The 144179-nt window shown below is 47.8% G+C and overlaps 2 protein-coding genes and 1 pseudogene across 3 annotated transcripts; 1 reads left to right on the plus strand and 2 right to left on the minus strand.

Annotated features, from left to right (window-relative positions):
* Nucleotides 1–13416: 13416 nt before the first annotated feature.
* hao1 (hydroxyacid oxidase (glycolate oxidase) 1) lies at nucleotides 13417–56409 on the minus strand. Of its 2 annotated transcripts, none has more exons than XM_078230358.1 (8): nucleotides 56265–56409; nucleotides 43716–43867; nucleotides 33687–33942; nucleotides 30011–30183; nucleotides 26911–27002; nucleotides 21976–22134; nucleotides 18349–18418; nucleotides 13417–14570 (listed from the first exon to the last, which is right to left on the minus strand). In XM_078230358.1, the coding sequence occupies exons 1-8, from the start codon at nucleotides 56399–56401 to the stop codon at nucleotides 14500–14502; spliced, it is 1110 nt and encodes a 369-aa protein (XP_078086484.1). In that variant the 5' UTR covers nucleotides 56402–56409; the 3' UTR covers nucleotides 13417–14499. The 2 variants fall into 2 exon arrangements, with proteins under 2 accessions (XP_078086484.1, XP_078086486.1); XM_078230360.1 differs by lacking the exon at nucleotides 56265–56409 and adding an exon at nucleotides 53873–54051.
* A 9053-nt stretch (nucleotides 56410–65462) lies between these two features.
* On the minus strand, nucleotides 65463–121203 carry tmx4 (thioredoxin-related transmembrane protein 4). The gene is made up of 8 exons (XM_078230361.1): nucleotides 120900–121203; nucleotides 96796–96911; nucleotides 86470–86515; nucleotides 83649–83777; nucleotides 79515–79560; nucleotides 74786–74887; nucleotides 72579–72642; nucleotides 65463–68533 (listed from the first exon to the last, which is right to left on the minus strand). Exons 1-8 carry the CDS (start codon nucleotides 121046–121048, stop codon nucleotides 68313–68315), a joined length of 873 nt encoding a protein of 290 aa, XP_078086487.1. The 5' UTR covers nucleotides 121049–121203; the 3' UTR covers nucleotides 65463–68312.
* Nucleotides 104329–104506, plus strand: LOC144504958 (U2 spliceosomal RNA; annotated as a pseudogene).
* Nucleotides 121204–144179: the final 22976 nt, after the last annotated feature.

Raw genomic sequence — 144179 nt, forward strand, 5'->3', positions numbered from 1 at the left:
TTGGCAAGTCATGTTGCAGCTTTATAGAACCTTAGTTAGGCCGCATTTGAAATATAGAGTTCAATTCTGGTCGCCACACTACCAGAAAGATGTGGAGGTTTTGGAGGGGGCACAGAAAAGATTTACCAGGACGTTGCCTGGTATGGAGGGCATTAGCTATGGGGAGAGGTTGGAGAAACTTGGTTTGTTCTCACTGGAACGACGGAGGGGAGACCTGATAGAAGCCTACAAGATTATGAGAGGCATGGACAGAATGGACAGTCAGAAGCTTTTTCCCAGGGTGGAAGAGTCAATTACTGGGGGGCACAGGTTTAAGGTGCGAGGGGCAAGATTTGAAGGAGATGTACGAGGCAGATTTTTTACACAGAGGGTGGTGGGTGCCTGGAACTCGCTGCCGGGGGAGGTAGTGGTAGCAGATACGGTAGTGGCTTTTAAGGGGCGTCTTGACATGAATAGGATGGGAATAGAGGGATATGGTCCCCGGAAGGGTAGGGGGTTTTAATTAAGGCGGGCAGCATAGTCGGTGCAGGCTTGGAGGGCCGAAGGGCCTGTTCCTGTGCTGTAGTTTTCTTTGTTCTTTAAATGTACAGCTTATCCTTATTGAAGCACACAATGAAACCTGTGAAAATTAATGTAAATGTTGCTGAAATTTTTCATCTTGCGTTTTTCAGGACAAATGCAAGAATGCCAAATTTCAAATGATTGCACCAATTTATCCGTGCAGTATAAATCGTTGTGATCGTTTGAAATTTGATCATCTTGCATTTGTCCTGACGAGTGCAAGATGATGAAATTCAGCAACATGTCTCTCTTTTCTGCCCTTTTCGAGTTCTATACTGCCGAGTGAGCAGATGAAAATGTATTCAGTGTAGCACTACACAAGGAGATCGGTAGCTACAGAATTACTGGCAAATTCAATGAACAAGCAAAGAAGTATTGCCCATGCACGAGGCAATTCGCTCTCAGAAGTGGTTGTGTTTTTTTGGTCGGCCATTATCCTATCAGAGTGAAGCACTGGTGGCCATCTCATACAGAGATGGTCGAGAGCTTGAAGTTTCTCGGTGTCCAAATCGCCAACAACCTGTCCTGGTCCCTCCACGACGACGCTATAGTTAAGAAAGCCCCCCAACACCTCTACTTTCTCAGGAGGCGAAGGACATTTGGCACGTCTGCTACAACTCTCACCAACTACTACAGATGCACCATAGGAAGCATTCTTTCTGGTTGTATCACAGCTTGTACCACAGCTCCTGCTCTGCCCAAGGCCGCAAGAAACTAGAAAGAGTCGTGAATCAATCCTGGTCCATCACTCAAACCAGCCTCCCATCCAGTGACTCTGTCTAAACTTCCTGCTGGCTCAGAAAAACAGCCAGCATGATTAAGAACCCCACACACCCTGAACACACTCTCGTCCACCTTCTTCTGTTGGGAAAAAGATACAAAAGTCTGAGGTCGCGTACCAACTGACTCAAGAACAGCTTCTTCCCTGCTGCCGTCAGACTTTTGAATGGACCTACCTCGCATGAAGTTGATCTTTCTCTACACCCTAGCTATGACTGTAACACTGCATTCTGCACCCTCTCCTTTCCTTCTCTATGAGCGGTATGCTTTGTCTGTATAGCGCAAGAAACAATACTTTTCACTGTATGTTAATACATGTGACAATAATAAATCAAATCAAATCAAAAAAGATTTGGATGGGATTTTCCGGCCGCGCTCACCCCAAGACCAGAAAATCCCACCCGAGATCAGCGGACCTTTGCGCGGTCTGTGTCCCGCCCACTAGGATTCCTGTGGCCAGGTGGGGTTGGAAAATCTGCCTGTTTTTTCACTGCTGCTGATCTGTATAGGCCCAGTCCAGCAATTGGCTGAATAGTTACTGTTCTCAACTCCCATGTTTCTTACAACAACAATTGCATCTCAGAACTACTTCCTGGAGTGTAAAGCACTTTGGGACATTATGAACTTGTGAAGAACATTACATGATGACAAATCTTTTTCTCTCACTTTATTTGAAACCCTAGAAACCACTTATCTGTAATGACGCCAGTTCCTCCTTTATCGAATCCATATAATCCCAACAGTGCAGAAGGAGGCCATTCGGTCCACCCACTCACCAATACAACATCTTACCCAGACTCTCCCACCCCCCCACTCATCCTATCCCCATAACCCCACACAGTGGTTAGCACTGCTGCCTCACAGCGCCAGGGATCCCGGGTTCGATTCCCGGCTTTGGATGATTGTCTGTGTGGAGTTTGCACATTCTCCCCGTGTCTGTGTGGGTTTCCTCCATGTGCTCTGGTTTTCTCTCATAGTCCCCAAAAGGTGTGCAGGTTAGATAGATTGGCCATGCTAAATTGTCCCTTAGTGTCAGGGGGATTAGCAGGGTAACCCTACTAATCCCCCTGACACTAAAGGGTTACGGGTCTATGGCCTTGATGGGATTGTTGTTGGCGCAGGCTCGATGGGTCAAATGGCCTTCTCCTGCACTGTAGGGATTCTATGATTCGATGAAAAATATTCTGCAATATCTGGGATTGTGTCAACATTATCAAGTATATGAGATACAGGTGACTGAGCGTAAGTTCAGAAGGATGAGAGGGGATCTGATCAAGGTATATAAAATTTTAAAAGGGATTGATAAAGTAAATGTAGACCAAATGTTTCCCCTTGTGGGACAACCATAGAATTCATAGAATCCCTACAGTGCAGTAGAAGGCTATTCGGCCCATCGAGTCTGCACCGACCACAATCCCGCCCAGGCCCTATCCCCGTAACCCCACATATTTACCCTGCTCATCCCCCTGACACTAAGGGACAATTTAGCATGGCCAATCAACCTAACCCGCACATCTTTGGAGTGTGGGAGGAAACCGGAGCACCCGGAAGAAACCAACGCAGACACGAGGAGAACGTGCAAACTCCACACAGGCAGTGACCCAAGGCTGGAATTGAAACCTGGGTCCCTGGCACTGTGAGGCAACAACGCTAACAACTGTGTCACCGCGCTGCCCAATCTCGAACAAGAGCTCACAGCAATAGGTTGAGAGGCAGTAGATTTAAAACTGAGATGAGGAGGAACTACTTCTCGCAGAGGGTGGTGAATTTGTGGAACTCGCTGCCCCATCGCACGGTGGAGTCTGAATCGTTGAACGGTTTCGAGAAGGAGATAGATATATTTCTAATAAAAAAGGGAAAGAGGGATATGAGGAATAAGTGGGGAGGTGGATTTGAGACCAGGGAGAGATCAGCCATGATCTGATTGATTGATGGAGCAGGCTCGAAGGGCTGAATTGTCTACATCTGCTCCTAATTCCCATGTTCCTAACTGGAGAACCACCAAAAACAGACATCTGCCTCTGTCACCTCCCGCCGTCGGGAACTAACTCTGGAAAGGGGGGTCTTGGGGGAGGGGGCACCAGATCTCTCGGCTCCTGGATGATCCAGCCGAGATGCCGGTTGGCTATTCGGATTGGTGCTCTTGGCATCAAAGTTGAAGCAAAGGACAAGTGGAAAACAAGGTGCGCCGCTTCTTTCAAAGTGAACCCTGCCGCGACAGAAACTGATCGCCATATAAATGGGGGGGGGCGGGGGCTGCTTGCTGGGCAGAGGGATTGCCGGAAGGATCCGTAGAGAGCTGCCCCCACCCCTCTCCTTCCCTCCCCACATTGGCTGCAGCCACCCCCAGTGGTTTGCTCTGCCATTTGATTCATTTATCAGTGTCACAAGTCGGCTTACATTAACACTGCAATGAAGTTAGTGTGAAAATCTCCTAGTCGCCACACTCCGGCGCCTGTTCGGGTACACTGAGGGAGAATTTAGCACGGCCAATGCACCTAACCAGCACGTCTTTCGGACTGTGGGAGGAAACCGGAGCACCCGGAGGAAACCCACGCAGACACGGGGAGAACGTGCAGACTCCACACAGACAGTGACCCAAGTTGGGAATTGAACCCGGGTCCCTGGCGCTGTGGGGCAGCAGTGCTAATCACTGTGCCATCGTGCCGCCCCTTGTGGCTGAAATATCCATCGTTAATGGGAACGAACACGACGGAATTGGAAATCTGGTCATGGCATTGCCCCAGATACCTTACTATCTGTGCAGAGTCAGCACGCTCGCCATGTGTCTGCGTGGGTTTTGTCCGGGTGCTCTGGTTCCCTCCCACAGTCTGAAAGATGTGCAGGGTGGGTGGATTGGCCACGCTAAATTGCCCCTTGGTGTCCCAAGATGTGTAGGTTAAGGGGGGTTAGTGGGGTAAATGTGCAGGGTTTTGGGGATTCGGCGGGGTAGGCCTGGGGTAAAAGTTTTAAAGTTTATTGATTAGTGTCACAAGTAAGGCTTACGTTAACACTGCAATGAAGTTACTGTGAAAATCCCCTAGTTGCCACACTCCGGCGCCTGTTCGGGTACATTGAGGGAGAATCTGTCATGGCCAATGCACCCTAACCAGCACGTCTTTCGACTCGGACTGCAGGGAGTGACTTGCACCACTCTTCCCCCCTTCCCTTCTCCCCCTTCTCCCTTACCTCCCCTTGCCACCCCTTTCCCCCCTCTTCCCCTTCCCCCCATTCCCACCCTCCCCCCTTGCACCCCCCTTGCCCCCCCCCCCCTTTCTTCCCCCCCCCCCCTCCCCCACAGCCCGCTGCACACGCAGGGAATCGAACAGAGCGTGGCAGCACTGACAATCAGCGGCTCACACAGCCCGTCCCCCCCCCTCCGCCCCCCCGTCCCCGCCCCCGTCCCCCCGCCGGCTGCCTCTCCAAACATAATGACTTCATTCAGCAGCCGTTGGAAAGTGTCGGGAAAGAAAATCCCACAGATCTCAGACAAGCTTTCTGCAGTTCCAATCAGCACAGAGCTTCTTTTTCTCTCTCTCTCTCTCTCTCATTTCCACACACACACACCCCCACACACTCCTCCCCGTTCCCCCCACCCCCCCCGCCTCAGCTCCCCCTTCCCCCCCCCCAACAACCCTTTCCCCCAGCTCCTTCTCCCCCCCCCCCCCCACTCCTCCCCTGTTTGCACTGCGGGCTTTGCCAGGGAGAGCCTTAATATTCATAAACTGCTCTGTGCAGTAACTCACTGGGTTATAGACGGGCTAGATTACCTCCGTGTGTTCACCCTTACATCGGCAACATGGAAGCTTCTGGTCTTTGCTTGAAGCCAAATGACGTTTTTCAATCCCCCCCCACCTCCCTCCACACACACACACATGCAAAGTACTCCCTGGGGTTCCTTAAGTTAGCCAAGCTTTAATGTGCTAAGCAGAAATACTGTCTGCCTTTTATTTGTCTTGGGATTACAGGAAAATATATATGACTTCTCAAGCCCTTAAATTTATTCATGGCTTAACATAAGAGGCAAAAGTGTTGGCAGGACTGCTTCCCTGCATCCCAGCTGAGTGTTTTTCGCATGGCTCCTTCTAACTTTTTCTCTTTTTGAATATAAAAGCAAAGGACAGAGGCGTACACTGCTGGAGTAAGAAAAAAAACCACAGCGCAAAAATATTTTGAGCTTGCCTCAATCCACAGAATTGAATGAGAAAAATAAATCACCAACCGAGAGGTTTTTCCTGAGCATCGCTCATTAAGTGTTCACTGTTCTTTGGCCGTGACGCACTCTAGGACATCCTCAGAGTGCCAAAGGCGTCATCTCGGTGGCGCAGTGGTTAGCACTGCTGCCTCACAGTGCCAGAGACCTGGGTTCAATTCCTGGCTTGGGTCACTGTCCGTGCGGAGTCTGCACGTTCTCCCCGTGTCTGCGTGAGTTTCCTCCGGGTGCTCCGGTTTCCTCCCACAGTCCGAAAGATGTGCTGGTTGGATGCTAAACTCTCCCTCAGTGTACCCAGACAGGCGCCGGAGTGTGGCGACTGGGGGATTTTCACAGTAACTTCATTGCAGCGTTAATATAAGCCTGCTTCTGACACTAATAAAACCTTACTTTACTTATGTAAAATGCAAGTCTTTTCTCCCCTCCTCCGACACTTCTTCAGAGCCCCACCAGCAAACCTAAGGGCCGGGATTTTCCAACCTTGCCCCTGGCTGGGGTTGTCCAGTCCCGCCGCTGTGAACGGGAGTTTTGGCTGAGCACCAAGTTCTCCATTCTCGCTGGCAACAGTGGCAGGCATGCGAGATTGGAGAATTCCGGCTGAGGTATTTCTTCCAGAAAGCACACAGCAATGTGGGCTTCTATATAATGATTGGAAGGTGATGGTCTAGTGGTATCAAGACCCATCTCAGGGATACATGCGAGGCTGGTATTCCAGGGTGTGCCGTACAGCACTGAGGGAGCCAGAGGTCTAAATCTGCCAGTCTCCAGGTGGTTGTATCCCGGAGGTGCCCCAGAAGATGCATTGGGGGTCCCTTCGGAAGTCCCAATGCAAGGACCCTGTGGGAACAGCCCAGGAACTTGCAACCTCTGATGCGCAATTACCCTGAGTTAGAGTTGGAGATTTTAGAGGGTTCATAGAATCATGGAATCCCTACAGTACAGAAGGAGGCCATTCGGCCCATCAAATCCATACTGACCACAATCCCACCCAGGCTCTATTTCCTATTCTGACACATTTACCTGGGTAGTTACCTGGGAAATACTGAACTTGAAAAACAAAATCATGCCTCACCTTAAAAGGTTCCTGGATCTGCATCTGAAGTGCTGGAACCTGCAAGGTTATGGACCAGGTGGTGGAAAATGGGATTAAAATGAGCTGTTAGTTTATTTTATTCTCTTTATGGCTGGCATAAACACAATGGGCTGAATGGCCTCTTTCTGCACAGTAACTTTTCTATGGTTCTAACTCCTGGATAACGATACAAATATCCTATCTGAACTCCAGTTTTTCCAGCCTCTCCTTATAACTCATACCCGCTAATCCAGGCAACATCCTGGTGAACCTCTTCTGCACCCTCTCCAAATCCTCCACGTTCCTGTAATGTGGCGACTAGAATTGAGCGCAGTACTCATAAAGTGCGGTCTTTCCAAAGACTCGAAACATTCACTCTGTTTCTCCCTCCACAGATGCTGCCAGGACCTCTGAGTTTTTCCAGCGTTTCATGTTATTATTTTTATCATAAATAAGAGCGATCCGTTTCACTGTAACTTTTAATACTGGCGAACTCAAAGGCAGCAGCATTGTTAATTATTCACAAGTGAAAATTCGATATAATTCAGGAACACGGCATATTCTGATATTTCAAAACCTTTCCGAGTAATACGGTGACTGGCTTTTGCTAATGGATCGAATATATCCAGTGTGATTCATGGCTTTTTAATAACTGAAGGAATTTAGAATAGAAGTTATTGTAACAACCTTTCTGATGCAATACCTTGTAGGAATGAAGCAATAGGAATGATTTTCCCAGTGTTGATTTGCACTCCAATTTGTGAAGCAAATCTTTTTCCATTACACTCTGACTAGACACAGGGAGAAAAGAATTGCAGCTGTGATACACCGTGGAACATGTAAAAAATCAAAAACATTTTAAGAATGGTGTGAACGTAATGAGGCTTTAGTAAGAATCGCTCTGCCCTGATTTTAACCCCACACTTGTGTCCCATTCCCACGAGACACTAAAATCAGGGGCGTCTGCATTGGGGGCGGCATGGTGGCACAGTGGTTAGCACTGCTGCCTCACAGCACCAGGGACACAGGTTCAATTCCAGCCTTGGGTCACTGTCTGTGTGGAGTCTGCACATTCTCCCTGTGTCTGCGTGGGTTTCCACCGGGTGCTCCGGTTTCCCCCCACATTCTGAAAGTCACGCTGGTTAGGGTGCATTGACCCGAACAGGTGCTGGAGTGTGGCGACTCGGGGAATTTCACAGCAACTTCGTTGCAGTGTTAATGTGAGCCCTACTTGTGACTAATAAATAAACTTTATTAGTTGTATTTCTCCAACTGATGTAAACTGCTGTGACTGCGCAATGCATTTAGGGCAGCACGGTGGCACAGCGGTTAGCACTTCTGCTTCACGGCGCCAGGGACCCGGGTTCAATTCCAGCCTCGGGTGACTGTGATGAGTTTGCACTTTCTCCCCGTGTCTGCGCGGGTTTCCTCCAGGTGCTCCAGTTTCATCCCACAGTCTGAAAGACGTGCTGGTTAAGTTGATTGGCCATGCTAAAGTGCCCCTTAGTGTCAGGGAGATTAGTAGGGTAAATACAAGGGATTAGGGTGATAGGGCCGAGGTGGGATTGTGGTCGGTGCAGGCTTGATGGGCCAAATGGCCTCCTTCTGCAATGTAGAGATTCTATGATTCTATGATTCACACCTGGAGTATTGTGCACAGCTTTGGTCCCCCTACTTGAGGGAGGATGTAGTTGCATTGGAGGCGGTTCAGAGGAAGTTCACGAGGCTGTTTCCAGAGATGAAGGTTTGTCTTATGAAAAGAGGTTGAGCAGTTTGGGTCAACACTCTTTGGGGTTTAGAAGGATGGGGCATCCTCGAACGAGAGGTCATAGTTTTAGGATAAGGGGTAGCAGATGTGAAGCAGAGATGAGGAGACACTACGGAGATGACCTTACCAAAAATATTCGAAGTGCCAAAAGAGGGTGTAAATGGGAGAGAATCACACTGTTTTTTGGCGAGTTTCAGTTGAATATACTTCCCAAAACCAAGATGTCAGCATTCCTGAAATGCCTAGAAATGTATTCAGATTGTGATGTAACTCAGTAACTTTTCCTTCTTTTTAACTATACTCTGCTGGTTTCTATATTTAACTCAGTCATCTTTCTTTTTCTGCCGGTTTTTTCTCCATTCTATTTGCTTTTTTGTTACAGATTTGTTTTTACTGCCACTCTCCTTTAGCTTCTGCAGGCTACAGGAGGGGTGGCACGGTGGCACAGTGGTTAGCACTGCTGCCGCACAGCGCCAGGGCTTCGATTCCCGGCCTCGGGTCACTGTGTGTGTGGAGTCTCCCGTGTCTGCGTGGGTTTCCTCCGGGTGCTCCGATTTCCTCCCACAGTCCGAAACACGTGCTGGTTAGGTGCATTGGCCATGCTTTTTTGCCCCTTAGTATCCCAGGATGCGCAGGTTAGAGGGATTAGCGGGGTAAATATGTGGGATTACGGGGATAGAGCCTGGGTGGGATTGTTATTGGTGCAAACTTGATGGGCCGAATGGCCTCCTTCTGCACTGTCGGGTTTCTATAATTCTAGAATCATCAGGGTCCCGGGTTCAATTCCCGGCTTGGGTCACTCTCTGTGTGGAGTCTGCACGTTCTCCCTGTGTCAGCGGGGGTTTCCTCCGGGTGCTCCAGTTTCCTCCCACAGTCCGAAAGATGTGCTGGTTAGGTGCATTGGCCATGCTAAATTCTCCCTCAGTGTACCCGAACAGGTGCCGGACTGTGGCGACTAGGGGATTTTCGCAGTGTTGCAGGGCAATATCAGGGATCATGTTTTTTATATTTTAATTTACGTGTCCATTCATATTTTGTTTGATGTCAGTGTAATACATGCAGGGTTACATAGAGCAAGCCCAGAGAGCCAGGCCTCACCAGAGGGAAGAAAAGGGTTAACGCAGAAAGCTGGAGGCCTGCTCTGCTGACAGATGATGATTAACACATGCTGTCAACATCTAACAATACTAATGCGCAGGAGATCTTTCCAAGTTATCACGACAATGGGAGAAACGGCATTAAGACAGCCAGACTCCGTACAGTCTAGGGAGATCATAATCTCCTGAAAAACATGATCACCTAGCAGAGGGGGGGGGGGGGGAGCAATTACAGAACAAAGAGATCCAGGTTCATAGCTTCTTGAAAGTGGAGTCAGAGATGGACAGAGTGATGAAGAAGGCATTCAGCATGCTTGGTTTCATTGGTCAGAACAGGAGTTGGGACGTCTTGTTGAAGTTGTACAAGACATTGGTAAGGCCACACTTGGAATACTGTGTCCAGTTCTGGTCACCCTATTACAGAAAGGATATTATTAAACTAGAAAGAGTGCAGAAAAGATTTACTAGGATGCTACTGGGACTTGATGGTTTGAGCTATAAGGAAAGGCTGGATAGACTGGGACTTTTTTCTCTGGAGCGTAGGAGGCTGAGGGGTGATCTTACAGAGGTTTATATAATAATGAGGGGCATAGATCAGCTAGATAGTCAATATCTTTTCCCAAAGGTAGGGGAGTCTAAAACTAGAGAGCATAGGTTTAAAGTGAGAGGGGAGAGATACAAAAGGGTCCAGAGGGGTAATGTTTTCACACAGAGGGTGGTGAGTGTCTGGAACAAGCTGCCAGAGGCAGTAGTAGAGGCGGGGACAATTTTGTCGTTTAAAAAGCGTTTAGACAGTTACATTGGTAAGATGGGTATAGAGGGATATGGGCCAAACATGGGCAATTGGGACTAGCTTAGGGGTTAAAAAAAGGGGCGGCATGGACAAGTTGGGCCGAAGGGTCTGTTTCCATGCTGTACACCTCTATGATTCTATGACTCTATGAGTCAGCACCGACAACAATCCCACCCAGGCCCTATCCCCATAATCTACATTTCTCCACTCGCTTCCGGAAGGCTCTCTGTCATCCAGCCAATGAACTGATCAGAAACCACAAATGCATCATTCGATTCAGCCAATCAAATACAGCCAGAGTTGTGGCATTGGTCACTCCAGACCCCATAAAATCAGCCCTTAAGTGCATATTGTTTACATTCCAATGCCCAGATAAGGAACACTGGCCCCAAACATCTGTAAAGAACTCTCCCCTGCCAAGGACAAGCTGTTAAATCTGACACACTTCTGTCCTTTGACAAATTCCAGGCCATTGGACACAAGAAATCCCAGCACAGTGAAAAAAAAACCAGAACCAAGAATCAGGTTTGCTTGATTGAAAGTCTTTCAGCTTATTCAAAGTTAAGACTCTGCAGACCATTTCGCCACACCCTGAAAACTCAAATCCTATTGCATCTTCCATGCCCTTTCGTTCTCACTCTTCACTTTCCTCCTCCCTCCACCTCACCGAGAGTGGAAGGGATTCGAGCTGCCTCACCCTCTCACACTCCAGAACTCCCGCCACAAACTATCCCCCTGCCCTCAATATTCCCTTTGCTTTCAACTTCAGGAGACGGCTGTGACTCAGTCATTAGCATTCTTGTTTCTGAGTCTGAAGGTTGCACGTTCAAGTTCCAATCCAGGGATTGAGCACAGAAATCTCGGCTGAGACTCCAATGCTGTACTGAGAGTGTGCTGCACTGTCAGAGGTGCCCGTCTATTGTGTAAGACATAAAACTGAGGGTACGTCTGCCTCTCAGGTGGATATCATGGCACCATTTCGGAAAGGGACAGATCTACCTCTGACTCTGGCCAATAACACACAAATAATCAAAGAATCATCATAAAACTCCTACAGTGCAGAAGAGGCCATTCAGCCCATCAAGTCTGCACCAACTCTCTGACAGAATATCTTACCCAGGCCTTCTCCCCCACGCTATCCCTGTAAGCCCACACATTTGTGTTGGCTAATCCACTAACCTACACATGTTGGGACACTAAGGGGCAATTTAGCATGGCCAATCCACCTAAACTACACATCTTTGAACACTAAGAGGCAACTTAGCATGGCCAATCCACCTAACCTGCACATCTTTGGACTATCAATTAACAAAAATTCTGCAGTCACTAAACGCTCATTTGGAAGGATGGATTTGTTTGGAACGAAGTTACAAAGATTCAGGATTCCTTTGAAGGTTCAGATTATTGTAAAACCTCACTTTGAATGGAGACCAATTTTTTTAACAGATTAAATAGAATTTCTGTAACTTAGAGAGCACAGCTTTTATTCATTGACCTTTTTTTGCACTTCACAATGTTGCCACAAGTAAGTGTAATAGAACTCACCTACCTCTGTCTCCCTCTTCCCCAGCCCGATGCAACCTGTTACCCTCAGTAGATGGTCTGATGATTAGCCTGTCCCATTTGGATGACAGAAAGTGAATTTATGCAGGTAAGAGAGAGGCCACCTCGAGATAGAACCGGGCATCATGAGGACCACTAACCAGCATACCAAATACAAGATGGCGGTAATCATTGAAACATCACAGGATTCTTTCATGGCATGTGGGCATCTCCGGCAAGGCCCAACATTTGTTGCCTATCCCTACTTGCCCTCGAGTAAGTGGTGGTGAGTGCCTTTTTGAAACACTGTAGTAAATCTGGTGACTTCTCTGTTGCGCATTTGGTACAACTGAGTGGCTTTCTCGACCATTTCAGTGGGCAGTTAAAAGCCAACAACATTGCTGTGGATCTGGAGTCTCAGGTAGGCCAGACTGGATAAGAAATGAAGATGTCCTTCCCCAAAGGGACATTAAAGTTAAAGTTTATTTATTAGTCACACAGTAAGGTTTACATTAACATTGTAATGAAGTTACTGTGAAATTCCCCAAGTCGCCACACTCCTGTCCAGGTCAATGCACCCTAACCAGCATGTCTTTCAGAATGTGGGAGGAAACCGGAGCACCCGGAAGAAACCCACACAGACATGGGAAGAACATGCAAACTCCACACAGAGAGTGACCCAAGCCGGGAATCGAACCTGGGTCCGTGGCGCTGTGAGACAGCAGTGCTAACCACTGTGCCACCGTGCCGCCCTTTGTGAAATGGATGGGTTTTCTTGCAACAGTCAATGAGATTAGCTTTATTTATTTTTTATTCATTCGTGGGACATGGGCATCGCCGGCTGGTCAGCATTTATTGCCCATCCCTAGTTGCCCTTGGAGGGCAGTTGAGAGTCAACCACATTGCGGTGGCTCTGGAATCACATGTAGGCCAGACCAGATGAGAACAGCAGATTTCCTTCCCTAAATGGACATTGGTGAACCAGATGGGTTTTTCTGGCAATCGACAATGGTTTCATGGATCATCAGTAGATTCTTAATTCCAGATTTTTTTTTTGATTGAATTCAAATTCCACCATCAGCTGTGGCAGGATTTGAACCTAGGTCCCCAGAACATTAGCTGAGCTTCTGGACTTATAGCCTAACGATAATACCGCTAGGTCATTGCCTCTCCTCTATTTTCCAGATTTTATTTTAATTTTATTAAATTCCATGAGATACCATGATGGAATCTCCACCCTCTCCAAGAGCATTAGCGTAGGCCCCTGGATTTTGAGTCCAGTGAGGGTACATGATCTCAGAGCAGACACAATGAAGAAATACTCTAACAATCAAATTGCTCACTCCTAGAAGGACAAGAGCATATGCACATGGGAATACCACCACCCCAATCCCCCTCCAAGTCACACGCCGTCCTGCCCTGGAATGAATCAGCAGATCGGCCATTCCTTCACCATCGCTGGGTCAAAGTCCTGGAGCTCCATCCCTAACAGCACTATGGGTATGTACCCACACCACATGGGTTTCTACAGTTCAAGAAGGCGGCTCACCGCCACCTTCTCGGGGCAACTAAGGATGGGCAATTATTGCTGGCCTGGCCAATGATACCCATAACTTGTGAATGAATGAATTTTAAAAACTCATAAAGTTTATTTATTCGTGTCAAAAGTAGGTTCACATAAACACTGCAATGAAATGAAAATCCCCCAGTCACCACACTCCGGAGCCTGATCGGGTACAGTGAGGGAGAATTTATCATGGCCAATGCACCTAACCAGTACGTCTTTTGGACAGTGGGTGAAAACCGGAGCACCCAGGGGAAACTCACGCAGACATGGGAAGAATGTAAACTCCACGCAGACAGTTTTTAAAGTTTATTTCTTCTTGTCACAAGTAGGCTTACATTAACACTGCAATGAAGCTACTGTAAAAATCCCCCAGTCGCCACATTCCAGTGCCTATTCGGGTACACTGAGGGAGAATTTAGCATGGCCAATGCAACCTAACCTGCATGTCTTTCGGACTGTGGCAGGAAACTGGAGCACCCAGAGGAAACCCACGCAGACACGGGGAGAATGGGCAGACTCCGCACAGATAGTTTTTAAAGTTTAACGTTTATTTATTAGTGTCACAAGTAGGCTTACATTAACACTGCAATGAAGTTACTGTGAAAATCCTTGAGTTGCCACACTCCGGAACCTGTTCGGGTACACTGAGGGAGAATTTGGCACCCAACCAGCATGTCTTTCAGACTGTGGGAAGAAACTGGAGCACCTGGAGGAAACCCATGCAGACACGGGAGACTGTGCACAGACAGTGAACATGAATGAATGATAAACATGAATGTTTGCAGTAATTCACAGAATGATCGAGGTGGCTATTTGATGAAGATTAATATCCAGTCTTCCCAATGCCTAAATTTAACTCACATTATGAGCAAGAAGGGAAATCCATCGTAGGGTGGATTTTTTAGCAGAAGGTTATGCGGTAAACCAATATAATAGCACCGGAGGACTAACAAACACTTTAGTGTTTTCGTAATCACAATCGTTTCAGGGGGAGTTAACTGATTGCCCCGAATGCAGCTTTCCCTTGGAGAATTCTCGCACTTGGTTTGAACAGGGCTGCTGCATCCATTGCTGACTCTGTCCCGTCCTTCTCACAACGAAGGTCCTCAGATACGGGATGTCACCCAGGGATTCCTTTTCACCAGAGACTTGTCAACTTCTTTCACACTGCGACACCCTGAAACAATATTTTATATTTAATTCATGGCTGTGTAATGAGGGCAGTGTGACAGCAACTTAACGAGTTGGCCTTCTCAATAATTCACCTGAGCATCAAAAGTGGTCTGTTTTGTGTCTCGGCTGGTCGAGGCCCTTTTGTTGCCAGTTTATGATAGCTTATGGACCTTCTCCTGCTGCCTTTGGCAGTGGAAGGCGCCAGGCCCCCAAGTGGTCTAATTGCTGGGTTGGGGTAGGAGGAGAGAGGGGGTGGGAGTTTGCCTCCTGCCCTACCTCAGTGAACCCAGCCCCTGAACCACCTCACCCAGGCCTAATTTTGAAGCCCATGTCCTTGATATCTCTTCTTCAGGGGACTCCCGGTGGGTGGCCACTGCTCCAGGTGACACAGCTGGGTCTGGAGATCCGCCAGCCGCTTGATTGGCCTACCTGTGACTCCAGACCTACAGCAATGTGCTCGACTCTTAACTGCCCTCTGAAAGGGCCAAGCAAGCCACTTGGTTCAAGGGGCAATTAGGGATGGGCAACCAATGCTGGCCTTGACAGCAAAACCCATGGGCAAAAGAGCTGCATTCAAGAGGGGAAGTGAGAGTGATTGCCCTTGACATCAAGGCAGGATTTGACCAAGTGTCAAGGGACCCCAACAGAGCTGAAGTCAATGGGAATCATGGGAAAACTCTCCAATGGTTGGAGTCAAACCTGGCACAAAAGGAAGATTGTTGTGGTTGTTGGAGGCCAATTATCTCAGCAGGAGTTCCTCAGGGTCGTGTTCCTGGCTGTATCGCTGTGGAGGACACACATCCTAATTGCAAATTACAAGTGAACCTCTCATCATACTGGAATTTTAAAGAGACTTTACACAGCCAATCCTTCCGATGCAACCTCGCTGCATAACTCCTGCTCATTATCAAAGCTGAGATTGATAGATTCTTGTTAAACAACCGCATTAAGAGTTATGATACCAAGGTGGGTACGCGGGGGTTACGATATAGATAAGCCAGGATCTATTTGGGATGGCAGAACCGGTTCAAAGGGCTGAATGGCCTACCCCTGTTCCCCCGTCCCAATGTCAAACATTGTGTTGGCCATATGCATGTTGAAAGAGGTGACAATGCTTTCTCAATGGCAGCCATACACATAACTCTTTGGCACGGTGGCACAGTGGTTAACATTGCTATCTCACAGCGTCAGGAACCCAGGTTCAATTCCAGCCTCAGGTCACTGTCTGTGTGGAGTTTGCACATTCTCTCCGTGTCTGCGTGGGTTTCCTCCGGGTGCTCCGGTTTCCTCCCGCACTCCAAAGTGTGCAAGTTAGGTGGATTGGCCATGCTAAACTGCCCCTTGGTGTCCTAAGATGTGTAGGTTGGGTGGATTAACCACGGTAAATGAGCGGGATTGTAGGACGGAGGGGAAAGCCTAGGTGGAATGCTCTTTTGGAGAGTCAGTGCAGACTTGATGGGACAAATGGCCTCCTTCTGCACTGTAGAATGGTTCTATTTCACCAGGCACATGTGCAGCACTGTGAAGAATGCTGTGTTTTGCCCGTATAACAGGAAGGTAGCTACTAATTAAGAGCACTAACTCAACAATAGGGGAGGCGATGGCCTAGTCGTATTATTGCTCGATCATTAATCCAGAAACTCAGTTAAATGTTCTGGGGACCCGGGTTCAAATCCCGCCATGGCAGATGGTGGAATTTAAATTCAAGAACAAAATATCTGGAATTAAGAATCTACTGATGACCATGAAACCATTGTCGATTGTCGGAAAAACCTATCTAATGTCCCATAGGGAAGGAAATCTGCTGTCCTTACCCGATCTGGCCTACATGTGACTCCAGAGCCACAGCAATGTGGTTGACTCTCAACTGCCCTCCAAGGGCAACTCGGGATGGACAACCTCAGTGGTTGGTAAGTTGATGGAGAAGATCCTGAGGGACAGGATTTATGAACATTTAGAGAAGTTTAGTATGCTCAAAAGTAGTCAGCACGGCTTTGTCAAAGGCAAATCGTGCCTTACGAGCCTGGTGGAGTTCTTTGAAAATGTGACTAAACACATTGACGAAGGAAAAGCGGTAGATGTGGTTTACATGGACTTCAGCAAGGCGTTCGATAAGGTCCCCCATGCAAGACTTCTCGAGAAAGTGAGAGGGCATGGGATCCAAGGGGCTGTTGCGTTGTGGATTCAGAACTGGCTTGCCTGCAGAAGGCAGAGAGTGGTTGTAGATGGGTCTTTTTCTGAATGGAGGTCGGTCACCAGTGGTGTGCCCCAGGGATCTGTTCTGGGACCCTTGCTGTTTGGCATTTTCATAAATGACCTGGATGAGGAAGTGGAGGGATGGGTTGTTAAGTTTGCCGATGACACAAAGGTTGGTTAGGTTGGAGGGATGTCAGAAGCTGCAGCGTGACATAGACAGGATGCAAGACTGGGCCGAGAAGTGGCAGGTGGACTTCAACCCGGATAAATGTGTAGTGGTCCATTTTGGCAGGTCAAATGGGATGAAGGAGTATAATATCAAGGGTAAGACTCTTAGCAGTGTAGAGGATCAGAAGGACCTTGGGGTCCGGGTCCATAGGACTCTTAAATCGGCCTCGCAGGTAGAGGAGGTGGTTAAGAAGGCGTATGGCATGCTGGCCTTCATCAATCGAGGGATTGAGTTTAGGAGTAGGGAGATAATGATGCAGCTTTATAAGACCCTCGTCAGACCCCACTTGGAGTACTGTGCTCAGTTCTGGTCACCTCATTACAGGAGGGATGTGGCAATTATTGAAAGGGTGCAGAGAAGATTTACAAGGATGTTGCCTGGATTGGTTGGCATGCCTTATGAGGATAGGCTGAGGGAGCTTGGTCTTTTCTCCTTGGAGAGACGAAGGATGAGAGGTGACCTGATAGAGGTGTACAAGATGTTGAGAGGTATAGATCGGGTGGATTCTCGGAGGCTTTTTCCCAGGGCTGAAATGGCTGCTACAAGAGGACACAGGTTTAAGGTGCTGGGGGGTAGGTACAGAGGAGATGTCAGGGGTAAGTTTTTCACTCAGAGGGTGGTGGGTGAGTGGAATCGGCTGCCATCAGTAGTGGTGGAGGCAAACTCGATAGGGTCTTTTAAGAGACTTCTGGATGAGTACATGGGACTTAATAGGATTGAAGGTTATAGGTAAGCCTGTATATAAGCCTAGGTAGGTAGGGACATGACCGACGCAACTTGTGGGCCGAAGGGCCTGTTTGTGCTGTATTTTTTTCTATGTTCTGTGTTCTAAATGCTGGCCAGCCGGCGACGCCCATGTCCCATGAACGAATTTTAAAAAAACATGCGCCCATTTCTCACCACAGAATGCCAGAGTCAGCAGGATTAAGTCTCCTGCTAGCAAACACAGAACACTGCGTCACCATGCCGACCTGAAGCCAGCCCAGCCCCCTCAGCTCCACACTAGGGGGGGGGGCATTTCATAATTTCAGAAAGCAATCGAAAGGTGAATCATCTCTGGTGGATTGTGGATGGAGTTTAACTGATCGCTGGAAACTGACGGCAGCCATGAAATAGCCTTGGGCCCAGTTGCTTGATGATTGAACGATGGGGTGAGGGAAAGAATGACCAAAACAGAGAAATGTCAAACATACCCAGATAAAGAATGAGAGGAAGGAAGCTGAAGAACAGACTGAGAACAGATTGACGGATATTTGGACTAATAACATTGTAGATATTTGCACCCTTTAGCAGTAAATGATTCGCAGTGTTAGGTAAATATTCTTGATGCCAAGATAATTATCCACACGCCACTAACCTGTAAGAGCCAATGCTAGCTTGAATTCTTCCTTTAACATCTGGAGAACTTCACAAACTCCTTCTTCCCCCTATTGTCGCAAAAAAAATGTGCAGTTTAATAACATTGGCTTTATTTTACGGTGAGATGTGCAAGTCCCAAAATGTCTCAGTTTTTCTCGAGGGATTCTACTGGACAGAAATTTAGGGTGAGTAGGGGGGGGAGAACTCGGGGTGAAATTCTGACCTACCGCTGCTTTGTGTCGGCCATGTTTCAGTTGGTGGCAGTCTTGTTCATGGATCAGGCAGTTGTGGGTTGAAGTCCCACCTCAGAGAGCTGAGCGCAAAAGTCCAGACTGATATTCCAGTGCAGTACTGAAGGAGTGCTGCATTGCTGGGGGTGACATAGGAAATAGGAATAGGAGTAGGCCATTCAGTCCTTCGAGCCCACTCTGCCATCCAACATGATCGTGGCTGATCCTCCACCTCAACGCCATACTCCATGCTCTCCCATTCTCCTTCTCACCTGTGGCATGGTGACAGAGTGAGTCCTACTGCCTCACAGACCCCAGGGACCGGCGTTCGATTCCTGGCTTGTGTCACTGTGTGGAGTTTGCACGTTCTCCCCGTGTTTGTGGGTTTCTTCCGGGTGCTCCGGTTTCCTCCCACAGTCTGAAAGATATGCTGGTTATGTGCGTTGGCCTTGCTAAATTCTCCCTCAGTGTACCCGAACAGGTGCCAGAGTGCAGCAACTAGGGGATGTTCACAGCAACTTCATTGCAGTGTTAATGTTAGCCTATTTGTGATACTAATTAATTAACTTTAACCTTTAGAATCTAGAAATTATTTATTTCCTTCTTAAATATATTCAATGACTTGGCCTCCACAGCTTTCATTGGTAGAGAATTCCAAAGGTTCACCATCCTCTGAGCGAAGTTGTTTCTCCTCATCTCAGTCTTAAATGGCCTCCCCCATATCCTGAATCTGTCACCCTTTTGTTCTAGAACTTCCAGACAGAGGAAATATCCTCCCTGCTGTCAGAATTTTATACATTGCAATAAGATATCCTCTCATTTTTCTAACTTCCAGAGAATACAGGCCCTGTCGCCCCAATCTCACCTCATAGCTCACCTGCTATCCCACAAATCAGTCTGGTTAACCTTCGCTGCGCTTTCTCAATGGCATAAGAATGATAGAATCCCTACAGTGCAGAAGGAGGCCATTTGGTTCATTGGGCCTGCGCCAACAACAATCCCACCCAGCCTCTATTCCCGCAACCCCATGTATTTATCCTGCTAATCCCCATAACCTACACATCTTGGGACACTAAGGGGCAATCCAGCATGGCCAATCAACCTAACCTGTACATCTTCGGACGCTAAGGGGCAATTTACCCTGGCCAATCCACCTAACCAGCACGTCTTTCGGCCTGTGGGAGGAAACCGGAGCGCCCAGAGGAAACCCACGCAGACAGTGCGTCGTCTGCACATTCCCAAGGCTGGAATTGAACCCAGGTCCCTGGCGCTGTGAAGCAGCAGTGCTAACCACTGTGCCACCATGCCGACCCCAGTTTTCAGATGGGATGTTAAACCCAGCATGCATCTCTCCTCAGGTTCCTTATCTTTCAGTCAACATCACAAAAACTGATCTGGTCATCATTCGTTTTTGGGATCTTGCTGTGCACACTATTGGCAGCTTTTCCTACATTATGACAGTCACTACACTTCAAAAGTACTTAGTTGGCTTTAAGCCAGTGAGGAGGGCATGAACGGTGCTATATAAATGAAGTGATTAAAGATTTCAGCTGGAGCAGACAGAGAAATCTTGTCCCGTGAATCAGTTACCAAATGCAGGCCCAACAAATAGTTAAGGCGGCAAATGACATTTTGGCCTTTATTGCAAAAGGGTTGGAGCTTAAAATTAGGGAGGTTTTGTTGCAATTGCACAGGGTATTGGTGAGGCCTCACCTGCAATACTGTGTACAGTTTTGGTCCCCTTACCTCAAAAAGGATATAGTAATGTTGGAGGCAGTCCAAAGGAGATTCACCAGGCTAATTCCTGAGATGAGAGGGTTGTCCTCTAAAGAGAGACCAGATAGTCTGAGTCTGTATTCCTTGGAGTTTAGAATCATCGAATTTCATAGAATCCCTGCAGTGCAGAAGGAGGCCAGCCGGCCCTTCGAGTCTGCACCGACCACAATCCCTTCCAGGCCCTATACCCACAACCCCACATATTTACCCTGCTACTCCCTCTAACCTAAGCATCCCAGAACACTAAGGATCAATTTAGCATGGCCAATCAACCTAATAGGCACACCTTTGGACTGTGGGAGGAAACCAGAGCAACCGAAGGAAATCCACACAGACACGGGGAGAATGTGCAAACTCCACACAGTCAGTCAACCGAGCTGGGAATCGAACCCGGGTCCTTGGTGCTGTGAGGCAGCAGTGCTAACCACTGTACCACCGTGCCACCTGGTGAAGAGTGAGGGGTAACCTTATTCAAAAATATAAGAACCTGATTATATGGATTGACAGGGTAGATGGTGAGATGTTTTCACCAGAGGGAGAGTCTCGAACAAGGGGACATAGCTACAAGATAAAGGACCGATCACTTAAAACTGAGGTGTGGAGGAATTTCTTCTCGCAGAGTGTGGTGAATCTCTGGAATTCTCTGCCCCAAAGGGTGGTGGAGGGCTGGGTTATTAGAAGTATTCAAAGTGGAGGTGGGTAAATATTTGATAGATCGAGGAATAGAGGGTCATCGGGAAACTGGCACAGAAAAGGAGCTGAGGTCAGAAGTTTAGAAGGATGAAGGGGGGGATCTTATTGAAAATTACAGGATACTGCCAGGCCTGGATAGGGTGGACGTGGAGAGGATGTTTCCAGTAGTAGGAAAAACTAGAACCAGAGGGTACAACCTCAAGTTGAAGGGACTATCCTTTAAAACAGAGATGAGGAGGAATTTCTTTCAGCCAGAGAGTGGTGAATCTGTGGAACTCTTTGCCGCAGAAGGCTGTGGAGGCCAGGTCATTGAGTGTCTTTAAGACAGAGATAGATAGATTCTTGATTAATAAGGGGATCAGGGGTTATGGGTAAAGGCAGGGAAATGGGGATGAGAAAAATATCAGCCATGATTGAACAGTGGAACAGACTCAATGGGCCGAGTGGCCTAATTTTGCTCTTAGCTGTTATGGTCTTATGGTCAGCATAGATCAGCCATGATTGTATTGAATGGTGGGGCAGGCTTGAAGGCCTGGTGGCCTATTCCTGCTTCTATTTCTTGTCTCATTGTGAACTGCTTCTGCAACAGAGTTGCACCCTTTACCCAGTTGGACTAGTTTGACCCTCCCTCTCTCAGCCATCCAGTGCCACTACAGATTTCCAGGATCCCCATTGGACAAGATATCCAGGGAGCACTGAAAATGGCACAGGCTCCTCCCTACCCATGTTAAACAAACAAACCTGACTCCCAGGATTTAGGACAGGGGGTTCAGTGACAATAGTGGTGGTGGGGGATGGGGGGGGGGGGGGGGGGGGGGGGGATGGGAGATGGGAGGGTGCGCAGAGGATGGGGGGGAGTGAAGGCTCTCCAACTATACAGCAGCCCGCCCAGGGTTTGTTCTAGGTTTTAACCACTCTCTCTTTACCTGGTATGCCAACCCCCAGAGAATGGGTCTTCCCAAAAACACAGCCTTGGCGCCCATTGCAAGAGCTTTCAGCACATCCGTACCCTTCCGCACTCCACCATCCAAGAAGACTTCAACCTTCCCTTCTACGGCTTCAGTGATCTCAGCAAGGGCATCTATCTGAGGAAGACCAAAACGAGTATGAGATGGAGTGTCTCTTTAAATTGTTGAGCTGTAAATTCTGAGCTTATGTTAGCAAATTGTGTTAGCTGTGGCACCCGCTGTTGTAATATGCCTTTAAGGGGTATCAGCATGACATCAATAGAAGGGGAAATGTGTCAGTGTTAGTTTCATTTCTACCTTGAGCAGAACACAGGTGCACAGCTCTGATGTCCTCAAACTTTACCTCATCTCAATAAATGAACCCACAATGTGCTTGCCCGATCCCTTATGAATGATTGGTACCTTGTGTCTTGAACAGTAAATAAGCCCAAGATAATATATCATTGCAAAGTTGAGTTTGTGCAGTTGGAATTTGATGTTGATAAAGATATAAAAACATGTAAGAATGCTAGAGGGAAAAAACATTGTGTGGTTCCTTTAACAGCTAGTGCTTGGTTCAGTGCTTGGAGGTTTAAAATGCAAATTACATACTGAATCCAAACTGAAACATTTGTATCAAAGGCCAGGCAACAGGATTGCCTTGGTAACAGGCTTCAGGCATTTGTATGTGTTTGAATTCGGCCTATCGATTTAAAGCAGACACTCAGATACCAAGAACCTATAACATTTGAACTTGATGGTGTTGACAACATCAGACCAATCCTATTGTAGGAAAATTGATAGGTCACCACAGGTATAAAAGAGGGTGCAAAGGGAAAACAAAAAATATATCGCAACTGCCACCTCTCAAGCCTCGAGGAGAGAGCAGCTCCCAACTCTGCCAGCTTCAGATATCTCCTTAGAGAACGCACCTTCTAATGAGCGAAAGGTACCAAATCAGAAAGAACTTACAGACAGAGGAATCAACAGAAAAACTCCAAAAGTTTCCGAAAGCCGGAAAACCTGGTTGTATCTTTTTGAGAGTGACTGAATTTTATTATTATATTTTTGTTAATGAATGGACATTGTATTTATTTGTACAACATACCAGTAGAATCTTATTTTATTCAGTATGTTACTTGTTTGGTTAAAGCTCCCTGTTAGTTAAACAACTATTAAGTGTTCATTTTAAAAGGAGTGTCAGGTATTTCTGTTCGTTAACCACTAAAGGTCACTAAACGGACCTTCCCACACACTTTTAACAGATTACGAGAAGAGGTATTCCTCTTTGGGGGATTCGGCGTTACATCTCAAAAGGGAGACTGCGTCATAAAAATATCAATGTAATAACACAACTTGTCTCTGAGTCTGCAGGTTGTGAATTCAGCTCCCACTCCAGAGATTTGAGCGCAGTCTAGGCAGACACTCCAGTGCGTTACCTAGAGAATGGTGCACTTTCAGAAGTGTGATTTTGATTTGATTTGATTTATTATTGTCACATGTATTAACATACAGTGAAAAGTATTGTTTCTTGCGCGCGATACAGACAAAGCATACCTTTCATAGAGAAGGAAAGGAGAGGGTGCAGAATGTAGTGTTACAGTCACAGCTAGGGTGCAGAGAAAGATCAACTTAGTGCGAGGTAGCTCCATTCAAATGTCTGATGGCAGCAGGGAAGAAGCTGTTCTTGAATCAGTTGGTACGTGTCCTCAGACTTTTGTTACCCACGGAAGAAGGTGGAGGAGAGAATGTCCGGGTGCATGATTACGCTGGCTGCTTTTCCGAGGCAGCGGGAAGTGCAGACACAGTCAAGGCTGGTATGCGTGATGGATTGGGCTACATTCACGATCTTTCAGATGAGATGATAAACCAAAGCCCCAATCTGTCTCTCGGGTGAATATAAAATATAACACAGCATTATTTCAAAGAAGTGTGAGAGAGCTATTCCCAAATTCCGATCCAACATTTATTCTTCAATCAGCGTCACTTAAAAACAGATTGGGCCTGAACTTGGCAACTCGAGTCAGGTTGCTGTTTCGCTCCGACATTTTTACCTTGCAACCTTTCTGATCCTTTCCCCCTGACCTCCTCGCTCAATAAGAAGTCTCACAACACCAGGTTAAAGTCCAACAGGTTTATTTGGTAGCAAATACCATAAGCTTTCGGAGCGCTGCTCCTTCGTCAGATGGACTCCTCGCTCAAACCAGGTGAGAATTGTGCAGGGCAACACGTTTCTGGGGCCTTCTGTCGAGGGCTCCAGAGTCGGGTGCAAGGAGACCATGCACAATGTGTTACACACTGGCTGCCATTAATCAGGAAGCTTTAAAGGTCCAGCCATATTCCAGTCAGGGAGAACATTGGTTTGTCAGGTAAGTGTCAAACACTCAGAGGAAGGGAGGGAGGGAGTGGCAGGCAGTCGGCTTGGAGGAGGTCTGGTTGAGTTCAGGCCTAGGGCAGTAGTCGGGGGTTGTTTATGTTTATTTGTTAGTGTCACAAGTACGGGTGGCACGGTGGCACAGTCGTTAGCAGTGCTGCCTCACAGCGCCAAGGACCCGGGTTCAATTCTGGCCTCGGGTGGCTGTCTGTGTGGAGTCTGCACGTTCTCCCCGTGTCTGCGTGGGTTTCCTCTGGGTGCTCCGGTTTCCTCCCACACTCCAAAGGTGCGCAGGTTAGGCTGATTGGCCTTGATAAATTGCCCTTGAGTGCCAGGAGGATTAGTAGGGCAAATATATGGGGTTATGGGGATAGAGCCTGGGTGGGATTGTGGTCGGTGCAAACTCGATGGGCCGAACAGCCTCATTCTGCAGTGTCGTGTTTCTATGATTTCTAAGAAACCGGAGCACCTGAAGGAAACCCACGCAGACACGGGGAGAACGTGCAGACTCCGCACAGACAGTGACCCAAGCAGGGAATCGAACCCGGCCCCTGATGCTGTCAAGCAGCAGTGCTAACCAGTGTGCCTACACCGATAAATAAACTAAAAACACCCTGATTTGGAACTAAATCACCGTTCCTTCACTGTCGGTGGGTCAAAATGCTGGAACTCTCTTCCCAACAGCACCATGGGTGTACCTACACCATATGGACTGCAGCGATTCAAGAAGTGATGTGGAGATGCCGGCGTTGGACCGGGGTAAACTCAGTCAGGAGTCCAACAACACCAGGTTAAAGTCCAACAGCTTTATTTGGTAGCAAACGCCACGTTTGCTCCCAAATAAACCTGTTGGACTTTAACCTGGTGTTGTAAGACTCCTTACCGCGATTCAAGAAGGCAGCTCACCACCATCTTCTCAAGGGCAACTAGGGATGGGCAACAAATGCTGGCCTTGTCATCGATGTCTACATCGCAAGAATAAATAAAGACAAATGGGCGACTGGAAAATAACGATGTTTCAATTGCGTTATGAAGTAGTTTTCTGATCATCACTGAAGGTGGAGTGTGATTCTTCCATTTATCTTAGGCAGGAAAATGGGGATGAGGAGTGGCACGGTGGCACAGTGGTTAGCACTGCTGCCTCACAACGCCTGGGACCCGGGTTCGATTCCCAGCTTGGGTCACTGTCTGTGTGGAGTTCACGCGTTCTCCCCGTGTCCACCTGGGTTTCCTTCGGGTGCTCAGGTTTCCTCCCACATTCTGAAAGACGTGCTGGTTAGGTGGAGTGACCCGAACAGGCACCGGAGTGTGGCGACTAGGTGAATTTCACAGTAGCTTCATTGCAGTGTTAATGTGTAAGCCTTACTTATGAATAAACTTTAACTTTAAAATTTTTTCATACAGAATCACAGAATGTTAAGGTGCACTCGGAGGCCATTTGGCCCATCAAGCCTGTACCTGCTCTGCCAAATGAGCATTTTGAGTGGGGTTTTACAGCCTTGCTTGTCCCGAAACCATAAAGTCTTGCCCTAGATCAATAGACCTTCCCACGCTCTGTCCCTCGCCCACTCCGACTCCCGTGGCGGGCGAGGCGGGAGAATTATGGACTATGACTTTTTATCATTTCTCTTGCCTTTTCCCCATGCCCCTGCACATTGTTTCCATTCAAGTCATCATCTAATGCCCTCTTGAATGCCTCAATTGAACCTGCCTCCACCACACTTCCAGGCAGCGCATTCCAGACCCCAATCACTCGCCGCGTGACTAACTTTTTTCTCACACCGCACTTGCTTTTTTAGCAAATCACTCTAAATCAATTTAAATCTAAATGTCGTATGAAGAGAGTTTGAACAGGTTAGGTCTATACTCTCTGGAATTTAGAAGAATGAGGGGAGATCAAATTGAGGTATACAAGATGATAAAAGGTGTGGATAAAGTAGACGTGGAGCGGATGCTTCCTCTTGTGGGACATTCTAGGACGAGAGGTCATAGTCTTAGGATAAGGGGCAGCAAATTTAAAACAGAGTTGAGGAGAAACTACTTCTCCCAAAGGGTTGTGAATCTGTGGAATTCACTACCCCAAAGTGCGGTGGATGCTGAGACAGTGAGTAAATTTAAGGAGGAGTTAGACAGATTTTTAATTGGGAATGGGTTGAAGGGTTATGGGGAGAAGGCAGGAAAATGGGGATGAGGAACATATCAGCCATGATCGAATGACGGAGCAGACTCGATGGGCCGAATGGCCTAATTCTGCTCCTATGTCTTACGAACCTGTGAATCTGTGCCCTCTCGTTCTTGATCCTTTTACGAGCAGGAACAGTTTCTCCCTGTTCGGGTATTGTTGTATTGCAAACATCTCCACGCATTCTAGCCCGTAGGTTTGGCACCTGGTAATACATTATGCCCGCGTGGACATAATCGGCCCCATTGTGTTAAAGCCCAGAATCTAAAAGGGCATCAACCGATAGCCACCACAAAATCTTTTTATCACGCGTCTGAACAACTGTGATATATTGGCTGTAGGTCGGGGGTTAACTTACTGTTGCTGGGACACAATCCAACTGCCTCGCTCCATGATTTGATACAAGTATCCCAGCAATTCCGTGCTTAACCGCTTCCCTGGCATCATCAGCTGAAATTACAGAGAGCTGGCGGTTAGTAACGGTGGCTAAAATAGCTTCTAGTGAAAATTAAATAACAGCATCTGTACAAACATTCAGGAGTGACTGAATAAACTGCGAGAGTGTAAGTTTCTCCAGACACGTCAAATCCTGCGGGGAAGACGTACATCTTTACACTTCCATGCTCCCTTGCTTTTATTAGCTTTATGCTCCATGGTCTGAAGGAGGTCCTCTTGACGAGAGGTGGTTCGGTTTCACATCCAGGGTGTCAGTCAGGTTAGTTTGTACTGTGATACCCCCATTCATCTTAATTAAGCAACCCTTCCACTGAAATGTTTTTGTATCGTTTTAAGTTATTAATATGATTACAGTAATAACGTGTATTTTAATTTAATTACTTCACCATGCCAAAGGAACATGATTGATGGCTGGATGTGTTAAAAGAATAATAAAATTCCACGCAAAGATGGATTATAAGACTTTCTCTGCGACACGTGCTTTTGCAATCAATATCTTCCTATCCATTCCAGAATAGTTTATCCCTCAATGTGTAAGCTTTCTAAAACTTTGGTTAGGCCACACTGAGAGAATTGCGTTCAATTCTGGTCGCCACATTCCATTTTTTAAAAATTTGTTATTGTCACAAGTAGGCTTACATTAACACCGCAATGAAGTTACTGTGAAAATCCCCTCGTCGCCACACTCTGGCGCTTGTTCGGGTACACTGAGGGAGAATTTAGCATGGCCAATCCACCTAACCAGCACGTCTTTCAGACTGTGGGAGGAAACCGGAGCACCCGGAGGAAACCCACGCTGACACGGGGAGAACGCACAGACTCCAAACAGACAGTGACCCAAGCCGGGAATCGAACCCAGGTCCCTGGCGCTGTGAGGCAACAGTGCTAACCACTCTGCCGGATGTGGAGGCCTTGGAGAAGGGGTTTACCAGGATGCTGCCTGGATTAGAGGATATGAGCTATAAGGAGGGGCTGGACAAACTAGAGTTGTTTTCTCTGGAGCGGCAGAGGCTGAGGGGAGGCCTGATAGAAGTCTATAAAATTATGAGAGGTATAGATAGGGACAGTCAGAATCTTTTTCCCGGAGTTGGAGGGCGGAATTTTCCAGCCGCGCTCGCCCCGAAACCGGAAAATCCCGCCTGAGGTCAACAGACCTTTGCATGTTCCACTCTTCTCCTGCTACTATTCAAGTGGCGGACAGGAACATTCCCTCCAAAATGTCTAATCAAGGGGGCATGCACTTAAGGTGAGAGGGGGAAAGTCCAAAGGAGATGTGAGATGCAAGTTTTTTTACATAGAGAGTGGTAGGTATCTGGAACATGCTGCCAGGAGTGGTGTTGAAGGCAGATACGATAGGGGCATTTCAGGGGCTTTTAGATAATGAATAGAGGGATATGGGACAAAGCTAATTGGTCTCAAGTGGAACATACTGCACGCTACTCCTTTGGCACAGGGCTATTAAAAATATAGAGAGATATGCTCATTGAAGACCCTAAAATCTTCAAACTAGACAAAGACTTAAAATGGCTGAATCTGTGTCTGTCTGAGACTCCTCCCCCGAATAAAAGGAGTATTGAGTAGTATTGAGGAAACTCATACCTCGTTATCGCTGAAGAGGCACTAATGACCCTGTGTGGGCTGCACAGACCAAATTCAAAGAGTGCGATACACAGGCCTTCTGCACTTCATAACCCAGGCTGAGTTTGCTTGTCTGCTCAAACAAAGGGCCCCGCAACCTTCCTTTCAATCCTTAATTGTTGAATCATTCACCAATCTAGGGGGCCCAGAGATACACATCCTTTGTCAAAGACAGTGTGGAGGGCTGGGCAACATGTGACATGGGTGTCTAGCTTGTGGAACCAGTAATATTGCCTCGCTCAACTTCAAAGTCTCAGTTTGCGTTTTTATCATTGAACCAGCAACTTTGCAGACAAGGAGCTCTGGCCCAGGTTGGACATGTGACCGCATCTATACTGCACCTGCTGAAAATCCTCTACCATCGCCTACAAGATTGATTCATATCTGCATTCCCATCTCATTGTCTGAAGCCAACACAACTGAAAATAATGAATTATCCAGCATCGGTTTTCAACCTACCAACCTATGTGAAGGAATACCTCATTGGATTTTGGTTCTGGCCTCTGGAACCCATGAGAGACACTATTTATTTTCTCTGTGCTCTCTGCACTGTAAATCTCAGGCTGAGTGGGAAGCAGTCCCTTAAGTTTCCCCGGATTAGCCAATTTTTGGCCAGAGGGCGGGCTCACTGTCCAAACTAAGGACAATGGGCAGTCTCACAAGCTAGATGGTCAATAGATTTTAAAGGGATGAAGCCTCCATCTCAGTCCTTTTCTTTACTGTCTGAGTATCATAGAATCCCTACAGTGCAGAAGAGGCCTTTTGGCCCATCAAGTCTGCACTGACTTTCTCTGACAGAGTATCTTACCCAGAAACTCTCACCCTTGCCCTATCCCTGTAACTCCACAGATTTCCCATGGCTAATCCATCCAACCTACACACCTTGGGCCACTAAGGGGCAGTTCAGCATGGCCAATCCACCCAACCTCCACAGCTTTGGCGTGCGGGAGGAAACCGGAGCACCCGGAGGAAACCCACAGAGTCATGGGGAGAACGTGCAAACTCCACACAGACACAGTCACCCAAGGCTGGAATGAAACCCGGGTCCCTGCCGCTGTGAGGCAACAGTGCTAACCACGGTGCCACCGTTCAGCCCAGTGTGGAGGCAAAGTTGGGACCCTCCTCCCGTGTTGTGAGCGTGTGCAAATAAACTAACCCTTTGAGTTTATCCTACCTTGAAGTTTGCTGTGGGGTCATTAGTAGAAAATTGGATTGCACCAAAACTGAGAGGTTGGGAAAATACGCCATCGCATGTGAGGAGGGAAACAGGCCAAAATACCTTTCCGTTTACATTGGATGGTGAGAGGAGAAATTAGTTTGAATTAACCCCTTCCTGTCTGTAACACTTTGGACAAGCGAGTTACCTCGCAGAATGCCTTTGAGGACAATGGGCAGCTTTGTCAGCTGTCTCAGCCAGTCAATGTCCTCCCATTTTATAGAGGAGTCGATGGCATCCGCTGTGTAGACTGCCAATCCACTATCTTCCCCGTAGTCACTTTTGGAAAAGGCCAGATCGAGTGTCTCAAAGTTTGCCATCCTGAAAAACAAACAGTCCACATCAGGTAGCATGGCTTCATCCACTGATAATCATACAAATCGAGAATAGGACATTATAAATGCCAAATGGATCTTTCGGAATTTCTGAATGATTTTTCTTATTTTGTTTCCCTTTGGCACTTCACTTATGAAACCTCACGTCAGTTGGCATCTTTTTTTGTCATTAATAGCGCCCTGGGTTACCCAGTGGGAACTCCCTCTATTGAAATGGCTCTGAAGAAGATATTCCCGATGGTGGGGGAGTCCAGAACCAGGGGTCACAGTCTGAGGATTCGGCGTAGACCATTTAGGACGGAGATGAGGAGACATTTCTTCGTCCAAAGAGTGGTGAGCCTGTGGAATTCATTACCACAGGAAGTAGTTGATGCCAAAACATTGAAATGTATTCAAGAGGTGACTGGATACAGCACTTGGGGCGAATGGGATCGAATGTTATGGGGAGAAAGCAGGATTAGGCTACTGAGTTGGATGATCAGCCATTATCGTAATGAATGGCGGAGCAGGCTCGAAGGGCCAAATGACCTCCTCCTGCTCTTATCTCCTATGTTCCTATGTTTCTAAGATAAAGACCATTGTAGGGAGGCCATGCAGGCTGGGCTGCGTGAACTCCTTGGGAAAGTACCGGTTAGATATTCAACCAGAGGCATTTAGAATTGGAACTGCCCAAGCTGTTAAATGTGGATCCTTCTTTGTTATTTCTCTCTTCCTAGCAGACTCCCTCTGCTGGTACATGTGTATGTTACCCTCAAGTGGATAAAATGCACAATACAATTTTCAATACACTACAAACTGCACACACAATGCTCTGTCCCCACATGCAGCATCCACGGAGAGGCAAGATAACCTTATTGCCAGTGGCTGCTCCACTTCCCGAGCTGAGATGTAAGCACTGACCCCAAAAGCATTAATGCCTTGCCAACAGAAATGTCAAATGCTTCGATGGCAGTAACATATTTGGACACGACGCGAAGGAGGTCATGTCCCAGAATCTCAGAAGGATTCATCATTAGGTTTGTGATTCCAATATTTGTTGAATTCAAATTTTATCACCTGCCGTGGTGGGGTTCGAACACCGGTCGCTTGGGCATTATAAGAACAAAATCAGCAACACAGAATAGCAATCCAAGCAGCTTTGCCTCAATAATTAGTGACCTCAGGATTCCATCTCAAATTACTGGCCTCACCAAGTTTCACAAAAAGCAAGAGAAAGGTTGGCCAACACAGTCATTTATAATTCTCCAGGGATAACCTGAGTTATTTACTCCTGCTGATTCATCGAGGACACTCCTATGCATCAGTTTTCATCTTCAAACACATATTTTTAAATTTTCTTTTACTTATTCATTCATGGGATGTGGGCGGCGCTGGCTGGGCCAGCATTTATTGCCCATGCCTGAGGGCAGTTGAGAGTCAACCACATTGCTGTGGCTCTGGAGTCACATGTAGTTCAGACCAGGTAAGGATGGCAGATTTCCTTCCCGAAAGGACATTAGTGAACCAGATGCTTTTTACGGCAATCAACAATAGGCGGCACGGTGGCACAGTGGTTGGCACTGCTGCCTCACAGCGCCAGGGGCACAGGTTCAATTTCAGCCTCGGGGTGACTGTGTGGAGTTTGCATGGGTTTCCTCCGGGTGCTCCGGTTTCCTCCCACAGTCCAAAGATGTGCGGGTTAGGTGGATTGGCCATGCTAAATTGCCCCTTAGTGTCCAAAGGTAGGCAGGTTAGGTGGACCGGCTATGCTAAATTGCCGCTTAGCGTCAGGAGATTATAAGGGTAAATGCATGGGGTTACGGGGATAGGACCTGGGTGGGATTGTGGTTGATGCAGACAAGATGGGCCGAATGGCCTCCTTCTGCACTATAGGGATTGTATGATTCTATATTGGTTACAGGGTCATCAGCAGATTCTTAATTCCAGATATTTTTTATTGGATTCAAATTTCACCATCTGCCGCGGTGGGATTCATAGAGGTTTACAGCATGGAAACAGGCCCTTCAGCCCAACTTGTCCATGCCGCTTCTTTTTTTTTAAAACCCCTAAATTAATCCCAATTGCCCGCATTTGGCCCATATCCCTCTATACCCATCGTACCCATGTAACTATCTAAATGCTTCTTAAAAGATAAAATTGTACCCGCCTCTACTACTACCTCTGGTAGCTTGTTCCAGACACTCACCACCCTCTGTATGAAATAATTACCCCTCTGGACACTTTAGTATCTCTCCCCTCTCACCTTAAACCTATGCCCTTTAGATTTAGACTCCCCTACCTTTGGGAAAAGATATTGACTATCTACCTTGTCTATGCCCCTCATTATTTTATAGACCTCAATAAGGTCACCCCTCAGCCTCCTACGCTCCAGAGAAAAAAGTCCCAGTCTGTTCAGCCTCTCCTTATAACTCAATCCATCAAGTCCCGGTAGCATCCTAGTAAATTTTTTCTGCACTCTTTCTCGTTTAATAATATCCTTTCTATAATAGGGTGACCAGAATTGCACACAGTATTCCAAGTATGGCCTTACCAATGTCTTGTACAACTTCAACAAGACATCCCAACTCCTGTATTCAATGTTCTGACCGATGAAACCAATGTCTTCTTCGCCACTCTGTCCACCCGTGACTCCACTTTCAAGGAGCTATGAACATGTACCCCTAGATCTCTTTGTTCTGTAACTCTCCCCAATGCCCTACCATTAACTGAGTAAGTCCTGCCCTGGTTCAATCTACCAAAATGCATTACCTCACATTTGTCTAAATTAAACTCCATCTGCCATTCGTCAGCCCACTGGCCCAATTGATCAAGATCCCGCTGCAATTGGAGATAACCTTCCTCACTGTCCACTATGCCACCAATCTTGGTGTCATCTGCAAACTTACTAACCATGCCCCCTATATTCTCATCCAAATCATTAATATAAATGACAAATAACAGTGGGCCCAGCACTGATCCCTGAGGCACACCGCTGGTCACAGGCCTCCAGTTTGAAAAACAACCCTCTGCAACCACCCTCTGGCTTCTGTCAAGAACAACAGGTTTATTTGGTAGCAAATGCCATTTGCTACCAAATAAACCTGTTGGACTTTAACCTGGTGTTGTTAAAACTCTTACTGTGTTTACCCCAGTCCAACGCCGGCATCTCCACATTCTGTCAAGAAGCCAATTTTATATCCATTTAGACACCTCACCCTGGATCCCATGAGATTTAACTTTATGCAACAACCTACCATGCGGTACCTTGTCAAAGGCCTTGCTAAAGTCCATGAAGACAACATCAACTGCACTGCCCTCATCTACCTTCTTGGTTACCCCTTCAAAAAACTCAATCAAATTTGTGAGACATGATTTTCCACTCACGAAGCCATGCTGACTGTCCCTAATCAGTCCTTGCATTCGAACCCGGGTCCCCAGAGCATTAGCCTCTGTCTCTGGGTTACAAGCCCAGCACCCATACCACTACGCCACACTTCCCCATTGTGTTACCTGAGATGAGGGGGAAGCTTGAACTTGTTCCGCACGTCTGCTAGGCGTTTGCCCAGGTATGGAGTGTCCACGGTCAGGAAGATGCCTCGGTAGCCGACCTCCTCCGCTCTCCTGACCAGGGATTTGGTGAGCTCCCGGTCCTTGTAGATGTACAGCTGCAGCCAGCGAAGCGCCCCGGGCGCAGCCTGGGCTACCTGCTCGATGCTGGAGGTAGCCCAGGTACTGAGCATCATTCCTGTGCCTTGAGATCTGCAAGCTGGACAAGCCGGCGTTAGTTACGGATTGGAAAAGTGGAACCGTTGAGTGAATATTTGACGCGCAACAATTCAGATAAGAAACCACACACCCGAAACACATCCACATCGCCACTCTCCGGTGAGGTCTTGCTCGCAAGGTGTGGAGTTTTGGCGTATTCTACTCTCGGAAGAGAGCTCACTCATTTTGGCCGCATATTCCGGTTCTGTCAGAGACGGAAACCATCATGGGCTGGACGGATAATTTGGCGCACAAGCCAAAGAGATTTACCCATCCCACAGCGGGAAGAACTACCAAATCCCAACCAATTTGTAACTATTTGAGCTACAAGTGACTGGGGGAGGGACGGAGGGGGGGTTTGTGGATTAACATGTTGCTAAATAAGTTGAATTTATCCGAAAGACGTGCTGGTTAGGTGCTAAATTCTCCCTCAGTGTGCCCGAACAAGCGCCGGAGTGTGGCGACTAGGGGATTTTCACAGTAACTTCATTGCAGTGTTAATGTAAGCCGACTTGTGACACTAATAAATAAGTAGCCTCTTTCTGTGCTACAAGGTGCGGTGATTGGACAGACATAGTTGTTTGGAGGGTAACAGTGCCACCTCCTGGTTTCACGCAAGCCTCACAGTCAGTACAACTTCTACATTTACAATTCTGAATGCAAACTGCTTGGTCATTAGCAAGGTTGTGATGGGAACCTTTGCTTGGAGGACAGTTTCACAGTGAATTAATTGGAGCTACATTTAATTTCAGTTCTTTGAAGTAAACTTTATTTGCATCTGTGTGAAGTGGGCTGGCAGGGTTAGCCTCACAGTGTTACCACTCGTCTTCAAGCGTGGTAGCTGGGCAATTAGGCAAATTAAATTATGCAAATTAAAACCAGTACCACATGGCAAAGCTCACAACCGTCACTCTTTTAAAAAATAAGCAAACGACAGGTGTACACGGTACAAGTGAGAGATTTTTAATGTGTTGTCTGCTGCATAGAATCCCTACAGAAGAGGCCCTGCGGCCCATCGGATCTGCACCACCTCTCTGACAGTGGGCGGGATTTTCCAGCCACGCTCACCCCAATGCCAGAAAATCCCACCCGAGGTCAACGGGACTTTGCTTGGCCCATTGACCTCGGACGGGAAGCAAAAATTCCACCCAGTAGTATCTTACCACTGGGAGAATAGCGAATGTGGTCCCGTTGTTTAAGAAGGGTAGCAGGGATAACCCGGGTAATTATAGGCCGGTGAGCTTGACGTCCGTGGTAGGGAAGTTGTTGGAGAGGATTCTTAGAGACAGGATGTATGCGCATTTAGAACGGAACAATCTCATTAGTGACAGACAGCATGATTTTGTAAGAGGGAGGTCGTGCCTTACAAATTTGGTGGAGATTTTTGAGGAAGTGACAAAAATGGTTGACGAAGGAAGGGCCGTGGATGTCGTCTATATGGATTTCAGTAAGGCATTTGACAAAGACCTCATGGCAGGTTGGTTAAGAAGGTTAAGGCTCATGGGATACAAGGAGAAGTGGCTAGATGGGTGGAGAACTGGCTTGGACATAGGAGACAGAGGGTAGCGGTCGAAGGGTCTTTTTCCGGCTGGAGGTCTGTGACCAGTGGTGTTCCGCAGGGCTCTGTACTGGGACCTCTGCTATTTGTGATATATATAAATGATTTGGAAGAAGGTGTAACTGGTGTTATCAGCAAGTTTGCGGATGACACGAAGATGGCTGGACTTGCGGATAGCAATGAGCATTGTCGGGCAATACCAGCAGGATATTGATAGGCCGGAAAATTGGGCGGAGAGATGACAGATGGAATTTAATCCAGATAAATGCGAAGTGATGCATTTTGGAAGAAATAATTTAGGGAGGAGTTATACAATAAATGGCAGAGCCATCAAGAGTATAGAAACACAGAGGGACCTAGGTGTGCAAGTCCACAAATCCTTGAAGGTGGCAACACAGGTGGAGAAGGTGGTGAAGAAGGCATATGGTATGCTTGCCTTTATAAGACAGGGTATAGAGTATAAAAGCTGGAGTCTGATGATGCAGCTGTATAGGCCACATTTGGAGTACTGCGTCCAGTTCTGGTCGCCGCACTACCAGAAGGACGTGGAGGCGTTAGAGAGAGTGCAGAGAAGGTTTACCAGGATGTTGCCTGGTATGGAGGGTCTTAGCTATGAGGAGAGATTGGGTAAACTGGGGTTGTTCTCCCTAGAAAGACGGAGAATGAGGGGAGATCTAATAGAGGTGTACAAGATGATGAAGGGGATAGATAGGGTGATCGGTGGGAAGCTTTTTCCCAGATCAGAAGTGACGATCACGAGGGGTCACGGGCTTAAGGTGGGAGGGGCGAAGTATAACTCAGATATTAGAGGGATGTTTTTTAACAGAGGGTGGTGGGGGCCTGGAATGCGCTGCCAAGTAGGGTGGTGGAGGCAGGCACGCTGACATCGTTTAAGACTTACCTGGATAGTCACATGAGCAGCCTGGGAATGGAGGGATACAAACGATTGGTCGAGTTGGACCAAGGAGCGGCACAGGCTTAGAGGGCCGAAGGGCCTGTTTTCCTGTGCTGTACTGTTCTTTGTTCTTTGTTGTTATACCCAGGCCCTCTTCCCCGCCCTATCCCTGTAACCCCCCAAACATTTAGCATAGCCAATCCATCTAACCCATACATCTTTGGACCGTGGGAGGAAACCGGAGCACCTGGAGGAAACCCATGCAGACACGGGGAGAATGTTCAAATTCCACGCAGACAATGATCCGGGGCTGGAATTGAATTCGGCCCATCGTATCCACTCCGTCATTCGATCGTGGTTGATATGCTCCTCATCCCCATTTTCCTGCCTTCTCCCCATAACCCTTCAACCCATTCCCAATTAAAAATCTGTCTAACTCCTCCTTCAACTTACTCACTGTCCCAGCATCCACCGCACTTTGGGGTAGCGAATTCCACAGATTCACAACCCTTTGGGAGAAGTAGTTTCTCCTCAACTCTTTTAAATTTGCTGCCCCTTATCCTAAGACTATGACCTCTCGTCCTAGAATGTCCCGCAAGAGGAAACATCCACTCCACGTCTACTTTATCCATACCTTTTACCATCTTATGATACAAAGCTCGTGAGGCTCGACTATCCCGCTGTAGCTGAAAATCTGACAGCTCAGCGAAAGATCTGTTGTCTTTGGGTGGGAAATTCCCCAGGCCCGGAAAGTTTGTGTTTGTTTATGTTTGGTAAATCATTCTTCTTTCTCCTGCAGGTCTTTCAGGGGCCACTGTTCCTCTTCATTTAACTTTTGAATAGTTTTGAACGGGTTTGGGGGTCAGGGTTGTTTAGTTTATTGATTGTGCTTGTGTATTCATCCTGTGAACTCTTGTTCAAAGAAGTTCCGCTGACCTTTGACTCACATATTGAACATCATCCTGCAGCCTAGGTGCCTTGGATCTTTTCCTTTTGCTCTGAATTTAATAAGAATATAAGAACATAAGAACTAGGAGCAAGAGTAGGCCATCTGGCACCTCGAGCTTGCTCTGCCTTTCAACAAAATCATGGCTGATCTTTTCGTGGACTCGGCTCCACTTACCCGCCTGCTCACCATAACCATTAATTCCTTTACTGTTCAAAAATGTATCTATCCTTGCCTTAAAAACATTCAACAAAATAGCCTCAACTGCTTCACTGGGCAGGGAATTCTACAGATTCACAACCCTTTGGGTGATGAAGTTCCTCCTCAACTCAGTCCGAAATCTGCTCCCCCTTATTTTGAGGCCATGCCCCCTAGTTCTAGTTTCACCCGCCAGTGGAAACAACCTTCCCGGCTTCTATCTTATCTATTCCTTTCATAATCTTATACGTTTCTAGAAGATCTCCCCTCATTCTTCTGAATTCCAATTCGAAGGTGCATTAGAATCATAGAATCCCTACAGTGCAGAAGGAGGCCATTCGAACCATCAAGTCTGCACCGACCGCGATCCCACCCAGGCCCTATTCCCGTCACCCCACATACATGGGGTTGCGGTGATAGGGCTGGGTGGGATTGTGGTCAGTACAGACTTGATGGGCTGAATGGCCTCCTTCTACACTGTAGGGACTCTATGATTCTAATGCACCTCTGTGAAGGATTTATCACAAAATATGTCTGTTTAGTTTGTATGCAAGCTTAACCATTCTAAAGGTTAGACGCTTTACCCTATCAAATGGGGCCATGTGCTGAAGGGTTATGGGGAGAAGGCAGGAAAATGGGGATGAGGAGCATATCAGCCATGATCGAATGGTGGAGCAGACTCGATGGGCCGAATGGCCTAATTCTGCTCCTAAATCTTATGAACGTATGAACTTATGGGAGGGGTGGGTGGTCAGGCCTCCTGGGTGGTGGTGGGTCAGGCCTTGGGTGAGAGCGGTCAGGCCTCAAGGGGGAGGGGATCGGGCCTTGGGGCAGGGTATGGGATGTGAGGCCTCAGAGCCAGGGAGTGATCGGGTGGGGCCTTGCGGTGGGGAGGGGGTGTGGGGTGGGTGATCATGCCTTGGTGGTCGGGCTGGGGAGAAGTGGCAGATAAGTCTGGCTCTGTTTAGGCCTCAAGCCTCACTAGGAGAGGTCAAGTCAGACTCGAGGGGGGCATATCGAGTTGGGTTGGACCTCAGAGGGGTAGTGTAGGAGATAAAGCCTCAGGGGCTGAGATTCAGCCTCTGCTTCGGGGGGGGGCGGACGGACCCAGATCAAGTTAGAGGGAAGAAGGGCAGTTTGGGCATTTGGGGGAGCGCGGGGGTGAGGGGGCGGGTTGGAGGGGGTGTGTGGTGGTTGCTGTGGGGAAGCAGGGGGGGAATGGTTGTTATGGGAGTGAGAGTCAGGCCTGATGGGGAGTGTAGAGTTGCTGTGGGGGTTGGGGTCGTACTGGAGAGGTGTATCATCAGGCCTGGCCTGGAGGGAGACCCCCTGGGATCAGGGAGGGTGGGGGAGCCCCATTGGAGTGATGGTTGGGGGCTGTGTTTAATTATTTATTAGTGTCACGAGTAGGCTTACATTAACACTGCAATGAAGTCAATGGGAAAACCCCCTAGTCGTAGGACTCCGGTGCCAGTTCGGGTACACTGAGGGAGAATTTAGCATGGCCCATCCACCTAACCAGCACGTCTTTCAGACTGTGGGAGAAACCGGAGGAAACCCATGCAGACCCGGGGAGAACGTGCAAACTCCACACAATCAGTGACCCAAGCCGGGAATCGAACCCGGGTCCCTGGCGCTGTGAGGCAGCAGTGCTAACCACTGTGCCGCCCACGCCGTGCCATAGTTACTACGAAGTTAGAAGTGATTTTAATTCTGTGTAACTTTATAAGTTGGCAATTTAAATTGCATTTCCGGAAGGTTCCCAGTGCAGGGCAATTGCCCAGGGGAATATCGCACTTCCGGGTCTTAGCCAAGCAAATCTTACCTGGGAACATCCGAAGGGAATTCCCCAGCGCACCTCAAGGGTAGCCCCCCACAATCTGACGCTTTGGACCTCGGAGGTTACGGCCCATTAAAACATCTGCCATTTATCAGTGCAACATTTTAGAACGTGATCTTTTATATATTTTGTTGCATTATGAATTTTTAAAGAATTCATTCCTTTCTCAGAGTTACAAAAATAATGCGCAGAGTGGACGGTGATTGCCCCCAATCCATCTCTTTGTTTGCTCCAAAAAGCAAATCAAATTGAATCCAGTTCATGATCCCCAGACAAGGAGCACACCAGATACAAGCTGACAAGCAGAGGCATTAGAATCATAGAATCCCTACAGTGCAGACAAGGCCATTCGACCCATCGAGTCTGCACCGACTCACTAACGGAGTATCTTACCCAGACCCCATAACCGTACACGTTTCCCAAGACTAATTCATCTAACCTACTGATCTTGGAACCTCAAGGGGCAATTTAGGATGGCCAACCCACCTAACCTACACATCCTTGGACTGTGGGAGGAAACCGGAGCATCCGGAGGAAACCCACGCAGACAAGGGGAGAACGTGCAAATATCATACAGACAGTCACCCAAAGCTGAAATCGAACCCAGGTCCCGGTGCTGTGAGGCACCAGTGCTAACCACTGTGCCATCATGCCACCGCAGACCTGATCTCACGCTTAATCTTATGTTTGATCTAAGCCACAGAGCCAAAGTGTTCCACGATGTTTTTAGAACATAGAAACATAGAAACATAGAAAAACTACAGCACAAAACAGGCCCTTCGGCCCCACAAGTTGTGCCGAACATATTCCTACCTTCTAGACCTACCTATAACCCTCCATCCTATTAAGTCCCATGTACTCATCCAGGAGTTTCTTAAAAGACCCGATTGAGTTTGCCTCCACCACCACTGATGGCAGCCGATTCCACTCGCCCACCACCCTCTGTGTGAAAAACTTCCCCCTAACATTTCCCCTGTACCTACCCCCCAGCACCTTAAACCTGTGTGCTCTCGTAGCAGCCATTTCCACCCTGGGAAAAAGCCTCTGAGAGTCCACCCGATCTATGCCTCTCAACATCTTATATACCTCTATTAGGTCTCCTCTCATCCTACGTCTCTCCAAGGATTTTTAAACCTGGTGTGGTTTTGAATTCTCTGGTTGCAAATTGGGTTACCCCAAGACATATGCATTCTTAATCGGGACGGCCAGCCCAGTAAGGTAAAGTGGTTTAGCTCGGTTGGCTGGACAGCAAGTTGGGGATGCAGAGATTCCTGTACCTTCTTAACCCCTCCCCTCACTGGAGGTGTCGTGATCCTCAGGTTAAAATCACCACCAGTTAGGTTAAAATTAGCAGTAAGGATAGGCAAAAACACCTCCTCCATGATCATCCTCAACACCGGTGCCCCACAAGGGAAGGGAATTTTTAAAGAATTCATTCCTTTCTCAGAGTTACAAAAATAATGTGCAGAGTGGATAGCGCAAGCACCCAATCCATCTCTTTGCTTGCCCCAGAAAGCAAATCAAATTGAATCCAGTTCATGATCCCCAGACAAGGAACATACCAGATACAAGCTGACAAGCAGAGGCATTAGAATCATAGAATCCCTACAGTGCGGATGAGGCCATTCGGCCCATCGAGTGTTCTCAGCCCTCTGTCCTTATACACCTATGACTGCGCGGCCAAATTCCCCTCCAACTCGATTTTCAAGTTTGCTGATGATGAGACGGAGTACAAGAATGAGATAGAGAATCTGGTGAACTGGTGCGGCAACAATAATCTCTCCCTCAATGTCAACAAAACGAAGGAGATTGTCATCGACTTCAAGAAGCGTAGTGGAGGGCATGCCCCTGTCTACATCAATGGGGACGAAATAGAAATGGTCGAGAGCTTCAAATTATTAGGTGCTGAGATCACCAACAACCTGTCCTGGTCCCCCCATGCCGACACTATAGTTAAGAAAGCCCACCAATGCCTCTACTTTCTCAGAAGACTAAGGAAATTTGGCATGTCAACTACGACTCTCACCAACCTTTACAGATGCACCATAGAAAGCATTCTTTCTGGTTGTATCACAGCTTGGTATGGCTCCTGCTCTGCCCAAGACCGCAAGGAACTGCAAAAGATCGCGAATGTAGCCCAATCCATCACGCAAAACAAGTTCCCATCCATTGACTCTGTCTACACTTCCCGCTGCCTCGGAAAAGCAGCCAGCATAATCAAGGGTCCCTCGCACCGCAGACATTCTCTCTTCCACCTTCTTCCATCGGGAAAAAAATAAAAAAGTCTGAGATACATACCGACTCAGGAACAGCTTCTTCCCTGCTGCTGTCAGACTTTTGAATGGACCTACCTTGTGCTAAGTTGATCTTTCTCTACACCCTAGCTATGACTGTAACACTACATTCTGCACTCCCTCCTTTCCTTCTCTATGAACGGGATGCCTTGTCTGTCTAGCGTGCAAGAAACAATACTTTTCACTGTATGCTAATACATGTGACAATAATAAATCAAATCAAAATCAAATCCTTTGAGAGGGAGATCTGACTATGGCAAATTTCACTTTATCTAGTTCAGCAGCTTTGTTTAATCTTATTTTAAGAAGTGGAAATTACTTTTTTTTAAAAATTAGACAGAAACATTTACCAGTATCATTGGTATGCACTAATCAGTTTCCTCATGAATTAAAATAAAATCTAATGGGCAGCATGGTGGCACAGTGGTTAGCACTGCTGCCTCACAGTGCCAGGGACCTGGGTTTGATTCCCGGCTTGGGTCACAGTCTGTGTGGAGTCTGCACATTCTCCCCATGTCTGCGTGGGTTTCTTCCGGGTGCTCGGGTTTCCTCCCACAGTCTGAAAGACGTGTTGGTTAGGTGCATTGACCCAAACAGGCGCCTGAGTGTGGTGACGAGGGGAATTTCACAGTAACTTCATTGCAGTGTTAATGCAAGCCTTACTTGTGACCAATAAATAAACTTTAACTTTATTTCACTTTTACTATTGTGTGGAAGCAAAAGGTGCCTCATTGTGTTTTTAGCTTAAACCAAACGGCATCCTCCAGGGCCCATGGAGATATAGGGAAGTTTCCTTTTTCAGGAGACACAAACCCTTGGAATTTTCTGCCGAAGAGTGAGCTTGTGGAGACCAAGGCACTCAATATATTCAAGGCTGAGATAGATCTCCAAACCAGAGGAGAGTTGAGGATGAAGAGGCAGGAAAGTGGAGTTGAGGTCAAGGTCAGATCAGCCCATTATTTTACTGAATGGAGGAGGAGGCTCAAGGAACCGTGTGGCTTATTCTTGCTCCTAACTCGTACGCGCTTATCTTATTAACTGAGCGCTGTTGATGGAAGCTCACCTTGTGGTGAACTCCATCTGGAACCCGCAGCCTGTTTTGTGGACAGGACTGGCTTCCAGCATGATGATTTATAAATTGACGCAAAAGTAGGCAGAAACTCTGTGGGCGGCACAGCGGTTAGCACTGCTGCCTCACAGCGCCAGGGACCCGGGTTCGATTCCGGCCTCGGGTCACTGTCTGTGTGGAGTTTGCACATTCTCCCCGTGTCTGCATGGGTTTCCTCCGGGTGCTCCGGTTTCCTCCCAGAGTCCAAAGATTTGTGGATTAGGTGGATTGGCGGTGCTAAATTGCCCCTTAGTGTCCAAAGATGTGCAGGTTAGGTGGATTGGCCATGCTAAATTGCCCCTTAGTGTCCAAAGATGTGCAGGTTAGGTGAATTGGCCATGCTAAATTGCCCCTTAGTGTCCAAAGATGTGTACGTTAGGTGGATTGGCCATGCTAAATTGCCCCTTGGTGTCCAAAGATGTGTAGGTTAGGTGGATTGACCATGATAAATTAACCCCAAGTGTCCAAAGATGTGTAGGTTAGGATGGATTGGCAATGCTGAATTGTCCCTTTGTGTCCAAAGATGTGCGGGTTAGGTGGATCAGCCAGGGTAGATTGCCCCTTAGTGTCAGGGGGACTAGCTGGGTAAATACATGGGGTTACGGGGATAGGGTCTGGTTGGGATTGTTGCCGGTGCAGGCTGGATGGGCCAAGTGGCCTCCTCCTGCACTGTAGGGATTCTACGATTTCTTCTATGAAACTTGATTTGCGACGGACGTATCCCGTGCCAGAAATTTTCCGATCTTTTTGTGCCCTGTTGGTCGGTGCAGATGATCTGGACTGACACACAATCCAGGGCAGCCAGGCCAGGCCCTGACATCCGAGGCATTTCAGTCAGATAGTCAAGAATGCGAGAGGGAAAATGGCGATGCAATTAACGTGAGTCACGGTCTGTGGCTTTGGAGGGAACCGATCCAGCAACAAATATCGATTACCTTTCACTGTTGCCACTTCGCCCTCTGGGTGCGCCATCCTTTGCATGGCAGTGGCAGAAACGCAAATGGGCATGTTAATCCTCTGCCCTAAGACAGTGGTAGACAAGTCCATCCTGGAAACGTCCCTGAGCATCCGTGGGCACAGTGTCCATCTAACAAGACAAACGGGAGAATTAGAGATCAGCTACAGGCCTGCCCTCAGGAAGCACTAACTTGGCATGTCAGAGGATAAGACCATAAGACCATAAGACCATAAGACAGAGGAGCAGAATTAGGCCACTCGGCCCATCGATTCTGCTCCACCATTCAATCATGGCTGATATTTTTCTCATCCCCATTCTCCTGCCTTTTCCCCATAACCCCTGATCCCCTTATTGATCAAGAACCTATCTATCTCTGCCGTAAAGACACTCAATGACCTGGCCTCCACAGCCTTCTGCAGCAAAGAGTTCCATGACTAGAGACAGGCTCAGACTAGTGGTCTCCATCTTTGGCCCATTGCCAATGCATTTCTTTGGAAGGACTGTAATCTGTGGCTCTCCTCGGCAGCAACGAGATAAGTGGATGTGAATTTGAATCTCACCACAGCTACTGAGGAAGAATTAATCAGATAAATCTGCCATAAGAGACTCATATCAGTAAAGATAGCCACATAAATATCAGATTCCTGATCGATGAGTGTTCCATAGGGAAGGAAATCTGCTGGTTTGGCCTACATGTGACTCTAGATCCTCAGCATTATAGAAACACAGAAACTAGAAGCAGAAGTGAGATGCCCTCTCACTTTTCTAAACTCCAGTGAATATAATCCTAACCGACTTAGTGTCTCCTCATATGACAGAGCTGCCATCCCAGGAATCAGACTGGTAAACCTTCGCTGTACTCCCTTTATAGCAAGGACATCCTTCCTCAGATAAGGACACCAAAACTGCACATAATACTCCAGGTGTGGCCTCACCAACACCCTATACAACTGCAGCAAAACATCCCTATCCCTATACTCAAATTCTCTCGCTATGAAGGCCAACATACCATTCGGAGTAGGCCATTCGGCCCTTCGCGCTTGCTCTGCCATTCATTTTGATCATGGCTGATCATCAAATTCAATATCCTGACCCCCCTTTCCCCCCATATCCCTTGATCCCTTTAGCCCCAAGAGCTACATCTAATTTCTTCTTGAAACCACACAACGTTTTGGTCTCAACTACTTTCTGTGGTAGTCAATTCCACACATTCACCACCCTCTGGGTGAAGAAATTTCTCCTCACCTCAGTTCTAAAATGTTTACCCCTTACCCTCAAAATATGACCCCTAGTTCTGGATTCCCCCACCATCAGGAAACATTCTTTCTGAATCCACCCTGTCTAACCCTGTCAGAATTTTATAAGTTTCTATGAGATCCCCTCTCACTCTTCTAAACTCCAGTGAATATAATCCTAACTGACTTAGTCTCTCCTCATATGACAGACCTGCCATCCCAGGAATCAGCCTGGTAAACCTTCGCTGGGCTCCCTCTATAGCAAGAACATCCTTCCTCAGAGAAAGACAGCAAAACTGCACACAATACTCCAGGTGTGGCCTCATCAACGCCCTGTACAATTGCAGCAAAACATCCCTACCCCATATGCAAATCCTCTCGCTATGAAGGCCAACGTACCATTTGCCTTCTTTACCGCCTGCTGAAACTGCGAGCTTACTTTCAGTAACCGAGGCACACCAAGGTCTCGCTGAGTATCCACTTCACTCAACTTACGCCCATTACGGTTGACTCTTACCTGCCCTCTGAAATGGCTGAGCGAGCCATTCGGTTATATTTATAGAGGTGGCTCACCACCACCTAAGGACACATAGGGAAGAGCAATAAATGTTAGTGTGGCCAGTGTAGTCCATGTCACTACAAATATTAATAGAAGCTTGGAGTTTGAGAGGTTGAAAGATAAACTGTTGAAGTTTGGAAGGAGTAATTTGACAGGGAAGTATACTATGAAAGGTCTGACACTGGGAAGTTCCGAAGAACAAAGGGACCTTGGCGTGTTTGTCCATAGTTCCCTGAAGGCGGAAAGGCAGGTTAATAGGGTGGTGAAAAAGGCTTATGGCACACTCGCCTTTAGCAAACGGGGTATAGATTACAAAAGCAGGGAAGTCATGTTGGAGTTGTATAGAACTTTGGTGAGGCCACAGCTGGAGTACTGTGCGCAGTTCTGGTCACCACATTATAGGAAGGATGTGATTGCACTGGAGGGAGTGCAGAGGAGATTCACCAGGATGCTGCCTGGGATGGAACATTTAAGTTATAAAGAGAGGTTGGATAGGCTTGGCTTGTTTTCTCTGTAAGAAGTTTAACAACACCAGGTTAAAGTCCAACAGGTTTATTTGGTAGCAAAAGCCACACAAGCTTTCGGAGCTCTAAGCCCCTTCTTCAGGTGAGTGGGAATTCTGTTCACAAACAGAGCTTATAAAGACACAGACTCAATTTACATGAATAATGGTTGGAATGCGAATACTTATAACTAATCAAGTCTTTAAGAAACAAAATGTGAGTGGAGAGAGCATCAAGACAGGCTAAAAAGATGCGTATTGTCTCGCAGAGAAGACTGAGGAGCGACCTAATTGAGGTGTTCAAGATTATGAGGAGCATGGACAGGGTGGATAGGGAGCAGCTGTTCCCCTGAGCTGAAGGATCAGTTACGAGAGGACACAAGTTCAAAGTGAGGGGTGGGAGGTTTAGGGGGGATTTGAGGAAAAACCTTTCTACCCAGAGGGTGGTGACGGTCTGGAATGCGTTGCTTTGGAGGGTGGTGGAAGCGGGATGCCTCACATCCTTTAAAAAGTACCTGGATGATTTGATTTTGATTTGATTTATTGTTGCATGTATTCGTACACAGTGAAAAGTATTGTTTCTTGCGCGCTATACAGAAAATGCATACCGTACATAGAGAAGGAAAGGAGAGAGTGCAGAATGTGGTATTACAGTCACAGATAAGATGTAGAGAAAGATCAACTTAGTGCGAGGTAGGTCCAGAACTTGGCACGTCATAACATTCAAGGCTATGGGCCAAATGCTGGCAAGTGGGATTAGGTGGGCAGGTCAGGACCTTTCATGCATCAGTGCAGACTCGATGGGCCGAAGGGCCTCTTCTGCACTGTAGTATTCTGTGATTCTGTGAGTTGGGTCCATTGGCTGTGTAAAACTAGGCCTTTGCTGGTTGGAAAAGCAATTGTGAAAACTCAGATAGACTTTGCAAGCCTGTTTACTGACCTGAAGTTTGAAGCATCTCCTCTCAGGCAGGAGGACTTATTTTTAGCCGTGCTTCGATCTTTTTCTTCCATTCCACGGATTAAAGAGGGCACACACTCTGCACTATCAGCAGGTTGGATGGATTGGCCATGGTAAGTGTGCGTGGTTATGGGGATAGGGTGGAGGGAGAGGGCGTGGGAAAGATCCTCGGCGAGATTCTCCGGCCTCGTGATTCCTCACGGCGGGGAGGTGAGGTGTTGTTTGCTAGCGGCGGGATTCTCCGGTCCCGCCGTTCTCAATGGGAATTCCGATTGATGTCACCTCATGCCAGTGGGAAACCCACGGGCTGGGGTGCGCTGCCAGCGGGACCGGAGAATCCTGCCGGCATGAACGGCTGGAGTATTTCGACCAGTCTGTCAGAGAGTCGGTGCGGACTTGAAGGGCTGAATGGCCTCCTCTGCACTATAGGGATTCTGTGAATACCCAGCATCACAGCATTGCTGCCTGATGGATGGATTTTATGGGGAGATGGTGGTGTAGTGGTAATGATACTGGACTAGCAATTCAGAAGCCATGGGTAATGCTCTGGGGACGTAGGTTCAAATCCCATTGAATTTAAATACAATGAATAAATCTAGCTTCGAAACCTGGTCTCAGTAATGGTAATAATAAATCTGTTGTTAGTTCTTAACTTAGAGCCCATCTGATTCACTAATGTCCTTGAGGGAAGGAAATCTGCCATTCTTATCTGGTCTGGCCTACATGTCACTCCAGAGCCACAGCAATATGGTTGACTCTCAACTGCCCTCTGAAGCTACTCAATTCAATGGGGAATTAGGGATGGGCAATAAATGCTGACCTTGACAGTGACGCCCGCAGAGGAAGCAGGAGTAGACCACATGGCCCGCCAAGCTTGCTCTGTCATTCGATTCGATCATAGAACTCCTACAGTGCAGAAGGAGGCCATTCGGACCATCGAGTCGGCACCGACTCTCCGGAAGCACATCCCACCCAGGCATCTCATAGGTACAACAGGAATATTAAAAATTTGGGGTGGCATGGTGGCACAGTGGTTATCCCTGCTGCCTCACAGCACCACGGACCCGGGTTTGATTCCCAATTTGGGTCACTGTGTGGAGTTTGTACCTTCTCCCCGTGTCTGCGTGGGTTTTCTCCGGGTGCTCCGGTTTCCTCCCACAGTTCAAAAGATGTGCTGGTTAGATGGATTGGCCATGCTAAATTACCCCTTTGTGTTATGGGGATAGGGCCTGGGCGGGATTGTTGTTGGTGCAGACTCGATGGGTCGAATGGCCTCCTTCTGCACTGTGGGGATTCTATGATTCTGTGAAAACACCGAGGACTGACCAATGTGCGCTGATTCTTGGGTGAACAATGAGTTCAGGGCAATTATTAATCTTGCCAGTAAGTAATGGCCCTTTCAAATGTAGTAAGAAGTCTCACAACACCAGGTTAAAGTCCAACAGGTTTATTTGGTAGCAAATACCATAAGCTTTCGGAGCGCTGCTCCTTCGAAGGAGCAGCGCTCCAAAAGCTTATGGTATTTGCTACCAAATAAACCTGTTGGATTTTAACCTGGTATTGTGAGACTTCTTACTGTGTTCACCCCAGTCCAACGCCGGCATCTCCACATCATGCCTTTCAAATGTGGCAGGGTCACTGAGGTGGTTTCAGAACAGCCCACAAGCCTACATTGTCAGGCTGTCATGCATAATGAGTTCAACAAATTAATTGTTCTTTAGCAAGGGAATGGTGAAGGAAGTACCGAGGAATATTTCCACAGATGGGGGATTGTGTAACACTTGATGTGCAGGGCAGCCAAGAGGGCCAAGCAATTAAGTCATCTTTGGCTTCTCCACCTGAAACTTGTTTCAGAGGTCCCACTCTGTTCCCTCCTCGCCTGTAAATCCTCCTCATTGAACAGGGCACTTCCTCCTCCTGCTGCCTCTCCTCCTTCTCGATGTGCAAATCATAGAATCCTTACAGTTCAGAAGGAGGCCATTGAGCCCATCGAGTCTGCACTGACAACAATCCTACCCAGGCCCTATCCCCACAACCCCACACATCTACCCTGTTAATCCCTCCAACCTACGCATCCTGGGACACTAAGGGGTAATTTAGCACGGCCAATCAACCTAACCCGCACATCTTTGGACAGTGGGAGGAAACCGGAGCAGAACATGCAACCTCCACACAGACTGTGACCCAAGCCGGGAATCGAACCCCAGTCCCTGGCGCTGTGAGGCCGCAGTGCTAACCACTGTGTCACCGTGGTAGCAAGGTTGCACAAACATACGAATCACAACCACAACAGATGAGGCCTTCAACATGGTCCACTCTCCGCAAACCTACCCAGGCGTCTAAATCATCATTCAAGGAGCAAACCGTGTACCCGATGATTATTCTGGTGCTTGCTGCATGCATAAGAACGGCAGTCTTCTTCATGGTCTCCCCGTGTCTGCATGGGTTTTCTCCGGTATCCTCCCACACTCCAAAGATGTGTGACAAAGTGTAACAAGAGGCCATTCAGCCCATCGAGTCTATGCCAGCCCTCAGCAGAGCAAATCAGTCATATTCCCCCACTCTATCTCTGTAGCCATGCCATGTAGCCCCTCTAATGCCCACTCAATTTCCTTTTGAAATGAAAAGTCTGTGGTTCAACCACCCTCATAAGCAGCAAGCTTCAGGTCATTACGTATGGCGGCGAGAAACATTCTTCCTCACATCTCCCCTGACCTCTGGCAAAACTCTTCATCTGGGTCCTCTAGTCCTTCTACCATTAGCTAATCGGAACAGGTTTTCTTTATCTACTTTATCCAAACCTGTCAGAATCTTCTACACCTCGATCTAATCTTCCCTCATCTTTGCTCCAAGAACAAACTTTGCTTCTCCAACCTAACCTCCCACTCCCCCATCCCTGGTACCACTCGAGTAAATCTCCTCTGTAACTCTTTGATTTAATTTTTGATTTGATTTATTATTGGCATGTATTAACATACAGTGAAAAGTATTGTTTCTTGCGCGCTATACAGACAAAACATACCATTCATAGAGAAGGAAAGGAGAGAGTGCAGGATGTAGTGTTACAGTCATAGCTAGGGTGTAGAGAAAGATCAACTTAATACAAGGTAGGTCCATTCAAAAGTCTGACAGCAGCAGGGAAGAAGCTGTTCTTGAGTCAGTTGGTACGTGACCTCAGACTTTTGTATCTTTTTCCCGACGGAAGAAGGTGGAAGAGAGAATGTCCGGGGTGTGTGGGCTCCTTGATTATGCTGGCTGCTTTTCCAAGCAACGGGAAGTGTAGACAGAGTCAATAGGAGGGAGGTTGGTTTGTGTGATGCACTGGGCATTGTCCATGACCCCCTGCAGTTTCCTGCGGTCTTGGGCAGAACAGGAGCCATACCAACCTGTGATACAACCGGAAAGAATACTTTCTATGGTACATCTGTAAAAGTTGGTGAGAGCCGTAGCGGACATGCCAAATTTCCTTTGTCTTCTGAGAAAGTGGGCGACAAAGTGGGCTTTCTTAACTATAGCGTTGGCTTGGGGGGACCAGGACAGGTTGTTGGTGATGATTCTATTACTGCTGCATACATTTGATTTGATTTGATTTATTATTGTCACATGTATTAGCATACAGTGAAAAGTATTGTTTCTTGCGCACTATACAAAGCATACCGTTCATAGAGAAGGAAAGGAGAGGGTGCAGAATGTAGTGTTACAGTCATAGCTAGGGTGTAGAGAAAGATCAACTTAATGCGAGATAAGTCCATTCAAAAGTCTGATAGCAGCAGGGAAGAAGCTGTTCTTGAGTCGGTTGGTACATGACCTCAGGCTTTTGTATCTTTTTCCCGAAGGAAAAAGGTGGAAGAGAGAATGTCTGGGGTGCGTGGGGTCCTTGATTATGCTGGCTTGCATCCTCTTTATATTGTGGTTATCAGAACTGGTCACTGTATTCCAGTTTTGGTCTCACCATAAGAGCTCTGGGATGTATGGACAGCAACTCATCGCTGAACTAAATGTCTTCACCAATCGTTGAGGAAAGAGAAATGAATCTGCATCATGCCCAGACTTGGTGAAAACCCCGATTTACATCCATTTCAATGCACTTTGAATGTAACGTAAGACCTCCCTCACCAGATCTTCCCCTCACTCAATATAGTGAACCTGTCGTGGAGTTCCTCCCAGGAACAGGAACAAGAGGGTCACTATTGCCCCCGGGGGAGAGGGACATGTCCAGATAGTGCTGGTCTTGATGGGTGGCGAAACAAGAATGTGAATTAGGACCTATAGGAAGACGGCAAGAATTAACATTAAGTCATCAGGAAGCCTTCCAAATGTGAGACTTTGTGAGTGGCGAGACAGTTCCAAGCTAAGATACCCACAGAAGATGTCTCCAGGGCGACAAAGTGGCACAGTGGTTAGCACTGCTGCCTCACAGCGCCAGGGATCCGGGTTCAATTCCTGTCTCAGTTGACTTTCTGTGTGGAGTTTGCACGTTCTCCCCGTGTCTGCGTGGGTTTCCTCCCACACTCCAAAGATGTGCGGGGAATTGGCCATGAGAGATTGCCAGGGGCATTAGGAAGGTAAATACGTGGCGTTATGGGGATAGGGCCTGCATGGGATTGTGGTCGGTGCAGATGTGCAGGTTAGGTGGACTGGCCATCGTAAATTTCCCCTATGAGTCCCAAGATGTGTAGGTTAGGGGAGTAAATACATGGGGTACCAGGAAAGGGCTTGGGTAAGATGCTCTGTTACAGAGTCAGTGCAAACTCAGTGGGCCGAATGGCCTCCTTCCGCACTGCAGGGATTCTATGATCCTTCTCTGAGTCATTTTGAATCTTGCTAGCTGAGTATTGAGCTGGACTGAGTAGAAGAGACTCCTACACATATGGGAGTGGAGGAATTTCCAGATCTATCAGTAAGCTCAGTTAAAGAAAATTATTTTGTGGGAGTAGCATGAACAAAGAAACGCAGAAAAAAACAGGTTTACCAATTTGTTTTTTTAAGATCAGGAACAAAATGGATAATGGGAAGAATTTGAGCTTTTGTTCTTCAGACATTTCAGAACATCTGCCTCACAAAACGTCTTGACCGAATTGAAACATTAATTCATTGTCAGATGCCTCTGGAGAGCAGCATTCATCCACCAAGCTCAGAAAGCCCTTTTAAGAATTTAAGTCAAGTTAAATTGTTGGAATGTTATGATGTGCTGTATACAAGTTGGTGACGGTTGCAACCATACACTTCTTGGAATCATAGAATCCCTACATTGCAGAAGGAAGCCATTCGGCCCATCGAGTCTGCACCAACCACAATCCCACCCAAGTCCAAATCCCCATAACCTCTTGTATTCACCCTTCTAATCCCCCTGACACTAAAGGGCAATTTAGCATGGCCAATCAACCTAACCTACACATCTTTGGACTGTGGGTGGAAACCGGAGCACCCGGAGGAAACCCACGCAGACACGGGGAGCATGTGCAAACTCCACACAGACAGTGACCCAAGCCGGGATTCGAACCTGGGTCCCTGGCACTGTGAGGCAGCGGTGCTAACCACTGTGCCACCGTGCCTTGGTATTTTCATACGGAATTGCTCCAGCCACTATTTCATCAGAGCACTAAGCTATCTGCATTAAACAGGTTGTTTCAAGTTAAATTAGTATGAGAAAAATCATGCATTCACAATATGCATTCATTATTAGGGCAGCACGGTGGCACTGCTGCCTCACAGCGCCAGGGACCTGGGTTCGATTCCTGGCTTCGGTCACTGTGCTGAGTTTGCACGTTCTCCCCGTGTCTGCATGAGTTTCCTCCGGGTGCTCCGGTTTCCTCCCACAGTCCAAAAGATGTGCTGGTTAAGTGCATTGGCCGTGCTAAATTCTCCCTCAGTGTACCTGAACAGGTGCCAGAGTGTGGTGACTAGGGGATTTTCACAGCAACTTCATTGCAGTGTTAATGTAAGCCTACTTGTGACACTAATAATTAATAAAAACAGTAATTTCAGGCCAATTCTTTAAAAAGTCCCCAGAAAACAACATAGACATTTACCAGTTTATTTGGACCATAAGAATCAAAATGCAAGTATTTCCACTGCCTCAAAAAGCAGCCAGCATAATTAAGGACCCCACGCACCCCGCACATTCTCTCTTCCAGCTTCTTCCGTCAGCAAAAAGATACAAAAGTTTGAGGTCACGTACCAACCGACTCAAGAACAGCTTCTTCCCTGCTGCCATCAGACTTTTGAATGGGCCTACCTCGCATTAAGTTGATCTTTCTCTACACCCTAGCTATGACTGTAACACTGCATTCTGCACTCTCTCCTTTTCTTCTCTATGATCGGTATGCCTTGTCTGTATAGTGCGCAAGAAACAATACTTTTTACTGTATACTAATACATGTGACAATAATAAGTCAAATCAAATCAAATCCATAGAGTAGATGAAGGCCATTCGGCCCATCGAGCCCATGACACCAACCCTACCCAGGACCTATCCCCGTCACCCCACATATTTACCCTCCAAATCCCCCTGACACTAAGGGCCAATTTTATTTTAGCATGGCCCTAATCCCCCGAACCCACACATCTTTGGACGGTGGGAGGAAACAACAGCACCCGGAGGAAACCAAGCAGACACGGGGAGAATGTGCAGATTCCACACAGACAGTGACCCGGGGCCGATATTGAACCCGGATCCCTGGCACTGTGAGGAAGCAGTGCTAACCACTGTGCCACCGTGCCATCCAAATCAAATGTTCCTATTCATTCGATATTTCCTGAAGTTTCTCTCTTTAGTCAGTTGTTTCGGGTTTGACAGAGGGATATTTTTTCCAGATACATTGAAATGAGGGCAAAGTGAATCAAGATGCCCTGAGCTAACTTAAAGCTCCAAGAATACCTTGAGAAGGCAGTCACATTGTCCGTCAATGTCTGCTGCTCATCTGCTCCTGATCGGTAATAGTCGTACACCGCTTTGGGAAGAATATCTCTCGCATGTTGTTCAAAGTCGTCAATGCACACCGGCTTGCCAGGCATCCTTTCTGGTTCCACTTGCGGCGGAGGGAAACAGTGTCTGCTGGTAAGCACACCACACTGCACTCTGCCCTCCTACACGGTTAACATTTAACTCTCATTTCGACAGCACTTGGAGATGGACTCCATGCAAATCATCACTCACCCGAGATCTACGCATGCCAACTACCTCCCCCCTCAAAAGAAAAATGAGCATAAGTTCATCATGAGTTTGCAAAAAAAAACCCCGAGAGAGTGGGCACCTCGAGAATAGCACGGAGTTTGTTGTGTGTGGGGGTCGATCCTGGGAGGGTTGCGAAGGCACAGAGAACTTGGGTGAGTCGGCACAATTTGGGCCTTAAATCCTTTCACCCCCTGATCTTCCATTCAGCTGCTTTTTGAGAGTTAGATTGCTGACCCATTGAAACAAAACAGACAGCACAAGGACACACATTTGAAGCAGATTAATCTGCAGGTTTATGGGTGAGAAGACCAATTTAGATAAATCCAACCCTTTCAACAATTCGATATTGAGATGATTCTTGGCACCGGTTCCTGGCAAGCGGGCCAGGATTAAGCTTCTTTTACCAGTCAAGTTTATTTTGAATGGCTGCCAGGGAAGTTCCAGATCTGATGAATGAAGAACCCGAGTCTGGAAGGTTTTGAGTTGCTCCGCAGGCCTCTGTCCTGCTTTGCATTTCGTTTGTTCACAAACCTTTATAGAATCATACAATCCCTACAGTGCAGAAGGAGGCCATTCGGCCCATAGAGTCTGCACTGAGCACAATCCCACCCAGACTCTATTCCCGTAACTCCTCATATTTACCCTGCTAATCCCCCTGACACAAAGGGGCAATTTGGCATGGCCAATCAATCTAACCCCCACATCTTGGGACTGTGGGAGGAAACCGGAGCACCTGGAGGAAACCCACGCAGACATGGGGAGAATATGCAACTCCACACAGACAGAGACCTAAGCTGGGAATCGAACCCGGGTCCCTGGCACTCTGAGGCTGCAATGCTAACCACTGTGCCATCATGCCGTGATACCTTCATACAGAATTGCTCCAGCCACTACTTCATCAAAGCACTAAGCTATTTGCATTAAACAAGTTGTCTCAACTTAAATTAGTATGAGAAAAATCATGCATTTGTTATTAGGGCAGCACGGTGGCACTGCTGCCTCATGTCGCCAGGGACCCGGGTTTGATTCCCGGCTTGGGTCACTGTCTGTGCAGAGTCTGCACGTTCTCCCTGTGTCTGCGTGGGTTTCCTCCGGGTGCTCCGGTTTCCTCCCACAGTCTGAAAGATGTTCAGGATAGGTGCATTGCTAAATTCTCCCTCAGTGTACCAGAACAAGTGCCCAGAGTGTGACAATTGGGGGATTTTCAAAGTAACTTCATTGCAGTGTTAATGTAAGCCAACTTGAGACACTAATAAATAAATAATGACAATAGTAATTTCTGGCCAATTCCTAAAAAATCCCCAGAAAACAACATAGATATTTGCAAGCTTACTTGGACCATAGAAATCAAAATGCAAGTATTTCCGCTGCCTTGGAAAAGCAGCCAGTATAATGAAGGATCCCACGCACCCCGGACATTCTCTCTTCCACCTTCTTCCGTCGGGAAAAAGATACAAAAGTCTGAGGTCACGTACCAACCGACTCAAGAACAGCTTCTTCCCTGCTGCTGTCAGACTTTTGAATGGACCTACCTCACATTAAGCTGATCTTTCTCTGCACCCTAGCTATGACTGTAACACTACATTCTGCATCCTCTCCTTTCCTTCTCCATGAACGGTATGCCTCGTCTGTATAGCGCGCAAGAAACAATACTTTTAACTGTAGACTAATACGTGTGACAATAATAAATCAGACCATAAGACATAGGAGCAGAATTAGACCACTCGGCCCATCGAATCTGCTCCGCCATTCAATCATGGCTGATATCTTTCTCATCCCCATTCTCCTGCCTTTTCCCCATAACCCCTGATCCCCTTATTAATCAATAACCCATCTATCTCTGTCTTAAAGACACTCAATGACCTGGCCTCCACAGCCTTCCGCAAAGAGTTCCACAGATTCACCGCTCTCTGGCTGAAGAAATTCTTCCTCAAAGCGTAAGTGGTAAGGAGCGCTGCTCCTTCGTCAGGTAAGTCCCACTTACCTGATGAAGGAGCAGCCCTCTGAAAGCTAGTGGCTTTTGCTACCAAATAAACCTGTTGGACTTTAACCTGGTGTTGTGAGACTTCTTACTAAATTAAAGCTCCAAGAATACCTTGAGAAAGCAGCCACATTGTCCATCAATGTCTGCTGCTCATCTGCTCCTGATCGGTAATAGTCGTACACCGCTTTGGGAAGAATATCTCTCGCATGTTGTTCAAAGTCGTCAATGCACACCGGCTTGCCAGGCATCCTTCCTGGTTCCACTTGCGGCAGAGGGAAACAGTGTCTGCTGGTAAGCACACCACACTGCACTCTGCCCTCCTACACGGTTAACATTTAACTCTCATTTCGACAGCACTTGGAGATGGACTCCATGCAAATCATCACTCACCCGAGATCTACGCATGCCAACTACCTCCCCCCTCAAAAGAAAAATGAGCATAAGTTCATCATGAGTTTGCAAAAAAAAACCCCGAGAGAGTGGGCACCTCGAGAATAGCACGGAGTTTGTTGTGTGTGGGGGTCGATCCTGGGAGGGCTGCGAAGGCACAGAGAACTTGGGTGAGTCGGCACAATTTGGGCCTTAAATCCTTTCACCCCCTGATCTTCCATTCTGCTCCTTTTTGAGAGTTAGATTGCTAACCCATTGAAACAAAACAGACAGCACAAGGACACACATTTGAAGCAGATTAATCTGCAGGGTTATGGGTGAGAAGACCAATTTAGATAAATCCAACCCTTTCAACAATTCGATATTGAAATGATTCTTGGCACCGGTTCCTGGCAAACGCGCCAGGATTAAGCTTCTTTTACCAGTCAAGTTTATTTTGAATGGCTGCCAGGGAAGTTCCAGATCTGATGAATGAAGAACCCGAGTCTGGAAGGTTTTGAGTTGCTCCGCAGGCCTCTGTCCTGCTTTGCATTTCGTTTGTTCACAAACCTTTATAGAATCATACAATCCCTACAGTGCAGAAGGAGGCCATTCGGCCCATAGAGTCTGCACTGAGCACAATCCCACCCAGACTCTATTCCCGTAACTCCTCATATTTACCCTGCTAATCCCCCTGACACAAAGGGGCAATTTGGCATGGCCAATCAATCTAACCCCCACATCTTGGGACTGTGGGAGGAAACCGGAGCACCTGGAGGAAACCCACGCAGACATGGGGAGAATATGCAACTCCACACAGACAGAGACCTAAGCTGGGAATCGAACCCGGGTCCCTGGCACTCTGAGGCTGCAATGCTAACCACTGTGCCATCATGCCGTGATACCTTCATACGGAATTGCTCCAGCCACTACTTCATCAAAGCACTAAGCTATTTGCATTAAACACGTTGTCTCAACTTAAATTAGTATGAGAAAAATCATGCATTTGTTATTAGGGCAGCACGGTGGCACTGCTGCCTCATGTCGCCAGGGACCCGGGTTTGATTCCCGGCTTGGGTCACTGTCTGTGCAGAGTCTGCACGTTCTCCCCGTGTCTGCGTGGGTTTCCTCCGGGTGCTCCGGTTTCCTCCCACAGTCTGAAAGATGTTCAGGATAGGTGCATTGCTAAATTCTCCCTCAGTGTACCAGAACAAGTGCCCAGAGTGTGACAATTGGGGGATTTTCAAAGTAACTTCATTGCAGTGTTAATGTAAGCCAACTTGAGACACTAATAAATAAATAATGACAATAGTAATTTCTGGCCAATTCCTAAAAAATCCCCAGAAAACAACATAGATATTTGCAAGCTTACTTGGACCATAGAAATCAAAATGCAAGTATTTCCGCTGCCTTGGAAAAGCAGCCAGTATAATGAAGGATCCCACGCACCCCGGACATTCTCTCTTCCACCTTCTTCCGTCGGGAAAAAGATACAAAAGTCTGAGGTCACGTACCAACCGACTCAAGAACAGCTTCTTCCCTGCTGCTGTCAGACTTTTGAACGGACCTACCTCACATTAAGCTGATCTTTCTCTGCACCCTAGCTATGACTGTAACACTACATTCTGCATCCTCTCCTTTCCTTCTCCATGAACGGTATGCCTCGTCTGTATAGCGCGCAAGAAACAATACTTTTAACTGTAGACTAATACGTGTGACAATAATAAATCAGACCATAAGACATAGGAGCAGAATTAGACCACTCGGCCCATCGAATCTGCTCCGCCATTCAATCATGGCTGATATCTTTCTCATCCCCATTCTCCTGCCTTTTCCCCATAACCCCTGATCCCCTTATTAATCAATAACCCATCTATCTCTGTCTTAAAGACACTCAATGACCTGGCCTCCACAGCCTTCCGCAAAGAGTTCCACAGATTCACCGCTCTCTGGCTGAAGAAATTCTTCCTCAAAGCGTAAGTGGTAAGGAGCGCTGCTCCTTCGTCAGGTAAGTCCCACTTACCTGATGAAGGAGCAGCCCTCTGAAAGCTAGTGGCTTTTGCTACCAAATAAACCTGTTGGACTTTAACCTGGTGTTGTGAGACTTCTTACTAAATTAAAGCTCCAAGAATACCTTGAGAAAGAAACCACATTGTCCATCAATGTCTGCTGCTCATCTGCTCCTGATCGGTAATAGTCGTACACCGCTTTGGGAAGAATATCTCTCGCATGTTGTTCAAAGTCGTCAATGCACACCGGCTTGCCAGGCATCCTTTCTGGTTCCACTTGCGGTGGAGGGAAACAGTGTCTGCTGGTAAGCACACCACACTGTACTCTGCCCTCCTACACGGTTAACATTTAACTCTCATTTCGACAGCACTTGGAGATGGACTCCATGCAAATCATCACTCACCCGAGATCTACGCATGCCAACTACCTCCCCCCTCAAAAGAAAAATGAGCATAAGTTCATCATGAGTTTGCAAAAAAAACCCCATAGACAGTGGGCACCTCGAGAATAACATGGAGTTTGTTGTGTGTGGGGGTCGATCCTGGGAGGGGTGCGAAGGCACAGAGAACTTGGGTGAGTCGGCACAATTTGGGCCTTAAATCCTTTCACCCCCTGATCTTCCATTCAGCTGCTTTTTGAGAGTTAGATTGCTGACCCATTGAAACAAAACAGACAGCACGAGGACACACATTTGAAGCAGATTAATCTGCAGGTTTATGGGTGAGAAGACCAATTTAGATAAATCCAACCCTTTCAACAATTCGATATTGAAATGATTCTTGGCACCGGTTCCTGGCAAGCGGGCCAGGATTAAGCTTCTTTTACCAGTCAAGTTTATTTTGAATGGCTGCCAGGGAAGTTCCAGATCTGATGAATGAAGAACCCGAGTCTGGAAGGTTTTAGGTTGCTCCGGAGGCCTCTGTCCTGCTTTGCATTTCGTTTGTTCACAAATCTTTATACAATCATACAATCCCTACAGTGCAGAAGGAGGCCATTCGGCCCATCGAGTCTGCACTGACAACAATCCCACCCAGGCCCTATCCCCATAACCCCTCATATTTACCCTGCTAATCCCCCTGACACAAAGGGGCAATTTAGCATAGCCAATCAACCTAACCCGCACATCTTTGGACTGTGGGAGGAAACCGTAGCACCCGGAGGAAACCCACGCAGACACGGGGAGAAGGTGCAAACTCCACACAGAATCGAACCCAGGTCCCTGGCGCTGTGAGGCAGCAGTGCTAACCACTGTGCCATCACAGCGTCCATCTTGGGATAGTTTTTACAGTGTTTGAATAGTCAACATCATCATCAATAAAAGGCATGTTGTTGTCTCATAAATCACGAAGTGGGGCACGGGTGGTTAGCACTGTTGCCACTGTGGGGGTTTCCTCCGGGTGCTCCGGTTTCCCCCCACAGTCCAAAAGACATGCTGGTTAGGTGCGTTGGCTGTGCTAAATTCTCCCTCAGTGTTACCCAAACAGGTGGCGGAGTGTGGCAACTCGGGGATTTTCAAAGTAACTTCATTGCAGTGTTAATGTAAGCCTACTTGTGACACTAATGAATAAACTTTTTTTTAAATCTTGAACGTTGTGAGGCAATTCCACCATTTCCAGTTGCAGGAAGGATCAGTAACCGGAGCGCAACAGATTTAAGGTAATTTGCAAAATAACCAGAGGTGAGATGGGGAAACATCTTTTTAAAACACACTGTGTTGCTGTGATCTGGAGTATGTGCTAGAAAAGGTGGTGGAAGCAGACTCAGTGCTAACTTTCAAAAGGCCATTGGGTAAAGTGTTGGAAGGAGAAAGTTTTGGATCATGGGGAAAGGGCTGGGGAATGGAACCAACCAGATAGATCCTTTCAAGAGCCAACCCAGCCATGACAAGCTAAATAGCCTCCTTCAGTGCTGTATCATTCTACAGTGCGCACAAACCCAGCAAAACAGAAACAAATGGAAATAGAAAGACACATGACACTTACTGTTTCAAATACAACTTTCACAGAAGCCAAGGGAACTACAAAGTTTGGGTGTAAGGGTCACAGAGCAGCTGTGCTAATCGCTGTGCCACCGTGCCGGGTGCTGGGTTGACATGGCAAGCGACAGGAAGGATGTTGTCATAGTTGCAGGTTGAGCGAAGGTGTCCCGCAAAGCAGTCACCCAGCCTGTGTTTAGTCTCCCCAATGTAGAGACCATGTTGGGAGCAGTGAATGCAATAGCTGTTTAACTTTCCCTGTGTTGCGTGACTAAGAGGAATCAGATTCACTTAGCTTCCAGGGTGAATTTTGTGTCACGTTCCTTCCCGATTATTTGATAGATCACTCACCTTCCTGCCCTGGAGGGATAGCAACCATCCAGGATTGGCCTGGAGTCTCCTGGAAATTGATGATTTATCCCCCGGACTCTGCTGTATGCAACCCTGTTGAAAAATCTTTGGGACAATAGATGTTTTTTTTCTGAGCATTTCTGGAGCAGAGAAGACTGAGGGGGTGACCTGATTGAGGTGTTCAAGATTATGAGGGACATGGTCAGGGTGGATAGGGTGCAGCTGTTCCCCTGAGTTGAAGGATCAGTTACAAGGGGACACTAGTTAAAAGCGAGGGGTGTGGTTTAGGGGGGGATTTGAGGAAAATCCTTTTTCCCCAGAGGGTGGTGATGGTCTGGAATGCGCTGCCTGGGAGGGTGGTGGAGGCGGGACGCCTCACATCCTTTAAAAAGTACCTGGATGAGTACTTGGCACGCCATAACATTCAAGGCTATGGGACAAGTGCTGGCAAGTGGGATTAGGTGGGCAGGTCAGGGCCTTTCATGCGTTGATCCAGACTCGATGGGCCGAAGGGCCTCTTCTGCACTTTAGAATTCTGTGATTTCTCTTTACCAGATTCAAAAATATTGAAAATGGGGGGAGGAGAGTTTGAAGGCTGTTTGGCTGAGAGTCAAGCATCTTCTAAATGGAGAATGAATCTTTTTGCTTTCCGATTGGGGTAGGAAGGCAGCGCATCACAAAAACCGTGTGTTGCCTGAATAATTTCCGAGAGTAGGATCCGAAGGCACAGCCTCAGAGTAAAGGGACGACCCTTTAGAACAGAGATGAGAAGGAATTTCTTCAGCCAGAGGGTGGTGAATCTTTGTAGAATTAATTGCCACAGAAGGCTGTGGAGGCCGGGTCATTGAGTGCATTTAAGACAGAGATGGATAAGTTCTTGATTGGTAAGGGGATCTAAGGTTATGGGGAAAAGGCAGGAGAATGGAGTTGAGAAACATATCAGCAATGATTGAATGGCAAAGCAGACTCAATGGGCTGAATGGTCCAATTCTATTCCTTTATCTTATGGTCTAATTGGTTGGAGAATGAGGGCAAGTCACGTGATGGAACCACCAGGAATAGATTCAATCATAAACTCTGCTACTGCCCAGGTAGGTTCTCAGAGCGTCAGGGATCCCACTGGAGAGGGTGCAGTAGAGGCTGCAGCAAACCCTGTGGGACCCCCTGGGCCCGTAATGAGGCCTGGAGCTTCAGCAGAGACTTTGCTAAACCAATTACATTCAACGAAGGAGATTGTCATCGACTTCAGGAAGTGTCATGGAGGACATGCTCCTGTCTACATCAATGAGGACGCAATAGAAATGGTCGAGAGCTTCAGCTTTTTAGGTGTCCAGATCACCAACAACCTGTCCTACTCCCTCCAGGCCGACACTATAGCTAAGGAAGCCCACCAACACCTCTGCTTTCTCAGGAGGCGAAGGAAATTTGGCATGTCCGCTACAACTCTCACCAACTTCCACAGATGCACCATAGAAAGCATTCTTTCTGGTTGTATCACAGCTTGGTATGGCTCCTGCTCTGCCCAAGATGGCAAGAAACTACAAAGGGTCATGAGTGAAGCCCAGTCCATCACTCAAACCAGTCTCCCACCCATTGACTCTGTCTACACTTCCCGCTGCCTCGGCAAAGCAGCTGGCATAATTAAGGACCCCACGCACCCCGGACATTCTCTCTTCCACTTTTTTCCATCAGGAAAAAGATACAAAAGTCTGAGATCACCTATGCACGGTGTATACTTTGTCTAGCATGCAAGAAACAATACTTTTCACTGTACACTAATACATGTGACAATAAATCAAATCAGCCGCAGTCAGCTCCCGAGATTGTTCTGGAACAGTAACCCCTGCTGACCAGGGTGGTTCCCCCACCCTGCTACCTGGATCACGTGACCCTTACTCTGCAGATTGCTCCTTAAAGGGACACTTGCTACACTCTGCATTTTTTTTAATGAAGGTTTGAGTAGGTTGTGACTATTTGGTGCTGTCCCTTATATTCCAACAGCAACAGGATGTCAAACGTTCCTGAAGTTCTATGCCACCTCCCACTCCCAACCTGAAAGTCTGTGCTTCAAAGTCACTTTTGCTTCAGGCAGGCAAACACCGGTCATTTTGTACACAGCACGATCCCAAAATGTCGCACGAGATTTAGGTTGGCTTTTGGTGATGCTGGTTTGGAGTTCCATTGGCCAGGACAACAGGCCCAAATCCTTGCTCCTTCCCCAACGTCCACCTGAACCACAAAGAAAAAAAACATCTGACCAAGCCACGGTTTCGCATCCAATTCATGTCCCAATTCCTGGGACGATGGGGCCATCCAATGAGGAAATTGTTGAGCAGGTTGAACTTGTACCCATCGCGAGTTTAAAGAAATGAAAGGTGACTTGATTGATAGAAAAGATTCCGTGGCGGTTTAACTATGTGTATGCCGAGAGGGTGTTTCTCCATACGGCTGAATCTAGAACCAGGGAGCAGTGTCAGTTTCAGAATAAGGGGTCATCCATCTAAGATGGAGATAGGGTGGCACAGTGGCTAGCACTGCCTCACGGCGCCAGGGATCCAGGTTCAATTCCAACCTTGAGTGACTGTGTGAGTCTGCACGTTCTCCCCGTGTCCGTATGGGTTTCCTCCCACACTCCAAAGATGTGTAGGTTAGGTTGATTGGCTATGCCACATTGTCCCCTCAGTGTCCAAAGATGTGCAGGTTGGGTGGATTGGCTATGCTAAATTGCCCCTTAGTGGCCAATGATGTGCAGGTTGGGTGGATTGACTATACTAAGTTGCCCCTTAGTGGCCAATGATGTGCAGGTTGGGTGGATTGGCTATGCTAAATTGCCCCTTAGTGGCCAATAATGTGCAGGTTGGGTGGATTGACTATACTAAGTTGCCCCTTAGGGGCCAATAAGGTGCAGGTTAGGTGGATTGGCTATGCTAATTTCTCTCCGTGTACCCAATCAGGTGCTGGAGTGTGGTGATTAGGGGATTTTCACAGTAACTTCATTGCAGTGTTAATGTAAGCCTACTTGTGATGCTAATAAAATAAACTTGAAACTAAAACTTCTGGAAGTAGGTGAGTGTAGATAAGCAAGGCTGGAGGAGATTATGGCGTTAAGGAGAAGCAAGTCTGCAGAGGATCAGAAACCAAGGATGAGAATATTTAGTCATTTCAAATGACTGGGAGCCAGTGTGTGTCAGCGACTACAGGGTGGAATGGTGAATGGGATTTGGTGGGAGTTAAGAGACAGGCGGCAGAGTTTTGGGGATGTCCTCAAGTTTAGAGAGGATAGAATATGAAAGGCCAGCCAGATGCATTGAAATGAGTCAAGCCTGGAGGTAACCAGGGCACAAACAAGTGTTTCAATAGCAGAGGAGCTGGGATGGGCAAATAACAGACATCTCACCCACAATATGCTATGCTGCAGTGAGCATTAAATTGATAAGATCATTCATGGATAAGGAGGTCTTGTGGGCAGTGGGACAGCACAATGGTTAGCTCAGCTGCTTCACAATCATGATGTGGAGACGCCGGCATTGGACTGGGGTAAACACAGTAAGAAGTTTAACACAGGCCTTACAGTGCCAGGGACCCAGATTTGATTCCAGGCTTGGGTCACTGTCTGTGCGGAGAGTGCATGTTCTCCCCATGTCTGCGTGGGTTTCCTCCGGATGCTCCAGTTTCCTCCCACAGTCCAAAACACACGCTGGTTAGGTGCATTGGCCATGCTAAATTCTCCCTCAGTGTACCCGAACAGGCCCCAGAGTGTGGCGACTAGGGGATTTTCACAGTAACTTCATTGCAGTGTTAATGTAAGCCTACTTGTCACACTAATCATAGAATCCTCCAGTGCAGGAGGCCGCCATTCGGCCCATCGGGTCTGCACCGATCACAATCCCACCCAGGCCCCATTCCCACAACCCCATGCATTTACCCTAGCTAGTGCCCCTGACACTAAGGGGCAATTTAGCATGGCCAATCCACCTAACCTGCACATCTTTGGACTGTGGGAGGAAACCGGAACACCCGGAGGAAACAAATGCGGCCACGGGGAGAATGTGCAGACTCTGGGTTCGAGCCCCACCGCAGGCCTTGATGGCCAAGGAAGGTGCATTCATAACGTGGGCAACAGATTGAGAGTCAACCTGCAAAATTCCTTTCAAACATGCCAATGGCTGGCGGTAAGAGCGGGAGGGACTTCTGGTCAGCCACGCTTGATGTGGAGTCATGCCCAAGCTATAAGAAATAAAAGCAAATTACTGCGGATGCTGGAATCTAAAACCAAAAGAGAAAATGCTGGAAAATCTCAGCAGGTCTGGCAGCATCTGTAAGGAGAGAAAAGAGCTGACGTTTCGAGTCCAGATGAGCCTTTGTCAAAGCATTGACAAAGGGTCATCTGGACTCGAAATGTCAGCTCTTTTTTCCCCTTACAGATGCTACCAGACCTGCTGATATTTCCAGCGTTTTCTCTTTTGGTCCCAAGCTATGAGCCTCTGGTAACAGACTAGCGACCGGGAATTGCTAGCTCTGGAAATAGACGGAAGGCTGCCTAAGTGTACCACCAGGTGTGGGAAAGAGAATTGGAATTCAAGGATGAGTCAAACCAAAAGGTAGAAAAGGCATGCATTTATTGCATCGTCTGTTAACAAATCGATAGCTTAAGAAACACTCGCATTGTAAAAATTGTGTTTTCCTGTTCCATCCTCCTCCCCCCCCACCCCCCCCCCCCCAAAAAACGGACATACGTCACTGCCCCATCACATTCTTTCTGCTTTCTAACAAGCTCATTATTGAGCGTAAAACTGAAATGGGAAGACTGCGCAATTAACGCTTTAGCCCACGTCACATTCATTTTGCCTGACTTGGCAACCCTCGAGAAGCATCGCACTGCTTTGAGCTTCAAGCATGTTCATCAGTTAACATTGCACAGTTAACAGCGGGAGGGGGAATATCTTCTCAGTATCAAAAGGCCAGTTTGATGGACAAGTCCAAAAGCCGCGAATCATAAAAATACAGAGGGGGGAGGTGGCATCCCATTGTGGTCACAGTGTAGAGACGCGTGCGAGTCTTCACAAACCTCTACACCTTCAACTTGTAAACAAAGCCAGCCTAACTCTGAGCAAAAATAAAAACCAAACCAATAAATACAAAATAAAGCAGGTACTTCTGCATTCATTTTACAAAAAAAAGATACATCTCCAATGTCATTCGCATAAAATACAAAAGGTCAAATTTTAAAATACAGCCTTTCATATCCCCGTAAAAATACAGAAAAGAAATATTCTTTACAAAAATAGTGCAAAAATCCCGCACTCCAGGTCCAATTTTCTAATGAGGATACTGAACGGTTATGTACAAATGGCAAAACGTTTTTTTGAGTTAAATCGGTCAGAAATGCATCTGCCTTTACAACCATGCAAAAATTGTCAATATATTGCTCGTAATATTTAAAAGTGAACAGTTTCAGAACAGTAATTACATTTGAAGACTCGAGAACAATCACTCCCTGTTCCTCAAGATGTGGAGATGTCGGCGTTGGACTGGGGTGGGGCACAGTAAGTAGTCTCACAACACCAGGTTAAAGTCCAACAGGTTTATTTGGCAGCACGAGCTTTCGGAACGTTGCCCCTTCATCAGGTGAGTGGCAGCACGAGTTTTCGGAGCGTTGCCCCTTCATCAGGTGAGTGGTGAAGGGGCAACGCTCCAAAAGTTCGTGCTACCAAATAAACCTGGTGTTGTGAGACTACTTACTATTCCTCAAGAGTTAAAAGTCCATCCTCCATATGCTCAAAATAATCTTCTCAACTTCCAAGTTCCAGTGGTAAGCTTTATACTGCAGTGCACTACTAATTTAAAACTTTCTTTTTTAAAGAGTAGCTGAAATCAAGAACATTCAGTCTTGGGGAGCTGAATCCCAACAAGGTTAAAGCCACAGTGAATCCCTGAAGAGGTTTAAGAGCTGAATGAAGTTGGGAGGGTCGCACCTATGTCGAGGCAGGATAGAATAAACCCAGGTTAATTCTTGCACACGCGACGATTGCCAACAAACAGCACATTACGGAGCATCAACGCGTTTGGCTGAATTCCGGGTAGAGTGCGCTCGTCTCTTGACGCAAATCGGTGCAGCCACAAGACAGGGGTCTCGAACGTTTAGCAATATTATCACACAAGTGTCGTGGGTGCTCAGATCACATTCCTTCTCCCGCTATTTTAAGGCAAGGCAGTGACCCTCTTTGTTAAAAGGGTGGTGGGGGGAGCGGGCGGGGAGGGGGCGGGCAGGGAGGGGGACACCAGATCCAAATGCTTTCATACCAGCAACCAGTCAGCAGCAATTTCTACCCTACCCTCAGCGCAAAGACAATCGTCGGAATCTTCCCATCCCGCTGCAGTGAACGGAGATTTATCCGGCTGCCAGGTTCTCCGACCTGTAGCGAGAGCGTGAAGGGCAGGTAAGATCGCGCCCACTGTGTATTTTCCCTAAGGACTGACACCATAGGTGCAGAGAGTCGCCAAGCCCTCCACTGCCTGGGTTCCGACATGGGTGGGAACATCACTCCCATCAGGACGACAGTATCCCTTCACCACTCTGTTGTTTGGAAACCAGGGGCACGATCTTATTCCCCGCTCACACTACACTCGCGCTGCGGTGGGGTCGGAGAATTTGACACCCAGCCAAATCCCCGGTCACTGCAGCGGGATGGGAAAATCCCGCCCGGCGTGAACGGTGGCAAGATTCCGGCCTAGAAGGTCGAATCACTCTACTGCCTTTATTCATTTATTGCAAGTCCTACTGTTTCGGTTCGACTTAGCACGCGTACCGACGCCCAGGGCGGAATCCTCCGGTCTCGCACGCCCCGCTACCAGCGAGAACGGGAGAATCTGGCGCTCAGCCGAATCTCCGTTAGGGTTAGCGGGACTGGAGAATCCCAGCCGCGGGCGAGGTTGGAGAATCCTGCCCCCACCTCCCCCCCCGAATGGAGCGTACACTCGGGACGCAGAGTTACGCAACTGGAAGCTGAGAGCCTGCCGAAAGCTGGAATTCCTATTAAAACATGCGCCTTGAGAGGGGGTACAGAAAGGTCAGGGTTGTATCTGTCTGGCCACCGTTACGGTGTAGAGGTTGGCAGGCCACACTATTTGTTTTAACGGTCACATCTGCTCAGAGAAATCTATTCAGTGGCTTTAGTGGTGTGCACTGCTTATTTTATATAAAAAGTACAAAAATGTGGAACATTCATTAACCTATAAAAAGCATTTCAAAAGGCTACAGGCAGAGCCTGCGTATCATAGTCATGTAGCATTTCATCAAGATTGTCATACTCAATTCCACAACTAGGAAGAGGAAAAATAATCCAAACAAACCAAGTTTCCGAGTTCAAAAAAGGTGGGGACAGAAAGTCCACAGAAGCACAATTCTTTGGTCCAAGTCCTGCTAGTGGCGGTCGCTTCGGAGGCAGGAGCCCTCAGCAGTCTCCGGCGACTGTTCGTTTCCTCAGACCCCCGTCCGACATCTCGCTGTCCGACACCTGCTGGTCCTCCTCGAAGGCGGACTCCTCCCCCGAGGCCTTGCTGCTCGGGCCGTTCTGTTCATCCTCGGCTCCCGACTCGTGCGCCTCCCAGTCTGGAACATCCTCCTCCCTCTTCTCCAGCTCCTCCGAGTCTTCATCCTCCCCTCCAATTATCTCTGTAGGGGGAGAAGGGAGGGCGGGGGGGGGGGTTAAAGGTGCCCCCCGGGGTCAGCTTATTTAAAAATTAATTTCGCAGGGTGAGTGTGTCACAGGCTGGGCCAGCATTTATTGTCTGACTGCTCTCCATTTCCAGAGGGCAGTTGAAGGACTTCTCAGACTTTTGAATGGATCTACCTCACACTAAGTTGATCTTTCTCTACACCCTAGCTGCATGACTGCAACACTACAGTCTGCACCCTCTCCTTTCCTTCTCTGTGAAGGGCATGGCACAGTGGTTAGCACTGCTGCCTCACAGCGCCAAGGACCTGAGTTCGATTCCTGGCTTGGGTCACTGTGTATGTGTGTGTGTATGTGTGGAGTCTGCATGTTCTCCCAGTGTCCGCATGGGTTTCCTCCGGGTGCTCCGATTTCCTCCCACACTCCGAAAGACGTGCTGATTAGATACATTGGCCATGCTAAATTCTCCCTCAGTGTACCCGAACAGGCGCCGGAGTGTGGCGACTAGGGGAATTGCACAGTAACTTCATTGCAGTGTTAATGTAAGCCATACTTGTGACTAATAAATAAACTAACTTTGCAGGACTTTTCAGACTTTTGAATGGACCTACCTTATTAAGTTGATCTTTCTCTACACCCTAGCTATGACTGTAACACTGCATTCTGTACCTCTCCTTTCCTTCCCTATGAACGGGAGCAGCACGGTGGCACAGTGGTTAGCACTGCTGCCTCACAGTGCCAGGGACCTGGGTTCGATTCCCGGCCTCCGGTCACTGCGTGGAGTTTGCACGTTCTCCCGTGTCTGCGTGGGTTTCCTCCGGGTGCTCCTATTTCCTCCCACACTCCAAAGATAGGCGGGTTAGGTTGACTGGACATGCTAAATTGACCCTTGTATCAGGGGAATTAGCTGGGTAAATGAGGGTTACAGGCATAGGGCCCAGGTGGGATTGTGGTCGGTACAGATTCGATGGGCCAAATGGCCTCCTTCTGTACCGTATGGATTCTATGGCTCCCTGAACTTTGTCTATATAGTGCGCATTCGACAATAATAAATCATGACGTGGAGATGCCGGCGTTGGACTGGGGTGGGCACAGCAAGAAGTCTCACAACACCAGGTTAAAGTCCAACAGGTTTACCTGGAATCACGAGCTTTCGGAGCACTGCTCCTTCATCAGGTGAGTGCAAACCGTCAGGTAATCATCCTTCATCAGGTAATAAATCAAAGCAAATCAAATCAGTTGAGAGTCAACCACATTGCTGTGTGGCTCTGGAGTCACACAAAGGCCAGACCGGGTAAGGATGGCAGATTTCCTTCCCTAACGGACATTAGTGAACCAGATGGGTTTTTTTTCGACAATCAACAATAGTTTTACGGTCATCATTTAGACTTTTAATTCTAGATTATTATTGAATTCAAATTTCACCATCTGCCATGATGGATTCGAATCCAGGGTCTCCAGATCTGAATCACTGGCCCAGCGACGTTACCACTTTGCCACTGCCTTCCCTAAAATGCTCCAATTGTCTGGTAGACAACCCATCTTCCCAATACCCCTAAGCCTCCTGACATCCGCATGCTATTAATTCACAACCAGAAGGTGGGTCACTGAACCCAGCATCAAATCAGTACTTGCTCCTTTTACTGTAGCTCGGATGGTATGGAGGGAAAATTCGTTATTAAATGCAACAACTTTGCCCCCCTCCCTCCCTACAGAAAAGGGCCGGACCCCTGCTCAACTCATTAGTATGCACAATCTGAGGCGAGACATGCACTTTATTACACAGCTCCGAAGATCAGAAGGGTTTTCAAGACGGACTCTTGCCCACAGGTTAGCAATGCCAGATTGTGGAAATAAATCAGTTACAGGCAGCTCATAGTGCGGCTGTAAAGGGTATAAAGCAAGCATCTGTTTCGGCAGGCAAAAACGTCCGGATGTCAGCAACAAATATCAAAATTATACACTCATTTCTTTCAGAAGTGGCACAGTGGTAAGCACTGCTGCCTCACAGTGCCAGGGACCCGGGTTCGATTCCAGCCTTGGGTGTGAAGTTTGCACATTCTCCCCGTGGATTTCCTCCGGGTGTTCCGTTTTCCTCCCGCATTCCAAAGATGTGCGGGTTAGGTGGATTGGCCATGCTCAATTGTCCCTTAGTGCCAGGGGGATTAGCAGAGTAAAATATATGGGGTTGTGGGAATAGGGCCTGGGTGGGATTATTGTCGGTGCAGGCGCGATAGGGCCTCTTTCGCACGCTTCTGCATTGCGGGGATTCTATAAAAAAATACTTTCAAAGAAGTTGCTAGTCTTCTCCGGTTATTGGGGTAGCGGGATGGATATTAAAACCAGCTGCAACAGCGCATTGGGAATGGGGTGGAAAAGAAAGTAAAGTTCTGACTGAATGCAGCAAGTTCACAACCAACTGCCGACACCCTATTAAATACCCGCCCTACATCCATAGGTTGAGGGAAGGATAATATCTGCAGTTCAATTAAATCTACCTACGCACACAGTTCTTTGGTGACCCTTACAATTGCCAAACAGCACCTGACCCGTGCTTCCAAATGGGATGCAAAACACTGCGGGACAATAATCTGCTGAACTAGTTACACGTGCAAAATAATGCTGTACCCTATGGTGGGTGGTAGAGTGGTCAGCACTGCTGCCTCCCAGTGCCAGGGACCGGGTTCAATTCCAGCCTTGGATGACTGTGTGGAGTTTGCATGTTCTCCCCAGGTCTGCGTGGATTTCCTCCGGGTGCTCCAGTTTCCTTCCACGCTCCAAAGATATGCATGTTAGGTGGACTGGCCATGCTAAATTGCCCCTTAGTGTCCCAAAGATGTGCAAGTTCGGTGGAATGGCCATGCTAAATTGCCCCTTAGTATCCAAAGATGTGCAGGTTAGATGGACTGGCCATGTTAAATTGTCCCTTGGTGTCCAAAGATGTGCAGGTTAGGTGGATTGGCCATGCTAAATTGCCCCTTAGTATCCAAAGATTTGCAGGTTAGATGGATTGGCCATGTTAAATTGTCCCTTGGTGTCCAAAGATGTGCAGGTTAGGTGGATTGGCCATGCTAAATTGTCCCTTGGTGTCCAAAGATGTGCAGGTTAGGTGGATTGGCCATGCTAAATTGCCCCTTAGTGTCCAAAGATGTGCAGGTTAGGTGGATTGGCCATGCTAAATTGCCCCTTAGTATCCAAAGATTTGCAGGTTAGATGGATTGGCCATGTTAAATTGTCCCTTGGTGTCCAAAGATGTGCAGGTTAGGTGGATTGGCCATGCTAAATTGTCCCTTGGTGTCCAAAGATGTGCAGGTTAGGTGGATTGGCCATGCTAAATTGCCCCTTAGTGTCCAAAGATGTGCAGGTTAGGTGGATTGGCCATGCTAAATTGCCCCTTAGTATCCAAAGATTTGCAGGCTAGATGGATTGGCCATGTTAAATTGTCCCTTGGTGTCCAAAGATGTGCAGGTTAGGTGGATTGGCCATGCTAAATTGTCCCTTGGTGTCCAAAGATGTGCAGGTTAGGTGGATTGGCCATGCTAAATTGCCCCTTAGTGTCCAAAGATGTGCAGGTTAGGTGGATTGGCCATGCTAAATTGCCTCTTGGTGTCCAAAGATGTGCAAGTTCGGTGGATTGGCCATGCTAAATTGCCCCTTCATGTCCAAAGATGTGCAGGTTAGGTGGACTGGCCATGCTAAATTGCCCCTTGGTATCCAAAGATGTGTATGTTAGTGGATTGGCCATGCTAAATTGCCTCTTGCTATCCAAAGATGTATAGGTTAGGGGGATTAAGCAGGGCAAATACATGGGGTTACAGGGATAGGGTCCGGGTAAAGGTGCTCTGTCAGAGACTCGGCACAGGTCCGATGGGCTGAATGGCCTCCTTCTGCACTGTAGGGATTCTATGATAAGATTCTAATGGACACTGCTGCAGGTGGAAACAAACCAATGTGCTGAATGGCGCACCCTATCTACCGCAGTTACAAAGTTACTGTGTGACAGATAAGGACATGCGAGTCGTGTTAAACTGCTGAGCTTCTTACCTGTTACCTGGTATTTCTGTTGACGTTTGGGTGGGCAGATACAGTCAGCAGTTAGCACCAGAAGCTGAAAAGATCAGATCAGGATTTGATACGGAGTACAAAATGTAATGAGTGTATTTTACATCCCAACATTAAATGCCCTCTGTGCAAAGGAGACTGATTTAACAGCTTGGCTAGCAATACGAACAGTCTAATGAACTCCCACTCATCCTTACCAGAGAATAAATGCTGAGTGTATCCTAAAAGATTGGACTTTTAAAATTTGAAAAAGGTCACTTGCTTACATAAATCAAGGTATAGATTACAAAAGCAGGGAAGTCATGTTGGAGTTATACAGAACTTTGGTGAGGCCACAGCTGGAGTACTGTGTGCCATTCTGGTCGCCACATCACAGGAAGGAAGGGATTGCACTGGAGGGGGTGCACAGGAGATTCACCAGGATGTTGCCTGGGATGGAAGTTATGAAGAGAGGTTGGATAGGCTTGGGTTGTTTTCGTTGGAGCAGAGAAGATGGGGGGAGATCTGATTGAGATGTACCAAGATTAATAGAACGTAGAACAGCAACAGCACAAACAGGCCCTTAGGCCCACAAGTTGCGCCGAACATGTCCCTACCTACTAGGCTTACCTATAACCCTCTATCTTTCTAACTTCCATGAACTTATCCAAAAGCCTCTTAAAAGACCCTATCGAATCCGCCTCCACCACCACAGAGGGATGTGGACAAGAATGGATAACGAGCAGCTGTTCCCCTTAGTTGAAGGGTCAGTCATGAGGTGACATAGGTTCAAAAGATGAGGGGCAGGAGGTTTAGGGAAGATTTGAGGAAAAACTTCTTTACCCAGAGGGTGGTGAGGGTCTGGAATGCGCTGCCTGGGAGGGTGGTGGAGGCGGGATGCCTCACATCCTTTAAAAACTGGATGAGTAATTGGCACATCATAGCATCCAGGGCTCTGGGCCAAGTGCTGGTAAATGGGATTAGGTGGGCAGGTCAGATATTTCTAATGTGTTGGTGCAGACTCGATGGGCCGAAGGGCCTCTTTCGCACGCTATGATTCTTTGAAAATATAAGTTTGACACAGAAAATTACACCCCAAAGAGAAGTATACAAGTGAAATAGTTTCATTTGAATTAAACATTTTGTGTGTTATAAAGAGGCATCCCTGCCTCTGAGCCAGGAACTCCAGGTTCGAGTCCCAGCCCAGGACTTGATGGCCAAGGAAGTTATGTTCATAACGCGGCCAAACAGGTTGAGAGTCAACCTGCAAAATCCTTCCCACACACTAAGGCTGGCGGTAAGAGCGGGAGAGGCTCCGGTTCAGCCACACTGGATGTGGAGTGGTGCCCCTCAAGCTATAAGCCCCCTGGCAACAGACTAGCGACCTGTTCCAGGAATTACCTGCTACGGAGTCTAAAGTCCGCCTCAGTGCACCGCTGGATACGGAAGAGAAGAATTCAACAGCAGAATTGATCAGGGTATAGAATCATAGCAACCCCACAGTGCAGAAGGAGGCCATTCAGCCCATCGAGCCTGCACCAACAACAATTCCACCCAGGCCCTATCTCCATAACCCCAGCCTGCTAATCCCCCTGACACTGAGGGGCAATTTATCATGGCCAATCAACCTAACCTGCACACCTTTGGACTGTGGGAAGAAACCAAAGCACCCGCAGGAAACCCACGCAGACACGGGGAGAACGTGCAAACTCCACACAGTCACCCAAGGCCGGAATTGAATCCAGGTCCCTGGCGCTGTGAGGCAGCAGTGCTAACCACTGTGTCGCTGTGCAGCTAACCTCAATCAATTAGCCCCAATTCCTTACACCAAACAACTGATAACTATTAAAGGGAGCAGCACTGCTGCCTCGGAGTGCCAGGGAACCGGATTCGATTCCCAGCTTGGGTCACTGTGTGTGGAGTTTGCACATTCTCCCTGTGTCTGCGTGGGTTTCCTCCGGGTGCTCCAGTTTCCTCCCACAGTCCAAAGATGTGCGAGTTAGGTGGATTGGCCATGCTAAAATGCCCCTTAGTGTCAGACGGGCTAGCTAAGGTAAATGCATGAGTTATGGGGAAAGGGGCCTGGGTGGGATTGAGGTTGGTGCAGGCTCGATGGGCCGAATGGCCTCCTTCTGCACTGTAGAGATTCTATGAGTCTATATTCGTGGTTTGGTTCAGATTCACACGTCAGAAAGAGTGCACGGACTTACCAGCCCAAGGAGCAGACCTGCCAGCAGAGTAGCTACAGCAAAGATTATGTAGGAACCCCAGGCTGGAATGCCCAGTGTGTCCGTCAGGTAGCTGTGCATTTGCTGAAAATCAAAGAGAAACATTTTACACGGACAAATTAATCAGAAATTTACACAAATTCACTTCACCCTAGTACGTAGCAAAGCAACTGTCAGTCAAAAAAAATATTGCATCAAGATGGAAACATATATTAAAGATCACCAACACTGTTCTTTCCGATATCTTTCTGTTGTGTGTAACAGATGTAAAGCAAGTCTTTAACTTACACCTGCACCTGAAATTCGGCACGTCCGCTACGAGTCACCAATTTCTACCGACGCACCACAGAAAGCATCCTTTCTGGTTGTATCACAGCTTGGTATGGGCTCCTGCTCTACCCAAGACCGCAAGAAACTACAAGGGTCGTGAATGAAGCCCAATCCATCACGCAAACCAGCCTCCCATCCATTGACTCTGTCTACACTTCCCACTGCCTCAGGAAAGCAGACAAGGATCCAACGCCCCCCGGGCATTCGCTCTTCCACCTTCTTCCGTCGGGAAAAAGGTACAAAAGTCTGAGGTCACGTACCAACCGACTCAAGAACAGCTTCTTCCCTGCTGCTGTCAGACTTTTGAATGGACCTACCTCGCACTAAGTTTATCTTTCCCTAGACCCCAGCTATGACTGTAACACTACATTCTGCACCCTCTCCTTTCCTTCTCTATGAACGGTATGTTCTGTCTGCACAGCGCGCAAGAAACAATACTTTTCACTGTATACTAATACATGTGACAGTAATAAATCAAATCTAACTCAAAGCATGTAATGGATGATTTTCAGACGGGGAGATGGTGATCCCCAAGGGTCAGTTTGAAATCTATTAGTCTGATAAACAGGAGAGACGGTGGCATTGTGATAAGGTCGCAGTGGTTAGCACTGAGCCAGGTTCCCGGGTTCAATTCCGGCCTCGGGTCACTGTGTGTGTGGAGTCTGCACCTTCTCCCCGTGTCTACGTGGGTTTCCTCCGGGTGCTCCAGTTTCCTCCCACACTCCAAAGATATGTAGGTTAGGTGGATTGGCTGTGCTAAATTGCTCCTTAGTGTCCCAAGATGTGTAGGTTAGGGGGATTAGCCATGGCGAATGTGTGGAGTCACAGGGATAGGGCGGAGGTGGTGGCCTGGATGAGATACTCTGTCAAAGTCGATGCAGTCGTCGATGGGCCGAGTGGTCTCCTTCTGCACTGTACGGATTCCATGATCTTTATTTAAACCAACAACCAGACCAGAGACACGTGCCGGAATTTTACCGGCACCAGAATCGGGGCAGGCGAGGCTCACAGAACAGCATTCTCCAGTGGCCTCAGGCGGGCAAGGCGGTAAAATTCCAGCACCGGAATACACAGATCTATAGACCGGCGTGAATGGGCCGAATGGTCTCTTCTGTAACTGTACAGTGCTGATTCTACACCCTCTGTGAACAACGGCCTGAACGAAATCTCCAAAGCTTAAAGGAATACTAATTCTGAAAGGGAGACCGTGCTTTGAGAACAGCAGGCTCCGTCAAAGAGGGGCCGGCCGTCAGTAACTCTTTTCAAACACAAATTAAATCAAAATAGATTTGCCATTCCTACTTCAGCACTTCCAACAACATGCTCGCTTTCTGAAAATTAAAAATCTATGCTACCCGATCGACAGATCTGTACGAAAGCCAATTAATAATCCCAACTGCGAAGCTTACCAGAATGTGCATGTTCAACCTCATCACTTGTGACAGATTACTTACAGGATCTAAACGGCATTGATTTTAATAGTGCATTCGATTGATAAACATTAAATCAACGACTCGTTTTGGAGATAGAACAAAGAACATTACCCCACAGGAACAGGCCCTCCAAGCCTGCACCGACCATGCTGCCCGACTGAACTAAAACCCCCTACCCTTCCGGGGACCGTATCCCTCCATTCCCATCCTATTCATGTATTTGTCCAGACGTCCCTTAAAAGTCACTATCGTATCCGCTTCCACTACCTCCCCCCATCAATGAGTTCCAGGCACCCACCACCCTCTGTGTAAAAAACTTGCCTCATACATCTCCTTTAAACCTTACCCCTCGCACCTTAAACCTGTGCCCACGAGTAATTGGCTCTTCCGCCCTGGGGAAAAGCTTCTGACTGTCCACTCGGTCCATATCCCTCATCATGGGAGAGGCTCAGAGAAATGGGTTGCATGTTGCAGCATATCCCTTTGCGCTTTCGTCCCAATGCAGCCACGCCCACAAGGTGTCTGCAATTCACAGAATCATAGAATCCCGACAGTGCGGAAGGAGGCCATTCGGCCCATCAAGTCTGCACCGACCACAATCCCACCCAGGCCCTATCCTCATAACCCCATGTATTTACCCTGGCTAGTCCCCCTGAGACTAAGGGGCAATTTAGCATGGCCAATCAACCTGACTCACACATCTCTAGACTGTGGGAGGAAACCAGAGCACCCGGAGGAAACCCATGCAAACACGGGGAGAACGTGCAGATTCCACACAGACACCCAAGGCCAGAATTGTTTAATTCAAGAAAGATGTCACATAAAAATTTGATCAATACAATAATGGCTGATTGATAAAAGCTAAATACTGCAGATGCTGGAAATCTGAAATTCTAAATAAAAATGCTGGAAAATCTCGGGGGGTCCGGCAGCATCTGTGGAGGGGGAGAAACAGCGTTGACTCTTCTTCAGAGTGAAAGAGAGTGAGAGCTCTGCCTGCTCCCATAATCACTGACCACCTACTCTGCTTCCACCTCCCCTCTTGTCCAGCACATTAACCATCACGTCTCTCCCTCTCCTTCGCTCCAAAGAAGAGTCACACGGACTTGAAAGCGTAGCTCTGATTCTCTCTCCACAGCTGCTGCCGGACCTACAGAGACCGTTCAGTCTTTCTTTGACTTACCCAACATCCTTTCAAATATGGGACTGTCTAAACACCGTGGGCAGCACGGTGGCACAGTGGTTAGCGCTGCTGCCTCACAGCGCCAGGGACCTGGGTTCAAATCCCAGCTTGGGTCACCGTCTGTGTGGAGGTTGCACATTCTCCCCGTGTCTGCGTGGGTTTCCTCCGGGTGCTCCGGTTTCCTCCCACAGTCCCAGGATGTGCGGGTTAGGTGGATTGGCCGTGCTAAATTGCCCCTTAGTGTCAGGGAGACTAGCTAGGGTAAATGGAAGAGGTTATGTGGATAAGGCCTGGGGTGGGATTGTGGTCAGTGCAGACTCAATGGGCCGAATGGCCTCCTTCTGCGCTGCAGGATTCTATGATTCTAAACCTTATTGCTCTGGGTCTAATTCTTTTTTTCAACCCCTCCCGTCCATTACTGCTGCACCAAAATAATTCTCCACCCTTCTCTGGTGAATTCAATTAAAAATAACATTATAAAATACAATTTGCTAAAGCCTCCTCCAGAGGACTTGCTATTTATTCACAGCTACCAATTTCATGCATCGCTTCATCCCAAGGAGATCAACGACAGTGGATTTCACAAATCGCCCACCAACACAGAACAAAAACAAAAGGGTGAGAAATTCTTCAAGAAAAAGATTCACACCAAGTTAAAATCTCTGGGCACCAGAATATTCAAATATTGCTTTCAATCAGTGATTGAAATCTATTACACTCATGGAAACCAAAACAACTGTGCCAATTTGCACACTATATCTAACAGTACGAGAATGTCTACAGTGCAGAAGGAGACCATTCAGCCCAACGAGTCTGCACCCACTCTCTGAAAGAGAATATTAACCAGACCTCCACACACCCCGCCTTATCCCCGAAACCCTGCGCATTTAGCATGGCCAATTCACCTAACCTGTACATCTTTGGACACCAAGGGGCAATTTAGTATGGCCAATCCACCTAATCCACACATCTTGGAATACTAAGGGGCAATTTAGCATGGCCAATCCACCTAACCCACACATCTTGGGATACTAAGGGACAATTTAGCATGGCCAATCCACCTAATCCACACATCTTGGGATACTAAGGGGCAATTTAGTATGGCCAGTCCACCAAAGCCATCATCTTCGGACACTAAGGGGCAATTTAGCATGGCCAATCCACCCAACTGCACATCTGTGGGCACTAAGGGGCAATTTAGCATGGCCAATCCACCCAACTGCACATCTTGGGACACTAAGGGGCAATTTAGCATGGCCAATCCATCTAACCCACACAGTTTGGGACAATAAGGGGCAAATTAGCATGGCGAATCCATCTAACCCACTCATCTTGGGACACTAAAGGGCAATTTAGCATGGCCATTCCACCTAATCCGCACATCTTTGGACTGTGCGAGGAATCTAGAGCACCCGGAGGAAACCCACGCAGACACAGGGAGAACATGAAAACTCCACAGTCACCCAAGACTGGAATCAAGCCTGAATCCCTGGCACTCTGAGGCAGCAGTGCTAAACCCTGTGCCACTGTGCCGCCCCATGCCCGAGTAAGTGAATCGCATAACATTTTATCAGCACTGGGTGCAACTTTCTAAGTTCTATTCAGGCACACGGGCTAGGATCTGCGTGCTGCTCCCCTCACAGGTAAACGACAACGTTCCTTTTACACAGTCGAGACTTGTAACAGGCCCGACAAACAATTAATTTATTAAAAAACCATATGATCGCACGCGGAATGGTTTGCCAGCGCTTTGGTCGACACTTACTCTGATCCAGACCGAGAGTCGGAAAAGGCCAGCCATCCCAGACATTCTAAAAGGAGGATGGGAAAAAATAAAAGGCAACAAATTAATCAACGCGATTTAATTGACCGCCGTCCCCTGTCAGCCGCACTGCAAATCAACAAGGGTGGCCACAGGGCAAGGACATTGAAATGAGTCGGCAGAGCACGATGGGCTGAATGGCCTGTCCCTGTGCTGCATGGTTCGAATCCAAAACGGACAAGGCTGGTAGGACGGTGCCGAATAATTGTTTTTCCACCATCTCAAGACTCTTTCTAGCCAATGAAGTACTGAGTGCACTCACTGGTGTAATATAGAGAGGGGGGGGGGGGGGGGAAACCAGGGTACACAGCAAGATCCCACAAACAGCAATCTGATTTGCTCTTTAATTGGATGGGAATGCCGCTGGCCTTGGGAAGTGGAGCTGGGCTGTTACCTTAGGGCTCTGCATTCCGTCTAGAAATCGTAGAATCCTTACAGGGCAGAAGGAGGCCATTCGGCCCATCATGGAAATTAGAAGCAGGAGGAGGCCATTCGGCCCTTCGAGCCTGCTCCGCCATTCATTTTGATCATGGCTGATCATCAAATTCAATATCCTGATCCACCCCTTCCTCCCATATCCCTTGATCACTTTAGCCCCAAGAGCTATATCTAATTTCTTAAAGTAAAGTAAAGTTTATTTATTAGTCACAAGTAAGGCTTACATTAACACTGCAATGAAGTTACTGTGAAAATCCCCTAGTCACTACACTCCGGCGTTCAGGTACACAGAGGGAGAATTTAACATGATCAATGCACCCTAACCAGCACGTCTTTCAGACTGTGGGAGGAAACCGGAGCACCCGGAGGAAACCCACGCAGACACGGGGAGAACGTGCAAACTCCGCACAGACACTGACCCAAACCAGGAAATGACCCCGGGTCCCTGGCACTGTGAGGCAGCAGTGCTAACCACTGTGCCGCCCCAGACAACGTTTTGGCCTCAACTATATTCTGTGGTAGTGAATTCCACACATTGACCACCCTCTGGGTGAAGACATTTCTCCTCACCTCAGTTCTAAAAGGTTTACTCCTTGTCCTGAAACTATGACCCCTAGTTCTGGACTCCCCCAGCATTGGGAACATTCTTTCTGAATCTACCCTGTTAGAATTTTATAAGTTTCAATGAGATCCTATCTCAGTAAAGGAATTATCCCCAAAGGTAGGGGAGTCGAAAACTAGAGGCGAGAGGGGAGAGATACAAAAGGGTCCAGAGGGGCAATGTTTTCACACAGAGGGTGGTGAGTGTCCGGAACAAACTGCCAGAGGTAGTAGTAGAGGTGGATACAATTTTGTCTTTTAAAAAGCATTTAGATAGTTACATGGGTACGATGGGTATAGAGGGATATGGGTCAAATGCGGGCAATTGGGATTAGCTTAGGGGTTTTTTAAAAAAAAGGGCGGCATGGACAAGTTGGGCCGAAGGGCCTGTTTCCATGCGGTAAACCTCTGTGACTGTATGACTCAGTCTTCTAAACTCTAGTGAATATAATCCCAATGGACTTCGTCTCTCCTCATTTGACAGACCTGCCATCCCAGGAATCAGCCTGATAAACCTTCACTGTACTCCCTCTATAGCAGATAAGGATCGTGCCTGCACCGACAACAATCCCACTCAGGCCCTCTCTCCGTAACCCCATGTATTCCTCCTGACACGAAGGGGCAATTTAGCATGGCCAATCAACCTAACCTGCACATCTTTGGAGCGTGGGAGGAAACCGGAGCACCCGGAGGAAACCCACGCAGACACTGGGAGAATGTGCAGACTCCACACAGACAGTGATCCGAGGCCAGAATCAAAACCGGGTCCTTGGTGCTGTGGGGCAGCAATGCCAATCACTGTGCCACCGTGGTGTAGGAACACCCAAAAAATGAATAATCTTAACAAAAACACATTATTTAAAGTGGTGCTTGAGGTGTTAGATATTGTCAAGAGTCAAAGCAGATCCAACAGTGCGGCACTCCCTCCAGTAATGCATTGGAGTGTCCTTGAATTTTGTGCTCAACTCATTGGGGTGGGACTTGAACCACAACCTTCCCATTCAGAGACGAGAGTGCTACCCACTGAGCTAAACAGACCATCAATGTCTGTGCTCTGACTCCAACCTATCCTAATTACAGCTTGTGAGGCAATAGGGCCCATTTGAGGAAGGCATGGCCCAGTGGCATTGTCACTGGACAGTAATGCAGAGACACAGGGTAATGCTCTGGGGACCCGGCTTTGAATCCCACCACGGCAGATGGTGAAATCTGAATTCAGTAAAATTTTAGGAATTAAAAGTCGAATGATGACCATGAAACCATTGTCGATTGTTGTAAAAACTCATCTGGTTTGCTAATGTCCTTTAGACCATAAGATACCGAAGAAGAATTAGGCCATTCAACCCATCAGGTCTGCACCGCCTTTCAATCATGGCTGATATTTCTCAACCCCATTCTCCTGCCTTTTCCCCGTAACCTTTGATCCCCTTACCAATCAAGAACCTATCTATCTCTGCCTTAAATACACTCAATGACCTGGCCTCCACAGTCTTCTGTGGCAATGAATTCTACAGATTTGCCACCCTCTGACTGAAGAAATTCCTCATCTCGGTTCTAAAGGGTCGTCCCTTTACTCTGAGGCTGTGCCCTTGGATCCTAGTCTTTAGGGAAGGAAACCTGCCGTCCTTACTGATCTGGCCTATATGAGTCCAGATCCACAGCAATGTGGTTGGCACAGTGGTTAGCGCGAGGAACCCGGATTTGATTCCAACCTTGGGTCACTGTCTGTGCGGAGTTTGGTAGGAATAACAGCAAAATAGTATTTATTATTTAAATGGTAAAGAATTGCCGCATGCTGCTGTGCAGAGGGACCTGGGTGTCCTTGTGCAAGGATCACAAGGAGTTGGTTTGCAGGTACAGCAGGTAATTAAGAAGGCAAGTGAAATTTTGTCCTTCATTGCGAGAGGGATGGAGTTTAAAAACAGGGAGGTTATGTTGCAGCTGTATTAGGTGCTGGTGAGGCCACACCTGGAGTACTGTGTGCAGTTTTGGTCTCCTTACTTGGCACTGGAGGGGATGCAGAGGAGATTCACTAGGTTGATTCCGGAGTTGAGCGGGTTGGTTTATGAGGAGAGACCGAGTAGACTGGGACTATACTCATTGGAATTCAGAAGAATGAGGGGGGGGATATAGAAACAGAGAAGATTATGAAGGGAATAGATAAGATAGAAGCAGGGAAGTTGTCTCCACTGGCCGGTGAAACTAGAACGAGGGGAGCATGGCCTCAAAATAAGGGGGAGCAGATTTAGGACTGAGTTGAGGAGGAACTTCTTCACACAAAGGGTTGTGAATCTGTGGAATTCCCTGCCCAGTGAAGCAGTTGAGGCTACCTCATTGAATGTTTTTAAGGCAAGGATAGATAAATTTTTGAACAGTAAAGGAATTAAGGGTTACGGTGAGTGGGCGGGTAAGTGGAGCTGAGTCCACGATAAAATCAGCCATGATCTTATTGAATGGTGGAGCGGGCTCAAGGGGCCAGATGGCCTACTCCTGCTCTGAGTTCTTATCTTCTTATGCACATTCTCCATATGTCTGCGTGGGTTTCCTCCGGGTGCTCCGGTTTCCTCCCACACTCCAAAGATGTGTGGGTTAGGTGGATTGGCCATGCTAAATTGACCCGAGTGTCAGGAGGACTAGCTAGGGTAAATGAGGGTTAAGGGAATAGGGCCTGGTTGGGATTGTGATCGGTACAGGCTCGATGGGCCCAATGGCCTCCTTATGTATTGTAGGGATTCTATGACTCTCAAATGCCCTCTGAAATGGAGGGCAGTTAGGGATGGGCAATAAATGCTGGGCCCAGCCAGCGACACCCACACCCTGTGAATGAATATTTTAAATTATAACAATAGACTGGAATGTCCTTGGATTAATGGATGATGCGGGCAAGGAAGTCATAATGGCCGACACACACATGGTTCGGAGATGTTCCTCTGGGAATGGTGTGGTATATCCGACTGCTTTGTGTTTGGAACCAAGTTGGGTGCCAATACTCATCGAGTCAACCGTTTATTTCTCCCAGAAAGAAATGAAGTTCATTACACGATGGAAGACGGAGATTTCCATCCACTAATCGATTCCACAGCTTTCCACTTCTTCTCCCTGACGAAACTCTCGAAATCTTCCAGCATCCTGGCTCCGTGATATTTCCGAAAAGCACCGTCTTTGGCACTGGCAAGAGGGAGATGAAACGTGACAAAGTAAACAGCAGGTTGCAAATTGGCCGCAGCTCAGAAGATTAAAACAATACAAGCAAGCAATTTACAGTCACGTATAAAATCACAAATAAAATGCGGGGGAGACTCAAAAGTACAGGGCTGGGTGATTGCAACATGAACACTGCTTACAGAGGTGATGAATAATGTAGAGGGATCTGGCAACAGAAATGTTACATTCACCAAGTTATCTTTCTTTCTGCTAAAGGAAGGGGCAGAACAACATCAGGGTGGGTGACTGAACATGGCCTGTGCCCGGGCATCCCCGTGCCAGCAAATAGGTTGAGATGACATGACAGTCACTGCTCACTCCGTAGGACCCGTGGCTTCAGTACGCACCCACACGCACCACCAAAAGGCACGCACGCACATGCATCTCCGTGCACCTCCAAAATACACGCAACCACAAAACCTACACACCCAATTCCAAACATAAAAACACATGCACAAGCAAGAGGACCCCCTTTCTAACGCTGGCCTCAGCAACTCTCAGCTGCTTTACACATGGGCTCCAACACAAGGCCTGGGCTCAACTAATCTTTTTTAAAATTCATTCATGGGACAAGGGCATCGCTGGCTGGCCAGCATTTATTGCTCACCCCTAGTTGCTCTTGAACTGAGTGGCTGGCTTGGCCATTTCAGAGGGCAGTTGAGAGTCAACCACATTGCTGTGGCTCTGGAGTCACATGTAGGCCAGACCAGGTAAGGACGGCAGATTTCCTGACAATCGACAATGGTTTCATGATCATCAGTGGATTCTTAATTCCAGATATTTTTTATTGAGTTCAAATTCCACCATCTGCCGTGGCGGGATTCGAACCCGGGTCCCCAGAACATTAGCTGAGTTTCTGGATTAACAGTCTAGCAATAATACCACTAGGCCATCGCCTCTCCACCTGACAGCATGAGCACAATGCATAAATATCGTCAGGTGAGATGCACTGCTGTCAACATCTGGAATAGAGTTCCCAATTGGTGGATTTTAACTCCAAGCTCAATAAACACTCCCTACTTCATCAGTAGGACTTTTACATTTCCCACATTGGTCACCTTCACAACCCCTCAGTGACTGTAATCTTAGAATCCCGAAAGTGCAGAAGGAGGCCATTCAGCCCATCAAGCCTGCATCGACTCTCCGACAGAGCATCCCACCCAGGCCTTATCCCCGGAACTCCTATTAATCCCCTTAACCTACACATCCTGGGACAGTAAGGGGCAATTTAGCATGGCAAAATCACCAAATCCAAGGAGGATGTTGCCTGGTATGGAGGGCATTAGCTACGAGGAGAGGTTGGAGAAACTTGGTTTGTTCTCACTGGAACGACGGAGGTTGAGAGGCGACCTGATAGGAGTCTACAAGATTATGAGGGGCATGGACAGAGTGGATAGTCAGAAGCTTTTTCTCAGGGTGGAAGAATCAATTATTAGGAGGCATAGGTTTAAGGTGCGAGGGGCAAGGTTTAAAGATGTACGAGGCAAATTTTTTTTACACAGAGGGTGGTGGGTGCCTGGAACTCGCGGCCGGTGGAGGTAGTGGAAGCAGATACGATAATGACTTTTAAGGGGCGTCTGGACAAATACGTGAATAGGATGGGAATAGAGGGATATGGACCCCAGAAGAGTAAGGGGTTTTAGTTCAGACAGGCAGTATTCGGTGCAGGCTTGGAGGGCCGAAGGGCCTTTTCCTGTGCTGTAATTTTCTTTGTTCTTTGAATAGTTCCCCAAGAGTCTAAAGCACAGAAACAAGTCATTCTGCCCATCTGGTCCATACTGGCCCTCACACTTCACATGAGCCTTGCGATTTCCCTTCTTCATTGCACCCTATTTCCCTCTATTCCTTTTGCCCTCACGTGCTTGCGTAACTCCCCTTTAAGTTTATCTATGCTATCTGCCTCAGCCACTCCTTATGTCAAGTGTCCCACATGCCCAGCACTCTGGAGGCTCAAGAGGTTTCTCCCCAGATCCTTACTGGATTGAGTGGTGGTCTTTTATTTTGGCCTCAAGGGCTTGGTCACACCCCCACAAGCACAAACATTTTCTCCACTCACCCACCCACCCTACTTCGTTACCATGGTAGCACAGTGGTTAGCACTGCTGCCTCACAGCGCCAGGGACCCGGGTTCGATTCCCGGCTTGGGTCACTATCTGCGTGGAGTCTGCACATTCTCCCCGTGTCTGCGTGGGTTTCCTCCGACAGTCTAAAAGACGTGCTGGTTAGGGTGCATTGACCCGAACAGGCGCCGGAGTGTGGCGACCAGGGGAATTTCACAGTAACTTCATTACAGTGTTAATATAAGCCTTACTTGGGTCTGATAATAAATAAAACACCTTAAAGACCCCTAACATTCTACTCGACTGTACCCAAGACCACAATTAGCGGGATAAACTGTCCAACCTTCGGCTGAAACAGCCAGGAAGACAAGGGACTTCAAATCCTTAACCCAGATTGCTGGGGAACGTGAGGCCAGAGATGCAAAGAGAATAGTTATTTATTTCCCCCCCCCCCGTCCAAAAGTTTCCCTCAAGCTTCACATTTTTAGGAAATAATCAACAAATGTTGCGTCACATGTAGATTTTGCTTTTCAAAAAAAATCCAATTTTAATTGGCACATTGCATGAACAGGCACAACAATACACCCTGTACTTACTGGTAAATGGTTGGCAAAGTCGTGACGAAGAAACGGCCACTCAAACCTAAGGAAAGATTTGGAGAAAAGACAGGAACAGTTTGGTCAGAGCATTCCATCCTCGTGTCTGATTAATCCCGGCAATTAGTCATTGAAATGCGATCTGCAAAAGACGCGAATGTGATGAGGAAAAACAGGGCGAGTGATTGGGGTTTGGAATGTACCGCCTGGAAGTGTAGTGTAGGCAGGTTCGATCGAGGCATTCAGGACAGCACTGGGTGCCGGCACGGGGGCACAGTGGTTAGCACTGCTGCCTCACAGCGCCAGGATGTGGAGATGCCGGCGTTGGACTGGGGTGGGGACAGTAAGATGCCTCACAACACCAGGTTAAAGTCCAACAGGTTTATTTGGAATCATGAGCTTTCAGAGCGCTGCTCCTTCACTCAGGTGAGTCTCACCTGAGGAAGCAGCGGCACTCCGAATAAACCCGCTGGACTTTATCCTGGTGTTGTGAGACTTCTTACTGCTCACAGGGTTCGCGTTCAATTACCACAGGAATGTGGAATTCACTACCACAGGAAGAAGCTGATGCTAAAACATTGAATGTATTCAAGAGGCGGCTGGATATAGCACTTGGGGTGAATGGGATCAAAGGTTATGGGGAGAAAGCAGGATTAGATTATTGAGTTGGACAATCAGCCCATAATCGCGATGAATGTCGGAGCAGGCTCGAAGGGCCAAATGGCCTCCTCCTGCTCCTACCTTCTATGTTTCAATTCCGGCCTCGGGTCACTGTCTGTGTGGAGTTTGCACGAGGTGCTCCGGTTTCCTCCCACCGTCCAAAGATGTGCGGGTTAGGTTGATTGGCCATGCTAAATTGACCGTAGTGTCGGGGGGGGGTCAGCAGGGTAAATATGCGTGGTTATGGGGACAGGGTCTCTGTGGGATTGTGGTCGGTGCAGATATGATGGGCCGAATGGCCTCCTTCTGCACTGTAGGGATTGTATGATTAATTAAATAGAAGCAACGTGCAGGGATGCAGGGAAAAGGCAGGTGAATGGCACCAAGTTATGACGCCCGTCTGAAGAGCCGGTGAGGACACAATGGGCCGAAAGGCCTCCTTCTGCACCGTAACAATTCTGCAATTTCAGAGAGAACAATGAGGTTCTTTTATCAGAGTGCATTATGCGCTGTGGATCCTTTAATGAGTGGCGAGATGTGTGCGTATATTTTCAGGTAATGTAAAAGGCATTTAGAACATAATTTGATTTATTACTGAGACATGTATTGGGAAACAATGAAAAGTATTGTTTCTCGCGCATTATACAGACAAACCATACCGTTCATACAGTACATAGGGGAGAAGGAAAGCCGAATATAGTGTTACAGTCATAGCTAGGGTGCAGAGAAAGATCAGCTTAATATAAAATAGGTCCATTCAAAAGTCTGATGGCAGCAGGGAAGAAGCTGCTTTTGAGTGGGTTGGTGCATAACATCAGACTTTTGTATCTTTTTCCTGACGGAAGAAAAGTTTAAAGTTTATTTATTAGTGTCACAAGTCGGCTTACATTAACGGTGCAATGAAGTTACTGCAAAAATTCCCTAGGTGCCACACTCCGGCGCCTGTTCGGGTACACTGAGGGAGAATTTAGCATGGCCAATCCACCTAACCAGCATGTCTTTTGGATTGTGGGAGGAAACCGGAGGAAACCCATGCAGACACGGGGAGAACATGCAAACCCCACACAGACAGTGACCCAAGCCAGGAATTGAACCCGGGTCCCTGGCGCTGTGAGACAGCAGTGCTAACCACTGTGCCACCATGCTGCCCCAGAAGGCGGATGTCCGGGGTGCGTGGGGTCCTTGATTATGCTGGCTGCTTTTCCGAGGCAGTAGGAAGTGTAGACAGAGTCAATGGATGGGAGGCTGGCTTGCGTGATGGATTGGGCGACGCAAATGCCTCGGAGTCCATCTTGGCCCTTGACTAAGTGGTTGCTAGGGAAGCCATTGTGCTCCCTGCCTTCAATCACATGTTTACACAATGGGTGCTAGTAGCTGGAGGGGGTGGGGGGGAGAAAGTTTGTAACTGAAATCATTGGAATGTAATTACAACGACTTCACGTGGGAGGATTCGAGTCAGATGGGGCACCATTCCATTCTGAATGCAGGCCAGATGACAGGATTAGTCCCTTCCTATTGACCGTGAAAGCTTCTCCGCTTTGGATTAAGAGCCTGCCATTGTCAGGACAATGGAGCACTTCCAGTAAAGCACAGCTTGTATCAGGTTCATATTTCTGCAGTGCGCTGGGATTAAATCCCAAGGAAACTGGTGCAAAAAATATATAAACAGGATGACGGGAAGAGTGATCCGACTCCAAATCCTTCTGACTGAGGCCGTTTTGTGTGCTGAACACTAGATGGTGCAACTCTACAGGGAAGTGTCGTGTTAATTGTCCGTCAGTTGTACCTCATTTATGATCACGTGCTGACAAGAAGGGGAAAGGGAGGGCAAAGCAAGGTCAACTCACTCAAACGGACTGCTTAGATCAAACAATTCAACACTTCGTACCTCCTTCAGTCTGGAGGGTAAATACAGCAACACAAACAACACATGCAATTAACTGGGCTAACAGATTGCTCTATAGTCAGATCCTCTGGGCACCACGGTGGCACAGTGTTTGGCACTGCTGCCTCACAGCACCAGGGACCCAGGTTCGATTCCCGGCTTGGGTCACTGTCTGTGCGGAGTTTGTGCATTCTCTCAGTATCTGCGTGGGTTTCCTCCGGGTGCTCTGGTTTCCTCCCACAGTCTGAAATATGTGCTGGTTAGGTGGATTGGCTATGCTAAATTGCCCCTTAGTGCCGAAAGATGTGCAGGTTAGGTTGATTGGCCATGCTAAATTGCCCCTTTGTATCCAAAGACATGCTGGTTAGGTTGATTGGCCATGCTAAATTCTCCCTCAGTGGACCCGAACAGGCACCGGAGTGTGGCGACTCGGAGATTTTCACAGTAACTTCATTGCAGTGTTAATGTAAGCCTATTTCTGACACTAATAAACTTTAAAAAACATGTCTGGCAAAAGCACAGGTACCACCAGAGATTTTGCAATGTGGTCCCTCCCACATGTCAGAAGTTTCATTTCTGAAGGGCAGCCAGTGTTCGCAATCACTGACAGGGGAATGTGCCTTCCAATGCAAAATCCAGTTCATGTCCAAATTTAGAAGTTGTTAGCGTCTCCGTGTAACCTCTCATCCGATGGCTGGCTATTAATCTAAAGATGTTCACCAACAGAAACATATGGACAAGTTTTTCTTCAAGAAACCACTTCATATGCTGCCCCCTACAATTATGATTGTCTGTCTTCTAATTATTGCATTGTGAGGACATGAAAGAAAACAGATTTGTTTATTTTCAAAAAACAAATCCATTCTTCAGATGTGGGCGCCCCTCGCAAGGCCAACATTTCTTACCCACCCCTGACCGCCACCGAGAAGCTGGCAGTGAGCTGCCTTCGTGAGCCGCTGATGTAGCTACACCCACGCTGAGTTCAGGGAGGTAGTTCCAGGGTATTGTCCCAGACGCACTGAAGGAACGGCCAAGATGTCTGAAGGGCATGTGGAGGGAGGGGAATGGGGTGGGGGTGGAATCTCATGCAGCCAAGCCAATCTTCCTCACAAATAATACCATCAAGGACAGACCAACTGGTCACTCACATCCAGTGTTGCTTGTGGAACCTTACCATTTCACCGAATGTGGGCCTCGCTGGCTAGGCCAGCTTTTGTTACCCATTCCTAATTGCCGTCAAAAAGGTGGTGGCGTTGGTGAGCCATCTTCTTGAACCCTTGCAGTTCACGTTGTACAAGTACACCAATAATGCAATTCAGGAGGGACTTCCAGGATTTTGACCCAGCCACAGTGAAGGGTCGGTGATGTTGTTCCATGTCAGGAAGGTGAGTGACTTGGGAGGGGAACCCCCATGCCGACTCTATAGTTAAGAAAGCTCACCAACGCCTCACCTTTCTCAGAAGACTAAGGAAATTTGGCATGTCCGCTACAACTCTCACCAACTTCAAAGTATTCTTTCTGGTTGTATCACAGCTTGGTATGGCTCCTGCTCTGCCCAAGGCCGCAAGGAATTACAAACGGGCGAGAATGTAGCCCAATCCATCATGCAAACCAGCCTCCCATCCATTGACTCCGTCTACACTTCCCACTGCCTCGGAAAAGCAGCCAGCATAATTAAGGACCCCACGCACCCCGGACATTCTCTCTTCCACCTTCTTCCTTTGGGAAAAAGACACAAAAGTCTGAGGTCACGCACCAACCGACTCAAGAACAGCTTCTTCCCTGCTGCTGTCAGACTTTTGAATGGACCTATCTCGTATTAAGTTGATCTTTCTCTACACCCTAGCTATGACTGTAACACTACATTCTGCACTCTCTCCTTTCCTTCTCCATGAACGGTATGCTTTGTCTGTATAGTGCACAAGAAACAATACTTTTCACTGTATCCTAATACATGTGACAGTAATAAATCAAATCAAATCGGTTGGTGGTGCCCCCAAGCATTCTGCACTTGTAATTCTAGATGGTGGTTGTTGTGGATTTGGAAGATGATGTTGAAGGAACCTTGGTGATCTGACTTAGAATCCCTACAGTGCAGAAGGAGGCCATTCTGCCGATCGGGTCTGCAGCAGAGCATCCTACGCAGGGCCTATCCCCGTAACCCCACATATTTACCCCACTAATCCCCCTAACCTACACATCTTATTATGGAGTGGCACAGTAGTTAGCACTGCTGCCTCACAGCGCCAGGGACACGGATTCGATTCCCAACTTGGGTTACTGTCTGTGTGGAATTTGCACATTCTCCCCGTGTCTGCGTGCGTTCCCTCCGGGTGCTCCGGTTTCCTCCCGCAGTCCAAAGATGTGCAGGTTAGGTGGATTGGCCAGGCTAAATTGCCCATGAGTGTCAGGGAGACGAGCTAGGATAAATGTATGGGGGTTACGGGGATAGGGCCTGGGTGGGATTGCGGTCGGTGCAGATTCGATGGGCTAAATGGCCTCCTTCTGCACTGTAGGATTTCTATCTTGAGATATATTTGCATAGCTGCTTGCTATTTACAAACTAGCTCTGGTATTTAAACAATGTACCAAGAGCGATGATAACCCAAAATGATTATCTGGTTGTGGAAATATTCAGTATTTCTGGAGGGAGTGTAAATTAATGTAAATGTTCTTCGCATAACACCTCCACTTCACAAAACATTTCAACTGTTAAGAATGATTTGAAGATTAAAAACTTCACCTGCTCCAAATGTTTCATTTCAGTTTTAAACTGTGTTTATGCCAGCCAATATCAGAATCAGGAACACTCTGTTCCCAGTTTGGGGCTTTGAACTGACTTGTCTTAGATAAAACATGGGGCCTTGTTTGTGACATGGCAACAGACCTTGATATAATGTTCAGATACTCCAACAGGCCTGCAATACATTTACACTTTGAAAAATCATGGAACAGCAGCACTGCACTCACAGAATCCCTACAGGAAGAGGCCATTTGGCCCATCAAGTCTCCACCGACCACAATCCCACCCAGGCCCTACCCCTGTAGCCCCACGTATTTACCCTAGCTAGTCTGCCTGACACTTAAGGGGCAATTTACTATGTCCAATCCACCTAACCCGCACATCTTTGGACTGTGGGAGGAAACTGGAGCACCCGGAGGAAACCTACGCGGACACGGGGAGAACGTGTAAACTCCACACAGACAGTGACCCAAGCCGGGAACTGAACCTGAGTCCCTGGCGCTGTGAGGCAGCAGTGCTAACCACTGTGCCGCCCCAAGTACGTGTAAATAAAGTCCAATTAATATATTTTAATGACATTCTTTCTAACACAAATAGACAGCTCGCTTTCAAAGACTTGCATTAACATAGCGCCTTTCACGGCCCCAGGATGTCCCAGAGCGTCTCACAAGCCAATTAAAATACTTGTGTAGTCACATTCGCAATGTTGGAAATGTAAGGAGCCAGCGTCAACTCGCAACGATGTGATAAATCAGAGAACTTGCTTTTAGCGGATGTGAATTGAAGGATAAACCTTGGCTCAGAGACTGGGGATAATTCCCCCGTTCGTCATCCAAATAATCGCAGACAAATCATTGAATCCCGACAGGACAGAAAAAACCATCTGGCCCATCGAGTCTGCACTGACTCAGTTTCTTACCCAGGCCCCTCTCTCCCCACCCTATCCCCGTAACCCTACACACTACCCATGACTAATCCATCTAACTTATACATCTTTGGACACTAAGGGGCAATTTAGCACGGCCAATCCACCTAACCCGCACATTTTTGGACTGTGGGAGGAAACCGGAGCACCCGGAGGGAACGCACGCAGACACGGGGAGAATGTGCAAAGTCCACACAGACAGTGACCCAAGCCGGGAATCGAACCAGGGTCCCTGGGGCTGTGAGGCAGCAGCGCTAACCACTGTGCTACCCATAATGCCATGTGATCATTTACATCCGCCTTGCAAAGCAGATGGTGCCTCAGTTTAAGGTCTCATCTGAAAGTCTGCATCCCCGACAGTGCAGCACTCCCTCCGTACTGCAGCCTTCCACTCACGTCTCTGGAGAGTGGGAGACCTCAAAAGAGAATTTATAAAAAATAATCCACTGGCGCAAGCAAGTGACTTCAATTTACAAATGTATTTGTAAATGATTTCTCCTCCTCAGCACAAATACATCGGAAGGTTCTTAAGACTGATTAAACTTATTTGCTTGTTCAGCTTCTGAGAGATATTTAGTGCAGATTATAGCCAAGTTACTGCATTTCCCGTCTGCAAGATTGTGCAACGATTAGCAAGAATGCTAGCTTTTAACCCTAGCTGTCATTGCACCAAATTACATTTCACTAACACAGTTTGGAGAGGGTTGGGGGTCGGGGGAGTTTGGGGGTTGAAGAATTATGGGGACGTTCCAAAACAGCTTTCACACCAGCCGGACTGTCCCTCCCTTTCCCCAGCCCTCCCCCGCCTTGAAGGTTGAAGAACCCCATCACCATACCACGGGGCGGCACGGTGGCACTGTGGTTAGCACTGCTGCCTCACAGTGCCAGGGACCCGGGCGCGATTCCCGGCTTGGGTCACTGGCTGTGTGGAGTCTGCACATTCTCCCCCGTGTCTGCGTGGGTTTCCTCCGAGTGCTCCGGTTTCCTCCCACACTCCAAAGATGTGCGGGTTAGATTGATTGGCCATGCGAAATTGCCCCTTAGTGTTCCAGGATGTGTAGGTTAGACGGATTAGCGGGGAAAATATGTGGGGTTGAGGATAGGGCTTGGGTGGGATTGTTGTCGGTGTGGACTCGATGGGTCGAATGGCCTCCTTCTGCATGGTAGGGATTCTATGATTCTAAATATCAATATCGCTGTCTAATACTAGGGGGCATGCACTTATGGTGAAAGGGGGAAAGTACAAAGGAGATGTGAGGGGCAAGTTTCTTTTTACACAGAGAGTGGTAGGTGGCTGGAATGCGCTGCCAGGGGTGGAGGCACAGGAAGATACAACAGGCATTTAAGGGGCTTTTAGATAAGCATCTGAATTTGCAAGAATAGCGGGATATGGACCAAGGGGAAGGAGAAGGGATTAGTTTAATTTGGCATCATGTTCAGAATGACATGTGCTGTGGCACAGTGGTTAGCACTGTGGCCTCACACAGCGCCAGGGACCCAGGTTTGATTCCCGGCTTGGGTCACTGTCTGTGTGGAGTTTGCACATTCTCCCCGTGTCGGCGTGGGCTTCCTCCGGGCGCTCCGGTTTCCTCCCACAATCCAAAAATGTGCGGGTTAGGTGGATTGGCCATGCTAAATTGCCCCTTAGCGTCAGGGGGATTAGCTAGAGTAAATGCATGGGGTTATGGGGATAGGTCCTGAGTGCGACTGTGGTCAGTGCAGACTCAATGGGCCAAATGGCCTCCTTCTGCACTGTAAGATTCTATGATTTATGATCTATGAACATCATAGGCCGAAGGGACTGTTCCTGAGCTGTACGGTTCCTGGGCTTCCCCGTTGTATTATCCCCCCCCACATAAGTGTTTCCCGTGGAGGGGTTTTGAACAGGTTCTGTCAAAAGGGGAATGGCGAATGGTCCCCTCCGGGGGTGCACAGCCCCCCTCCCTCCCGAGGGAGAAGGGTCATGCCTGGGTAGTTCCCATGGACTGCCAGGGGTCCCGGGGAGTGGGGGAGGGTTTCCATGGGCTATCGATTTTTCATTGTTTTCAGAGGGTGCACCGCTCGGTCAGGGGCTGAGGTTGCTGGTGCGATGGACTCAGAGTAGGGGGACGTCACGGGACCCGCCTCCTGGATTTTGTTTTTTGACGGTGCGTCACAGAACAAAAAATACGGCAGGAAAAGCCGGCAGTGCAGCCGGCGGGGTTTTCCCACCCGAGTCAATACATTGTCAAAAACGGAAAATTTTGCCCCGTGACTTCCCTTAAATTATAACGTAGGAATCACAAGCAGTGGGTTCAAAGTGAACAGAATCGAACATATACACAGTGCATAGAAACCAAAATCTCAAATAATATCTGGAACATTACTTGATTTGATCGACTGTCACGTGTATTAACATAGTGAAAAGTATTGTTTCTTGCACGCTATGCAGACAAAGCATACTGTTCATAGAGAAGGAAACTAGAGAGTGCAGAATGTAGTGTTACAGTCATAGCTGGGGTGTAGAGAAAGATCAACTTAATGCAAGGTAGGTCCATTCAAAAGTCTGACAGCAGCAGGGAAGAAGCTGTTCTTGAGTCGGTTGGTACGTGACCTCAGACTTTTGTATCTTTTTCCCGACAGAAGAAGGTGGAAGAGAGAATGCCCAGAGTGCGTGGGGTCCTTAATTATGCTGGCTGCTTTGCCAAGGCAGCGGGAAGTGTAGACGGAGTCAAGGGATGGGAGGCTGGTTTGCGTGATGGATTGGGTTACATTCACGACCTTTTGTAGTTCCTTGCAGTCTTGGGCAGAGCAGGAGCCATACCAAGCTGTGATACAACCAGAAAGAATGCTTTCTATGGTGCATCTGTAAAAGTTGGTGAGAGTCGTAGCTGACATGCTGAATTTCCTTAGTCTTCTGAGAAAGGAGGGGCGTTGGTGGACTTTCTTAACTATGGTGTCAGCATGGGGGGACCAGGACAGGTTGTTGGTGATCTGGACACCCAAAACATTATTATTGGGTACCACATGCAGTGATGTTCAAAGGTAATGGAGTCTTCTTTAACTCTGCAGTTCAGTATCTGACATTATTACAAAACTATCTCGAAAGAGTGCAGGAAACTAGAAAGAGTGCAGAAGAGGTTTACTAGAATGCTACCAGGACTTGATGGTTTGAGTTATAAGGAGAGGCTGGATAGACTGGGACTTTTTTCCCTGGAGTGTAGGAGGCTTAGGGTGATCTTATAGAGGCCTACAAAATAATGAAGGGCATAGATCAGCTAGATAGTCAACATCTTTTCCCAAAGATAGGGGAGTCTAAAACTAGAGGGCATAGGTTTAAGGTGAGAAGGGAGAGATACAAAAGTGTCCAGAGGGGAATTTTTTCACACAGAGGGTGGTGAGTGTCTGGAACAAGCTGCCAGAGGTAGTAGTAAAGGCGAGTACAATTCTGTCTTTTAAAAAGCATTTAGACAGTTACATGGATAAAATGGATATCGAGGGATATGGGCCAAACGCGGGCAATTGGGACTAGCTTAGTGGTAAAAACTGGGCGGCATTGGACAAGTTGGGCCAAAGGGCCTGTTTCCATGCTGTAAATCTCTATGACTACCAGGCAGCACGGTGGCACAGTGGTTAGCACTGCTGCCTCACAGCGCCAGGGACCTGGGCTCGATTCCAGCCTCGTCTGTGTAGTTTGCACATTCTCCCTATGTCTGTGTGGGTTTCCTCCGAGTGCTCCGGTTTCCTCCCACACACTGAAGATGTGGTTGATTGGCCATGGTAAATTTCCCCAGAGTGTCAGGGGGACCAGCTAGGGTAAATATGTGGGGTTATGGGGACAGGGCCTGGGTGGGAATTTTGTCGGTGTAGACTCGAATGGCTTCCTTCTGCACTGTAAGGATTCTCTCATTCCAGTTTAGGGAAATTACTCATTACGGAGGTGTATTCTCGAAAGCAGTGGAGGACACACCGCATTACGCTGCGCGTTTAAGACTGCCCAGGTGGCCACGCGCGGTGTACGGCCACGTTACGGGACTGCTCCACGCCCCTCCCAAAAAAATAGCCTTTCGAGTGTTTCACAAACGCAGTCCAGAGCAAATGCGGAAAGCAGGAAAAGCGAAGCCTTGGGTGTACCTGGTTCTCGAGTGACATCGATCTTTCCCACGTGGATGCCGAGTTCCTGGCGGGATTTTCCAAGCTGCTCCCAATCGTCCTGGATTTGCTTGCACGCTGGGCACCATGGGGCATGACTGCAGAAGGGTAAAAGAAAAACAGTTCAAATTTCGACGACTTCTCCAACCCCCACACCAACCAACCACCCACCCCCACTCCCCCAACTCAAGTGATCGGGTCACAAGCTCCATCAAAACAGGTTTATTTGGTAGCACAAGCCACAAGCTTTCAGAGCGCTGCCCCTTCATCAGGTGAGTGGGAGTTCTGTTCACAAACAGGGCACATATAGATACAAACTCAATTTACGAAATAATGGTTGGAATGTGAGTCTTTACAGATAATCAAGTCTTAAAGGTACAGACAATGTGAATGGAGAGAGGGTTAAAGAGATTTGTATTGTCTCCAGCCAGGACAGTTAGTGAGATTTTGCAAGCCCAGGCAAGTCGTGGGGGTTACAGATAGTGACATGAACCCAAGATCCCGGTTGAAGCCGTCCTCATGTGTGCGGAACTTGGCTATCAGTTTCTGCTCAGCGATTCTGCGTTGTCGTGTGTCGTGAAGGCCGCCTTGGAGAACGCTTACCCGAAGATCAGAGGCTGAATGCCCGTGAAGAGAACACTCCTGCCTGGTGATTGTCGAGCGGTGTTCATTCATCCGTTGTTGTTGCTCACTCACCTGATGAAGGAGCAGCGCTCTGAAGGCTTGTGGCTTGTGCTACCAAATAAACCTGTTAGACTTCTTACTGTGTTTACCCCAGTCCAATGCCGGCATCTCCACATCATGGCTTGCTATGGTCATTTCAGACGACAGTTAACAGTGAACCACATTGCTGTGGCTCTGAACTCACATGTAGGCCAGACTAGGCAAGGACATTAGTGAACCAGATGGGTTTTTCTGACAATCGACAATGGTTTTATGGTCATCAGTAGATTCCTAATTCCAGATATTTTTTATTGATTTCAAATTCCACCAGCTGCCGTGGCGGGATTCGAACCCAGGTCCCCAGAACATCAGCTGAGTTTCTGGATTAACAGTCTAGCGATAACACCACTAGGCCATCTCCTCCCCCATGACGGGTATCTTACGGGCTTTGCCTTAGTCGGGATCCAGCCCTCGTTGAGTGCACACAGCTCTTAATAAACATGCTGGCTGCTTTCTGCAAAACTCACGCGGATCAATTCCCCATTCTTTTCATCCACATCTAAAGCAGGACATGCAACAACCACCATCCGCAAGTTCAATGGACAAAGAGAATAAAGGACAGTACGGCACAGGAACAGACCCTTCAGCCCAAACAAGCCTGCGCCGACACAAGTTCCTTGGACAGCTGAAAACATGGCCACCACTGGTGAAGCGAAGAAAATCAGGGGTGCGCAAGAGGCCAGATTGGGAGCGCGTGGAGATCTCGGAGAGTTGTGGAGCGAGAGGAGATTACACATATTTGCAACCCCGAATGAAAATCCTGGAACTCCCGCCCCAACAGCACAGTGGGTGTACCTCCACCACAGAGACTGCAGCGGTTCAATATGGCAGCTCACCACCACCTTCTCAAGGGGCAATTACGGATGGGCAATAAATGCTAGGCTGAGCCAGCAATGCCCACATCCCCTGAAAGAGTAAAAACGTTGCCACTGTACATTGTAAGTCAATCATTTAGTTGGAACATCTGTCAAAAATAAAGATCGAACTTGCTTGAAAGTCACACGCAGTTTTTGACAATCACATGTCCCAGCCCATTAAACCCCCATCTCCTAATCCAGTCTCCCTCCTTCTTCCATTTACTCGTCTAACCTGCGCTACAGCTCCTGTCCTCCTCTCTTCTCCATCCACTGGCAATGTTGCTCCACCAGCCTTGCTCTCACAAGGGGCAGTGTGTTCTCATTCACTTCCAGGATGGGTGAGGTGGCTGGGAATTTTCCATAACTTGGAACATAATCCCATCACAAGATCTCCTTTAATATCTGTCATTCTATCACCAACCCCATCTCAGCAAGCCTGTGGGAGGGCAAGCCCGATGATTCAGTACACTTATATAGCCCAAAGTCAATCCAGTACTCTCAAAGGTTAATAAGATATAGGAGCAGAAATAGGCCATTTGGCCCATCAAGTCCACACCGCCTTTCGATCATAGCTGATATGCTCCTCATCCCCATTTTCCTGCCTTCTCCCCATAACCCTTCAACCCGTTCCCGATTAAAAATCTGTCTAACTCCTCCTTAAATTTACTCACTGTCCCAGCATCCACCGCACTTGGGGTAGTGAATTCTCGCTCTCAGTGGTGCTGTCGCAAAGGGAGGGGGGGGATGCCAGGAGTCAGGCATCTTCTCCCTACACTCCCCCCCCACCCGTCCTCCCAAGACAGCAGAGAAAGTCCAGCAGGAGCATCTGCAATGTGAATCCACCCAGTTGAAGTAGTACAAAACAAGACACTAATCCTTTCCTGGTTAATAGGTTTATTCACAGGATGCAGCATTACAGATGTCTGCTTCCTACCTACTGACAACCCGGTAGTCAGCGGTCTCTCTTTACACATGCTCCAAGTACTTAATTAACCAATGCCTTTCAGCTCATATTTTAATAATATAATTAACACACCACTAACATGAAACTGTCGTCCTACTCTGCCGAGAAGGATAAAAACAACTGGGTCCATTGCCTGGAAATACCTGCACGCCACCTTGTCTACAAGATGACTCAATGAGGCGCGCCAAACTTCAGGTGCCAGCTCATTTTTAATATTTTAATTTTTATTCGTTTGTGGGACATGGGTGTCACTGGCTGGCCAGCATTTATTGCCCATCCCTAGTTGCCCTTGGAGGGCAGTTGAGAGTCAACCACATTGCTCTGGCTCTGGAGTCACATGCAGGCCAGACCAGGTAAGGACGGCAGATTTCCTTCCCTAAAAGGACATTAGCGAACCAGATGGGTTTTTCCGACAATCAACCCCACTGGTTTCATGGTCATCAGTAGGTTCGAATTCGGATCCCCAGAACATTAATTGAGTTTTTGGATTAATAGTCTGGCGATAACACCACTAGACCATTAACATTGCCCAAATTACAATGGTGATCAAGTTCCTCCCTCTCTGTGCAGCCTCCTCTCTCTCCACAATCCTCGGAGATCTCCACACTCTCCCAATTCTGGCCTCTTATGCACCGCAGACTTTCTTTCCTACACCAGTGGTGGCCGTGCTTCAGCTGCCCGGGTGTTAAAGCACTGGCCTTCCCTCTGTAAACTTTCAAGGAACTATGTACCTGCGCCACTCTGTCTGTCTGATCCACAGCACTCCCCAGGGCTCTACCATTAAACCTACCTGTGGGTAGGTTTAATGGTCGAGCCCTGGGGAGTGCTGTGGATCAGACAGACAGAGTGGCGCAGGTACATAGTTCCTTGAAAGTGGTGTCTCAGGTAGACAGGGCGGTGAAGGCAGCGTTTGGCACACTTGCCTTCATCAGTCAAAGCACTGAGTACTGGAGTTGGGACATTATGTTACAACTGTACAAGATATTGGTACGGCCACATTTGGAGCACTGTGTACAATTCAGGTCACCCTGCTTTAGGGGGGACATTATTAAACTGGAAAGGGTGCAAAAAAGATTGACAAGGATGTTACCGGGACTGGAAGGTTTGAATTATGAGAGGCTGGATAGGCTGGGACTTTTTTCCCTGGAGCGTAGGAGGATGAGGGGGTGATCTTATCGAGGTTTATAAAATCCATGAGGGGCACAAATAAGATGAATAGCTGAGGTCTTTTCCCCAGCGTAGGGGAGATCAAAACTAGTGGGCATCGGTTTAAGGTGAGAGGGGAAAGATTTGAAGGGACTTTTTCCACACAGAGGGTGGCGCGAATATGGAATGAGCTGCCGGTTGAGGTGGGTATAATTACAACACTTAAAAGACATTTGGACGGATATATGGATAGGAAAGGTTGAGAAGGATATGGGCCAAACACAGGCAAATGGGACTAGTTCAGTTTCGGAAACCTGGCCAGCATGGACGAGTTGGGCCGAAGGGCCTGTTCTCACTGGAGTGACGGAGGTTGAGGGGCGACCTGATAGAAGTCGACAAGATTATGAGAGGCATGGACAGAGTGGATAGTCAGAAGCTTTTTCCCAGGGTGGAAGAGCCAATTACTAGGGGGCATAGGGTTAAGATGCGAGGGGCAAGGTTTAAAGGAGATGTACGAGGCAAGTTTTTTTTTTTACTTAAGAGGGTAATAGGTGCCTGGAACTCGCTGCCAGGGAGGTAGTGGAAGCAGGTGCGATAGTGACTTTTAAGGGGCGTCTTGACAAATGCATGAATAGGATGGGAATAGAGGGATATGGTCCCCGGAAGAGTAGGGGGTTTTAGTTCAGTCGGGCAGCATGGTTGGTGCAGGCTTGGAGGGCCGAAAGGCCTGTTCCTGTGCTGTAATTTTATTTGTCTTTGTTCCGTGCTGTATATCTTTCTGAATCTACCAATTCGAACAATACTTTTGTGGCTTTGTCTCAATATCGCCTGGGTGTCAAATATCTTTCCAGAACACTACAACATCCATCACTGTGGTTCAGGCCCCCTCATGGCGAATGGACTAGGCAGCAGTATGCTGGTCAAGGGTCGAATCATCGTTCAGTTTAAGCATAGCATTGACTGATTAATTTTCTCTCAACTAATTGGAAGAAACCAGCCTTTTGTGCTGTGGACATGATTGAAATTCACACCAAACATGTGAATGTGGACAGGAACACTTGTCAAAATGACGAAGACGACTTGGCAAACTGCGTACCAACAGACATTTATTTCTCCTTTTTTAATCGCTCGTCTACGTGACAATTTTCAACAGAGTGGAGATCGGGACCAAAATTCTCCCCAAAAAATTCTAAGTGATGAATTTGTGTGAAAACTGGAGTAATTCACGCTGGTTTTTTCAGTGGGAGTTCAGAGAAGAATCTCCCCCACTCCCTGTGCACTGCTGAGGCCGCCAGGGTGAATATCATTAAGTTTCAGCGGGCAGGACCCATCCCCGCTGGAGAGGCTGAAATCAGCGTGCTGAGTGGGCCACTGCACATGCACTGGTCTGTCAGTGCCGAGAGCGGCGCACGCACAGTGGCTCCTCACTGCTGGCCCCCCCTCAAGCAGAAACTGATAGCCAAGTTCCGCACACACGAGGACGGCCTAAACCGGGATGGTGGATTTATGTCACATTATCAGTAACCCCCACAGCTTGCCTCCTGGGCTTGTAGAATCTCACTAGCTGTTCTGTCTGGAGACAATACACATTTCTTTAACCTGTTTTTAATGTTCCCTCCACCCACATTGTCTGTACCTTTAAGACCTGGCTGGCTGTAGGATTCTCTCCACTGATTAGTATTGCATTCTAATCAGTATTCTGCAACTTGATTTTGTCTGTTTGCACTGTTTGAGAGCAGATATCCACTCTATCTGACGAAGGAGCAGTGCTCCGAAAGCTTATGGTATTTGCTACCAAATAAACCTGTTGGACTTTAACCTGGTGTTGTGAGACTTCTTACCATGTATCCCCCCCAATCTCTGGCCAGCCCTGCAACCCCTGCCACACTAGCCCTCCACTCCCTCACGACCCGGCCCGATCACTGGCCCCCCCGCCGACCATTCCCAGGCCCAGCTGTCTCCAGTCAGGACAGCCACTCCAGACAGGACACTGGCCGTCCTGTCTGGAGACAATACACATCTCTTTAACCTGTGCTTAATGCTCCCTCCACTCACATTGTCTGTATCTTTAAGACCTGGTTGGCTGTAGAGATTCGCATTCTAATCAGTATTCTGTAACTTGATTTTGTGTCTCTGTGTGCCCTGTTTGAGAGCACATTTCCACTCCACCTGATGAAGGAGCAGCGCTCCGAAAGCTAATGGCATTTGCTACCAAATAAACCTGTTGGACTTTAACCTGGTGTTGTTAAAACTCTTACTGTGTTGTCAAGCACCCATCCTGAGCAAACATAATCATTGCGCAGCTGAGTCACATTTTAGCTGAAAAAGTGTCGCAACCACTTGACTACGCGTTCGAGTGAATTCCTGAAATGTGTCCCATCGCTTTTAAACTGTTTACCTTGTTATATACACACGCATTTGAATAAATTGCCCATTAAAGTGATGATATTTTGCCACAAGGACAATTCAGCTGGAATAACGCAACTTCAAAATGAAGCTGGATTTCAGAAGGTTCTAGATTGGCGCGCGTGAGAGTGCCACACTTGGTGCAATGCAGCACGCGGACATTGGCCGGAATTATACTGGCACGCCCGTCCAAGGCCACCGGAGAATGCCGTTCTGCGAACCTCGCCCCACCCTGATTTCAGGGTGGGCGTGCCGGTAAAATCTGAGTCATTAATTCAAATAAGCTCTCAAAGTTTAAAGTTCATTTAAAAGTGTCACACGTAGGCTGACATTAACACTGCAATGAAGTTACTGTGAAAATCCCCTAGTCGCCACACTCCAGCGCCTGTTCGGGTACACTGAGGGAGAATTTAGCACCAATGCACCTAACCAGTCCGTCTTTCGGACTGTGGGAGGAAACCGGAGCACCCGGAGGAAACCCACGCAGATACGGGGAGAACATACAAACTGGTGTCACAGCCAATGTTTACCCCTCAACTAAAGAAGTCATCTGATCATTACTACGGTGTATATGGGAGGGGGGGGGTTGTTGTGGGCAAACTGTCTGCCATGTTCACATGACAACCGTAACAACATTTCAGAATCACTAAGTAGTCTCACAACACCAGGTTGAAGTCCAACAGGTTTATTTGGTAGCATGAGCTTTCGGAGAGTTGCCCCTCATCAGGTGAGTGAAGAGTTTGGTTCACAAACAGGGCATATATAGACACAAACACAAACCTGTTGGGACTTTAACCTGGTGTTGTGAGACTACTTACTGTGCCCACCCCAGTCCAACGCCGGCAACTCCACATCAGAGCATTTCAGAAAGTACCTTCACCGGATCTGAAGCATTTTGGAGGTGGTGAAAGGAATTGAATGGCCCTGGAGCAGAAGTAGGCCATTCTGCCCCTCCAGCTTCTTCCATCATTCAAGAAGATCATGGCTGATCAGTTGTTGCTTAGAGTTCTGCCTTCCTGTCTACCCGCAATTCAGTTCCCCCTTATCTGTGACAAGAACCTCCGCCTTACAAATATTCAATGACCCCCCACCTCCACCGCCTTCTGAGGCAGAGTTCCCGAGTTGCATTTATTAACATTTTTGCACCCCTCCCCCCCCATCATCCCTCGCTGGAGATGCATGTCCTGACTTGGCAAAGACAAAGCTAAGTTGTCCGACTGGATGGGGCTGTTGGGGCGGATGTCACGTGGCAACAACTGGGCTGTGCAAGTCACTGCATCTTGCAACACTTTAAACTGGCAATTCTCTCCACCAGCCTCCGGACTGGCTGCCACTGATGCTTCTCATAAAAAAACTGCCCCAGGCTTGCAGATGATGCAATCTTAGCAGCGCTAACAGGAAGTGCAGAGTGAGTCAGTCATCACTTCTCGGCCTTTTGGCTAAGATCAAGTGTAGTATCGACATGCTGTGCTTGGTTGAAGTCATAAGGTTGCATTTTAGCTTCATTTGAAGCTATTTTTAAAAGCGGCATCTCGGCCTTTTGGCTAAGATGCAAATGAGATCAATGGTATTTGCTACCATCAATCATCAATGCAAATGAGCTATTCCTCCTCCAATCAGCTTGGATCATGTAGATCAAGCCCAAGAGCGGAGGTGAGAGCCCTGTCTTGTCAGCTTGGATCGGGAATGTCTCAACTTGTTGAGACTCAGGATTGGACTTGATTTGATTGAATTGGAATAAAAATACATCACTCAGAGTCAGTGCTGCTGCCTGCATTCTCTGGAATCCAGGAAATGAAACTTCTGATGTTCATTCATTCACCCTTCCGAAAGCAAATTCATCCAAGTTTGTAACCAGTACACCCCGTCAAGAACTTCACTCGGACTGGTTCAGATACCAAATCCTTGTTTCTTTGCTCAAATATCATGCTGCTTTTTTCTATTATTCATTCATGGGACATGGGCGTCGCTGGCTGGGCCAGCATTTATTGCCCATCCCCAGTTGTCCGAGGACAGCTGAGAGTCAATCACATTGCTGTGGCTCTGGAGTCGCATGTGGGTTTCCTCCAGTTTCCTCCCACAGTCCAAAGATACGCGGGTTAGGTGGATTGGCCTGAGTATCAGGGGGATTAGTTGGATAAATACGTGGGGATAGGGCCTGGATGGGATTGTTGACAGTGCAGGTTCGATGGGCTGAATGGCCTCCTTCTGTACTGTAGGGACAGAAGGCAGCCAGACCAGGTAAGGACGGCAGATTTCCTTCCCTAAAAGAACATTAGGGAACCAGATGTATTTTTCCGACAAAGTTTCATGGTCATCAGTAGATTCTTCATTCCAGATTTTTTTTGTTGAATTCAAATTCCACCATCTGCCGTGGCGGGATTCGAACCCGGGTCCCCAGAACATTACATAGAACATAGAACAGTACAGCACAGAACAGGCCCTTCGGCCCACGATGTTGTGCCGACCTTCATCTGAAACCAAGATCAAGCTATCCCACTCCCTACCATCCTGGTGTGCTCCATGTGCCTATCCAATAACCGCTTAAATGTTCCTAAAGTGTCTGACTCAAGCTGAGTTTCTGGATTAATAGTCTAGCAATAATACCACGAGGCCATCGCTTCGCCTATTTCCTAAATGCTTTCTCCTCCAATAGCTGATGCAGTTTGAACGGCAATAGCCACCGCACCCATGTGGTCATCACTCCATTAAGTTTTGACAGCAGGCACCAGTCAACTATTTAACTGCAGGATCCGCGCCCCCTCATCACAAGGTTAGAGGTGAGGAGGTTTGCTGATCACTGCACAATGTTCAGCACCATTCGTAACTCTTCAGATACTGAAACGGTCCAAACCTGCCTGAGGCAAATGGTATGTTGGCCTTCATAGCAAGAGGATTTGAGTACAGGGATAGGGATGTTTTACTGCAGTTGCATAGGGCATTGGTGAGGCCACACCTTTTAAAGTTTAAGTTTCTAAAGTTTACCTATTAGTGACACAAGGAGGCTTACATTAACACTGCAATGAACTTACTGTGAAAATTGCCCCCTAGTGTTGGGGGACTAGCTAGGGTAAATGCATGGGGTTATGGGGATAGGGCCTGGGTGGGATTGTGGTCGGTGCAGATTCAATGGGCCGAATGGCCTCCTTCTGCACTGTAGGATTCTATGATAATCCCTCAGTCACCTCAATCCGGCGCCTGTTGGGGCACACTGAAGGAGAATCTAACATGGCCAATGCACCTAACCAGCACGTCCTTTGGACTGTGGGAGGAAACCGGAGCACCCGGGGGATACCTACGCAAACAGGGGAGAATGTGGAAATACTGCACAGACAGTGACCCAAACGAATCGAACCTGGGTCCCTGGCACTGTGAGGCAGCAGTGCTAACCACTGTGCCACCGTGCTGTCCTGGAATATTATGTGCAGTTTTGGTGTCCTTATCTGAGGAAGGATGTCCTTGCTATAAAGGGAGTGCAGTGAAGGTTTACCAGGCTGATTCCCGAGACAGCAGGTCGTCATATGAGGAGAGACTAAGTCAGTTAGGATTATATTCACTGGAATTTAGAAGAGTGAGGGGGGAAACTTATAAAATTCTAACAGGGTTAGACAGGGTAGATTCTGAAAGAATGTTCCCGATGGTGGGGGGAGTCCAGAACTAGGGCTCATAGTTTGAGAATAAGGGGTAAACCTTTTAGAACTGAGGTGAGGAGAAATTTCTTCACCCAGAGGATGGTGAATGTGTGGAATTCACTCCCACAGAAAGTAGTTGAGGACAAAACAGTGTGTGATTTCAAGAGGAAACTGGATATAGCTCTTGGGGATAAAGGGATCAAGGTTTGGGGTGAAGCGGGGTCAGGATATTGAATTTGATGATCAGCCATGATCATAATGAATGATGGAGCAGGCTCGAAGGGCCAAATGGCCTACTCCTATTTCTAGTTTCTATGTAGCCCATCAGTGAACTACATGGCTCCTCATCACTGAGGGGTAGTGAGGGGAAACAGCTTTCCGAGGCAGCATCGCCAGGCAAGAAGCATCAACAGCCCGGGTTAGGCCGCACGCATTAATCGCAGCCCTCAAAGCAATGATTGTCCTGTAATCACTCAAGTTGCCCGAGGTTAAGTTCAATTGGAAGGCAAGATTCCCACACAGGACAATCACACTCCGTTTCCTCAGCAAGTTGGGGGAGGCTTCATCAAGACAAGATGCTTTTGCTCGAGTGTATGTGACCATTACTCGATACAAATACCCATTTGCAGACTGTATGATTTACTCCATGGAACTCGTTACAAATCCCAACCAGACCCTATCCCCGTAACCTCAAATATTTACCCTGCTAATCCCCTTGACACTAAGGGGCAATTTAGCACGGCCAATCAACCTAACCCGCACATCTTTGGATTGTGGGAGGAAACCGGAGCACCCGGAGGAAACTCACGCAGACACAGGGAGAACGTGCAGACTCCGCACAGACAGTGACCCAAGCCGGGAATTGAACCTGGGTCCCTGGCACTGTGAGGCAGCAGTGCTAACCACTGTGCCGCCCTGAAATGGGTTGAAAGGAGGAGTGTGAAACAGAGAGCTGGAGCGGTTTACTGAGAGAGGAAATCCCAGAGCCCAGCGGCTGAATGTACGGGCTACCGACATTGATTATAAACTCAGGGTGAGCGAGAGGCCCGGATTGCAGGAGCACAGAGAGATGGAGGGCTATCAGGCCGGAGGAGGTTACAGAGACGGGCCGAATGGTCCCCTTTTGCACCGTGGGGATTCTATGATTCAGATGCAGCCACTTGTGCAAGGTTAAAAGATGGATAAGCAACAAGGCTTCACAAAGCCCAGCGCTTGCCTCCAGGATGAAAAAGACTTAGTGAATCGGTTACTAAGCAACTTTACAACAGTTTTGTCTAGGTATGAAAAAATAACACAATACATTGGGTTTAACAAACAAGTCAGACAGTCTTCAGGGAGGAAGGGTAACATTTGAATGAATCAGACCTTTGCAATTCATTTAGACATTCTTTTATCAGTTACTCATTTAAGTGCATCCAAATATACTCCCATTTATCATCCCACAAAATGTTGATGTCGCATATATGGACATTCAAAAAGAGTTTGACAAAATGCTTGGTGGTTATGAAGTGGAAGCCTATGGAATTCAAGGAGAAAGTGACGTAGGGGGGGACAAAACTGGCTCACTGACAGGAAAATGTAATGGAGGACTTGCCCCTGTCGACATCAACGAGGACGAAGTGGAAAGGGTCGAGAGCTTCAAGCTTTTCGGTGTCCAGATCACCAACAACCTGTCCTGGTCCCTCCATGCCGATGCCATAAGTACGAAAGCCCACCAAAGCCTCTACTTTCTCAGGAGACTAAGGAAATTTGGCATGTCAGCTTCGAATCTCACCAACTTTTACAGATGCATCACAGAAAGCATCCTTTCTGGTTGTATCACAGCTTGGTATGGCTCCTGCTCTGTCCAAGACCGCAAGAAACTACAAAGGGTCGTGAATGTAGCCAACATGCAAACCAGCCTCCCATCCATTGACTCTGTCGACACTTCTCGCTGCCTCGGCAAAGCAGCCAGCATAATTAAGGACCCCCATGCATCCCGGACATTCTCTCTTCCACCTTCTTCCGTCGGGAAAGAGATACAAAAGTCTGAGGTCACGTACCAACCGACTCAAGAACAGCTTCTTCCCTGCTGCTATCAGACTTTTGAATGGACCTACCATATATTAAGTTGACCTTTCTCTGCACCCTAGCTATGACAGTAACACTACATTCTACACCCTCTCCTTTCCTTCTTCCCTATGTACTCTATGAATGGCATGCTTTGCCTGTATAGCGCACAAGAAACAATACTTTTCACTGTATCCCAATACATGTGACAATAATAAATCAAATCTAATTCAAAGCATGTCAATGGATGATTTTCAGACTGCGGGATGGTGATCCTCAAGGGTCAGTTTGGGATCCATTAGTCTGATAAACAGGAGACACGGTGGCATTGTGATAATGTCACGGTGGTTAGCACTGAGCCAGGGACGCAGGTTCGATTCCGGCCTTGGGTGACTCTTTGTTCTCCCTGTGTCTGCGTGGATTTCCTCCGGGTGCTCTGGTTTCCTCCCACAGTCCAAAGATGTGCATGTTAGGTGGACTGTCTATGTTCATAGAACCCCCTACAGTACAGGAAGAGGCCATTCAGCCCATCGAGTCCGCATCAACCCCACCCAGACCCTATCCCTGTAACCCCACATATTTGCCCCGCTAATCGCTCGAACCTACGCAAACCGACACTGAGGGGCAATTTAGCATGGGCAATGCACCTAACCCCATCTTTAGACTGTGGGGGAAAACCGGAGCACCCGGGAGGAAACCCACGCAGACATGGGGAGAACGTGCAAACTCCACACAGACAGTGACCCAAGCTGGGAATCGAACCCAGTTCCTTGGCGCTGTAAGTCAGCAGTGCTAACCACTGTGCCACCCACCAATGCGTGAGGTCACGGGGATAGGGTGAGGGAGTGGGCTTAGGTAGACTGCTCTTTCGGAGGGTCGGTGCAGACTCATTCATCACGAGAGGCATTCTTTGGACAGTAAAGAACACCTTGTGCAGTTCAAGTCCTTTTTTAAAAAAAAATTAAAAAGTTAGGTGGGGTTCTATTTGCTATTTTTCATTCCCCTCTGATGTGTCCCAACTCTGGAAAATGTTTATCCAACTTTTGCCAATTCTTTTAACATGCCAAAATCTGATGTAACTATCTCTCCCCTTGTGGGAGAGTCTCAAACCAGAGGGCATAATCTCAGAGTGAGGGGTCGCCCATTTAAGACAGCGATGAGGAATTTCTTCTCTCAGAGGGAGTGAATCTGTGGAATTCTTTACCGCAGAGGCTGTGGCATTATGTCCAAAGCGGAGATAGACAGATTTTTAGTCAAGAAGGGAATCAAGGGTTATGGGAATACGGTGGGAAAGTGGAGTTGAGGATCATAGCAGGTCAATCATGATCTCATTGAACCATAGAAAATTACAACTCAGAAACCGGCCTTTTGGTCCTTCTTGTCTGTGCCGAACCATTTTATGCCTAGTCCCACTGACCTGCACTTGGACCATATCCCTCCACACCCCTCTCATCCATGAACCCGTCCAAGTTTTTCTTAAATGTTAAAAGTGCATTTACCACTTTATCCGGCAGCTCATTCCACACTCCCACCACTCTCTGCGTGAAGAAGCCCCCCACTAATATTCCCTTTAAACTTTTCTCCTTTCACCCTTAACCCATGCCCTCTGGTTTTTTTCTCCCCGAGCCTCAGCGGAAAAAGCCTGCTTGCATTCACTCTATCTATACCCATCATAATCTTATACACCTCTATCAAATCTCCCCTCGGATGGCAAAGCAGATTCGATGGGCCAACTGGCCTACTTCTGCTCCTAAGTCTTACCCAGCATTTGTCACAGATTGGTTTTTTTATTCATTCGTGGGACATGGGCGTCGCTGGGCCAGGATTTATTCCCCATCCCGAGTGACCCTTGAACTGAGAGCTTGCTCGGCCATTTCAGAGGCAGTTGAAAGTCAACCGCATTGCTGTGGCTCTGGAGTCACACGTAGGCCAGACCGTGTAAGGATGGCAGATTTCCTTCAATAAAGGGCATTAGTGAACCAGATGGGTTTTTCCAACAATGGTTTCATGGTCATCAGTAGATTCTTAATTCCAGATTTTTTAAAAATTGAATTCAAATTCCACCATCTGCCGTGATGGGATTCGAACCCGGGTCCCCAGAACATTAGCTGAGTTTCTGGATTAATAGTCTAGCGATAATACCACTCGGCCTTCTGAATAGTTGTCATCCTTCTGAATGTTCAGTCTCATCCTCCACTCTTTCTACCCCCTCATTGCACGGTGGCACAGTGGTTAGCACTGCTGCCTCACAGCGCCAGGGACTCGGGTTCGATTCCCGGCTTGGGTCACTGTCTATGTGGAGTCGACACCTTCTCCCCGTGTCTGCGTGGGTTTCCCCCGGGTGCTCCGGTTTCCTCCCACAGTCCGAAAGACGTGCCGGTTAGGTGCATTGACCATGCTAAATTCTCCCTCGTGAACCCGAACAGGTGCCGGAGTGTGGCGACTAGGGGATTTTCACAGTAACTTCATTGAAGTGTTAATGTAGTGTTAATGTAAAACTACTTGGTGACAAATAAATAAACTAAACTTTCATCAGAGAACACTTGCAAAGAAATAGTGAAATCTTTCAGTGACTTCCCCATTCTTAAACATAACCACATTTCAGTTTAAGTGCTGGATATCTTTCCTGTCAGTTTGATTAAGATTATTCATATGTTAGTCACAAGTAGGCAATGAAGTTATTGTGAAAATCCCCGAGTCACCACACTCCGATGCCTGTTCGGGTACACCGAGGGAGAATTTAGCACGGCCAATGCACCCAACCAGCACGTCTTTTGGATTGTGGGAGGAAACCGGAGCACCTGGAGGAAACCCATGCAGACATGGGGAGAACGCGCAGACTCCACACAGACAGTGACCCAAACAGGGAATCGAACCCGGGTCCTTGGTGCTGAGAGGCAGCGGTGCTAACCTAACCACTGTGCCACATTCAATTTCTATGATGAACCATCGCACCATTTGGCCTTAAGCCCACGACATCTATTTTCCCGGTTGTATTTTCTCTCTGAACTTGTTTGCCTTCGTTTTCCACTTTTTCCTTTCTTTAATCTTTCTCTTCACAGACCGGCGTCACTTTATCCATTCAAACAGAGATAAAACCAAAAGAGAAAATGCTGGAAAATCTCAGCAGGTCCGGCAGCATCTGTAAGGGGAGAAAAGAGCTGACGTTTCGAGTCCAGATGACCCTTTGTCAAAGCGTCGAAGATAAATCTTGCAGAGAGCGTTGAAATTCTGACCAGAGACAACCAAACTGAAACATTGGTTTCGCTTCTCTCTCTGCAGATGTTTGAGTGCTTGTCCCTTCCCTGCACGGTGGGTAACAGATTCGGCTGTTATTAAAGTGGTTCGTTTTCGATGAAAAAAAGCTCAAACTTCTTTTAAAGTCACTTTCCCCAAAGTGGAGGAGATCACGTGTAAAACAGCAACCGGTTCAATCACTTGGCAAAGCAAAAAGGCATTGCCAAGTACGAAGACTAGCTTCTTCTTAGGCTGCGCCTCGGGTTTGAGTACGACTTACTTCCACACTAAAAAGGAGTTCTCTGGTGATTGAAGAGTCCAATGCGTGACCTACAGTCTCTGTCACAGACGGACAGGCGGTGGTCGGAGTAGCAGGTGGGTGGGGGTGCCAAGGTTACCACGTGCCCCCTGGCGCTGTGAGGCAGCGGTGATAACCACTGTCAGATTTCGCGGAGGCGATGCTGGTGGTACTTCTCCAGGGTTTTGAGGTGCCTGCAGTACGCAGTCCACGTCTCTGAGCCACAGAGGAGGACGGGTATCACTACTGCCCTGTGAGCTTGGTGCTGGATCTGAAGTTCTGGCCTTCAAACACTCTCTTCCTCAGGTGATCGAAAGCACACTGAAGGCTAGTAACTGCTCAGGTGAATAAGCCAGCCCACATTGCTGGCAGATAATTTAAAAAATATTCAGTGAGGGAACGTCACTTGTGGGAAATGAAACTCATTTAACTTTCTCAAACTCAAGGTTGTTCTCACTGCCATTCACAAATACGAGAGTGGACCACTTAGGGCAGCGCAGCAGCATAGTGGTTTGCACTGCTGCCTCACAGCGCCAAGGGACCCGGGTTCAATTCCCACTTCAGGTGACTGTGTGGAGTTTGCATCTTCTCCCCGTGTCTGCGTGGGTTTCCTCCGGGTGCCCCAGTTTCCTCCCACAGTCCAAAGATGTGCAGGTGAAGTGGATTGACCATGCTAAATTGACTCTTAGTGTCCCAAGATGTGTAGAGTCATAAAGGTTTACAGCATGGAAACAGGCACAGTGGTTCGCACTGCTGCCTCACAGCTCCAGGGACCGGGGTTCGATTTCCGGCTTGGGTCACTGTCTGTGTGGAGTTTGCATGTTCTCCCTGTGTCTGAGTGGGTTTCCTCCGGGTGCTCCGGTTTCCTCCCACGCTCCAAAGGTGTGCGGGTTAGGTTGATTGGCCATGCTAAATTGCCCCTTAGTATCCCAGGATGTGCAGGTTAGAGGGATTAGGGGAGTAACTTTGTGTGGTTAGGGCCTGGGGTGGGATTGTGGTTGGTGCAGACTCGATGGGCTGAATGGCCTCCTTCTGCACTATAGGGTTTCTATGATTTCTATGAACATGTCCATGCCGGCCTTTTTTTTTTAACCACTAAGCTAGTCCCAATTACCCGCGTTTGGCCCATATCCCTCCACACCCATATAACTGTCTAAATGGTTTTTAAAAGACAAATTTGTTCCTGCTTCTATTACTGCCTCTGGTAGCTCGTTCCAGACACTCACCACCCTCTGTGTGAAAACATTCCCCCTCTGGACCCTTTTGTATCTCTCCCCTCTCACCTTAAACTTTTGCCCTCTCGTTTTAGACTCCCCTAGGTTAGGGGGATTAGCTGTGGTAAATGTGTGCTGTTACTGAGATAGGGCAAGGGTGTGGGACTGGCTAAGATGCCCTTTTGATGGGCCAAACGGCCTGCTTCTACACTGTAGAGACTCTGTGGATAGTAAAGCCCACTTTACTCCAGCCAGACGACTAGATTAAATTTCACATGTCCTATTTGTCAGACAGTAAGCAAACTGGGGACTACTTTCTTTGTCTCCATTTCCACATATTTCTGCCTTCCGAGGTCTATTCTGGACTGGTTCCAAATATTACACGTGTTGTACTCTGTGAAGCAAGGTGGTCTTGTGGCACAGTAGGTAGCATCTCTGCCTCCGAGTTAGAAGCTTAGGGTCCCAGCCCTTGACAGCCACAAGACCATAAGACATAGGAGCAGAATTAGGCCATTCGGCCCATTGAGTCTGCTCCGCCATTCAATCATGGCTGATACTTTTCTCATCCTCATTCTCCTGCCTTTTCTCCACAACCCCTGATCCCCTTATAAATCAAGAATCTATCTATCTGTCTTAAAGACACTCGATGACCTGGCCTCCACAGCCTTCTGCGGCAAAGAGTTCCACAGATTCACCACTCTCTGGCTGAAGAAATTCCTCCTCATCTCTGTTTAAAGGATCGTCCCTTTAGCCTGAGGTTGTGCCCTCTGGTTCTAGTTTTTACGACTCGTGGAAACATCCTCTCCACGTCCACTCTATCCAGGCCTCGCAGTATCCTGTAAGTTTCAGTAAGGTCCCCCCCTCATCCTTCTAAGCTCCAACGAGTACAGACCCAGAGTCCTCAACCGTTCCTCAGTCAGAGAAGGTGCACTTATTACACGGCCGACCTGAAAGATCCTTCCAACGCACACCAGTGACAGGGGCTAAGAGCGGGAGAGACTCCTGGTCAGCAACGCTTGATGTGGAGTGGCGTTCCTCAAGGAAATAGCCCCTGGCGACATCTTCCCAGAAAAAACTACGGAAACAGAGATCGGAATTTTACCGGCCCACCCGCCACAGGAATCGGGAGTGGGCCAGGGGCGGACAACTGGAAGGTCCGCTGATCTGGGCTGGGATTTTACGGTTTTGGGACGAACGAGGCCGGAAAAACCCGCCCATTCTATCTTGGGCACCACTCAGTGTGGGAAGAGAAACAAGAATGACTACGAAGCTGCAATGGATCTATTCAGATGTATTATTTTTTAAAACAATCCTGACAACTTTACTTCACTGGGGCTAAGCCTGGGCCTTTCTGTGCAGTGTCCACATTACCACACGCTTGCTGCATTCTGCCCTAAAACTCAGCAGCTCTCTGCCATTATATTTCTAATTTGCTTTTGGCTTCGAGTCATTTACAGCACGCTTTTAGGTGTCACTAACTTGCTGGTTTAAAAGTCCATCAGTGGCTTCCAACAGTACATTGCATACAGTACTGGAACACTTACTGAAGTAGAACTCTCAAACCATCCAACAGTATTCAAGAACACTAAAGTGAAACACTGACTACTGATTTGGAGTGCTGGGGCAGGAGGTACACAGTGGTCACAGAACAAAGGAACACATGGATTTAAAAAAAAGAATATTGCATGGACTGGTTAGGCCGACAGGCCTATTTCCGTGCTGCACTGCTCTACAACTCTATTTTCATGGCATGTGGGCATTGCTGCAAGGCACTGGTTTGTTACCCATTCCTAATTGCTACAACAAAGTGGCTTCTGAGGCCACTTCAGAGGGCAGTTAAGAGTTTTAGTTTTAATTAATTTATTAGTGTCACAAGTAGACTTACATTAACTACACTGCAATGAGGTTACTGTCACAGAATCCCGACAGTGCAGAAAGAGCCATTCAGCCCATCGAGGCTGCACCGACTCTCTGACTCAGTTTCTTACCCCAGTTCTATCCCCATAACCCCACACATTTAGCATGGCCAAACCATCCAACCTGCCCATCTTTGGACACTAGGGGGCAATTTGGCCTGGCCCATCCATCTAACCTTCCATATCTTTGGACACCAAGGGATAATTTAGAATGACCAATCCATCTAAACCGCACACCTCTGGAGTGTGGGAGGGGAATTTCACAGTAACTTGACTGCAATGTGACTCTATTTGTGACTAATAAAGCTTAAAAAAATCTAGAACCGGAGGAAACCCATGCAGACACGGGGAGAAGGCACAGATTCCACACAGACCTGTCTACCCGAGGCTGGAATTGAACCCGGGTCCCTGACGCTGTGAGGCAGCAGTGCCAGCCACTATGCCACCGTGCCACCCACAAGCACTGTACTACCATTCTCACTCACGCACTGTCTCAAGGGGCAGTTGGAGCTCTCTCTCCCCCCACGAGCATTGGAGGCTGAGATCACTGAGTATTCTCAAGGCCGAGTTTGGACAGGTTTTTGATCAACATCGCAGTTAAGGGTTATCAGGGTGGTGAAGGGCAGCAAAGTAGAGTCAAAGTGGAGTCAAGGCCCCAATCACATCAGCCATGATCTTCCCGAATGGCGGAGTACACTCCATATCCCGGATGGCCTACTCTCCCTTCCATTTTTTAACAATCTTATGAACCACAGGACGGAGAGATACTTGAGCAGGATCTCCCAACGAAAAGGGAAAACTCATGGGAGTTTTCATTCCCCCGCTCCGGGCAAGTCACAAAGCCGCGATGCACTTTGCTTAAAAAAAAAATCCAACGACAGCTCACGACATGAACACCTGGACCGAGGCGTTTGCCGAGTGCGGCACCGGGATAACTATCCCAATCGCGGAAGCAGCAATCACAGGCCAGGTTTACACTCAGGCCCCGGGGGAAATCCCGGATTGGCTCGTCACAATCTTCAAGCCTTCGCAGCCACTCCCTGACAAACTATTTGAACTGCTGCCGATTGAGAAAGGCTACAAGCCCGCAGGAGGGAAAGATAGTGATAATTAAATCGCCCAAAAACACACAGTTAAAACCACACAGGCCGCACAGCCCTGATAGAGAGGGGAAGAAATTAAACTTTGGTGAGGAGGGGGCAGGAAGGAGGGAAAGTGAGGGAAGGTGGGATAAATAATTTGCAATGGGTGGGAAGGAAGGTGGTGCGTGTGGGAGGTAAGACAGGATGAACACAATTTGTAGTAATAGCAACACCGTACAGCAGAGAAATGGTGGGAAGCACTTCTATACACTAAAGGGCGTAGAGTCATAGGGCGGGATTTTATGGCACCGCTCGGGTATGATCGTAAAATCCCGCCCGAGGCCAACGGAGATGTCCGTTCTGTTGCGGTAGTGTTTCGGCCACAGAGTCATAGAGTACAGAAAAGGACCTTCGGCCCAATCGAGTCTGCACTGACAATAACTACCACTAAAGTCACGCTAACCAGAACTTGTTGAGCAGCGCAGTGGTTAGCACTGCTGCCTCACAGCGCCAGGGACCCGGGTTTCGACTCCCGGCTTGGGTCTGTGCGAAGTCTGCACATTCTTCCCGTGTCTGCGTGGGTTTCCTCCGGGTGCTCCGGTTTTCTCCCACAGTCCGAAAGACGTGCTGGTTAGGGTGCCATTGGCCGTGCTAAATTCTCCCGAACAGGCACCGGAGTGTGGGGGAATTTCACAGTAACTTCATTGCAGTGTTGATGCAAGCCTAGTTGTGACACTAATAAATAAACTTTAACTTGTCCCATATCCTTGCCCTCTTTTTAGGTCAAACCAAATAAACAAACTCAGATTAAGTCAGGACAAAGTAAAAGGGGCAGCTCCCCAAAAAGGAGGGGGAACAGCCCGAACAGAAATCAAAGCACAAAGGAAACTTAAAAACATCAATTTCGTTATGATGTTTCAAACACTCATCCAAATACTTTTTAAAAGGTTATAAGGTTTCTGGACTCCACTACCTTCCCAGGTAGTGCATAGAGAACAGATCAGTGGCTAGCACTGCTGCTTCACAGTGCCAGGGACTGGGTGGGTGACGCTAATAAATAAAATAAATAGAGGTTTGGAACTCCGGCAGTGGTAGTTGCCAGATCATTTCCTATCTTTGAATCTGTGATAGATAAGGAAGAAAAATTCTGTTCAGCAAAGGTATTAAGGGATATTTGGCCAAAAGGACAAACAAGTATGTGGAGTTAGGCCACAGATCAGCCCAGGATCTCATTGAATGGCCCATTGGGGAGGTTAGGACCTAGTGGTATTATCGCGGGACTATTAATCCAGAAACTCAGCGAATGTCCTGGGGACCCGGGTTCGAATCCCACCACAGCAGTTGGGAGAATTTCAATTTTTTTAAAAAAAATCTGGAATTAAGAATCTACAGATGACCATAAAACCATTGTTGACTGTTCTGAATCCCATCTAGTTCACTAATGCCCTTTAGAGTTAAAATGTCTAATACTCGGGAGCACGCACTGAAGGTGAGAGGGAGAAAATTCAAAGGAGATATGAGGGGCAGTTTTTTTGTTAAAACACAGAGCGGTAGGTGTCTGGAACGCGCTGCCAGGGATTGTGGTGGAGACAGATACGATAGGGGCGTTTAAGGGGCTTTTAGATAAGCACATGAATCTGCAAGGAATAGAGAGATATGGACCAAGGACAGGCAGCAGGGATTCGTTTAATTTGGCGTCATGTTGGGCACGACATTGTGGGCCGAAGAGCCTGTACTGTTCTATGGAAGGAAATCTGCCATCCTCGCCTGGTCTGGCCTACATGTGACTCCAGAGCCACAGCAATGTGTTTAACTCTCAGCTGCCCTCTGAAATGGCTCATTAAGCCACTCGATTGTGTCAGTAGTTCAAGATGGCAGCTCACCACCACCTCCTCAAGGGCAATCAGGGATGGGCAATGAATGCTGGCCTAGCCAGCGACACCCATGTCCCACAAATGGGTAAACGAAAAAGAGCAAGCAATTGCACCCCTTCCAAAGAAAACGCACAACTATTTAACATGCAAATAATAATTCATTCAGCTTGCAACACACTGCCAAGATGTACAAGGAGCTCTCAGCAACAGGCAGCAGTGCTTCGTAGAATCATCACAGAATCCCTACAGTGCAGAAGGAGGCCATTTGGCCCATTGAGCAATCCCACCCAGGCCCTAACCCCATAACGCCGTGTATTTACCCATGCTGGTTAGGGTGCATTGGTCAGGCTAAATTCTCCCTCAGTGGACCCGAACAGGAGCCGGAGTGTGGCGACTGGGGGATTTTCACAGTAACTTCATTGCGGTGTTAATGTAAGCCTATTTGTGACACGAATAAATAACCTAGGGTTGCACTATTACTTGGTTGCACTATTTCCTGGGGGAGGGGGTGCATTATTTCCTGGGGGGGGGGGGGGGGGGTGCACTATTTCCTGGGGGGGGGGGTGCACTATTTCCTGGGGGGGGGGTGCACTATTTCCTGGGGGGGGGGGTGCACTATTTCCTGGGGGGGGGGGTGCACTATTTCCTGGGGGGGGGGTGCACTATTTCCTGGGGGGGGGTGGGTGCACTATTTCCTGGTGGGTGGGTGGGTGCTCTATTTCCTGGGGGGGGGGGTGGGTGCACTATTTCCTGGGGGGGGGGGGGTGGGTGCACTATTTCCTGGGGGGGGGGGGGTGGGTGCACTATTTCCTGGGGGGGGGGGGGGGTGGGTGCACTATTTCCTGGGGGGGGGGGTGGGTGCACTATTTCCTGGGGGGGGGGGTGCACTATTTCCTGGGGGGGGGGTGGGTGCACTATTTCCTGGGGGGGGGGGTGGGTGCACTATTTCCTGGGGGGGGGGGGTGGGTGCACTATTTCCTGGGGGGGGGGGGGGTGGGTGCACTATTTCCTGGGGGGGGGGGTGCACTATTTCCTGGGGGGGGGGGGGGTGGGTGCACTATTTCCTGGGGGGGGGGGTGGGTGCACTATTTCCTGGGGGGGGGGGGGGGTGCACTACTTCCTGGGGGGGGGGGGGGGGTGGGTGCACTATTTCCTGGGGGGGGGGGGGTGGGTGCACTATTTCCTGGGGGGGGGGGGGGTGGGTGCACTATTTCCTGGGGGGGGGGGTTGGTGCACTATTTCCTGGGGGGGGGGGGGGGGGGGTGGGTGCACTATGTCCTGGGGGGGGGGGGGGTGCACTATTTCCTGGGGGGGGGGGGGTGTGGGTGCACTATTTCCTGGGGGGGGGGGTGGGTGCACTATTTCCTGGGGGGGGGGGGGGGGGTGGGTGCACTATTTCCTGGGGGGGGGGGGGTGCACTATTTCCTGGGGGGGGGGTTTGGGTGCACTATTTCCTGGGGGGGGGGTTTGGGTGCACTATTTCCTGGGGGGGGGGTTTGGGTGCACTATTTCCTGGGGGGGGTTTGGGTGCACTATTTCCTGGGGGGGGGGGGTGTGGGTGCACTATTTCCTGGGGGGGGGGGGGGGTGGGTGCACTATTTCCTGGGGGGGGGGGGGTGGGTGCACTATTTCCTGGGGGGGGGGGGTGGGTGCACTATTTCCTGGGGGGGGGGGTGGGTGCACTATTTCCTGGGGGGGGGGGTGCACTATTTCCTGGGGGGGGGGGTGGGTGCACTATTTCCTGCGGGGGGGGGGGGGGGGTGCACTATTTCCTGCGGGGGGGGGGGGGGGTGCACTATTTCCTGCGGGGGGGGGGGGGTGCACTATTTCCTCCGGGGGGGGGGGGGGGGGTGGGTGCACTATTTCCTGGGGGGGGGGTGGGTGCACTATTTCCTGGGGGGGGGGGGGGGGGGGGGGGTGGGTGCACTATTTCCTGGGGGGGCGGTGGGTGCACTATTTCCTGGGGGGGGGGTGCACTATTTCCCCCGGGGGAGGGGGTGGGTGCACTATTTCCTGGGGGGGGGGGGGTGGGTGGGTGCACTATTTCCTGCGGGGGGGGGGGTGGGTGCACTATTTCCTGGGGGGGGGGGTGCACTATTTCCTGGGGGGGGGGTGGGTGCACTATTTCCTGGGGGGGGGGGTGTGGGTGCACTATTTCCTGCGGGGGGGGTGGGTGCACTATTTCCTGGGGGGGGGGTGGGTGCACTATTTCCTGGGGGGGGGTGGGTGCACTATTTCCTGGGGGGGGGGTGGGTGCACTATTTCCTGGGGGGGGGGGTGGGTGCACTATTTCCTGGGGGGGGGGGGGGGGGTGGGTGCACTATTTCCTGGGGGGGGGTGCACTATTTCCTGGGGGGGGGGGGGTTGGGTGCACTATTTCCTGGGGGGGTGGGTGTGTGGGTACAGTATTTCCTGGGGGGGTGGGTGTGTGGGTGCACTATCTCCACCCCTCCTCCCTTTCTGCCGCCACTGCTCCAATTGCTGGGATTCCCTCCTGGTCATTGCAGTGTGGCCTCCCTCCCCGCGCGCGCCCAGTGCTGGGCCAGGTGTCTGGCTGGCTCCTGGGGGGAGGGGGTTTCCCCGCTCCGAGATGTGGCCCGCGCGCCCCACGGGGATTCCCCCCCTCTCCTCCTCGCGCCGGGGATTCCCCCGCTCCGGGCCACGTTCCAATTGCAGCCCGATACTCACAATTGCAACATCCACTCGCCGCTCAGGATCAGGGTCCAGTTGCTGTCTCCCAGTTGCTCCACCGTTACTGCTGCTGCTGCTGCCTCCCCCTCGCTGCGGGCCGAACCAGCCTGCAACAGCAGCAGCAGAAGCAAACTGCAAAGCGCCATCTTTTTTTAAAAATTGCTTTGACAAATTGCAACCACTCCCCAAAACAAAACAATAAAAATTTGCAAACCAGCAGGAGGGGATTCGAATTTCAAACCCACTTCCCTCTGCAAAAGCACACACAGACTTCTGGTCCTGGCAGCTAAGCAAGCAGTCCTAAGTGGGCGAGGTCAGAGTGCCACTGAGTGGGTGGAGAGAGAGAGAGGTGGGGTGACCCCGCCTTCAAATCTATTGCTGCAGCCCTTAAGTCTCCAAGTGCAAGTTTTGAATTTATAGAATCTCTACAGTGCAGAAAAAGGCCATTTCTCCCATCAAGTCCAAACTGACAACAATCCTACCCAGGCCTTATCCCTGTAACCCCACATATTTACCCCACTATTCGCTCTAACCTACGTATCCTGGGACAATTTTAGCATGGCCAATGCACCCTAACCAGCACGTCGTTTGAACTGTGGGAGGAAACCGGAGCACCCGGAGGAAACCCACACAGACACGGGGAGAACGTGCAAACTCCACACAGTGCTGCCCTATGCAATTCTTCAAATGCAAGTTTTGAATCGTGCCTTCTCTCAATCAATATACCATAAGATGAAGGCCATTCTGCCCATCGAGTCTGCTCCACCATTCAATCATGGCTGATAGGCTTCTCAACCCCATTCTCCCACCTTTTCCCTGTACCCTTTGATCCCCTTCCCAATCAAGAACCTATCTATCTCTGTCTTAAATACACTCAATGACCAAAGTCTGAAATGAACTACTCCTTATTTTTAAACAGTGACCCCCAAGTTCCAGATTCTCCGACAAGAGGAAACACCCTCGCCACATCCACCCTGTCAATACCCCTCAGGATCTTAAAGATTTCGATCAAGCCACCTCCAGTGTGGCACGGTGGCACAGTGGTTAGCACTGCTGCCTCTCAGCGCCAGGGACTCGGGTTCAAATCCCGGCTTGGGTCACTGAATGTGTGGAGTTTGCATGTTTTCCCCGTGTCTGCGTGGGTTTCTTCCGGTTACCTCCCACAGTCCAAAGATGTGTGGGTTAGGTGGATCACTGTGGGTTAGGTGGCTGGCTGTAGAGATTTGCATTCTAATCAGTATTCTGTAATTTGATTTCTGTGTCTGTTTGCACTGTTTGAGAACAGATATCCACTCCATCTGACGAAGGAGCTGTGCTCCGAAAGCTTATGGTATTTGCTACCAAATAAACCTGTTGGACTTTAACCTGGTGTTGTTAGACTTCTTACTTTAGGTGGATTGGCCATGCTAAATTACCTCTTAGTATCAGGGGGATTAGCAGGGTAAGTACATGGGCGTTATGGGGGTAGGGCCTGGGTGGGATTGTGGTCAGTGCAGACTTGATGGATCAAATGGCCTCCTTCTGCCCCGTAATGATTCTATGATTTCTGGTAGTTCCTCTGATGCTTGCGGTGGATAGTTCAGAATGTTAATCAGTGAAGAGTTCTGTGAATTGGTCTGGAGATTATGAAACAACGGTGTCTCAGGGAACAATTAGAGAATTATCAGCAGCTGTTCAGGATCACAATGCAAATGACAATTGTGTGTTAAAGTTAAAGTTTATTTATTAGTGTCACAAGTAGGCTTACATTAACACTGCAATGAAGTCACTGTGAAAATCTCCTAGTCGCCACACTCCGGCACCTATTCGGATACACTGAGGGAGAATTTAGCATGGCCCAATGCACCTTACCAGCACGTCTTTCAGATTATGGGAGAAAACCCATGCAGACACGGGGAGAAGGTACAGACTCCACACACAAGTGATCCAAGCCGGGAATCGAACCCAGGTCCCTGGAGCTGTGAGGCAGCAGTGCTTGCCACTGTGCTGTCCCTATGCAAATTTTGAATAGTGCCTTCTCTCAATCAATACACCATAAGATATAGGAGCAGAATTAGACCATTCTGCCCACCATTCAATCATGGCTGAAATGCTTCTCAACCCCATTCTCCCACCTTTTCCCTGTAACCTTTGATCCCCTTACCAATCAAGAACCTATCTATCTCTGTCTTAAATACACTCAATGACCTGGCCTCCACAGCCTTCTGTGGCAATGAGTTCCACAGATGCACCACCCTCTGGCTGAAGAAATCCCTCCTCATCTCGGTTCTAAAGGGTCGTCCCTTTACTCTGAGGCTGTGCCCTTGGATCCTAGTCTCTCCGACTAATGGAAACATCTTCTCCACATCCACTCTGTCCAGGCCTTTCAGTATTCTGTAAGTTTCAATGAGATCCCCCCTCACCCTTCTAAACTCCAACGAGTACAGACCCAGAGTCCTCAACCATTCCTCATACAACAAGCTCTTCATTCCAGGGATCATCCTTGTCAACCTCCTCTGGACCCTCACCAAGGCCAGCACATCCTTCCTTAGATCCAGGGCCCAAAATCGCCCACAATATTCTAAATGTGGTCTGACCAGAGCCTTATAAACACTCAACAGTACTTTTGTGTTCTAGCCCTCTCAAAATGAATGCTAACATTGCACGTGTATTCTTAACTACCAACTCAACTTGCAAGCTAACCTTAAGAGAAACCTGAACTAAGACTCCCAAGTCCCTTAGTGCTTCTGATTTCTGAATTCTCTCCCCATTTAGAAAATAGTCTGTGCCTCTATTCTTCCTACCAACCTTACACTTCCCCCAATTGTATTCCATCTGCCACTTCTTTGCCCAATCTCCTAACCTGTCCACGTTCTTCTTCATCTTCCCTGTCTCCTCAATATTATCCATCCCTCCACCTATCTTTGTATCATCTGCAAACTTTGCCACAATTCTCTCAGTTCCTCCATCTAGGTCATTAATGTATCAAGTGAAAAATTGTGGTCTTAACACTGACCTCTGTGGAACTCCACGAGTCACCGGCTGCCATCCTGAAAAGGACCCTGTCATCCCCATTCTCTGCCTTCTGCCAGTCAGCCACTCTTATATCCATGCTAGTCCCTTGCCTCGACCACAATGGGCTCTTATCTGACTCAGCAGCCTCCTGTGTGGCAACTTGTCAAAGGCCTTCTGGAAATCCAAGTAGATAATATCCACTGGCTCTCCTTTATCTAACCTGCTCGTTACCTCCTCCAAGAATTCTAACAGATTTGTCAAGCATGACCTCCCCTTGATGAAACCAGGCTGACTTTGGCCGATTTAACCAAGTACTCCAAAATCTCATCCTTAATAATGGACTCGTCCAGTACTTCCCCAGAGCGGACAAGCTACGACATCTTCTCCGGAGCCTTCAACATGTCATCGATGAAGACTAACATCTCGCCAAGGCCATCCTCACACCCCCACTACTTGCCTTCAAACAACCACGCAACCTCAAGCAGACCATTGTTAGCAGCAAACTACCCAGCCTTCAGGAGAACAGTGACTACGACACCACACAACCCTGCCACAGCAACCTCTGCAAGACGTGCGGATCATCTCACGTGAGAACACCATCCACCAGGTACACGATACATGCTCTTGCAACTCAGCCAATGTTGTCTACCTGATATGCTGCAGGAAAGGATGTCCCGAGGCATGGTACATTGAGGAGACCATGCAGACCCTACGACAACGGATGAATGGACACCGCTCAACAATCACCAGGCAGGAGTGTTCCCTTCCTGTCGGGGAACACTTCAGCGGTCAAGGGCATTCAGCCTCCGATCTTCGGGTAAGCGTTCTCCAAGGCGGCCTTCAAGACACACGACAACACAGAATCACCATGCAGAAACTGATAGCCAAGTTCCACACACATGAGGATGGCCTCAACCGGGATCTTGGGTTCATGTCACATTATCTGTAACCCCCACGACTTGCCTGGGCTTGCAAAATCTCACTAACTGTCCTGGCTTGAGACAATACATAGAAACATAGAAGAAACCCTACAGTGCAGAAGGAGGCCATTCGGCCCATCGAGTCTGCACCGACCACAACCCCACCCAGGCCCTACCCCCACATATTTACCCGCTAACTACACATCTCAGGGACAATTTTTTTTAACCTGGCCAATCAACCTAACCCGCACATCTTTGGACACATCTCTTTAACCTGTGCTTAACCCTCTCTCCACTCATATTGTCTGTACCTGTAAAGACTTGATTACTTATTAAGACTTGCATTCCAACAATTATTTTGCAATTGAGTCTATGTCTATATATGCCCTGTTTGCGAACCCAACTCTCCACTCACCTGCTGAAGGAGCAGCGCTCCAAAAGCTCGTGATTCCAAATAAACCTGTTGGACTTTAACCTGGTGACGTGAGACTTCTTACTGTGCCCACCCCAGTCCAACGCCGGCATCTCCACCTCATACCCCCAATAACCTTTCACCCCTGTTAACCTTTCACCCCCAATAACCTTTCGCCCCCTTGTGAATCAAGAAACTATCTCGCTCTGCATTAAAAATATTCAAAGACGCTGCTTCCACTGCCTTTTGAGGAAGAGAGTTCAAGAGACTCACCAACCTCAGAGAAAAAAAATTCTCCTCATCCCAGTCTGAAATGAATTACCCCTTATTTTTGAACAGTGACCCCCAAGTTCCAGATTCTCCCACAAGAGGAAACATCCTCTCCACATCCACCCTGTCAATGCCCCTCAGGATCTTAAAGATTTCGATCAAGACGCCTCCAAGGTGGCACAGTGGCACAGTGGTTAGCACTGCTGCCTGACAGCGCCAGGGACCTGGGTTCAATTCCCGGCTTGGGTCACTGTCTGTGTGGAGTCTGCACGTTCTCCCCGGGTCTGCGTGGGTTTCCTCCGGGTGCTCCGGTTTCCTCTCACAGTCCAAAGATGTGCGGGTTAGGTGGATTGGCCGTGCTAAATTGCCTTTTAGTGTCAGGGGGATTAGCAGAGTAAATACACGAGGTTATGGGGATAGGGCCTGCATGAGATTGTGGTTGGTGCAGCCTCGATGGGCCAAATGGCCTCCTTCTGCCCCGTAATGATTCTATGATTTCTGGTAGTTTCTCTGATGCTTGCAGTGGATAGTTCAGAATGTTAATCAGTGAAGAGTTCTGTGAATTGGTCTGGAGATTATGAAACAACGGTGTCTCAGGGAACAATTAGAGAATTATCAGCAGCTGTTCAGGATCACAATGCAAATGACAATTGTGTGTTAAAGTTAAAGTTTATTTATTAGTGTCACAAGTCGGCTTACATTAACCCTGCAATTAAATTACTGTGAAAATCCCCCAGTCGCCACACCCCGGCGCCTGTTCGGGTACACTGAGGGAGAATTTAGCACGGCCAATGCACCTAACCAGCACGTCTCTCGGACTGTGGGAGGAAACCGGAGCACCCGGAGGAAACCCATGCAGACACGGGGAGAACATGCAAACTCCACACAGACAGTGAGCCGAGGCCAGAATCGAACCTGGGTCCCTGGCGCTGTGAGGCAGCAGTGCTAAGCACTGTGCCACCGTCATGTGTGTTTCTCCTCCATTACTGTTTACAAAATGCTTTAAAAAAACATTTGTAAGCAGCTAAGTGGACAAAGATACTAACCCTGAAATAAATCTACTTGTTTTATAACAAAAGGAATTAGTTAGAGGCCTTGTTTGCTCAGAAAACCCTGTGTTGGGCTATCCAACAGGAATACAAAGTGACAGATGAGGCAGGGAGCTGGAAATATTCTTTCCCGCATCACTGAGGAGGTAATACTTAAGTTTTTTTTATTAGTGTAACAAGTAGGCTTACATTAACACTGCAATGAAGTTACTGTGAAAATCCTCTAGTCGCCGCACTCCGGCACCTGTTTGGGTACACTGAGGGAGAATTTAGCACCTAACCAACACGTCTTTCGGACTGTGGGAGGAATCCGGATCACCCAGAGGAAACCCACGCAGACACGAGGAGAATGTGCAAACTTCACACAGACAGTGACCCAAGCCGGGAATTGAACCGGATCCCTGGCGCTGTGAGGCAGCAGTGCTAACCACTGTGCCACCGCGCCGTCCATAATTATCACTGCAAAATCTTGGCCGCAGTATTCAAGAGACAATCCCATGCTCAATGAGATTTAGCACTCAGCACGAATGTACTAGCCCAACCTGAATATATTAGCTGGCGTGACAACGAATGCAAATTTTCTTCCAGTTGGAGGAGTCCCCTGCTGAACAGTTTTCTGCCTCACTGGCTCATACCTACTATGTTTCTGGCTCTCAGGGTTGTTTTGTTTTTAAATATTTTAAACTTGGAATTTGATGTTTTATAAATATCAATCAGTCGTGAGGGTTGGAATTCCCACCTTATGAATTGGCAGCACAGAGTTGATCTGACCTAAAATCTCACACACAGTTCAACAGATTAAAAGGGAACAAATTTATGGTGTTCGATTTCAAACATTGACAACAAGTTGTTGGACAGTATTTGCAACATTGGCCACGCTAAGTTTAGGTCCTACTCTATCCCTGTAAGATAGCAAGGATTCATTACCAAGCTTCTATACAACAAATAAATGAGGCACAGAACCTATTTTTGAATAAAATGAACGTTTATTGGAAGTTTTCCTTTTCAATTAGATTAAACAATGAGTTTCATCTCTGTTGTAATATTCAAACATGATAAAATTAGGTTTCCTCCGGGTGCTCCAGTTTCCTTCCACAGTCCAAAGATGTGCGGGTTAGGTGGATTGGCCATGCTAAATTGCCCCTTAGTGTCGGGGGGGGGGGGGGGCGCTAGCTAGTGTAAATACGTGGGGTTACGGGGATTGGGCCTGGGTGGGATTGTGGTCGGTGCAGACTCGATGGGCCGAATGGTCTCCTTCTGCTCTGTAGGATTCTATAAGTCATGGTGAGGCAATCAAAGCTCACCATTATTGTGAGGTAAATCGGACAATGGCCCGAATTTTCCGGTCACGCAGACCCCACCATCGCTTCCAGCGAGAATGGAAAATTTGGCGCTCAGCTGAAACTCCACTCACTGCAGCAGGACCGGAAAGTCCCAGCCACGGGGTGAGGTCGGAGAATTCTGGCCAGCATCTTCTGGTGCCCACACATTTTTTTTGATTCATTTATGGGACATGGGTGTCGCTGGCTGGCCAGCATTTATTGCCCTCCCTAGTTGCCCTTGGAGGCCAGCTGAGAGTCAAACATATTGCTGGGGTAAGGACAGCAGATTTCCTTCCCTAAAGGACATTAACGAACCAGATGGGTTTTTCCAACAATCAACAATGGTTTCATGGTCATCATTAGATTCTTAATTCCAGATTTTTTAAATTGAATTCAAATTCCACCAACTGCCGTGGCGGGATTCGAACCCGAGTCTTCAGAACATTAGCTGAGTTTCTGGATTAATAGTCTAGCGGTAATACCGCTCGGCCATTGCCTCGCCTGTTAACATGCACAGATAAACATGTAAATCAGGAAATTGCTGTCAGTGATAACCTGCTCCCCTACAGGGTGCGCTGTTGCTGCCCTTGCTGCTGGGTCCATCAATGCAATCGATGCAATGGCAACAACTTGCTGCACTGGCGCACTAGTCCTGCATCAAAGATGGCTGAAAAGGTTAGGGGCTGGTGCGTTCGACAGTAAGTGCATTTCTAACAATGTGACGGAATGGTCAAATGGGCGGATAAGTGGCAGATGGAATTTAACCCTGAAAAGTGTGAGGTGCTTCACTTTGGTAGGAGTAATTTGACAAGAAAGTACTCAATGAATGATAGAACACTAGGAAGTTCTGTGGAATAAAGGGGCCTTGACATGTTCGTCCACAGATCTCTGAAGGTGGAAGGGCATGTTAGTAGGATGGTGAAAAAGGCATACGGGACACTTACCTTTATCGATCGAGGCATGGATTACAAAAGCAGGGAAGTCATGTTGGAGTTGTGTAGAACTTTGGTGAGGTCACAGCTGGAGCACTGTGTGCAGTTCTGGTCACCACATTATAGGAAGGATGTGATTGCACTGGAGGGGGTACAGAGGAGATTCACCAGGATGCTGCCTGGGATGGAACATTTAAGTTATGAAGAAAGGTTGAATAGGCTTGGGTTGCTTTCATTGGAGCAGAGAAGACTGAGGGGGGCGACCTGCTTTCAATATTATTTGATTTGATTTGATTTATTATTGTCACATGGAAACATAGAAACTAGAAGCAGGAGTAGGCCATTCAGCCCTTCAATCCACTCCATCATTCATTATGATCATGGCTGATCATCGAATTCAATATCCTGATCCCCTGTTCCCCCCATATCCCTTGATCCTTTTAACCTCAATATGTGTTGTATACAGTGAAAAGTATTATTGCTTGCACGCTATACAGACAAAGCATACCATTCATAGAGAAGGAAAGGAGAGAATGCAGAAAGTAGTGCTACAGCCATAGCTAGGGGGTACAGAAAGATCAACTTAGTGCGAGGTAGGTCCATTCAAAAGTCTGATGGCTGCAGGGAAGAAGCTGCTCTTGAGTCGATTGGTACATGATCTCAGATTTTTGTATCTTTTTCCTGATGGGAGAAGGTGGAAGAGAGAATGTCCAGGGTGCGTGGGATCCTTGATTATACTGGTTGCTTTTCCAAAGCAGCGGGAAGTGTAGACAGAGTCAATGGATGGGAGGCTGGTTTGCGTGATGGATTGGGCTACATTCACGACTCTTTGTAGTTTCTTGGGTTAGTCCCAGAAGCTATCATTCGGGCTCACTTGGACTTATCTCTTCACCAGAGGGTTTTTTTCCCGCTCTGAAATCTGGAGACTGGAAGTTATCAGAGGTCCCCACCAACGATTCGGCTCCACGCCGCCCTTTACATTGAGAAGGAAAGGAGAGGGTGCAGAATGTTGTGTTACTAGGGCAGTGGCTAGGGTGTAGAGAAAGATCAACTTCACAAAATCACAGAATCAAAGAATACTACAGTGCAGAAGAGGCCCTTCGGCCCATCGAGTCTGCACCGACGGGTGAAAGGCCCTGACCTGCCCACCTAATCCCACTTGCCAGCACTTCGCCCATAGCCTTGAATGTTAATATAAGGTAGGTCCATTCAAACGTCTGATGGCAGCAGGGAAGAAGCTGTCCTTGAGGGCAAGAATCACATCCTGGCACTTTCTTTTTTGACTAAGTGCCATCAGATTACTTTTTTAAACTCACCCAAAAAATGAGTCTAAAACGTTCCCATTTTCTTGCTCATTCAGCACTTAGAATTGTTCAAAATTCTGCTCGAGGTACTTTATGGCGTGTGGAAGTTTCTAAATGCTCAAAAAGAGGTGATGGCTTAGTGGTACTCTTGCAAGATTATAAATCCGGAAACTCAGCTCATGTTCTGGGGACCCGGGTTCGAATCCCGCCACAGCAGATGGTGGAATTTGAATTCAATAAAAAAAAAATCTGGAATTAAGAATCTACTGATGACCATGAAACCATTGTCAGGAAAAACCCATCTGGTTCACTAATGTCCTTTTGGGAAGGAAATCTGCCATCTTTGCCTGGTCTGGCCTACATGTGACTCTAGAGCCACAGCAATGTGATTGACTCTCAACTGCCCTCGGGCAACTAGGGATGGGCAATAAATGCTGACCAGCCAGTGATGCCCATGTCCCAGGAATGAATTTTAAAAAAGCTCTTGTAGTCACGATTGGATACTACTGAGACAAAGTATTGTCAGAGACGCTCATGAATCTGCATAATGACAACTTTGGCAATTGTACACGAGACGCAGGTTGCGTGAATTGGAGCAAATGCACACCCTGCTGCTTCTCATCTGTAACTGGGCAGAACGATTCGGCACCAAGACAATCTCATGAGCGTTTACAAATGGTAAGTTGCCAATTGATTCTGATTTGGTTATCAAATGTATTAAAATGAGATGTTTGTTTAGATGTGGTAATGTGCAGTTCGACACCATTGCCTTGGAGTACGGAATGGGAAGGTTCCCTCACTGATTGCTGTCCACTCACCTCTGGTGAACAGTTCCTTTGTGGTCTGTTGGATTAGCTCTGACTGAAAACCTCACGGTCCAATAACTTGGGTATGGAGCCAGAGGGCAGCAGGAGCCTGGGATACTGAATCCATGGTTACGGACAGGAGGGAGATTAATTTAAAGCAGCCCTGATTTCATCCCATCCATAAACAGTAAGGTGTTTTGGTTCTCCCCCTTTATAAGGGCAGTGTGGTGGCGCGGTGGTTAGCGCTGCTGCCTCACATAGTGCCAAGGACCCGGGTTCAATCCTAGCCTTGGTCACTGTCTGTGTGGAGTTTGCACATTCTCCCCACGTCTGTGTGGGTTTCCTCCCAAACTCCAAAGGTGTGCTGGGTAGGTAGATATGCCATGCTAAATTGCCCCTTAGTGTCCAAAGATGTGTAGGTTAGAGGGATTAGCAAGGTGTGGTAAACCACTGTCGTTCCTTCGGCACGGTTGAGCTGTATATATTGTTGCCACTACTGTTCATGTATGAGACACTCCCTGACACCTTTAATTCGGCTGCACCTTTAACTGGAGGCTCCGCCCTCAGGGTATAAAGGCTGCAGCCCTCCCCCTCTGGCCTTCAGTCGGGAGGTCCACATGCTCAGTATTGTCTGTTTATTGTTTGTTCCACATCGTTCCTTTTTTAGCGAATAAAATTGATGCGCGTCTGGTAAATAGACAAAGTCTTCTGTTTCTGGCAACATCAGCTTTGTCTATTTACCAGACGCGCATCACAGGGTAAATATGTGGGGTTGCAGGGATGGGGCTTGGGTAAGATGCTCTGTCAGAGACTCGATGGGCTGAATGGCTTCCTTCTGCACTGCAGGGATTCTATAAGTGGTATTTTCCCCAACGCTTCAGTTCTGAGTCTGAGGTCACGTACCAACCGACTCAAGAACAGCTTCTTCCCTGCTGCCATCAGACTTTTGAATGTACCTACCTCGCACAAAGTTGATCTTTCTCTACTCCTCTTTTAGCTTGACAAGGCAATATTACAGGTTCTAACAGCTTGGGAGGGGAGGTCATGTGACATAACTCACATTTCTTCCCTTTAGTTTGGACCGAGGATGCAGAACCTGGTCTAGATTCGTGAGATTTTGATTTGATTTGATTTGATTTATTATTGTCACATGTATTAGCATACAATGAAAAGTATTGTTGCTTGCGCGCTATACAGACAAAGCGTACCGTTCATAGAGAAGGAAAGGAGAGGGTGTAGAATGTAATGTTACAGTCATAGCTAGGGTACAGAGAAAGAGCAACTTAATGCGAGGTAGGTCCATTCAAAAGTTTGATGGCAGCAGGAAAGAAGCTGCTCTTGAGTCGGTTGGTACGTGACCTCAAACTTTTCCCGATGGAAGGAGGTGGAAGAGGGAATGTCCAGGATGCGTGGGGTCCTTGATTATGCTGGCTGCTTTTCCGAGGCAGCGGGAAGTGTAGACAGAGTCAATGGAGAGGAGGCTGGTTTGCGTGATGGACTGGGCTTCGCTCATAACCCTTTGTAGTTTCTTGCGGTCTTGGACAGAGCTGGAGCCATACCAAGCTGTGATACATCCGGAAAGATGCTTTCAATGGCGCACGTGTAAGATTTGGAATACATTTATCAAAGGTTTTAAGGTTCTTTCTGCTCACAGATGGATATCTCCGTTGGCGAGGATTTCTCCCCCAGAAGTGTAAAGGGCCCTTGTATATTTCCTCAGAATTTAATTTCTGCGGTCACAGGGGCATTTCCGCCTCTTTAGAGATAACGAGGTTGTTGTAGCTTTCTGAAGGCGATCTAGTCATGATTTCAATTCCTTTGTCCATTATATATTTTTAAATAATTTTATGAAGTAGCCAAGAAGATCGAGATATACCTTGTCTTTTGTGTATTCCTGGCAGGAGACTTGATTAACAATCTTGAGCAGAGAAGGGAAAAAGAGTTACTGATCAAAAATATTCTGCTCAGGGAGTTTTAGAGATGTCACAGCAAGGATTTTTGACTTTATAGATTAGAACCACAAGTCTAGATACAACACACAATGGCAGACCCTGATTTTACCGGCACGCCCGCCCCGATTTCAGGGCAGGGAGGTTCGCAGAACGGCATTCTCCATTGGCCTCAGGCAGGATCTTACGAGCCTCAGGCGGGCATGCAGTAAAATTCCAGCCTGTGTTCCTGCTGTGACCAGGAACATATTCAGTGCTTCTTTTTCTTTCTATCCTTTTATTATTGGAATGCACTTCTATTTTAGTCCATCATGGCGCGGTGGCACAGTGGTTGGCACTGCTGCCTCACAGCGCCGGGGACCCAGGTTAAATTTCAGCCTCGGGTCGCTGTCTGTGTGGAGTTTGCATGTTCTCCCCGTGTCTGTGTGGGTTTCCTCCGGGTACTCTGGTTTCCTCCCACAGTCCAAAGGTGTGGGGGTTAGGTGGATTGGGCGTGCTAAATTGCTCCTTAGTGTCAGGGGGATTAGCAGTATAAATATGTGGGATTACGGGGATACGCCTGGGTGGGATTGTTGTCATTGCAAGTTTGACCTCCTTCTGCATGGTAGTGATTTTATGATTCTACTTTTACACATCTCTGTCCAACATCACACTGACCCCGGGGTCTGGATCATGTGTCTATTTATATCACAGTGTGGGTGCCACTGTACGCAGTCCCACATTAACACTGTGCCTGACCCTTATACTACATTGCGTATGCAACTAACACATCACTCTAAGAAAAGAAAAACTTGCATTTATATAGCACCTTTCATTCGTTCTCTCCACTTGCCTGGATAAGTGCAGCTCCAACCACACTCAATATGCTTGACATCATCCAGGACAAAGGAGCCTGTTTGATTGCTACCCCTTCATCAAGCATTCACTCCCTCCAACACTGACGAACAGTGGCAGCCGTGTGTACCATCTACAAGATGCACTGCAGGAAATCGCCAAGGTTCCTCACACAGTATCTTCCAAACCCACGATCACTACCATCGAGAAGGACATGAACAGCAGGTATTTGCCACTTGGGGATTGCCCTCCAAATCACTCACCGTCCCGACTTGGAAATATATCAGCCGCTCCTTCACTGTCGCTGGGTCAAAATCCTGGAACTCCCTCCCTAACAACACTGTGGGTGCACCTGCACTACACAGGACTGCGACGGTTCAAGAAGGCGGCTCACCACTGTTAGAATGTAACTGGTGACAACTTTGTATTGGATGTAGTGTGACCAATGGGAACAAGATGCAAGGGTCAGCTGACCCAGTAAACCATGGAACCAATTACAGAGTGATGTCATAGTCAGCTGACCAGCTGATTCACTATAAATAAGGAACTATGTAGAATTGTGGGGAGCTTGGAGTGGCCCAGGGTGAGGCACCAAGTTTGGAGGAATGATGTATCTTTATTAAACCCTTTCTTTGAAGAAACAACCACCACCTTCTCAAGGGGCATTTAGGGATGGGCAATAAATGCTGGCCAAGCCAGCGATGACCACATCCCTTCAAAAACTGAATTTTTAAAAATAACCTCAGGGTCATTCGAGCCAGCAAAGCACTTTTTTTAGTTTACTTATTATAGTCACGAGTAGACTTACATTAACACTGCAATGAAGTTACTGTGAAAACCCCCTAGTCACTGCACACGAGCGCCTGTTCGGGTACACTGTAGGAGAATTTAGCATGGCCAATGCATCCAACCAGCACATCTTTCGGACTGTGGGAGGAAACTGGGGCACCCGGAGGAAACCCACGCAGACACGAGGAGAATGTGCAGATTCCACACAGACAGTGACCCAAGCCGGGAATCAAACCCGGGTCCCTGGCGCTCAGGCAGCAGTGCTAACCACTGTGCCACCATGAGGTGTAGCAACAGTTGTAATGTTGGAAAATGTTAACATGAATACATGGGATGTCAACTTGATTACAGATATAAAACAAACACTGGTTAAAATTAAAAGAGAAAGGCAGCGATTGGCCAGGAACTTGGGATTTACAAACTGTTCCACATTATGGTGTGGTTGACTCTAAAAGTATATAAAGCATGATGTCTCCGATGATCTAAATTTACAAATTCAGAGTTGCAACTCTGAAGATGCAAGCCGCGCAGTCATTTATAACTGGGCATCAGAATAGCAAAGGGTGCCCAGATAGCGTGGAAGATCCACTAGCTAATAGAAAGGTCCTGTGGTCTCCTCTATATCGGAGAACCAAACATAGACTGGGTGATCGCTTTGCTGAGCACCTTCAGACCTCCCGGGTGCTTGCCATTTTAACACACGATCCTGCTCCCGTGCCCGCATGTCTGTCCTTGGCCTGCTGCAATGTTCCAGTGAAGCTCAACGCAAACTGGAGGAACATCATCTCATCTTCCGGCTGGGCACTTTACAACCTTCCGGTCTCAACATCGAATTCAACAACTTCAGATGATTAGCTCTACCCCACCTCCACCCCTTTGTTTTCATTCTATTTAATTTTTAACTGTTCTCGACCTTTTATTTCTTTGTTGTCTTTCTTTATTTTTCTTTTCCGTCCGCTCTTTCCCCCTATTTTATCCTCCTTTCCTTACCTTTTCTCCCCCTTTGCTTCCCCTTCCCCCCTTTTCTCAATTTTACCTCTCTCCCTCTCCCTCCCCCCTCCCTCTCCATCCATCTCTCCCCCTCCCTCCCTCCACATCTTCATCTGTCACAGTTTACCCTCTGATTTCAGCTTCTCTGCTGTTTGGCCATTCACACCTTCTATTCTCTCTATGGGCTGCCATTAGCAACCTTTCCCCTTGTTTTTGTGGCTACGACTCATCTTTCATTCCCTCCCCCTGCAGTATAAATATCTGATGTGGAAATGCCGGCGTTGGACTGGGGTAAACACAGTAAGAAGTTTAACAACACCAGGTTAAAGTCCAACGGTGAACACAATTCCCACTCACCTGAAGAAGGGGCTTGGAGCTCCGAAAGCTTGTGTGGCTTTTGCTACAAAATAAACCTGTTGGACTTTAACCTGGTGTTGTTAAACTTCATACTGTATAAATATCTCCCACTTTCTGTGCCTTTTAGCTTTGACAAACGGTCATCTGGACTCGAAACGTCAGCTCTTTTCTCTCCTTACAGATGCTGCCAGACCTGCTGAGATTTTCCAGCATTTTCTCTTTTGGAAGGGTCCTGCAGTTTTTGCCTCTTTTCCTACGTGTCCTACATGCAGATTTCTGTGACACACATGTAGACCATTGGCTCAAATTCCATACTTGTAAAACAGCAGCAAATCGCGCTGGCAATTTTCCACATGGAACTGAGTGTGATCTTGTGATTTTCCTGCCTCAGGCTTTTTGTGTAAGCCAGAAAATCAGGGGAAAAAGTGCCAAAGTGCGGCCTGCCAAGATCTGGAATCACACCACTTGCCATTAGCAACATACCCTTCTTGCTGGAGCGTGTAATTAAGCCGGCTAATGGAATGCTACCCTTGATTAGGAAAGGAATTGACCGTAAAAGTAAGGATGTTATGCTTCAGTTATACAGGGGCACTGGTGAGACCACATCTCCAATACTGTGTGCAGTTTTGGTCTTCTTATTTAAGCATGAATGTTGTTATAATTCAGGTCAGAAACTCCAAGTCCGCCTGGATCATAACTTTTGCAATTTGAATTTGGATCGGGTGAGCATCAGATGTTTCACATCAGGTGTGATTCAAGTGACCCACTCGGGAGCTTTTATCAAACAAAGTTTATTTAAGAATACAGTTAACATATAGCAATAACTTTTATCAATTACAGACAAGGGAAAGAACAACCACAATATTGTATAACCCTTAACAAATATATGAAATGTTCCAACCAAACAAACCTCCTTAAACAAAATCCCTTGCCCCAGATTTAGCACAGAAAATACAAATGCACATGTGATAGGGCCGTACGGCAGGGCAAGGTTTATAATTGGGGGAGAGGTAATTATGATGCGATTAGGCAAGAATTAGGGGGCATAAGATGGGAACAGAAACTGTCAGGGAAAGGCACTAATGAAAAGTGGAACTTTTTCAAGGGACAAATACTGTGTGTCCTTGATAGGTACGTCCCTGTCAGGCAGGGAGGAAATGGCCGAGTGAGGGAACCATGGTTCACAAAAGAGGTGGAATGTCTTGTGAAAAGGAAGAGGGAAGCTTATGTAGGGATGAGGAAACAAGGTTCAGATGGCTCGATTGAGGGTTACAAGTTAGCAAGGAATGAGCTAAAAAAGGGGCTTAGGAGAGCTAGGAGGGGGCATGAGAAGTCCTTGGCAGGTCGGATCAAGGAAAACCCCAAGGCTTTTTACTCTTATGTGAGGAATAAAAGAATGACATGGGTGAGGTTAGGGCCGGTCAAGGACAGTAGTGGAAACTTGTGTATGGAGTCAGTAGAGATAGGAGAGGTGATGAATGAATATTTTTCTTCAGTGTTCACCAAGGAGAGGGGCCATGTTTTTGAGGAAGAGAAGGTGTTACAGGCTAATAGGCTGGAGGAAGTAGATGTTCGGAGGGAGGATGTACTAGCAGTTTTGAATAAACTGAAGGTCGATAAGTCCCCTGGGCCTGATGAAATGTATCCTAGGATTCTTTGGGAGGCAAGGGATGAGATTGCAGAGCCTTTGGCTTTGATCTTTGGGTCCTCACTGTCCACGGGGATGGTGCCAGAGGACTGGAGAGTGGCGAATGTTGTTCCTCTGTTTAAGAAAGGGAATAGAAATGACCCTGGTAATTATAGACCGGTTAGTCTTACTTCGGTGGTTGGTAAGTTGATGGAAAAGGTCCTTAGGGATGGGATTTACGACCATTTAGAAAGATGCAGATTAATCCCGGACAGTCAGCACGGATTCGTGAAGGGCAAGTCGTGCCTCACAAATTTGATAGAATTTTTTGAGGAGGTAACTAAGTGTGTTGATGAAGGTAGGGCAGTTGATGTCATATACATGGATTTTAGTAAGGCGTTTGATAAGGTCCCCCATGGTCGGCTTATGATGAAAGTAAGGAGGTGTGGGATAGAGGGAAAGTTGGCCGATTGGATAGGTAACTGGCTATCTGATCGAAGACAGTGGGTGGTGGTGGATGGAAAGTTTTCGGACTGGAGGCAGGTTGCTAGCGGAGTGCCACAGGGATCAGTGCTTGGTCCTCTGCTATTTGTGATTTTTATTAATGACTTAGAGGAGGGTGCTGAAGGGTGGATCAGTAAATTTGCTGATGACACCAAGATTGGCGGAGTAGTGGATGAGGTGGAGGGCGGTTGTAGACTGCAAAGAGACATAGATAGGATGCAAAGCTGGGCTGAAAAATGGCAGATGGAGTTTAACCCTGATAAATGTGAGGTGATTCATTTTGGTAGTTCAATTTTAAATGTGGATTACAGGGTCAAAGTTAGGGTTCTGAAGACTGTGGAGGAACAGAGAGATCTTGGGGTCCATATCCACAGATCTCTGAAGGTTGCCACTCAAGTGGATAGAGCTGTGAAGAAGGCCTATAGTGTGTTAGCTTTTATTAACAGGGGGTTGGAGTTTAAGAGCCGTGGGGTTATGCTGCAACTGTACAGGACCTTGGTGAGACCACATTTGGAATATTGTGTGCAGTTCTGGTCACCTCACTATAAGAAGGATGTGGAAGCGCTGGAAAGAGTGCAGAGGAGATTTACCAGGATGCTGCCTGGTTTGGAGGGTAGGTCTTATGAGGAAAGGTTGAGGGAGCTAGGGCTGTTCTCTCTGGAGCGGAGGAGGTTGAAGGGAGACTTAATAGAGGTTTATAAAATGACGAAGGGGATAGATAGAGTGAACGTTCAAAGACTATTTCCTCGGGTGGATGGAGCTATTACAAGGGGGCATAACAATAGGGTTCATGGTGGGAGATATAGGAAGGATGTCCGAGGTAGGTTCTTTACGCAGAGAGTGGTTGGGGTGTGGAATGGACTGCCTGCAGTGATAGTGGAGTCAGACACTTTAGGAACATTTAAGCGGTTATTGGGTAGGCACATGGAGCACACCAGGATGATAGGGAGTGGGATAACTTGATCTTGGTTTCAGATAAAGCTCGGCACAACATTGTGGGCCGAAGGGCCTGTTCTGTACTGTTCTATGTTCTATGTTCTATGTGATGCCAGCCCGGCTTGCATCTTCAAAGCTGCCACTCTGAATTTGTAAATTCAGATAACCGGAGGCACCATATTTAGATGCTTTTAGAGTCAACCATACCACGATGTGGAAGGATTTGTCAATCTCTAGTTCCTGGTCACATGATGCTGGAACTTAGTCCCTTGGTTGGAGAATTGAATCTCTGACTTCCCACCTTTGTAACTTCTAGGAGCTCTCATGATACACACTCAGACCAGCTTGAATAAAGAACAAAGAGAACAAAGAAAATTACAGCACAGGAACAGGTCCTTCGGCCCTCCAAGCCTGCACCGACCATGCTGCCCGACTTAACTAAAACCCCCTACCCTCCCAGGGACCATATCCCTCTTTGCCCATCCGATTCATGTAATTGCCAAGACGCCTCTTAAAAGTCACTATCTTATCCGCTTCCACTACCTTCCCCAGCAATGAGTTCCAGGCACCCACCACCCTCTGTGTTAAAAATCTGCCCCGTACATCTCCTTTAAACCTTGCCCCTCTCACCTTAACCTATGTCCCCTAGTAATTGACTCTTCCACCCTGGGAAAAAGCTTCTGACTGTCCACTCTGTCCATGCCTCTCATAGTCTTGTAGACTTCTATCAGGTCGCCCCTCAACCTCCGTCATTCCAGTGAGAATAAACCAAGTTTCTCCAACCTCTCCTCATAGCTAATGCTCTCCATACCAGGCAACATCCTGGTAAATCTTTTCTGTACCCGCTCCAAAGCCTCCACATCTTTTTGGTAGTGTGGCGACCAGAATTAAACACTATATTCCAATTGCGGCCTAACTGAGGTAAGTCAGGTCAGCTTCCCAAAACACCAGGGAGAGAGAGAGAGACTCCAGTTACTAGCTAGCAAACCACCAACTGCAGAATTTTCACTCCAGGAAGGCCAGAAGCCTTTCTTCCCACTAGCCAGCAGTATTTACAATACCAGGGAGGGAGAGAGAGAGAAACACTGCTTTTCAGTCTGATATCCAGAAACCTTCAAAACTAAAACAGCAAGCCCAAAACTGAAAATGAAAGAACTCCTGTCACCTGACCTGTCAGTCATTCCTTCTCCAACAATTCAGGATCTTAAAAGAATCTCAGAAAGTACCTGAGGCCCAGAGTAGAAAAAAAAACCATTGAAACCATTCAAGCAGCAATAAAAGGACTGCTAAGCAGACAGCTCAGCAACAATGAGAAAAACTAAAGCTGCTTATAAATGCAGAGAACATGATTTAAAAAATACATTTCTTAAACGTACAGCTGTATCACAATTTAAATGCATGGAAGGCAGTTCAGAGGAGGTTTACTAGATTGATTTTTGCAATGATTGGTTTGTCTTATGAGAAAATGTTGGACAGGCTGAACTTGTTTCCATTGGAGTTTAGAAGAGTGAGGGGTGACTTGATTGAAGTATATAAGATCCGGAATAATCTTAATAAGATATAATTTAATTTATTATTGTCACATCTATTTGTATACAGTGAAAAGTATTGTTTCTTGCATGTTATACAGAGAAAGCATACCATACATAGAGAAGGAAAGGAGAGAGTGCAGAAGGTAGTGTTACAGTCATAGCTAGGGTGTAGAGAAAGATCAACTTAATGCAAGGTAAGTCCATTCAAAAGCCTGTCGGCAGCAGGGAAGAAGCTGTTCTTGAGTTGGTTGGTACGTAATCTCAGACTTTTGTATCTTTTTTCCAACGGAAGAAGGTGGAAGAGAGAATGTCCGGGGTGCATGGGGTCCTTGATTATGCTGGCTGCTTTTCCGAGGCAGCGGGAAGTGTAGACAGAGTCAATAGATGGGAGGCTGGTTTGCATAATAGACTAGGTTACATTCACGACCCCCTGTAGTTTCCTGCGGTCTTGGGCAGAGCAGGAGCCATACCAAACTGTGATAGAACCAGAAAGAATGCTTTCTATGTTGCATCTGTAAAAGTTGGAGAGAGCCGTAGCGGACATGCCAAATTTCCTTTGTCTTCTGAGAAAGTAGAGGCTTTGCTGGGCTTTCTTAACTATAGCGTTGGCATGGGGGGACCAGGACAGGTTGTTGGTGATCTGGACATCTAGAAACTTGAAGTTCTCGACCATTTCTACTTCATCCCCATTGATGTTGACGGGGAATGTTCTCCTTTACGCTTCCTGAAGTCGATGACTATCTCCTTCATTTTGTTGACATTGAGGGAGAGATTATTGTCATTCACAATAATCAACAGGTTGGACAGGGTGGGATAGTTTCCACTGGAGTTTAGAAGAGTGAAGGGTGACTTGATTGAAGTATGTAAGATCCTGAATAATCTTGATAAGGTGGATGTGGAAAGGTGCTGGAGTGTGGCAACTAGGGGATTTTCACAGTAACTTCATTGTAGTGTTAATGTAAGCGTACTTGTGACACAAAGAAATAAACTTAAACTTTAAACCAGATAAGAGCATCTTTCCCACTTATTCCCAGGAATAACAATTATAAAACGATCAGTTGGAACTTCTTTTCATAACTGATATATTAGCTCTTATTCCTGACTCAGATCACAGAGGAACTTTCAATTTCCATGGAAGAACTGTTGGAAGTGGGATGTATGTAAGATCACAATTAGTTACATTCAGCATCTCCATCATTGCATCAACTGCAACAGTTATCGGTAATTTGTGGGGAGTTTAATTATTAAGCGGAACTTGCGTGGGAAGAAATGTATAACTGTTGGCCACAACAGAGCTATATATATAGGCAATTGTCAACCCACACTGCCTTCAATCCAAAATCCAAATCGCTCCGACTTCTCTTATCGAGCTCCATTATGCACGTAACGCTCACTCAGAAACTGAGCTCCAGGCCATTGTCAACTCCTCCCATTAAACACAGGAGAAAATGGGCCTTTCAATAAACACCCGAAAAACTAACGTCCTCTTCCAACCAACTCTCACAGCACAACACCTCCAAATGTCAATTCACTTCAACGTTGGGATCCTAGAAAAAGCAAACCATTGGCACAGTGGTTAGCACCGCTGCCTCACAGTGCCAGGGACCCAGGTTTGATTCCGGCCTTGGGTAGACTGTCTGCGTGAATAAAGAACAAAGAATGGTACAGCACAGGAACAGGCGCTTTGGCCCTCCAAGCTAAACTTAAAAAAAGCCCTTCTCCATTCTTGTACCCATCCAGATGCCTCTTAAATGTTGCTAATGTGCCTGCTTCCACCACCTCCTCTGGCAGCGTGTTCCAGGCGCGCACCACTCTCTGCGTGAAAAACTTCCCTCACACATCTCCCTTAAACTTTCCCCCTCTCACCATGAGCCTGTGCCCCCTTGTAATAGACACTTCCACCCTGGGGAAAAAGCCTCTGACTATCCACCCTATCTATGCCTCTCATAACTTTGTAGACCTCTATCAGGTCTCCTCTCAGCCTCCGTCTTTCCAGTGAAAACAATCCGAGTTTTTTCAACCTCTCCTGAAGTTTGCATGTTCTCTTTGCATGGGTTTTCTCCGGGTGCTCCGGTTTCCTCCCACAGTCCAAAAATGTGCAGGTTAGGTGGATTGGCCATGCTAAATTGGCCGATAGTGTCAGGGGGATTAGCAGGGTAAATGCCTGGGGTTACGGGGATAGGGCCTGAGTGCGATTGTTGTCGGGGTGCAGACTCGATGGGCCGAATGGCCTCCTTCTGCACTGTAGGGATTCTGTGAAAAATAATGAATTTGGTTAGTGCTGGTAATGTGAAGCTTAAAACCGCCCAAACATCTGCATCCCTTGACTGTTAGTGAAGTGGATGATGCTATTCCCTTGGCATTTGTATGCAATATTTTATAACTGTTACTGGATCCGTGACTGATTAACGAAGACAAAGCAAAGAACGTCGGATGAATTTGACTCTAAGAGTCAGTTGACCTCTGCTTATTGGATCGACTCCAGGTCAGTAAGTACGTGGAGATAATATTAAGTGGTCTGGTGGCTTCTAAGTCGTAAGGTAGCCTGGTAACAGTTGATATCTCCATCAGTAATGCAATGAAGAGCAAGATTGGATCTGCTGCAAACTTGTTTTGACCTTCTGAATAAATTATCTTGGGAGAGACATAATAGTTCAATTGAATCCTAGACATATAGCTGTCTAATCAGCCCCTCTATATGACTGCAAAATCAATGAGTTTGCCATGTAAGATCCTCGGAAAAAGTAGGTTACATTAGTTATGATGTTCAATTCTTTTCCTTTTATGTTGAGTCTGCTGTGCCGCAAGTCGATGAGGCTACTGTTTAGAAGCTTGCACTGCTGCTGAATACTAAGCAGGGCTCAACTCACTCATCGAAAGAACCATTTAGTGAATGGGCATCCCATACCCAATAAATCTCTGCTGCTGATTGTTGGTTTGGTGTAATGATAAGACCACACGGCCGCAGTGTGCACCACCTACAGGATGCCACATGGCAAGTCGCCATGGCTTCTTCGATAGCCCCATTCAAACCTGTCACGGCAAATACATCATGGGCAGGCACAGTAGTAGCACAGTGGTTAGCACTGTTGCCTCACAGCGCCAGGGACCCAGGTTCAATTCCCGGCTTGGGTCACCATCTGTGCGGAGTCTGCACGTTCTCCCCCGTGTCTGCGTGGGTTTCCTCTGGGTGCTCCGGTTTCCTCCCACAGTCCGAAAGAAGTGCTGGTTAGGTGCATTGGCCGTGCTAAATTCTCCCTCAGTGTACCCGATCAGGCGCCGGAGTGTGGCGACTGGGGGATTTTCACAGTAACTTCATTGCAGTATTAATGTAAGCCTACTTGCGACACTAATAAATAACCTTAAAAATTTAATCTTCATCACCCCCACCCAAGTCACGCGCCATCCGTACTTGGTCAATTTATCGCCGTCTTTGCATAGTCGCCAAGTCAAGATCCCGTAACACGTTACCCAACAGCCCTTTAAGGCTAGGTTGATTGGCCATGGTAAATTGCTCCTTAGTGTCAGGGGGGTGAGCAGGGTAAATACGTGGGGTTATGGGGATAGGGCCTGGGTGGGATTGTGGTCGGTGCAGACTCGATGGGCCAGAGGGCCTCCTTCTGCACTGTAGGGATTCTATGAATATTTTCACCATGCAGACTGCAGCGGCTTAGGAAGATGGCTCACCAAACTCCTTCTCAGGGACATGCGGGGAGGGGGGAGGGGGGGGGGAATGTTGAGCAATAAACA

Source organism: Mustelus asterias, chromosome 15 (assembly GCF_964213995.1).
Source record: "Mustelus asterias chromosome 15, sMusAst1.hap1.1, whole genome shotgun sequence".
Classification (NCBI taxonomy): Eukaryota; Metazoa; Chordata; class Chondrichthyes; order Carcharhiniformes; family Triakidae; genus Mustelus; species Mustelus asterias.

Bases quoted from the DNA above. Each gene is read 5' to 3' on its own strand.
- hao1 (XM_078230358.1), bottom strand. From the start codon at position 56,401: ATGCCTGGCAAGCCGGTGTGCATTGACGACTTTGAACAACATGCGAGA. The intron at 30,184-33,686 runs GTAACACAATGG...TTTGTTTTTCAG, and splicing joins AAGCTTCCCCCTCATCTCAG to GATGGCAAACTTTGAGACAC. The intron at 22,135-26,910 runs GTAAGTTAACCC...GGTCTTCCTCAG, and splicing joins TGGATTGTGTCCCAGCAACA to ATAGATGCCCTTGCTGAGAT.
- tmx4 (XM_078230361.1), bottom strand. From the start codon at position 121,048: ATGGCGCTTTGCAGTTTGCTTCTGCTGCTGCTGTTGCAGGCTGGTTCG. The intron at 79,561-83,648 runs GTAATGAACTTC...TCCTCCTTTTAG, and splicing joins AAATCTCCGTCTTCCATCGT to AATGTCTGGGATGGCTGGCC. The intron at 74,888-79,514 runs GTAAGTGTCGAC...TTTGATTTTCAG, and splicing joins GACTCTCGGTCTGGATCAGA to CAAATGCACAGCTACCTGAC.